The sequence below is a fragment of the Amborella trichopoda genome, chromosome 1 (genome assembly GCF_054954075.1).
Source record: "Amborella trichopoda isolate Santa Cruz 75 chromosome 1, AtrichopodaSantaCruz75HAP2 v2.0, whole genome shotgun sequence".
Taxonomy (NCBI): Eukaryota; Viridiplantae; Streptophyta; class Magnoliopsida; order Amborellales; family Amborellaceae; genus Amborella; species Amborella trichopoda.
The window spans coordinates 34,086,725-34,230,903 of NC_142336.1; the positions used below are offsets into that span (position 1 = coordinate 34,086,725).

Sequence of the window (144,179 nt, forward strand, 5' to 3'; positions counted from 1 at the left end):
TATGAGGTCAGGTGTATTCCGTGTAGCCCCGTATGACGTAAAAGGTCGGGTGTATTCCGTCTAGCCCCGTATGATGTAAAAGGTCGGGTGTATCCAGTTCAACGTCAAATTCGTGCGACATAAAAGAGCCGAGGCATGTAACGTCTAGCCCCATATGAGGTCAGGTGTATTCCGTCTAACCTCGTATGACGTAAAAGGTCGGGTGTATTCCGTCTAGCCCCGTATGATGTAAAAGGTCGGGTGTATTCCGTCTAGCCCCGTATGATGTAAAAGGTTAGGTGTATTTCGTCTAGCCTCGTATGACGTAAAAGGGTCGGGTGTATTCCGTCTATCCCCATATGACATAAAAGGGTCGGGTGTATGGTTCATCGCTTCATGACGCTAAACTGCTTAGAGGGCTCTATGCTTGCAAGAGTTAAAACTGCTAATCAACCTTGTTTTTCGAAATATTGTCATCTTTTCAAAATATTCACTATATGTCTTACTCTTTCAAAAACTTTTAATTTCTTTGTTAAAATCCTAACATGTCCTTGTTCTAGGTTCTATTTCTCCCCCTACTTTCAAAAATTCTAAAATGACTTTTAAAACAAATGAGCTTGGACACCCATATATGATGATCACCGCAATGCCGCGATTGTAGCGTTTCTGCCTCGTCTCTCTCTTCGAAATAGACCAGACAAGTCTCTTCCAATAAAAAGCCTTTTCTTATAGAAAGCCTTAAGAAACAAACCCTAAGGAAATTAAGGAAGATACCAGGGTTAAAATTTTCAAATTGTGAAACCCCTGAAGTTAAGTGACATGGCTAGAAAATCCAACTTGAGCTTCAAGCTTGTGTAACTCACCAAAATCTCATGCCAAAAACCCTAGGAGGAAAAATTCCCTAGGTGGGCAAGCTCCGTGAGCGCAATGACTTAGAGGGGTTAATTAGTACTCCCTCTTACCAAGTGACCTCGGGAAGAAATTAAAAAATGCCTATATTATCTTTGACGTTCACCTGCCCCTCGAAGGACAGGAAACGCCAGAGTATCTACTTCTTTGCCACTCACCTATCCCTCGAAGGACAGGGAGTGCCAAAGAGGGGCAACTGTAAACACCTCATTTTAAATAAGGAAAATTCTATGGTTTTATGAACCCTTAGGACCACATTATCCTAGTAAACCCAAAATTCATAGTTCACACAGCCTACCTTGTGACCCAGAACCAATCTGCCTACGTAGAACCCTAATCCCTGTTTTGACCCAGAATCCTGCAAACGGCATGTTTTAACAAGCAAAATCATTAGAAATAGTAAAAAAATCCATTTTGACCCAAATTTTCTCTGTGAGTTTCATAAGAGGCTGACGAACACACCTAAAGTGGAATTTTTTAATTTGGATCAATTTTGACTTGCGTGACACTAGGAGTGTCGCTCAGCCTAGATTGGGTGACACGAGTGGTGTCGCCCAGACTTGGACACCACTCGTGTCGCCCAACTCTTTTTGACCCAAAACTGAAATTTCCTTCCATGATTTGATTTCCCAGGTTTTTGTGAGGTTTTTTCCATTTTTGTTTGGATGACACTAAGCATGTCGCCTAGGCGACACCACCAGTGTCGCAGAGATCCAGATCCCCAACATTGTAATCTTTGACTAGAGGATCTGTTGATTATGGAAAGTTATCCTTTCCAATAGATCCTTGATCCCTATAAGTTATCTTTTCGTGGTCATTTGAGGTGATGGCTTCATAAGATTGAATAGGAAAGAGTTAGCTGAGAAAACCCTAACCCTAACCTTAAATCTTGAAAACCCTAAACCTAGGGCACAACCACCCTAGTTTTAAAAACCATCTCCAGAGCACAACAACCTTTTTACACCAGAGACTTGCTGGTCAACATCCAAATCAGAGAAGCAAAGAGGAAGCTGGTTCTGATACGAGCGAGCCCTCAAAGGCTCGAGAGTCCCGGGCCATCCGGCTCAGTTTGGTATTGTTTCCTTCTCTTTTTCTTTCTTCTTCTTTTACACTTTTGATTTTATTTTGATCGTACTTTGATTATTTTGATCTGTTTATTGCTTTAAAATCATATTTTAGTGTCTTGGATCATGCTCATCGAAAGATCTATCAGATTTGCATCATAAACACCTAGTCCGGCATAACTCGCGCTAGATCGTATTCCTGAAATCCAGGATGGTTCAGCAAAAGTTCTGTCAGACAGGCCTCTAGAAATCTAGAAGCCGGTCCAACACAAGTTCTACCAGATTGAGGCTTCTAGCAATCTAGAAGCCAAACGCTGGTCCGGCACATGTTTCTACTGGATTAAGGCTTTTGGAAATCCAGAAACCAGTTTGATTGTATATTGTGCTAGATTTTGGGAGTTGGTTTAAAAAAAATACTTTTGGGATTATATGTGCGGTTTAGAAAGTATTGGGGTTGGCGTGGGGCTGGGGAGTGGGGAGTGGGGATGCCTGAAAAATAAAATCAAGGAGGGTATCCATAAGTTTTCTTTTAATAATCAAGAGGCAAACACTTCCCGATTATGCCATGTAGGGTTAGAGGTTTCGCCAAGCTAAGCCAGCTCACAAGTAGGCTTGCCCCACAATGACCCACATTCGGCTCGACACGTCCTAGAAAAATAGAGGTCACTGCCTCATTTATTAATTAAGCCAAGTTGAAGCAGAGATAAGCTTGATTTGAGTATTTAATTCATGAAAAATTTATCAAAAAAAGCTTGAAATATCAACTATTTAATACTCCGACTATTTATCAAAACATATCTAAAATGAGAAACTATTCTAATTCATGATTATGCTGCCTACATTGGGTATTTTGAAATTTGAAATTAAATCAAAACAAACATGTGAAATTTTTACTAGTTCTTCTGGAGTGTTTTTTAATGCAATGGTTGTATAGTAATATGATGCAACAACCTTCAAAAATTATGTTAGGGCTATTTGTTTGATCTAAATTTTGAAATATGCATTATTTTCATTTTAATGAACAATCACAAAAAGGAAACTTTTGAAAACCGAACTTGGACAGTATGTTTTTAGCCCAATTAACATAGGTCAGCCATTGTGGTGAGATGCTTAGATCTAGGCCTTAGAAGGAATTTTTCCTTACCAATTTTTTTAGATGGCTTTATTATGATTAGATGAACAATGTTAAAAAAGATAAAAATGATTTTGAGTTAATAAAGGCTAAGATCTTGAAATTCACCAAATGAATGGTTAAGATTTGTAGATGGAGAGAACTCATTTTGACCATATCTAGGGTTCGAATTGAAATTTTTTATTTTTTATTTATTGATTATTGAGATAAAGAGAGTGTGTGTACAAAATTTTGGGTCATACAAATACCATAAACATGGTTTCTAGAAGTGTCGTTCCATTATACTATGATACAACAGTATCATTGCCATAGATATATATATATATATATATATATATATATATATATATATATATATATATATATATATATATATATATATATATATATATATATATATATATATATATATATATATATATATATATATATATATATATATATATATAGCTTATATAAGGTTGAGGATTAAAGGTGCACCTCAAAAATCCATCGAACAAGCTTTTTTAATGTTGAAAAACCATCTAATTGATCATCTCGATATTAAGATGTATGAATATAAAAAAAAAATATTTTGAGCCCTAGAAATAGTGCATCTTGTGATACATTATCAACACCGTTCGTTTTCAAGATTTCCATATGTTTATAGATTTGCTTGATTTTAAACATTTTTGGAGTTTAAAATTTATAATTAGTAATAAAAAATAGATTTTAAGATACTCTTAACAATGTTTTACACCAAAATTACATGTTATGATAAAATTTGTAGTTGTGCCTTAATTGGATTGATAAAGGTTTGAACCTTATATATATATATATATATATATATATATATATATATATATATGGGAAAAGTTTATATAAGGTTGCAACCTTAAAATGTAGAATCACAGATGCACCTCAAAAATCTATCGAAAATTTTGTTTTAATGTTGAAAAAGCCCTCTAATCAATCTTCTCGACATCGAGATCTATGAATATGAAAAAAAAAAAAAAAAAATTTTTGAATATCGGAAATAGCGCATCTTGCAACAAATTATCTACACCGTCCATTTTCAAGATTTTCGTATATTTATAGATCTACTTGGTTTTAACCATTTTTGGAATTTAAAATTTTCTAATTAGGTATGAAAATAGATTTTAGGATAATACTAGTAATTTTTTACAACAAAATTACATGTTATGATAAAATTTTAAGTTGTGCCTTAATTGGATTGTTTAATGTTGCAACCTTATAGAAACCGTACCCTATATGAAATATATATATATATATATATATATATATATATATATATATATATATATATATATATATATATATATATATATATAGGAAAAAGTTGTGATTAGCCCACTAGCTCATATGAACATATGATCCCAACGGCTCAGATTGAATATGGTTCGATCTGACGATCACAGATGTCCGATAGTGTTTGAATTTTAGTTGTTTTTCTACAAATCCAAATCACAATCACTTGAAATTTTAGGAGAGTGTTTATAAAAAATAGTTGAATCTTCAAAAAATCTCAAAACAATTATTTTTCATGAAATAAATTAATCAAAATACCCTCGAAAAGTTTGGGGGTATTTTGGTTCGTTTTTCACAAATAAATTTTTTTATATTTTTATTAAGTGCACCTTGATGAGAAGAACACACGCCTAAAATTTCAAGTAATTTGGATTTGTAAATATAAAAAATAAAATTCAAACACGAAATGAAGTCATAACCGTCAAATCGTCCCAGATTCAGTATGGGCCGTTGGACTCATATGTTCATATGAGCTAGTGGGCTAATCCCAGATTTTCCATATATATATATATATATATATAATGATCTTATAGGACCCTCCCCCACCCATGTGTGTAGGACCCCAAATGATCACCATTAAAGTTGGTACAAATCTCTAAAAAAGTTATCACGTGGGTATGGGATTTGACTTTTCTATATATCCGTACCAAATTTAATGGTGATCCTTTGGGGTCCTACACACATGGGTGGGAGAGAGTCCTATATGATCATTTCTCTCTCTCTCTCTCTCTCTCTCTCTCTCTCTATATATATATATATATATATATATATATGGAAAGCTCTTAAAAATGCTTCGGGGTGAAAGTGTACATTGTTTTCGTGACAGCTCTCATAGAGCAGTTGCACTATAGCTTGAAAGGTTGTAATAGCTCTCGTAGAGCCGTTGCGGCTTTGCATGGAAAAGTCAACCACACCGAACATGATATGTCGTTGCGATACCGCAATCGGTGTGGTTACAACCGTTGCGTTGAATCATTTCCCTATATATATATGAAAAAACCTAAAAACTCCTATAGGCAAAATGCTAAAGTGTTTCGCCACCGTCACATACTTGCTATGCTCATAGCGGTTTATTGAATGGACCCGCAACAGGTGGCGCAACATACAGCGCACCGTCCGTTGCAGTACCGTGTGAAGTTTTTACTACCGTGGACCTAGTATGTTTGTGACAGTACTGCCATGGACATGCTAGGTCCTTGGCAGTCGAAGCATGCCGCCGGATTTTTCGGACGGTGATGAGCCTATGGATGAAAACACTGTTCATTTTCGTCCATAAGTTTTGTGCAGTGGCTTCCTATATATATGGGAAATGATCCAACGCAACGGTTGTATAGTAGTACAATGCAACTACACCTCTAGAAAACCATATTTTTGCCATTTGTATGACCCCAAATTTTGCACACACATTCTCTTCATCCTCATAATCAATCCTACAAAAAAATATTTTCAATTTGTACCTTTGATATGGTCAAAATTAGTACCCATCCAACAATGAATCTCGATCATCCATTTAATGAATTTCAAGATCTAAGCCTTAACAAATTCAAAATCACGTTTTTCTTTTTTAACATTATTAATCTAATGATGATAACGCTATATAAAAACTTTGGGAATAAAAAAATGCTTCTAAGACTGATATCTAACCATCTCAATAAAATGGATGGCGTATATTAATTGGGCTAGAATGAAAACTTTCTAGAGCATTTTTTCAAAATTTCTTTTTTTGTGATTGTTCTTCATAATAAAAAGAGTGTACATTGAAAAATTTGTGTCAAACAAATATCTCTAACATTATTTTTTAAGATGGTTGCATTATACTATTATACAACCGTTGCATGAAATCATTCCCCATATGATATATATATATATATATATATATATATATATATATATATATATATATATATATATATATATATATATATATATATATATATATATATATATATATATAGTTTGATCCTAGTTTTACAATATACACTTTTTTCATTCTAATGAACAATCATGAAAAATTATAATAATAATAATAATAATTGATAATACAATTATCAAAAAAATTATGTATCACCTTTGTTAGGAACTCGTGCTCGACTTGTTATAGTTTGCCTCGCTCAGATGAACATTTCAAAGCTTGAATGAGCTAAGTGAAACCGAACTAAGTTCAAGCTTAAATCCCTTTTGTCAAGCCAAGCTCATGATCAAGTTGGTCCTCAAACGTGCCCGAAGTCAATTTTTCTTGCCTCATTGAGCCCCTTTGCCCGCTCCAAAAGCATAACCTCCTCTTATGAGCACAATCCTTTGGTCCTCTTGATCGTCCCTGAAGTGGACTTGGCTCAGCTGGTAGAGCAGCTTTATGGGCCCAGAAACATATTCTTGGAAGGAAAAAGGTTTATCTAATGTTGAGGTTTTAAACAATCAAACTAGGGCACACCTCAAAAATTAATTAGAAGTTGTTTCGATGCTGAAAATCCCGCAAATCCAATCATCTTGATCTTAAGATACATGGACATAAAGGAAAAAGACTTCAAATCTTGGAAACAATATATCTTGTAATGCATTATCTAGACCGTCAATGTTTAAGATTTTCAACTGCACATAGATCTATTTGATCCACACTATTTTTGAAGTTTTAAATTTTATAGCTAGATATAAAAATAAATTTTCAGACCATCATAAAGATTTTCGACACTGAAATGACATCTTTCAACACCATAAATGATTTTTATTAGCATTACCCTCATGGCCACAAGGAAGAGCCTAAATAAAAATACAATTGTTGATCGACTTTCCGCCTCCTCACCCCTCCCACCCTCGTGTCACATACCCAGACAAAAAACACAGACAAATGGCCTCTAGGCTGGAGAGAGAGATTTTCATCTTAAATTGAATAGAAAATCACAACTATGAGCTTCTAGTAATAGTGAGCGGCAACATTTTGAATATCTTGTATTCATATGAAGCTAGAATCAGGCTAAATATAAAGATAGCCTGATCATAGAATTAGATTATCAATAGATGTGATCAAAATGAACTCAACATTAGATAGATACAAACTATAATTCAGAAGATCTCTCTCTCCTGTACCTGTTGATAATCAACAAAATCTTTAATGAAAGCTTCTTCTGTCCCAATTCCACTTTGAAGGGAAAGTGGATCTACTTCCACCTCCTCTTTGTTTCTCCATATAATATCACCCCAACTACCGTCAGTGTATATCCAGCCATCCCCATGAAAGAGATGGGATTCTGAAACAGCAGAATCGAGATGATAACCGCCACTGCCCCTTTTGCATTGCCCAATACCTGTCACAGTGTTTACTACTCAGGTAGAGAATGAAATGCCTACCGCATTCTATGTCATTGGTTTTTAACAGAATATATATGTTAAAGCCCGCAACCCACTATTTTAAAAACACATAAAGCTTTCTGCCTGGAATTTTAAACAGTCCACAAAATCAAATCAGGAGAGAAATAGTAGAGAATATTTCAGATAATTAATCTGTCTGAATTGTTATGGAAAGTGTAACATATAGAAACTGTGTATGGGTGGCAAATGTAATAGATAGCAACTGTGTGGTGGTGTGTGCAATATATAGGATCTGTGAGGTGCCATATGTATAGGAACTGTGTGGTGTATCGCCGTGGTGTGTAATATATAGTAAATGTGTGGTGCCATGTGTTATGTGCTAAGCAATCTCCATGTGCCATTGACTTAAGAGCCTCTTATCACATGACATTCTATGTTTTCTTTCCTTGATAAATCTGCCCCCAATGCATTTGTTACATTAGTTGATACTTCTTTATCTAGTGCAGCTGGGAAATGCATAGTTCTTCCAACTTTGTCTCTTTCACCATCTTCTGTTTTTTATGTACCAACACTTTCGTCCGTTTATTTGTTTCTTAGTAAATCAAATAAATCACTTCAGTTTTCAATAACATTCTATCCCTCTTTTTCAATAAAATTCTATCCCTCTTTTTATATTTTCCAGGATCTGAAGATAAAAAAAGATGACTGGCGGCATTCTTGAGCCTGGTAGATTTTAATATCTAGAATGTAGCCTAGTTGGTGCTACTTTTGGTTCGAGTATTCTCATTTTCAATGGTAGTATCAGTTGGGTCATCCATCTCTTAATACTTTGAAATTGTTAGCTCCATCTTTAGAATATTTGTCAATGTTAGAGTTTGAAGATTGTTAGTTAGGAAAGCATCAAAGAGTGTCCTTCCATCCTACAGCTGATAAACCTTTTCAGTTGTACATTCTCATATTTGGGGTACGGGTACAGTTCAGAGTCTATCTGGTCTCAGATATTTTTAAATTTTTGTCGATGATTATTCTTGTATGACATGGTTATATTTAATGAAAGAAAGACTGAGGCTTTGTCTATTTTTCAATTGTTCCACAAAGAAAGTCAAGTTTAAATTGGTAAGAATGTGCGAATGCTGCATTCTAGTAATGCTAAAGGGTATTTATACTAAGAATTTCAAATTTATTTAGCTAAAAACAGCTTGTGCACATATTCATAAACAGAAAAGGTAGAATGAAAAACAATCGCTATATAGTTGAAGCGAATCATGCTCTGATGTTAAGTATGTATGTGACAAAGGCTTATCGGGGATAAGTTGTATCGATTGCATGTTATTGCCCTCCTCTGCTTTGGATGTCAGATCAACACATTCTATTGTCTTTCCTAATACCCCTCTATTTTATAGTTCCGCATTTATTTGGTCGTGCTTGCGTTCATGCTTTAGGTCCCAGTACTGAGCATCTATTTGGTTGTGCTTGTGTTCATGCATTAGGTCCTAGTACTGACAAGTTAGATCCTTGAGCTATTAAGTGTGTATTTCTGAGATCTCGCATCCAAAAAAGTTTTCGATGCTATCATCCTGGTTCGAGAAAGAAATTTGTTTGTGGTGATATCACTTTTTTTTAAGAATACTCCATATTTCTCTAACAAGGATTGAATGCTTGAGCTGATTTATTTTATCTTGCTCACGAGGAAACTTCATACAAGGAAGTGCATCCTTCTTCCCCTTCTTTACTTATTGTTTTATTCCTCTTGAAGGCCATTTATCACAATCTCAATTACCTACCTCTGTAGAGTCTGCCTCTACTCTTGTTAATAAGCCACAGAAGCAAGCCCTGAAAGATATATATGAGGAGTGTGAAGGAACTACAATCACCGCCAACTCAGCAAGAAAATCAGTCTTCATCGTTGTCATAAAACCCAATCCCAGTTTCTGATCGCACTTCAGTTTCTGGTAATGTTGATGTTCCAATAGCCAACCGTAAAGGTCAACAGTCTTTCACTCAGCATTCCATTAGTTTACATTCACAAATTTATCTCCTACATATCAAAAGTTCGCTTTTTTGCTTTCCTCTATTTCTATATCCAAGTCCTACCATAAAGCTCTTTCCAATATTTTAGGTAGAAGAGAGCGATGGATGGGGAAAGGCAGCACTCCAATCGAGTGGCAAAATGTAGGATGTCGTCAGGTTTATGAAGTCAAATATAAGCCAAGTGGTACTATTGATAGGTTAAAGGCCAGGTTGATGGCAAAAGGGCATACATGTGACAGAAACTAGTGGCACAGAAAGAAAGAGAACAAGAAAGAGAAGAGTACGTGAAATCCCCCTTAAGATCTTACTTGGGTCTTGTGCCTCTTATTAAATATATATATTTCCATTGTATACTTCCCATGGTGTATTTTGTTCCCACCGAATATGTTGTTTGCATATGATATAGTTTTGATTGATAGGACTATAGATGGTGTAAATGCAAAGTCAAAACTTTAGAGGGTTACTTTAAAATCGAAAGGTTTTAAAATTAGTTGGACTAAGATAGAATATGCGGAATACAATTTTAGTAATAATAGGAGTACAAAAGAAGAATTAATTAAGATTGATGGCCAAAAGAGATTATTTTTGGTATCTTGCATCGATAATCCATGAGAAAAGAGAGACGAACAAAGATGTTGCTCATAGAACTACAGCTGTATGGACGAAGTGGAAAAATGCTTTTGGAGTCTTACGTGATTGTCTCATACCAATGAAACTAAAGGGCTTTCTATAAGATGGTTATAAGAACGGCCATACATTATGTGACGGAATGTTGGGCAATCGAGAAACAACATATCTATAGAATAAGTGTAGCTGAGATGAGGATGTTAAGATGGATGAGTAGCAAGACAAGAACGATAGAATTAGGAATGAATACATTCGGGAGAACCTTAGGAGTAGCTCCAATAAGCCATGAAAATGAGGGAAAGTAGTCAGGTCGTCTAGTCACATGTAGCATTGACCTAGAGCAACACTAGTTAGAAGAGGTAATTTGGATCCAGTGGAAGGCTCTAAAAGTGCATGGCGAAGAACCCAAAATACATTGATGAAATTCGTGAGAAAAAATATGGTGACTTATGGTTTGACTGAAGGTATGGCCCTCGAAGAATAAAATGGTAATCGTAGAGAAAAATCGTAGAATAGGATTCGTGTACCCCAACCCTAAATAGTTGAGAAAAGACTAGGATGATGATGATGTCGATGATGATTTGCATTCTACACTGGTGCCCTTGATTATAATTATGTGACATCATGGTACAACATAAAATATAAAATGACTACAGTGTTCATTATACATAAGTAAATAGTCTCAACACATAAATTGCTTCTCATGCTTGAACATGTTCAATTTGCCCTTTAGAAAATGATATATTTCACTTGTGTTCTTGGATAAAGATATTAGTTGTTTAATACTTAGTCCCAATGTGTCTTATTTGATGGAGGGAAAAATCGTTCATTTTTTTTTTATTCAATTTCAAAGGATGTATATTATAATTTTGGTTTTAGGGTTTATTTCTAAGGGGGTTTTCTAGTTTTTTTAGGAATTCTAGGGTTTTCAATTTTTTTTTATTTATTTCTTGAGTACTATTCATAAAATACTATTCATGAATACTGTTCATGGGTACTATTCATAGGAGTAAAAAAATCATTATAAAATTTAAATTTAAGTTTAAGTTAGGATACATAGGTCATTTTAATCATTGTATGGATATATAATATCTTTGAACATTGAATTATAATATATAAGAGGTGTGTGGGACCTTGAGAGGGTCAATTTTACATGATTTTTTAGAAATTGAAAAAGAGAAAGCTTAGGCTAGCTTGGGGTATGGAGAAAAAACCCTAAGTTTCTTAGACTTGTGTTGTATTGAGCTTTGTTTCTTGTTGATTTTATTGTTCTCTCAAATTTCCCTACATCAAATTGATATCAAAGCTCGCGATCTACACAAAAGTTATTGCAGCACATACGGAAGTTACTCTAACACGTACAGAGTTACTATAGCACCACATTTTTTGGTGCCCTAGATCAACAACAAAGAGAGGGAAGTTATAGTAGGGTTTATGATTTGCTGATTTTGGCCAAAGTTTTGCCAAAACAACCTAGATCTTGCTAATTTCAGCAATTTTTTATGATTATTTTCCTAGGGTTTGTGATTTCGTCAAACCCATGGCAGCAAGAAGGGACCATAACAGAGGGATTTTCGTGGATCGACTATGTGATCCCATAGATGACAGAATTGAAGAACTTGAACGGCAAGTACATCAACTTGCGGAGCAGTACGCGAGCCTCAATAATGGATAAGACGGTGATCTTTCAGCCCAAGAGGACCTCGAGTACAAGATTTTTCTCTTTACGCTCCACGTGGGGAATCAAGTGATAAGGATAGAAACAGAAGACCTAAATGTGGGGAACATCACTCTAGGATTTTCGATTTAGAGGACAAAACTCTCGATTTTGATACAAATCGTATCGAAAATCAGCAGGATGTAAATTGAGATCTACCACCAATCTTCGATGCATATTTAGATGAAGAACAAGATCTTGTAAGAGATCCAATCTACGATGATAAACAAGATCTTGTAAGAGATCCAATCTATGATGATGATCAAGATTTTGTGGTTCAATTGGTATTAGATGAGGAAAAAATGGACTCAAAGGAGAATTGAAAGGTGAAGTTGTTGGCTTAATCGCGGATCTCAAAGATGCACTCGTGGTATGTTTTTAAGAGTTAAGCCTGGGCAAATTCAGCAAGGTTACATATATGAAGTGATGCAATTTAAACAAGTTTATGTGATTAAAAATATTCTATTGACATACAGTGACCCTTTTCTCTAGGGTTTCTTAATTCCAATGCATAATCATCGTGTTTTCATCAGTGTTGTAACCCACAAGTTCCAAGGTCATGTCTATAATATTCAAGTTGAAGAATGTTGCCGGACTAAAACCAATTTCATCTTAGCACACTTCAAAACTAGAGGACAAGTTTTTTCAACCAGGGGAGAATGATGGAAGGAAAAATTGTTCATATTTTTTTATTTTTATTCAACTTTAAAGGATGTATATTATATTTAGGGGTTATTTCTTAGGTTTTTTTAGTATTTTAGGGTTTTTATATTTTTTATTTATTTCATGAATATTATTTATAAATACTATTCACGAGTACTGTTCACAGGTACTATTCATAGGGGTAAAAATGTCATTATAAAATTTTAGTTTAAGTTAGGAGATATAGGTCATTTTAATCATTATATGGGCATGTAATGCCTTTGAACATTGAATTATAATATATAAGAGATGTGTGGGGCCTTGAGAGGGTCAAATTCCACATGATTTTTAGAAATTGAAAAAGAGAAAGCTTAGGCTCTTAGTACCCTTGGGTTATGGAGAAGAAACCCTTCATCACATGAATTTTAGAAATTGAAAAAGAGAAAGCTTAGGCTTTTAGAATCCTTGCTTGGCGTATGGAGAAGAAACTCCAGGTTTCTTTGACTTGTGCATGTGTTTAGCTTTGTTGCTTGTTGATTTTCCTGTTCCCTCAAATTTCCCTGCAGCATACTTGAATCGCCTTATTCTATCGTCTCGCGCACAAAATGATAATCGATGTAGGTGTGTTTGGTGCAACCATAAAAAAAGGATTAGTTGGGATAGCTAGTGCCCTTTAATTATCACTATAAATTGTTAAGCGCTGCACCTTATATCCAAGCCATATGATGAAATTTCGAATCCAAGAGATTTCTGCCACAACATTAGCCTCTGTATTTAGTTTCTATGCTCGATCTAGCCATAGATGAGATTTTTGCTCTTGCTCATCCAGGATACCCAATTTCTTTCTAAATAAACATAATATCTTGAAACTGACTTGGTTGAGTTAGGATCTCCTGCCCATTCGGCATCCAACTTTCCAATAATGGAAGCAACAAACACATCTTCCATATGATTTCTATGATCCGTAATGCCTTGATTGATAGTACCCTTGATATATCAGACTCTTCGTTTTAAGGCTTCCAAGTGAACATTGGTAGGAGCATGCATAAATTGGCATACCTGATTGACTGCAAATGCAATGTGAGTATGATTAAGTTAAGATACTGAAGCTACCTACATGCTTTGGTATTTCCAGTCTCAACCTTGTGTTAAGCACCACAGGTGTAACCGATGGTTTGCAAATTCAACTTATCATATCCCTACAGTGAATCCAGTGCATATTTATGTTGAGACAATTGAATTTTGACCCTGGTCGAATCCACTTCTATCCCCGGAAAAATATCTCAGCTCTCTCAAATCTTTCATTTTAAACTTGTCAAGGAGAGTTCTCTCAATATTTGCTATAAGGCTTGCAGAACTTCCTGTGATTATCATACATTAAGAGGATGAGCACAATACCTTTAGTACTATTGTGAATGAATAAGGAGTGATCCCTTGTTGTCCTCATAGAACCATAGACCTCTATTGCATGATAAAAACTTTGAAATCAGGTAGAAGAGGCTTGCTTTACACCATAAATAGATATTTTCAGTTTGCATACATATTTCTCATTCATGGATGTTTATAAGATCCTTCCATTCTAGTAGCACCTTAGGTTAGGATGGCATAGACCTAACGTTAATGGCGAGGTTGAAATGAAGAAAGGCTTATGATAGATACGTATTCACCCAAAGAGGAGGAAGGGTGTAGCAAGCGACAAAATGCTTTAAGGAGTTGAAAATAAACATAGACCCGGATTGCTTTGGATCGGGCCAGCTGCAAAGCGTAGCACCTCAAGGGGCAGTTACTCGTCGGGTGGTTGGGGTAATGTAGGGCTCCTCCCTACCTTAGCTGTTAGGTAAGCCATTTATGGAACTTGGGAACTTCTACTTGGAAAGACATGGGCTACAATCATGTCTATAGGGAGGTGAATGGGGTGGCAGACGAGCTGAATCCTGCTAATTATCTCGAACCATGCCCTCACTTGCCCTGTTTTCATCTTGCATGTAAAATAGTTTTAGGTGGATTGCACATCCTCTTTTCATCAAGGAACATTTCTTGAGATGCGGACACGTTTATTCCTAGGGCTAGAATAGCAATAGCATTTATAACTGTCTTAATATCCAATAAAAAACACATGCTTCTGCTTTAGAAGAAAGTTTTTTCCTTTGACTCTGACCTACATAAACATAAAGCATTACATCCAAAAGATCAAAGAAATGAATAATCAACAGGCTTATCATAAAACACATCATAAGGAGTTTGGTCATTCAAAACTTAGAAGGCAATCTATGTAGGCATAACCAGTCATGTGAAAAGCTTCAGCACGTGAATATTTTTTTATCCCACGAGCGTACATCAAGGAAAAGGAAACCTTGCCAATATGGTGATGCCTTCGTTCCACTACACCATTTGATTGTGGACTATAGAGACACAAATTTGTTGCTCTACCTCATTATTCTTTAAGTAATTCTTAATGCATGAGATGAGAACTCAGCTCCCCCATCACTATGAACAAAAAAAAGATTGGTCTATGAAAATGGTTCTCAACAAATTTTTAAATTGTACAAATGTTTTGAATACTTGAGATTTTTCCTGGAGGAAATAAATCCAAGTATACCCCGAAAAATCAACGACAAAGATCACATAATATTTGGTATGAGAAGAAAAATCAACTGGTGTAGCTCCCCATACATAGGAATGAATTAATTCAAAAAGCAAGAAAGATCTTTTGTAAGAATTGGAAAAGAGAATTTGGGAATGTCTACCCAACTGACAAACGTGACATAAAAACAAATTCTCTTATCTTTCAAATAATGTTGGGATTAAACCCTCTTCAAATAACCTACTGATTGAATCAACACTGCAATGACTTAGTGATGTCAAACATTCACATCCTCGCTGATTTGAAATGAAGAGACTAACAATGGGAGCTTCCTCGATCCATCATTCGACACATATAGATGTCCTTGTCGAATTCCCTCAGTGAACATTGTCTTGGACAATGGGCCTTCAAATAAACTGAGGACAGTGTTAAAACAAAGTTGGACTTATTTTCTTGAGTCAATAGAGATACTGAAATAAGGCTAAGCTTGATTTTACGGACTAAAAACATACTATTCCGGGACATTCAGAACAATTTAGAAGATATTTCCACATGCGTGATAAGGAATGAGGACCCATCTCTAGTTATTACAAAACCACTACCAAAATAGTGGGCAAAAGTCCGAAATTTACCAGGAATACCTGTAGCATGGCTAGCTGCCCCACTTTGGGCAATCCTTACTTTATCACTCAGTCTAGACAATGTCGTGGTTTCCATTGAAGTGTCTATGGCAGATCATAAAGCTACTTTCTGTGCACATATGAAGTTAGTGGGAGCCAAACCATCAGTTCTCCAAATTCCAGGAGGAACCTTCTTGACGTTAGACCTCGGACTTGGTGTCCAGTTTGGAACTCCTCAACACCCATTTCATCCTCCAGAGGACAAATGATCTGGAGCCTCTCTCTTACAGGTATGTTCTCAAACTCGTTTTTTTACCACAACCCCGACCCCATCCAACTAAACTCAGTCATTGCCTTGAGACCATGGCTCTCTCCTATGCCATCCAAAATCCAAGCCTTTAATGAATTGACTAGTCATTTCTAACAAGGCCCTCCCTCAAGATCAATCATTAAGAAATGGGAGACAGCTTAGGAGTCGCCTTGGCTTGGTGTCCTAGCAAGACTTGAGGCAAACCCTCGACACTTTCCCCGAGTCTCTAATTTTTTTAAAAAAATATTAATTTATTTGGTGAGAAAATATGTTCCAACTCAAACCCCGCCCAAGTTGAACAGGGTGACTTGCTTCAAGAGCTTGGAGAGTCCAGCTCGACTCAAACCTTGCATGAGTTGAAACAGTCGAGACTGCAAACAATCTCCAAATCCTCCCACAAGATCCTGCCCAAGCCCAGTGTTAACAATGGCTGCTTCCTCGGCAATCCAGGTCCTACAAGCATTGGAGACATCTTCAAAGATCATCTTTGCCAGACTCAACTACCTAGTCAGGTCCCATAAGCATGACCAATGTGACATATGCAAAGTCTGAAGCTTTGCTTGCTAGACTCAAAAGTGATTGACAGGAATTGGTGCTCCTCTTTATTGATAGAAAGAGAATCCCAAGAGCCATTAACTGGGTGAAAAAAGCTTCACCTGTTCCTCAAGATTGAAAGCTACCTTTGATCATGTCTTCAACATCTGCAGCTCACTAAAAGTATCTTTCAAATACTCGTGGTCTGAGGCAAATGCATCTACGGGTTAACTTGCCAAAGATGGAGCCTTTGAGACCCAATCTTCTTATGAGTACAATTTTGGATTCAATTTGGTAGAAACCTTATAGTTACATACTGCAATTTTTTTCAGCCAACTCATACAAAGGATTTTCTACATCTTAGTTTTATTAATACAAAGGGTTATTTCATTAAAAACCAAGGTTTAAAAAAATGGATTGGTGACCTAGATTGGCTACCCCAAAACCGTGTCGGATAGGTGGATCGGTGATCCGCATCAGAAAATCGGCCGGATCGGCAAGATCCGGCTTCAAATAAATTTTAAAAAATCACTAGGATCTCTTAAATTTGGTTTCCCAAAAAAATAATGGTATCACATTATAATTTTTTATTACTTTATTAAAATACATAAATATTGAAAACTTGTCTCATGTCTGAGTGTTTGTCATCCTTTACATCCATTTTATGGTCAAAATAAAATTTAAAACGCAATTCATTGCAATAAAATGGATGTCTCTAACTCAAATTTTTATGGCGAAAAAAAGGAATAGAACAATAGTTTTGGACTTTTTGATTTAATATAGAGAAAAAAAGATATGACCCTCTCAATGAGCTATCGTGCTTTTATTAAACCAAAATGGCAATCGGGGAAAAAAGCTATGACCCTCCATTTCTGCTTTCTCACCAGACATGCTTTTGCTATTCTAAAGGTTCCTTTTTCTTTACAATTTTTTTTAAAACAACCTTAAATTCATATTAATTAAATTATATATATCCAGTCTCACCACAAAGTTACAATTACCAAAAAAAAAACATCTCCACTACATGAGATTTAGCTAGCAAAAAGTATATGCCAAATAAATAATTAATACAAACAGATATATAGAATTTAGAAACATGAATTTGTAATCATATTTTAATAAAATTAGAAGAATAAATAAATTTATGTTTGCAATTAGAAAAATGCATAGAGAAACTTGAAAACAAATTTTGAAGTGGGAGTATGGACTTCCCTATCAACTAGTGTTTTTTATTTTTTTAAATGCCCCATGCAATAGTGTGCTATTCAGCCCCAAATATATTCGCTAAAATGTCCCATGCAATAGTGCTATTCACCCTAAAATTTATTTGCACCAAGGTGTTTTATGTGGTAGTTAAGAAGCGAGAGAAAAGTCCCACACCGGGGATGTAAAGAAGCAAAAGCCTCTTTAAAAGACTTATGTGTAGGTGTCGTACCATGAGTATTAGCCACTAGCACAAGGGCCACTAGCTCCGCCATGCTTACGCATGAGTGTATCGTAAGCGATGAGATGGCAGCTTTGAAAAAAGCAACAAAACACAATACATTGGGTGGGCCGCACCACACTTTATAAAAACCTTTAAAAAGTGCACATCTATCAAAAAATTCTGAAAGTACAAATAAAAATACACTTTATCAAACAGTATGGGCCAGTCGACCATTTCAGGACTGAACCAGCCAGTTCTATGCTGACAGAATCGGTCGGAACTAACCGATTAAGGGGGAACCCTGTTGGTTCCTGATACATGATGGGAACCAGACTAGCTACAATGATTTCCAATCCGGATCAAGTGATTCTGATCTAGATAAGAGATATTTAAAACATTGTCAAAGACAAAGAAACTCTTTCCCCTACGGATAGGCACAACAGTTGAGGTTTTCAGGAGGGTCATCCCTTGTTGAAGTCGGAGAGGTGCCTCACGAATGATGTGTGTAGGCCACGAGAACTTGGTGGCCTCCTATATGCAATTATAGGCTTGTGAGAGCGAGGGTCAAATTCTCAACAAACTTCTTCACGGCATCTACATATGACAGCCACATTCTGGGAAGCAACCCTGCAAAGCAAAACATCTACATATGCATAGAGAGTTCCCTTTCACTATAGGAATACGTTTGTGAGACTTGCTCTTGGGGGGACCTGTAATCCACATACTAGGACCGTGATTTCACTATTTATTAGTAAGGTTGACAGGCCAACCATGAGCCTCTGCGTACAAGTGTGGGTCATGGGTTTTGCTGGATTGGTTTGAGAAGATAGTTATTGATCACGGATCCTAGTACTAGTGGAGTCTTGATCGTCACTTTTCTTAACCTATTGATACCAATCCACCTCTATAGCTATTTCTAAGTGTTTTAGATTTTTTTTTTTAATGAACATCAGAAATATTGTTTTCAACATTTTGCTCCTTCGGTTTGAAAATATTTTTCAGAATTTTTATATTTTCAGAATTTTTTAAAAAGTTATTTTATGCATAAAAACCCTATAAGGACAGTGTTGATATTTCTGATTTTTAAAGGGCCATAGTGGGATCCACGTGGAGGGGCCAAGGGCACAGCCCCCACACGAGGAGTCCACATGGGCCACACGCCCCATACAGTGGGATGCCGCTAGCTTTCCCATTCAGGTTGGCATTCGTTGAGAAAATCTATTTAAGGTTATGGTTTGCTGTGAAATCTTGGGAAAATATTTTGGATGAGTTTTTTGAAAGATTTAGTTGGTCGGAATATTTTCCTTTTGACTTCGATCTGGATTTGCATGTTGATTATGATTTCTAAAGATATTAGAAGTTATTTATATGTGAGTCCAAGTCAATATTTTATGGGACTGTGGAAGACCTACTTACCTAGTATAATTACAAGTGGATATGGGTCAAAGATTCAGGGGATAAGGTTCCTAAATTCTTTTCTAAACATGATGGCTCTGATTTTTGTCCCTCATCTCACAAATTACCTATGCATCTTAAAGTCAAATTGAATCCTAATTAAGATTAGAACCCTAGGGCCATTAGGGCCTATATAAGGATGGGTCTTCCCCCATTCTCTTCACCTTGTTCAGACCTCTCTCTCTCTCTCTCTCTCTCTCTCTCTCTCTCTCTCTCTCTCTCTCTCTCTTTCTCTCTCTCTCTCTCTCTCAGGTGGCACACACACCTAGGAGTTGCACCCACCACTAGGGCGTACAGAGGGGCATGCCCAGCCCTATCTTGGTTAAGGGATGGTTCAACATTGTGACATGCCCCAAAAGATTTAAAAGGTCTGAGAAACCCTATTTTTAGTAATCAATGTCCTCAGCCCTAGCTTAGTTAAAGTGTCCTCAGCCCTAGCTTAGTTAAAGTGTCCTCAGCCCTAGCTTAGTTAAAGAGTAAGTCATAGGTGCTTCCCAGCCTCAAAGGATCCAACAAAACCTAAGGATCAAGTACACCACTGGTTCGGTAATTGGGTGTGCTAAATCTAAGGGGGAAGCCCTAGGCAAAGGTTCAGTAATTCTTTCCAATTTTGGTTATCAACTTTATTTTCGGTCCTTAATTCATGTTTGTTAAGAAGTCTTAATTGTATTAGGAGCCCTATTTGGATTAGGAGTCCTACTTGTACTAGGACTCTTACGTAAATTATAGATCCTAAATGCATTAGAATTCATATTGCGAGTTTGAATTTCAATTTTGAATAAAGTTTTATTTGATGGTAAGAGTTAAAGATCCTAGATTGTAGCAGGTTTATTTCTATTTCTGGTTGTATTGTGGCAATTGTAAGTAGAAATTCTGGTTATCAATAAAATAAAAAAAAGAGAAAAAGTTTTTATTCATCCTTCGGAATTCTACATAGCCATACCTTTTCAATCTCAAACATGAGGGATCCTCTCTAATATTAGACGAGTTTACTCAGAGTTGGGTTTGGACAATTCAGTTTAGGCTATTGGCTAGGCCTTCATCTATAGTGGATTTCCACTAAACCTTCATCTAGTCTTCCAGAAACCTGCTTTTATTGACCCACACATATCACGCTATTTTTCTGCAACTCGAAACAAATCTTTTTACCAGGGGTAGAAATCTGGCCTAGATAGGAGTCCTTGTTTCCAACAAATTAATCCTAGGTAGTATTGGCAATATTATTTCCATTTTTGCCAAATCCAAGACTAGCTGGTTAGGTTTACCCATGTGTTTGTCAACCCAAGTCAGCAACCACTAACCTATGCAAAACTCTAAGCTCCAACTCCTTTTGGAAAGATCCCTTTGATGATTCTTTGGCTGCATGGTTGAGGAATGAGGACCCCCTGCTGAAGCAAGTCAACCAAGTTCCATGGCCACTGGATGTTGATGTCATCTTAAGGAAATTCAAAGCAATGTGATTAGTATAAGCAGAAACGCTTTAACTACGAAGAGAATGAAACCACAAAAGAAGGAAACAACCTTTTGACAAATGAAATAATTAGATGTCGAGTTAAATATCAATTTGAAAACTCCCACTCAATTTCTTCAGTTTAAAACATGGTAAAACTATGCACACCTTATATTTCAGTTAAGTCAAGCACCAAAGTGCAGAGAAAAATGCATAGAGAAATATCAAACCTGGAGAGTCAGAGGACTGGTATGCTTTGTCACCAAGAAGTTGGACAAGTTCACTGAGTAAGCCATGGCAGAGTTCACCAAAAGAAGGAAAAACATAAACCTATCCTTTCCAAGTGAAAGAACGACATCTGCCAAATTTGATTCCATGACAAGAACAGCAGGCAACAAAACCAAAACTGCCATAGGTGACATATACAGCAACAAGTTCATGGAATTCAACTTCTCCCTGCAAGTAAAAAGGGTAAGATATACACTGATTTCAATGAGTATTTGATTAAATTTTGGTGCAACACATAAAAGCCAAATATTAAGATATGGGGAGAAAACATCAGGGGTGTACTTTTCAAAAGGAATACTTTCATTCACCATGTCACGCTTGTAATATTTATGGAATGATCAAATTACAAAGCCGTAATACAAAATATGATGTGGAGTGAGGGTTACAGTTGGATATATCAAAGTAAGAATTGGATTAGAAGCAAAGATTCTAACTTATGCATAAATGCATAATTAAGCAGTTGGGGTTTTATACAAGGACTTGGGGAAAATGGCTTCACTGCGCCTACAATTACATGATAATCAAGAAGTATTTAATGATTACACAACAAATAATACAATCAACATAATACACAAACTCAAGGTCAAGGCTGACAGGCTGCTTGATTCCCAAGATCAGCATAGGAATACATACTGGACTGTGGAGATGCTTGATTCTCAACGGCCAGAGACCCAATAGTCAGAGGGCTTGGGTCTAAACTTCAAGTAATCATAATTTAAAGGCTGTCATGTCAGGGTTCCCAAAAGTTATGCCACTATCCAGGAAGGCCAGAAGATTTACTAGAATAATCCATTAGAGGGTTCTAGGGAAAATAGTGATCAAGTATGAAACCTTATTCCTCCATCATTCTCTTGAACATTGGGAAGGCTGAAAAGTATATTTGAGAATCCAGATATCAATTATTAGGGAAGCAGGAAAGATGATCCTTGTCTATTTTGAAACATGCCAATTACAGAATCACCTCCATTATTTAATAGAAAAGAGACAGAATTGCCAAATCAAAAAACGTTTCACAAAGCTATCATATTAGACAAAAGATAATAGAAAACAAACAAGCTAAAAATACTGAGTAAATAAAAGCACATTGGACTTCATACAAAAATAACTACTATCCTGCACACAAAATAACTACTGCAACTAACCCTTCTGATGACAACAATATCCCCTGAAGGACTGACTTGAAAGCCCTTGCTGCTGTTGCTCCAATGCACATGATAAAACCGTACAAGTGGAAGCTTGGCTCTCCCTGCCAACGACATAAACAAAACAAAAATTTCACCATGACAAACCAAATACAGAGATAGAAAACAAGTAACATATGCACGCATGCCCGCACGCACAGAAAGAGAGAGAGGAATTCAATCAGAAAGGCATATCAAAAATGGCGAGCAAGATGTAACAAAGGCAGATCAGTTATTTGTTGACGATTCTATCAATTCCGAATTTCTCAGTAAAGGCATGAATCAGGCAATGACAAGCAAGGGCACAAAAAAATGAGGCTATTATGAACCACACTACTTGCAATTTCCCAAAATTTACAGTTGAAAGAGGTATGAATTTGGCAATTCACAGCAAAGATGAAAAAGACGGGATTATATGAATTACCCCACTTGCAATAACCACGCCTGCAACAACGGGCACAAGGGCTGCATAAGTGAGCCATGCCTCTCTCTTGAAGGTCATGAGATACGCAAAGAGAGCAGTAAAAAATGGGGTGGTGGCCCCAACTGCCTGGTTAAATGAGACGGGCAAAAACCTTAAAGATATGTTTCCTCCAACTACCGAACCACAAAACACAACACTTAGAGCTCCAATTTTGAGGAATTGAGTCCATGACTTAATGGCCTGAAGAGGAACCATCTTTAGCCAAACTATGCTCAGGTAGCTCAATAATGCACAGGCACCCATATGGCACATCGTGAGGAAGATTGGGTACCTGAATCCGTAGTTGCTAAGAAGGTATTTGTTGAGGAGAAGAACTCCAATGTTGGAGGAGTACCAGCAAATGATGAGAGAAGAAATGAAAAGGGAATTCTTTGGAATGCGCATGGCTTCCCAGAGCTCTCAGATCTCCAAAGAACCCAGCGATGGAATGGCATTTGCAGTTGGGTTGTTCACATTGGGAGATTTCGCAGAGATGGAGTGGGTTTTGGTCTCTTTCTCAAATTCTGCAGAGAAGATAAGCTTTGGGTCTCTCTCTACTGGGTTCTCTTCATCCACATCAAGAATTGATAAATTCAGAGAAAATGCATTTGCACATAGTAGTCGTTAGTCTTGAACTTGGAATGTAGAAGCCAGCCATTAAAAGAGCGACATTATTATTAAGGTGTTGATTACAGGGAACGCTTCTCATTTCTTGGTTTTTTACATTCAAATTTTCCACCCCTTTGTAAAGGACTAAAGAAAAAAAGAAAAAGAGAGAAGGTAGCAAATTTTTCGCGAGTGGGTGGTTGTTAACTTAGAGAGAGAAAGGGTGAGAATATTTTAGAGAGAGAACAAGAAGTTCGGTTGAGGCCACCCAATGACCAAACTTTCATCTTCTTTTTTTTCGTTTTTTGGGTAAGTAATGTCCACAGACGCATCGGGTTTTCGGACATTTTTTTGAACAAAAAACGATTTTTGGACATTTTTTTTGGTTAAAAAACAGTCCAAAAACCCGGTCACCTCGCACTAGCATTTACATATTTTACCATATGACCGTACCCTTCAAATTTATTTACAAAGAGTACGTCGGGAAGAGTACGTTAACTCGCTCATCTTACTTTGAAAGATCTTTTTCCTTTTTTATCTGAATTTTGCGTCCGAATAAGACTGGTCAATGCTTATTTTCCGAAGGGAAAAGTTTATATGGAGCCGAGGCTCTAAACAATCAAATTAGAGCCTATCCCAAAAATTTCACTATAAGAGGTTGTTTTGATGCTCAAATATCCTCAAATTGATCATCTTTGACAGCAAGATGCATTGACATGAGAAAAAAATGAATTTCAAGTTTTGGAAATAACGTATTTTGTAATGCATTTTTTGGCCGTCAATTTTCAAGATTTTCAAGTTTTCATAGATATGTCGATCTACACTATTTTTTAAACCTTAAGTTTATAAATAAAGATGAAAATATACTTTAAGGCTATCGCAAAAATTTTCAGTATTGAAATCACATTTCTCGATACTATTTGAAGGTAGGCTCTAATTTAATTGTTTAAAGCTTAAGCTCTATACGAACTGCATCCTTCTTAAGAAACATTGTACTTTTATGAATACGTAGATCTTGCTCACCAAAATTGGACTTTTATGAATACTTAGATCTTGCCCACCAAAATTGGACGGTACTTGTTCAATATTGGAACGTTACTTTTTTTTCAAGCATATATGATATATGAATGGAAAAACTTCTTTTTGAGATTGGTGGCACCTCAAGTTACATCTACAAAATTTAGAAGTATTTCTAACTCAAGATGTACCCGATGGATCAAATGGACATTATGCTCCTCAGGGAGTTCGGCTATTAATGAATATGAATAACAACTGTTGCATCCCTTATTCATCTTTGTTAAAAAAAAAAAAAAATCTTCAGTATCCTCTACTTTTAATTTTCATTTCTTCGTAAACTCAAACCTAAAGTTTCAAAAAATATCTTCTAACCCTTGATCACTTTACACTATTTTTTAACCTAAACAAATATGAGAAAGACATATTTAAAGCCAATCATTTCTCTCTCTTCACTTATATCTCTCAAACTTCTCTTTATCTCTCTTCTTATATCTCTCACTCTCTCTCTCCTACTGTGTTTCTCCAAACACCTCTCTCTTCTCCCGGTAACTTCTCACCTCCATGAATCCCTTCTCTCTTTCTCTTAAACTTTGGAAAGACGACTTTTAAAAAAGATGTCTTTTTAAGTTTGTTTGACCTAAAAAAACATGTTTAAATTAGCTCAAGGGGTTAGAAGAAACAAAATCTACAATTTTTATATCCCAATATATCTTTTAAAACTTTGGATCTATTGTGAAATGAAACTTAAAATTAAAGTGTATGGAGATATTTTTCCAAAAGAGAAAGAAGACAAAAAAAAAAGGAGAGAGAGAGAGAGATCTTTCTATGTTTATTTCATGAGAAAGCAGCAAATGCTGTACTGGCTACGAAAGCCTGTTGTCGGCCTCTCCCAACATGGTGTATATTTGTGAGAAAGCCGCTTCATAACTATTAACTATCTTGATATGAGGAAGCTCTCTCTAAAAACAAATTCTTCCAGTCCCCAGAAAAGTGCTTTCGGACACAACAAACGTGCCCATAAAGTTGTAATGTAGCACTTGCCATGGAGGTCAAAAGTGAGATTATGGTGAGCATGCCTGATAGATGATAGAAAGGACTCCGAGGGAGAAATATATGTCGTGAGAGTTTGAACTTTGGTGGTGTTAAGGATATCATGAGCAAGTTCAAAGAGCTGTCAAATGAGAGAGATATAGGGTTAGTGTGCAGTTCAGTCCTCAACTGCATTGCAATGTAACTGTTTACATGGCTAACATGACTTCATTCACATGCTAACCTTGGCCTTCATATTTCCCTTAGGGTTGATGAGCACCTTGAAAGAGCCACTGGCTCCTTCATCCAAGGCAAGATTGGCCCTAAATAGGTGCTCCAAACTCTACGACCCGACAGAGGTGATTGGATAATCAAGTGAATCCCTTAAGAGAGTACTTCTGCATTCGAAGAGTGCCTGAAGCGCATTTGAAGCATAATGTGTAACCGTGATAAGTGTGGCTATAAATGATAAGTTACCATGTGAAAGAGTTTGAACCAATGAAGTAGATGAGGAAGCCGACTCTGGAGATCCTGTTGCATTATGGATGATATATCTTAAAGAGGAATAGGGGTATGGGGAGTCATCCACCATGATACCTCTACATTTGTGATCTAACTGTTGTTTGTCTGAGTGCTGCAGGTGGTTGGGGTTGGATGGTGTGCAATGCCAAGAGTTGTTGAAGAAGTCTTAGCTAGAACTTGGACCGCTTAGAAATTGCCATGAAAATGCACACAACAAAAAATACCAGCCCACAAGTATGACTGCCAATGGGTAGTGTGGCCGGCCTGGCCCGGCCCTAAAAACATAGGGCCTAGGCCAGAAACTGCTGCCCAAGGGTCGGGCTAGGGCCAATGCCGTCCTGGTTCGGGCTACCCGGGCCGGCCCAACACTAACAAGGCTAGGGCTGGCCCAACGTGTTGCCACGCTTACCCAGAAGGAACTGCACTTAGAGAGACGCCAAAGGTGTAGAATAACTTACTACTCATTACAGATAAACATACTGTGTGTGTGATGTTTGGAAACGAATTAGTTCAACTATAACATTCATGTTGAGTCTTGTGCCCTCAGTTGATGATTAGGAAAATAGATAGCTAAATTATAGAGAGAGAGAGTACGCTGAAAAGTGACATGTCCAACGGGGAAGGGGTGCAGCTCCAAGGGATTGCGTACCATTTGATAATGAGGACATCTTTTCAATATCCATATTCAGATGTTTGCTTGCTTATATAAGAACAAGCGGGGTCAAATATTATAAAAGATAAGGTCTTTGATTAAAGCCATTGAAACTCAGGCTCATGAGAGGATGCTAAGCTTGCATATGATAAGTTTGCTACGCCAGCAATCCTGATAAGGCCCTGTATGATCATTATATAGCTAATCAGCATAGATTAAACAAAAATATGTTGTCTTTATTATACATGAAGAAAAAGGAACAAACTCAGTCAATTAGAGAGAAAAATCTCACCCGTTTAAGTAAACTAAAAGCGCTGTCATTTTTCATAGAAATGTGTGTAATTCATAATGAACAAACCATTTCCCAGTGCTATCTATTCCTGCACAGTTTTCCAACAAATCAACACTAGGTTTCCACTTATACCAAAAAACGCAGGTGTAAAAACCAACTTAATCAAAGAAAAAGCACCAGCACATCAAAAGGTTTTAGCTCTATAGAGAAATAATTGTAGGCACTCATTAGTATCGAGTTCAACATTTGCCATCACTTGAAGCATGCAAGCATTCTAAACAAACCCGAAGGTGCTACCTTTGTGGCTTTGTCATCAAGTAGCTACTTAGACTAAAGTGGCCATATGTCATGATGGATGTCTAAGCCCGTGCTTTACAAAGTTATTCCCTTTTTTTCTTTTACTATGACGAGGATAAACTACGTAAGTAGGCTTGTAATGGATCCCGTTCTGGTTGGGTCCATTCAAACCTAAACTCAATCCAACAGGGGGTGGAACCTGACCTGACCAGGTCTATGTCAATCAGACCTAGACCTAACATGCCACGTCAGGTTGGGTTTGGATCGAAATATGTAATAAATGTATTACATACATTCTATAGCATATAAAGTATATTATACATAAGCATATAAAGTATATTTGGTGCAAAACTGGCACTGGATTTATCCTTTCCAGTGCCGGTTTTGCACCATTTGGTATCAGAGCAACTGTGAGGGTTGCATCGATGGCTCTCGTGGTAGAGGCCGCAAGTGAAGAAATGAACGTTGTGATCTCGATAGGTTATCGGAGAACGTACACAATGCCACAATGTAATAGAGTCAGTGGCCATGAGTCAGAGATGGAGATGACTTCACCTAGCTCAGAATCTGAGATTGATTCTAGCGGAAGTATTGGTTCACAAAGGCCCGGTAGAGACGTGAGTCGGATGGCGACTCAGGTGTACAAACCGAGAGGAGTAGGCAAGCACGACACCGTGATGACGACTCAGGTATTAAAGTTGACTTACCTGAATTTTTTGGTAGCTTATCACTGGAAGAGTTCTTAGATTGGTTGAGAGCGGTAGAAAGATTCTTTAAATGAAAGGATTTTGTTGGATTCAAAGGAAGTAAAATTGGTTGCAAGTAAGATTCAGGAACTTGCATCCATTTGGTGGGATCAAGATCAGCAAGCAAGGTTGCGAAAGGGGAAAGATAAGATTTGAACTTGGGCAAAAATGAGGGCAAAGTTGCATGAGCAACTTTTTCCTCCAAACTCTGCACAAACCGTGTATAAATAATTCCATCAATTGTCTTAAGGATTGAAGTCAGTCCGTGATACGGAAGACTTTCATCGCTTATCTTTGCGCATGGGGTTGGATGAGACCGAGGACCAACGAGTGGCAAGGTATATCTCAGGTTTGCGGCTTCAAATCCAAGAATGAACTCTCCTTGCAACACCTGGTCAGAGTAAAAATGGATATTGAGTTGTCTTGTGAGCCGAGGAGATGCAGAAAAGGGCATACTAGTTGGAGGCTAGGTGTAAGCACATCACAACCCAAGAGGGTGATGCCTCCAATCCGGGAGTTGCTGGCCCAAGTAAGAATAGAACTTCAGAAGATCAACGAGGGGCGGTGCCTACGCACAACACTGGACTGCAAGCCCGAACAAATGAGCAATCAAGTGTTTGATACTTCCGATGTGACGAGATGGGTCCTAGGGCAGTGGAGTGCCCATCGGTTGCTGCCCAACGGCATGCTACTCTTGCCTAAGCCAAGGAAGATGGTGAGATAGAACAGCGTGCAGCTGCTGATTGTGAAAAACCAGTGTATGATCATGATGATGGTCAAGATGACCAAAGTGAAGAGGTAGTCGCAAACCAAGGAAACATGCTGCTGGTCCGAAGGGTTGTCTCTCTTCCTAAAACCCCACAAGATGATAGCTGGTTGCGATCAAATATATTTCGCAACCGATGCACTTGAGATGGCTGAGTGTGCAACTAATCATCGATAGCAGCAATTGCGAGAACATGGTATCAGAGGAGGCTCTCGACAAGTTGCGACTAAAGGAGGTAAATCACCCGCAGCTTTAGAAGTTTGATTGGATCAAAAGAGGAATTGAGGTACCCATTAATTCCTGTTGTCTTGTTAAATTTTCTAATGGAAATTTTTATAGAGATGAGGTGTGGTCTGATGTTGCACCAATGGACGCTTACCATATATCGCTTGGTCGCCCATGGCAATATGATCACCAGACATTCCATAATGTTGAGTGCATCACTTGTACTTTTTGGAAAGATGTGAAAGATTATTTTATTGCCACTGCGGGAAGAAGTTTGACCTAATTCTATCAATGACGAGGGTGTTGATTTTGCTCTCGTATCTACAATTAGTTGAAGCTAATGAAGAAGTAGGCAAAGTTTTCATGATGGTTAAAAAGGACTTAGGGAAGTGTTCTATTGTACCCCAAGGCCTTAAGCCTTTAATGGATAAATTCATTGACTTTATGCCGGAAGAATTACCAGCTGGATTGCTGCCAACAAGGAGTATACAGCATTCTATTGACCTCATCCCGGGATCTAGTTTGCCAAATCTATTGGCATATCAAATAAATCCTAAGGAGCACGAGCAGTTGCAGTGGTAAGTTAATGGGTTATTGTCAAAGGGACTGTTTCGACCAACATGAGCCCATGTGCAGCCACGGCACTGCTCACACTAAAAAAGATGGGACATGGCTCATGTGTTGACAACCGAGACATAAACAAGATTACCCTAATATCAGTTCCCAAATCCGAGACTTGACGACATGTTAGACATGTTGGCTGGCTCTTCGGTGCTCTCGAAGATAGATTTGAGGAGTGGGCATCACCAAATTAGAATACAAAAAGGGGATGAGTGGAAGACGGCATTTAAGACTAAGAGTGGCTTGTATGGGGGCTTGTCATGCCATTTGGACTGTGCAATGCACCTAGCACTTTCATGCACTTGATGACTGAAGGTTTGTGAGATTTCCTTGGCAAGTTTGTAGTAGTGTATTTTGGCCATATCTTGATATATACAACTAATCCGGAGGCACATCTCAATCATTTATGCATAGTGCTTATTGTTTTGAGGGCTGAGAAATTGCATGTTAACCTTAAGAAATGTAGCTTCATGACAAACAGTTTGGTCTTCTTGGGTTTTGTGGTTTCTTCAGATGGCGTTAAGGCAGATCCCGAGAAGGTTAAGGCAATTGTTGATTGGCCAATACCTTAAATTGTGACTAAAGTGCGAAGTTTCCATGGACTTGCCACATTCTATAGGTAGTTCAGTCGAAATTTCAACACCATTATGGCACCAATCACCGAGTGTTAAAAGGGTGAAGGTTATAGGTGGACTCCCACAGCTACAAACGCTTTTAAGAAGATTAAGAAGAAGATGACACACACACCAGTCCTTACTTTGCCTAACTTCAATAAGATAAAATTCCAGGTTGAGTGTGATGCCTTTCATGTGGAATTGGAGTCGTACAGAGTCGAGAAGAAACCCAATGCATTTTTCAGCAAGAAACTCAATGATGCGAAGCAGCAATTTATTCTACTTATGACATTGAGTTCTATGTTGCCATTCAATATTATTTGATTCATCGGGAGTTTGTTCTCTACACTGACCATCACGCACTCAAGCATATTAATAACCAAAAGAAGTTGAGTGCAAGACATGCTAAGTGGGTGGCTTATTTGCAAGAGTTCACATTCACTATGAGGCACCAATTGGGGGAGCAAAACAAGGTGATTGATGTTCTTAGCCGGTGTGTGCATTTGGTGAGGGCATTAGCAGTTGAAGTGGTGGGTTTAGAAGCGGTGCGAGAAGCATATCAAGATAACTCATACTTCGAGGACAAAGAGGAGAGATGCCAAGCAAATAATCGGAACTCTTATCACTAATTCCTTATGTCAGATGGTTATGTATTTTATGGTGCTCATTTATGCATCAATAACACTTCTTTAAGGGAGCATCTCAGTGCTGATTTGCAGTCAGGTGGTCTTGATAGACATTTGGGAAGGGATAAAACATTTTCTTAATGGAGGGGACGTATTTTTGGTCTTCTATGAGAAGAGTTGTGCATAGATTTGTTGATAGCTGCATGAAATACCAAAGAGGCAAAAGGAAATTCTCAAAATACAGATGTACACTCCATTGCCTAATCCAAATAGGCCATGGGTGGATTTATCAATTGTCTTCCTAAGACTATCACACCTGACTAAAAAAGGTCCCTTAGCCACCTTTTGAAAAGTATGCAGGGGAAAATGGGAACTCAATTGCAATTTAGTAATCATATCACCCACAAACTTTTCGGCAAACCGAGGTGGTTAATAGGAGTGTTGGTAACATGTTAAAAAGCTTGATTGGAGAGAATTTGAAAGTATGGGTCTTGGTGCTACCACAAGCTGAGTTCATATACAATAATTCTCCAAATAGGACAACCAGAAAAACTCCATTTAATGTGGTCCATGGCATATCATCTTTGCATTTTCATGATCTAACCCCTTTAAAGAATGTTGATGTAGATGCTGGAAGCATGCCTGAAACATGAAAGAGTTACATGAAAAGGTTCAACAGAAGTTGGAGGAAAGCTACGCCAAGTATCGAGATGTCGTGAGTCGACATTGACGGCTGTAGTTGTTCAAAGTTGGAGACCTTGTTATGTTGTATCTCAGGCCAGAACGACTTCCCGTCATCACCTATGGGAAGCTCAAAGCAAAGAAGATTGGCCCTTATAAAACCAAAAAGAAAATAAAAGACAATGCTTATGAAGTAGAGTTGCCAAGAGAGTGGCATATCTCCCCAATCTTCAACATGCAAGACCTATTCGAGTATCATGGTGATGGCAACCGGACGGAGTTGAGTCTTTTCTAACCCAAGGAGGATGATGCAAATTGAATCTAGAATTTGCTGGACCTGGGATGTGTTTGTCACTATCTCTTTGTTACAGCACATCTCCATACAAAATTTCAAGTGCAAATGATTAATAAAAAATATTAAAAATAAAATAATGATGATACACACAGACCATTGAATATGATACGATAAAATCTGAGTCATCCGGCCTATACTGTTCCATAGGCCTACTGGTTCACAAACGTATTTCCCATTATATCTGTGTCTGTGTGTGTGTATTTGTGTGTGTGTCAAGTGGGCTCCAAGTCAAGCAGATCAGGTTTAGACCCCGACACGATCAAGTACGGCTGGACCCGGACCTGAGTCAAGTGGATCAAAACACCTGGCAGGTCCAAACCTAGACCCGGCTTGCATAGACCTGGGGGTTGGCAAGTCCACCTGACAGAATTATCACCCCTATGTCCTGAGGGGTTGGTAAGTCCACCAAACCCAATTATTTCCCCTATGTCTTACATAAGATTAAGACACTTATCTATGTTTCAATGAAACACAGATAAATGTTCTAAATGAAATTAAACAATTCAATACAGGGATGTATCAGCATGTCATCCATCTATCATGTGAACAAGTAAGCACTTGCATCAAAGGGCCTTGAGTATTGTTGCCTCCCAAAGGTTCGCATGATGGGGGCATTTGGCAACTGGAAATTTTGCCAACATTTATGGTACACTGTAGCAGTTCCTGGTTTGGCCACTAGGAACTCTATAGTAATTTGAAGTCCAAAGTCCAAACTTCTAAAAACTGAGAAGTTTGGACTTCAATCTTCAACCCCCAAAAAAATGGAAGTGCAAAATGCTCACATTTTTAAAAATATGCACTTCTCATTTTATAGTGTCTTAATTTTATTTATAAGAATCAGATTGAGATAAAATTTCATAGGTCTGTTGCCTCATTCAGGTGCACTTGAGAAAAGTTAAAAGCAGAAAAAAAAAATACTTCAGATAAAATAAAACGACCCAAATACCCCTAAAAGTTTAAGTAGTACATTGTTACATCTATTTTTTAATTAAAATTTTATTTTTATTTTTTTTTGGTGCTTGAGAGGGAGAAGTATACAAGCCCAATATTTTAGAACAATCTGATCTATAGAAAATAACGAGAATTGAAATAGTTAGAAATTCTCTCAACCGTTCGAACAAGACCAGATGGTCAAAATCGATAAGAGTTTTACTATTGAATTATAACCACATTAATGTGATGAACTAGAACCACATTATTTTTTTTCTTTTATGTGATCTAGACCCATTTCGTTAGACCTTTCGTGGATGAGCTATGATTACGAAATCTCATTCATTTAACAAATATCAACCTCTTTATCAATGGAAACTACAATGATTAATTAAAACAGGTTAGTTTCTAGATCTCCAGGTTTACAAAATTCCAAGATCAAACAAACAATATTTTTCATTACCAGATATAAAATTCTCCAGTATCCAAGTCTCAAAAGTGGAAACTACAATGACGAGTTCCAGCTTCTAATTTGCCCCCAGAACAATTAGGAAGTTTCCAACTAAATCATGTTCTGCGTCACTCGAATTCAATATGGTATCAAAGAAACCAAATTTCCTCAAAGCATGGGAGCTTTTGAATACACACATAAATGACATGAAACAGTAGGTGCAATTTTCACTATAACAAATATTTGCCTAAAGAGAAACTTTGTAAGTTGATCAGATACAATTACTAGTCATCATTTATTATGAAAACAGATTCAATGCATCCAAGGCATCAATCAATAGCCTCACTGGCAAACCAATCAATAAACGCTTTTTTCAGGATAATGATAAGAGTGGACATATATAGAATAGCATAAACAAAGCAACATGCCAATGAAAGAATACGGCTTAGTACCTCCTTATTTACCCTCCAATTTGAGATCTGCCTCTTCCAAAGCCCGTATAAGATGGGAAATCCGGTACTGAAGTTTAGTGTTTTCCCCTACAAGTCTTTGGCGCTCCTTCATAGCCTATCAGCACAATAGGAATTTGTATTTGTGGGCTAATGAAAGAGAAGGAACTGAAACAACAATAAGACTGAGAAACGAAATAGAAGAATAGAACCTTCTCTTGCTTAATTAGTTGTTCAGTTTGAAAAGCTTCCAACTTCGCTTCAAGATGTGCTATGTTCCTCAACAACTCATCACGGTCCGAACTTGAATCTCCTGTTACGTATGAGCAGTTTCAATTCCATATTCTTTATCACATTTAATTCATGCAAAGTAATCATACCTTTCTTGTTTTTATATTCAGCTTCCAATCTTGCAAGCCGTACCTTCAATCCAAAAAGGAATTCAGTTAGTGTGGACAACAGAGGACATCTAACATTGTGCATCTACATAATTGCATCCATGAATCATCCCAATGTAGAAATAACCAGAGAGACCTCAAAAAGGAGTGGAAAAGTATTTTACACATAAAAAGAAATACTAAAGGAAAACTATGCTTAAAATCAGAGTTTATAGATGCACATCTCTATACATAGGAGAATTGGGATCCAAATCCATCTCTCTCAAGTCCATTCATCAAGAAAAACTAATGGTGACTTCATTAAAAGCCTCATGAAGGTCATTTCAAACAAAAATTTGCCATTATTTGTGGAAAGCATGCTTAAATAGGCTTCAAGTTTTAAGGAATACACTCTGAGCACGAATAATGAGGTGAGTGTGAACTGATTTTTTGCGATTAACAAGTATGTTGCTGACCACTTTGTAAAGGACATTACAAAGGCTAATTGGTATGAGGTGACGGAGATAGAATTGATGCTTTTCAAAAAATGACTTTTACTATAATTGCTTTTAATTTTTAACCATACATCCTCTTTGAGGAATGGGGCTTGGATCAAGGCGGTAGTAGATGGATTTTCATAGCACTACGTCTCAAGTTTCATTCCTAAGTAACCTTGTCATAAAAATACATAAAAATTAAAAATTAAAAAATTAAAAATAAAAAACCATACATCCTCTTTGGTAATGTCTGAAACGTTTTGGTAGAAACTGCCGAGGAAGCCATCAAGCCCTGGGGTGTTACAGGGTGGTAGATTCGTAACAGTGAAACTGATTGTTTCAGCTCCCTATTTTCCCCATTTTCGTATGGTCTTGAAAGGACTGAGTATGATAATTTGGGGTCTCCTTGGCAGTTCTTTGTAGTAGTCAATGTCCTTCTTGTGTTAAATTAGGATCTTGTTTAGTTTCACCATAAGTTCATTGAGTATGGTGTGGACAGAAGCAAAGATTCATTTTTTCCAGAGATTGAGGGTACTTTTAATGGACATCAAACTTCTTTCTGTAGAGACAAGGACCTGAAACAACCTTAGAAGATGATTATGGAAAATCTATTTATGTAAATACAGTATATATTAAAGTAACGAGGTTTATTGCACAGTTATGTGGATTACAGTTATATGGGAACAGATGTCTTGCTCTCTTTATTTTCCAAACTACGCATACATTATAATGCATAGCCTTTATATAAATGTTCCCAACCTCAGCTATTTTGTTCTTTATGAAACTATTTCAATTAAAATAAACATGCCCATCTCAACACCTATGAATATTTGATCATTTCTTTCCTCTCAGATCCTTAGGAGTAATAAGAAGGAAAAAGGACCTGTCATCCCCACTAATTATGAATGAAATCCACCAAACAATACATGAGTGTCTCAGGAAAGACCAAACTTACACAGGAAATTGTTGGAATACTTTCTCAAACATTAAACATGTGTAACCACAATTTAGCAACAAGTGATCCATGCTATCCTCGTCTTCCCAAACATGTGACTACAATTTGTCATATGAAAACTACGATACTTAGGACAATAAACTCTAAAGAAAGATACAATAAAAAAACTGTAAAAAGAAAAAAAACTACAAGTTATGCAAATAAAAGCAAGACCTTGAAGTAGGGAGTAATTTGCCATAAAAAACATTCCCCTCATTCCCAGTAAAGTAAACCGAAGTAAATATTCCTAAGATAAACATCCAAAGCATTTCGAACAACTACATGAGAATTATGTGCCATCCAAAAACTACGTCCCCCTAATCCAAGAAAGCCTCCAAATCCATATTCGTAGATAGCTTCTATACTAACCAGAATCACTCATTCAAAGGAATCACACAATACCTTTGGTAACCCACCACTTACAAACCCAATCACCACGAAATAGTGAAAACCTTTCAAAATTCCACCATCATTTCTTTAAGCCATATTACTTTTCATAACCAATTTCTAGAATCCATCTTCAGCACTCGCAAATTACCACATCTTCATCACAGCAATGGATCCCAAAGTTGAAGGATGGATGTAAAGTATATGTCATGTCACGTATAGGTGATAAACTAACAAATTTATCAATATTTGAAAACTTGAACCTGGCTCCTTGTCGAACCGAGTACTCAAGTCCAACTCGGGCCACTTAAAAAGATTTAAAGAAAAAAAGGTAAAAAACATATAAATTTATAAAATCATTGTATAAAAATTATATTTGTACTTCGGATCATTTTTACAATTATTTGTGAGTTTCCTTGTCATATGCCCCATTTTTATATTTTCTTTTTTATTTGGATTGTTCTAAAATATCTCCATCCATATAATTTTTAGTTTTTTAGGACTTCTAACATTGCCTTTGGTTTTGTCCCACTTTTACGAGTTTTATTTTATATATATATAGGCCTTGTGCTACGTAGCCAAATCCACCCATACTCGACCGAATTATTTACCTAAGGCCAAGTCCAAGGCTTAGGGCCTTTTGCCTTGTGCCACTTAGCCAAGTCCACCCATACTCAACCGAATTATTTACCTCGGGCTAGGGCCAAGTCCAAGGCTTGGGCAAGTTAAAAAAAAAAAAGAAATTGAAATTTATCATCTAAAACACCAAAACAACATAAACTTAATTAATGCGGGTATTGAAGATGGATAAAAACAGAACGGTATCATGTGAGGATAGGAGTAACGAAGTAGTTTATGAACTATCTAGTCAAAAAAGAATAAAGGTCTTATTTTACTTTGATGATACATTCATTTAATCAATATATACTGAAAATCTGCCAAACGCTAGCTTATCACACATAAAAATTCACAAGTAAAAGAATTTGCCCAATCATCGGTTCCTCTCCATAACAAAGAATACACCAACGCTAAGAAATTTAATTAGTATTTTGGTAACATCACTGCTCACTGCCAATTATAAACACAAAATAAATAAATAAATCCCATATCTAAGTAACTTATGGCATTCACATTCCAATCTTCCTAACTAACAAAAGTCATTACCCATCTTTCTGTGGGACTCTCTCCAACTCATATAGAGAGTCAATGCCATTTTTCGACATAAACATCAAAGCCTCAATCAAATTTAGGAGGATGCAACAAAATTTCTCTGCATCTACTAGAACAAAATAGAAGATGGGAATGAAGGGTGAAGTGAATGAGATCGAGTCATGAATTGGTCATAAGCTTTTCTTTTTCTTTTTCTTTTTTTTTTTCTTTTTCTTTTTCTTTTTGTGGTAACTAACCTCTGCTTCTCGGGCTCTTTGATAGAAAGGTCTCAAAATCTCTTCCAAATTATTGGCCCTGCAATTGCCCCCTGATTCGTCCATTTTCTCTCTCAAAAAATATGCAGAGCTCCTTTCCCTGCGAAGCCACGCCGGAAGCAGAGAAACAGCGAGATTTTTTACAGACTCTTTCCCTACTAAAAAGTAGAGAGAAAATCCAGACGCCAATTAATTATGAAGAAAAGGAAAGGGGACTAAAAACAGTTTTTATATGAGAGATTTTGGATGAGAGATTTCCACTCATGCTCACAACTTCAGCTGCTGTGACATGGGAAGAGGCAATAAAGGCTTATGAGCATAAATTTGAACGACAATAATTGGGTAAATAAGTAAGGGCGCCTTTTGGTCCCATGCTGCTCTCTCATATCACGCTTTATAATACCCGGATTGGAAGGATGCTTTATAAGACCCGGATAGGACGGCTGACTGGATCTAGAAAGGTTTCATTCCCACCATTAACACCACTCCATCGATACATTCAAAAAAGCTAACTTTTAATTTACTTGAGAAAACAGCTCACTTTTAATCTACTTGAGAAAACGGGTTGAGGCTTGTCTTCTCCACTTAATTACCGAAAAAATAATAAATTTTAATTTATAAAATAATTTTAAAAATAAAATAAAATAAAATTAGTGGGAAGCCAATTCAATGGATTTTTAAATAATAAACTTAAATTTACAACATAATTTTAAAAATGAAAAAATGAAATTAATGGGAGCACAGCAATTTTTCCGATCCAGATTGCCCAATTCCTTGGCTAACTCGCCTAGTATCTGACATAACATGCTGAGTCTCTCAAAATCAAACCGATTCCTATTCATGAGTAGGAACTTGGTTGATCCTCATTGATTCCCAATTTAAATCGTTGATTATCAATCCAGACCCGTGATTCTTAAAATACAAGGTTATAGGCTTCACAAAGATGGGTTTGTTAAAGGATGGCGATGCGAAAAGAGCCAGAAAAATTAAATCTAGTCTTTTTTTTCATCTTAAATACACAAAATTCAACAACTTTTGAGAAAAATAATAATGGTTGTAAATTACATCGAAGGAAAAAAAAGCTCTCTTTCTTCTCTCATAAATTATTTCTTTACAAAGAAAAATACCAACTTCCCTTCTACTGTGGACGTCCCTCTCTAAATACAATCCAAAATAATAAACAAAAAAACATTACCCTTTTTCTGAAAGTTAACATAACTTCATTAAAAAAAGAAGTTGTACATGGAGGGGATGTACGGAGAAAGAAAAAGAATTTTTTTTTTTAAAAAAAAAAAGGAGGGGGAAATGTTGTTTCCACCTTGGTTCTGACCTCTTCCCATGAGCAGTAAATGCTTTCAAAGATTTTATTGTTTCTTTCTTTCCATACTTGCCAAAAACTTGAGGCAACTCCCATTCTTCTAAGTGCAATGCCTGTTTTTGAAAAAGGATGAGTGGATCCCTCCATAAACAATTGTTATAATGATGGGTGCAGTTGGCATACGGATGCATCCGTAGCTGTAGAGGTAAGGTGCGCTTTCAAATTTTATCATGGTATATAATTTAGATGTAAAATGTCATTAGGATTATCTCAAAATTAATTTTTATATCTAATTATAAAATTTTAAATTTAAAAAATGGTTAAAATCAAGTAGATCTATAAACATATGAAAATCTTGAAAATAAACGGTGTAGATAATATGTTGTAAAATGCACTATTTTTTAGACTTAAAATCTTTTTATTTTTCTTGATCATATATCTTGATATCGAGATGATCAACCAAAGGGTTTTTCAACATTAAAACTACCTTTTCAGATAGATTTTTGGGGTGCATCTGTAGCTCTACATTATAAGGTTGCAACCTTAAATAAACTTTTTCCTATAATGATTGAGGAACAACTTAGAAGTAACCTAACAAAGGCAGCAACCACAGGTCTGTGGTATATGAACACTATAAGAAGAGATGGTTGTTAGCCTCATAGTTATTCCTGCATAGAATCCAACAATAGCAATTGAAATCCCCTCTCTGCAGTTGGTTGATATATACAGCAATCGCCCCCAAGCAGTTTAACCAAAGAAAGGCTTTAACTCAATGGGGTGCTTTTATAGACCACACTTTATTTGCCTTTGGCCTGTGCTGCAAAAAAGCGATTCTTCCACGAATTTGGCATAGAATGATTTTACAGGGAAGATACCAATAGGACTTGGTTCTCAAACAATTGAACCCTCTCTAGACGAGACATAAAGATATTTTCGAATGTTGTGCGTTGTATTCACTATTCTATATCTCACTTGTATATCCCATACACACCTGCACCTGTGACTACTTCGCATACCATTGCTTGTTTTTTAATAGATTTGTCATAAAGATAAGGAAAAAGAACTTTGAGTAGAATAGGACCACACCATTTGGCTCCCCAAAAGTGTGTCTTATCCCCTCTGCCCATAACACTCTATTGTGCCTTAGGAAAAGATATCTACAAGCATTAATGCCTTTCTATGTAAAAAGATCCATTGGAGTTGCACTTAGGCTCTTAACTATGCCATTCTCCCTATCATAGCCTTATGTCTCTCCTACTATCAACTCCCAAAGCTGACCCCTTGACTTCGTCAGCCTCCACCACCATTTAGCCAAAAGCGCTTCATTCTTCGCTCGATGTTTATTGATTCTCAGTTTTCCTAGCTTCTTAAGCATGCAAACAATATGCTAATTAATTAAAGGAAAAATTGCATAAAACCCCCAAAAATGGACTTTCTAATCAATTTACCCCCAACTTAACTTTTCCTAGCAACTGCCCCTTCCCAAAAACCATGTTTCCTAGCAAATAACCCCAATACAAAAAGTTCATTTTTTTTTTACAAAAGTACCATTCCCACACATAACAAATCATTTTCATATCACAATAAAAGGAAACGCTGGACCGCACTTGTACAATGCCGAACTGCTCACTTCAAAATGACAGACCACCACTTTAAAAAGCCGGACTGCCCCTTCAAAATGTCGTACCGCCACTTCAAAACACCGGACTGCCCCTTCAAAATGTCGGATCGCTATTTCAAAACAGCGGGCTGTCCATTTCTCCAATAGCATAAACCTCGGACCATCACAATGAAACGTCGGACCGCCCATTCCAACAAAATAATCATCGGACCGCCTCTTCTAAACCCCAGACCACACTCTTCATCAAAAATGATTTGTTATGTAAGGGAATGGTACTTTTTGTATTGGGGGTAATTACTAGGAAACATGGTTTTTTGGGGGGAAAGTTGCTAGGAAAAGTTAGGTTGGGGGTAAATTGCATAGAAAGTCTATTTTTGGTGTTTTTTGCAATTTTCTCTTAATTAAATGATACTTCTTAGATCCCCATATTCACTCCAAAAAACTTCTTCATCATAGTGGCCTTCAACATAGTGATGCGTCCTCCCAATGAGAGATCTAGCTTTCCATGAATCCAATTTGTATTGAAATCTTTCACCAAATCGCAATGTGCTCATGTGAGCCTACAATCATTGAGGGGTAGACCCAGATATATGCTTGGCAATAGCTCTACATCATAGCCCATACTTGCAAATGTTGATTTTCACAATTGACTCCTGTAAGCTACATCTGGGACATGTTGATTTCGAATCCCGAAATTAACTGGTAACAAACCAAGAACAACCATAAGTTTTTTACTTGATCAAATGAAGCATCCGTGAAAACTAAGGTACCATCAACATATTGAAGAGGACATACCATCGGGCAAGTGGGTCAGGTGGGAAAACGTTTTAGAGGATCATTCTCATAAATGGTTAAGAGATTCAACAACCAAGGTGAAGAGAAAGGGGCCAGAGGGTCACCTCGTTCGATCCCCCTATAGGCTTCAAAAAAACCATCCAATCGGCCATTAATAGAAATTGAATAAGAAACGGGGGATAGACACCCATGAATCCACTTCTTCCATCTTTTTCCAAAGTACGTTCTTGACAAAATTTGCACAAGGTAGATCGAATCTACTCGATCATATGCATTATCAAAGTCTAATTTCCAAATCAGACCTGGGATCCTTTCTTCTTTCTCACACCCGTATAAATGGCGATTGTGGTCCTGTCTCCAGATGCCCCACTACCTCTCTTAGTCTATCTGCCAATATCTTTGCTATGATTTTGTAGGGCGCAGTGATGAGGCTTATCAGCTTGATAACTTAAAGGCTTTGTCCCCCTTAGCTTCCACATGATCTCTCTCTCTCTCTCTCTCTCTCTCTCTCTCTCTCTCTCTCTCTCGCTCATTCCCATGAATCTCTCTCACACTAACCCATATCTCTCTATTCATGTAACTCTCAAATACTCCCATAAATCTCGCTATCCATAACTATATGAGTTTGTGTTACTTTACATACCACTACCACCATCTCCCCTTTTCATGCGGCTTTTCTTAAAAGAAACAGATTCCTAACTAATCAAGAAAGGATCACATAAAGCTAAAAATAAAGTTGGCCCTATCCTACCCAAATTATTAAATTAAATTTTATTTTTAACCCCTGCATGGATATCACTCAAAATTAATCCCAACAATCATAAAAATAAATAAACAAGTCTATCCACACCCCTGTAAAAATAAGATAAAATAAAATTCTAGTTAACCCTATTCCTGAATATCTCATATGTGATTTGCATTATACTCTCCTGACTGGAAAGAACTGACCTTCGAGTTTTTGATTAGTGATCACTATCTTCCTCCCTTAGTTGATGGTGAAGCCCTGCATTGCCACACAATTGTTCTTTGTGAAGCATGAGACTAAACAACTGGGATACGCCTCTGATGATCATCCATTTGGCATATACTATGGGCAATGAATTGCTAATAGGGAGCTCAAAATCAACTAGTCGTGTTGAAGGAAAAAATCACTATCAACCGAAAAAGTTTGACTTCATATCAAGGAAGTCTTATCCCAAATGCAGTCCAAATCCACCAGAGGATGGAACTCGAATGTCATTTCAGAAAGATCCTTATGTTTAACTTCATCACATGCGGTTGGACCTTTATGGTCAATTCTCTTAAAACTCATTAAGTCATCATTTTCCAACTCAACACTTGAATGCACAATAAGAATATAGATCACTGAAATTAGGCCAAAACTAAATCCTAACTTTAGCACCCATGCGCAAATCTACTTCCCATAAATGAACCCTTTGAGGCAATTACAAGCTCAAACATGAACTACAAGAGAGTGCTCATTGGAATTTAACTCAGTTTTTCACATCTCTTTTGAAGCTCTAAACCAAAAGAATATATTCACCATTTATAAGCCTTTCAAGAGAAACAAGAAGGGGGTTAACACACTGTGAAATACTTGTAATGTTTTTTACACTAAAGGACCCTACTGCAAAACAAATTTGGCCAACAACAATGACACCCTGAAATAACCTTCCTCAAGGCGTATTATGGGTTCATACTAGCACCAAGAACTATAGTCACCCACATGAATAAGAGCAAAGTCATCAAGAACATCAAATTCCTATTCCTATAAAAGAAAGTCAATAAGGTTCTTTCATGTGTAGACACCCCGATATCAATTAAGGAAACCATGACGGACTAAAATGCTCCAAGCAAACCACCCTGATACTTGAGCGATTCACGCCCACTTTAACCCATCCATAAATTGGACCCCACAAGCCCTTAAAACACTCAACACAGAGATGAAGGCACTTGTGGCTCAAAATATATCAGAACGGTGATCAAAATTGTCAAACCAAAGAGCGACTCGAAAGAAGAAGGATCGGATGACACTTCCAATAGCGCCAAATCAACTCCCAACTGGCGACAATAAGGCAACTAGAACACAACATCTAAAAAATAGTCCGAAAGAAGAGAGAAGGGCCTGACTACCAATGGTACCGTTGCCCCTTGGACTTCCGCCACACTAGTTCGCCTCAAAACGATGACGGTCTGCAGAAGTGACGTAAAGCAGACTAATGATGTTTGTCAGTACAGACTGACGCGTGTCAGGTCGTACTGATGTGTCCCCTGACAACGGTACGAGCATACATGTCGAATTTTGGCTCGGATTAGGAAGTGTCACGTCAACTGTCGAAAGTACGATGTGTCGAAGTAACCATCATAAGCCATTGCCATTCAGAATGAAACTGCAGGATATCCAAGTAGCGACCCACCTTGATCAAAAGCCTCAAAGCGTGACACGTGGCACTTTTGTATATGGAGCAGTTCCAAGTGGCGATAGTGGCGGCATACCTGTGACACATTGCCCACAATATTGTACCCGATCTAGCCATATGATAAGAAAGCAATTAATGCATAATTTATTACCGGAAACGGTAATTAATGCTAATTTAGACAGATCTAGCACGATTGCCAGTGGCGCCGGAGACAATCGAACTCGCGCCTAATGATGGATGGTTAAGATCAAACCATGATACGATCCAATGGTTGTCTTGAACATGATTTGGCTATAAATAGGCCTCTTAACCTTATGTTAAAGGTCAAATTTTAGTACATTAAGTGCGTAAGCTTTGTCGAAGTAAACCTAGAAACAAACTCCAAGCTTCACCCAATCTTCTAAACTCGAACTTTTGACACATTCAATTACACTTTATCTCGAAGGCAACCTATATAATTCGACCTTTCGAGCTACTCTTCTTCCCATATTCACTTGCTCCGTTTAAACCCCGAGGATTGGGATTGACTGTGCAACTACAAGCTCTGAATGGACATCGACTTTGGGTATTGAGCCTAAGGGCCTGGCCTAAGGTTATACACTTTTTTTCTATTTAATTTCATGTATGTTACCCATGTTTTTCCCTATTTTTCATTAATGAACATCTATCACTCTCATTAAACTCTCTCTCTCTCTCTCTCTCTCTCTTTCTAGCCTCCATTAAAGTTCTCATGAGGTAACCTCCATTAAAGCTTACATTCTCTTCCCTCCCTCTTTTATTTCAATCATTAACATTAATAAGCTTCATCCATTTCAACTTTTAATCTTCATTAAAATCCCTCCTTCTTCGTTAAACCATTTTCAAAGCTCCTTTTGAACTCTAAGGCTAAGGTGTACAAAAAATCCCTCATTTTTCGTTAAACCATTTTCAAAGCTCCTTTTGAACTCCAAGTCTAAGGTGTATGGAAAGCCGGCTTTGTCGGAGGTCCGAGCGAGGTAAGGCCTTGTGGCCTGATTCTCGCTCAGGAAGTAATTTGACGGGACCCTTTATCTATTAACTCTTCAACACGTTTGGACTCGAAACCAAGGCGAGGAACCAAGTTCTCTGCCCACATTTTCGAGTATAAACAGTCTGGCGCCCACCATGGGGTTTGTTAAGCTTTCATTGTACCATAACCATTGAAGCGACCCTTTGGACTTTGTCTTGAATGGCCACCATCGACCCAAAGTTCATCCCGGCTCCCATTGAGCCTGTTCTTTGCTTTCCCATGAAGCACGAAACAGACAAGAGACATTGGAAATAGCTTCAACAACCACCCCCAGTACCTCTTGTCTAAACAGACAAGAGACATTGGAAATAGCTTCAACAACCACCCCCAGTACATCTTGTCTAAACATACAAGAGATATTGGAAATAGCTTTAACAACCATCCCCAGTACCTCTTGTCTAAACAGACAAGAGACATTGGAAATAGCTTTAACAACCACCCCCAGTACCTCTTATCTACCTTGGCGGCCTCCTCGCGCTCGAATCTTATAACCTTGTTGCTAGTGGCAATGGTGCCACACCTCTGAGACACCTTTTGTGCAGGGCTCTGTGAAGGAACTGTCTGTCGCTACTACTAGTAGCGCTAGTGCCACTGGCATAAGCGCCAAGAAGTTTTGTCTCAAGGTTTTGTTTTCTCCCGCTTTCTTTGCTTGATAGTGTAACTTTACTGCTTTCTTGTATCTCTCTCCCCCCTCAGTAGTTCTGGAATAGAGGGTTCCTCACCCTCACTTTGCATTGCGCTTCGAGAAGGGTTCACCCAGCTCAAAACGTGCTCGATTCGGTGTAAGCCACGTCTTTACCAAGACCGCGCCTTGGTCAGTTCACAACCTAAGGCACACATCGTTGGGCATAGATGTCTCAGACACTCACTCATTGTTGGGGCACCTACCCCTTCACTCTCATTACTCTTTGGTTGACTTAAGTGTGCATCGCTCATCACTCATGTTCCCGGTATTCACTAATTGCTGAGACATCTAGCCCTTCACACTCATTATGCCTTGATCAACTTTGTCAACTCGGAGTACGCATTGCTCGATACACACCGTACCCTTCATTCATGTGCTTGTTTGTGCACATTCTTGTATGTTTGTCACACTTTTTTCACTCGCACTTGTGTTGTTTGACACACATTTTGCATGCACCTGAAAAATCTTCCAAAAATAGCTTTTCGAGAACCTGCATCTAGCCTTTAGGCTCTCGAAGTAGGAACCCAATTCTAAAGGAAGAGCATTGAGATCATGGGCCCACAACAGGAAGAACCCCTGAATCTTTGTTCATCGTTATCGGCCTCTAAGATCACCCCATAATACTTTGGTCCGATAACCACTCATACGAGAGGTCTGGAGCAACGGTGAAAAGTACCTTATTACCCTACCTCATTTCTCAAAAAGGTATCCCGAGGTAGGAACTCTAGCTTGGTCTTACGCTAGCGATTTAGAGGGACTCGTATCTTTTCGATTGTTGTTGTGCCTAAGTAAAGAGATGTACTATGACCTAGCTATGGGGGCGTCGGATTCAGATACCGAGTCCACTGCCAACTCATACTGAAAGTCAGGTGCATCGACCGGTCGCCCGGTGAGACAGGGTGTTGTCATCCCCTGGACTATGGGACTTAACCTTAATTCGAGTCCATGGTCAGGCCACGTAGCTATATTTCTGAGGACCAATTAAGTCATCAGACCGGATAATGGGGTTCATCAAGTTTGTTTTATTAGGTCAACCTTGAATAACCAAGGGATTAGACCGAGCACAATTCTCCACCAGGCTGGAGTATTGCAACCACCATGACGGACGCAAGACAAGGTTTGCACTTTCAATGGCGGCCAAGCTCATGATCTAAGCATTGACAATCCCTAGAACCCCCTAGTTTCCCCTCACTCCCCTAAGAATAGTGCAACCAGATCTTCCAATGCCCATGGCAGTTGTAGGGCTGATAGAGCACCTCTTAGAACTAGCCCACATAACCCAAGGGTAGCATCGGACCCAAACATGGCTCAAAGCCCTCTCGAGGCTAGCCACACCACAGACCTAGCTGCCATAGCTCAAGCTATTCTCCAAGTTATAACAAACCCTAGCTCAGGACATGCGACAAATCTCTCATCCCGGCCCAATCCTGAAACTTCTCAATGTGGTTGAGTGCAACCTGACCCTAGCATGGTGCCAAACCAACCCGCCTTTGGTCCATCATACCATATCCACCCTTCCCAGCCTAGGGAGACACCACTTGTCCCCATGGCACTATCATATCCACCAATACCTCAACCGATATCTGTTTACCCAACATACCACTCTAGGAAGCAACCCTTGGGTACCTTCCACATAGGCGGATGCCTAGTATCTATCTTTGGAGAACTAAGTCACGGTCATGCGAGGAGCTCTGCAATGGATGGGAGTCGATGACCCGGCCCTCATGGACCCCTATACCGATCTCCCCATGAACTTTATACCACCAGATTTCTGAAATCGCTTCAATAGAAAAGGGGACACTGACAAACATGTGACGAGTTATTTGCTTGCCACCACTACCCTGTGTGACCTTGAGAAAGCTTGACAGGGGTAAAAGAGAAGTATGTTGATGAAAATTTGTATTGGAAAATTACTATGAAACTGTTACAATGCTGCACAATTATATATGAGATAGAGGTTATAAAAAGGAAGAGTGGGAATCTCAAGATGTTATCTAAAATTGCAGTAGTGTGCATGTCCCTTTAACAATTTGCCCCAAAGACAACATCATCTGTCGTGGTGACTAATAATGGGCCATGTAGTAGTCCTCGAGGCACAACACACCCATATTCGCAAAACTTCTAGCTATGGGAATACTGAACATGAGAAGTGATGTGAAACTCTTAGACCCACTTCCTCATGCTCACACCCTCCATCTTGATATGCATGGGACTGTGATTAGCATGCTGAGAGACGATAAATTTTGTAATGTCACTTGAAATGATGTACCCGGGCCCATTGGCATAAGGGATGTATACTTCCTCAGGCCACTCCTCATATGTAACAGCCCATTTCCCAGCTTGGAGAGGTTACCCATATAAAGGGTTTTTCCCTAGATCGGAGAGGCATATGCAACAGGTTGAGGTTACCCAATTCTCTCTCTCAAACATTCATCAAGCAAAGAAAAAAATTAAAAAACCAATAGTAAAGCTGTAGAAATAACTTACCTTCTAGTCAAAATATAAACTATAAAAACAAAAAAATAGATTATCCTTTGTAAATGAATCCATTAATGCTCACAAACATAATGTTCACAAACATAAATCTCTCTCTAATCCCTCATTAAGAGTCTCAATTAGTGCATAAAAACAAAGAAACCATTTACATTCATGGATCAAGGAAAAATAGTCCTCAAGGGAAGGAAAAATAATAATTAAAAGCAAAAAGATCACATAAGATATTGGAGTTTACCGTACCACTCAGAGGAGGAGGACCGGTGCAATAAATTGAAAGTAAAAATAATGGTATAGAGAAGTTTGAGAACCGGTGGTAGTTTATTTATTAAAACATGTTTCTAATATGTTTAAAAAGAATTGGTGAGAGAGGCTTATTTTAAATCGTGCATATACAAAATCCATGAAAATATTATTTCTAAAAATATTGAATGCAATAGGAATGAATATATAGTCCTTCTTTTTTTGATATTTTTCTCCATCCACTTTTTCCTACAAAAGGAGCTTCTTTCTTGTTAATAGTCGAACCTCCATCCTATTCTTCCTCCCTCATAAAGGCTCGTTGAAGAGATAAGGAAAGAGGAACTCATAGATAGAGATCTCAAAAGATTTCCAGAAAGATATATATGTATCAATAAGGAAAGATGAAGGCTCTATAACCCATAGAGGGAGATCATAAAAGATTTTAATGATATACATATACCAATTTTTTAGGAATAATATTATAAAGATAAGTATAACTATGAAGAAGGAAAGAGGAAGGAGAGAGGATCGTGATATATAGTTCTTAAAATGAGAGAGAGAGAGAGAGATTATGAGAGAGAATTAGAAAAAATCCCCTTTAAAGATAGGTACAATATGAATTTTTATTTTATTTTTTAAAATCATCCTATTATTTTAAGCTTTCTTCTCTTTTCACCTAGAGATAACTACACACCTCTCTTTCTCTCTCTACCACCTCTCTTAGCCTCTCTTCTTAAAATAGGGGTGTACAGCTTTATATCTCTTCCCTCCCCCTAAAGATAGGTAATTATCCTACAATATCTATAGCATTATGGTCCTTTCTTATTTCCGCAACATGTGTCCACTCTTTAACTTTGACTTAATAATGTAGTATAGATATAACTCTCTCTCTCCCCCCCCCCAAAAGCTTGGTGTGTATCTCTCATTCGCAACCTTGGCATTTCTCTCTCCCCCCAACCAACTTTGGCATCTCTCTTCCCCCAACCTTGACATCTCTCTCTCTCCCCTTTGACCAACCCAACATTGGCGTCTCTCTCTCTCTCCAACCTTAGTGTCTATCTCTCGACTAACAACCCCCTCTCTCTCTTTCTCTCTCTCCCTCTCACTCTATTAACAACCTCTCTTTCTACAAAGTTTGTTCTATTAATAATTTCACTAAAATTCTCTCTATCTCTTTCCTAAGCAGTACAAATAAATAATTTCACTAAAACTCTCTCTCTCTCTCTCTCTCTCTCTCTCTCTCTCTCTGCAATAACCTCTGTTATTAAATTTGTTTCACATAGCTTTCTTTTAAAAATTAAAACTCCTAAGTTAATCAATAATAAAATAAATAAATTGAATTAAAGAGATTCATTTTATTATCATGTTGTATTTTAAATTTTAGTTTAATTATAAAATGAATTTAATAGACAATAAACATTCAACATGAGACATGTTCTCAGTAGTTATTTATTTTTGACATATTAATGAAAAATTATAATGCAATTGTCATTATTATTTTTAAAAACCTAAAAAATTAGATTTTTGAGAAATTATAATATTTTTTTGAAATTGTTTTAGGTTGAAACTAGCTGATCAGGCCGATTCTCTGATCCCGATCGTCGATCCACTGATCCGACATGGTTTTTAACAATGTTTAAAAACGCGGATCGGTGACCTGAATTGTTCACACCCATATCTATTGAAATTTTGAGGGGAAGAGATGAACCCGCTAAAGTCTTAGGAATCAAAAGCAATGTTGTAAGACTGTGGATCGCAGAGATCAAGTTTTACCAGAATAATTGAGAACTCTGTGTTTTCTCTATGTTCCTCTTCATAGTCATGAAACCCTTCTTAAAGAGGGATGGGAGGAGGTTATTCTCCAACGTACAACTTTTCTACTAAAATCTTTGAGAAACGTGGCCCTCTTTTCCTGGGAGGTGGGTAGTTTTCTTCTACCCATTAGATAAAGGGATCTTCTCTCTCTATGAAGCCCTTTTTTAGTGATAAATATTAAAATATATGATAAAGATAAAGAGAGAGAAATATGACATATTTGAGGGGCCATGACTATCCATATGTACCAACATCTCCCACTTGGCCATGAGGGCCAGATATATTGCAATAATATCATTTAATGAGTTTAACATTCATGAGTATATCCTTGTCATTATGCTTTTCACACTAGTACATTTATACATCTCATAATAAAAAATATCCAAAGTCATATCAAGGAGTTTTCATTCTAATGCGCCTTTTCCTCTCATGGCTAAGACATCAAATAAAACTATCCTATTTGGGAGTCCTGACTTAAATTTTCCTAAGTCCTATCAAAGCTACATGCTTTGATAATATTTACACTCAATCTCTTTGTTAAAGGGTCTACAATCATATCTTAATATGGTAAATAACTTACAGTTGTTTCATTCTTTTCAATAATATATCATAAATGTAATGATAATCAATTTGAATGTGCTTACCCTTAGAACTATAGGCTCCATTTCTAATTGATGAGATGATAGCCTAATTAGCACAAAATAAATTTAACAGTTCCACCGGCTATATCCAGCTTCAAATAATTTATGAAGCGTTTAATCCAGACGATATACGTTATAGTAATACTACAAGCAATATACTTGACTTCCATAATATATCAAGCTACAAAACTTTGTTTATTGCTAGACCAAGAAATACATCTACCTACAAAGATGAATACAAGTCTTGAGGTTGATTTTCTATCATCTGTGTCTCTTGCAAAGCTTACATCAGAGTACTCAGTAACCTGTAAATTATCAATTTGAAAACACAACTTGTAATTTTTAGTTTTCTGAATGTATCTGAATATCTACGGCTTGCCAATTAGCCATCTCATGATTGCTTTGAAATCTATTCACAAGACCATATGCATTACTCAAATCAGGTCAACATAACATAATTTATACATCCTACAACTTGAGCATGTGGAAATTCTTTCTATTTCAACTTTATCATTATCATTTTATCATTATCATTTAATGGAAACATTTTCTTTGGTAATTTCAAGCCTTTATGAGCTTGCAATATTCTATTTTAAATCTCTTTAAAATACTTTCAAAATAATTTTCTTGAGATAAACATAGAAGTCTCGAACTTCTATCTCTTGCTATCTTAATGCCCAATAGATATGAGGCTTCTCCCCCTATCTGTCATCTTGAAATGAGAACTTAGTCATGAATTGGTATGGTTAATCATGCCAATATTATTACCGACTATCAAAATATCATCTACATACAGTGATAATATAACAAAGTTGCTCCCACTATTCCAGACATATACACAATGGTCTAACCTATTGGCTACATAACCAATTTTAGTGATTGCATTAAGAAAAATAAAATACCACTTCCTAGAAGACAAACTATACAAATTTAAGAAATCTTTATATGGTCTAAAACAGCCTTTTAGGCAATGGTACTTTATTTTTCATAATGCAATCACTAAAATTGGTTATGTAGCCAATAAGTTAAACCATTGTGTATATGTCTAGAATAATGAGAACAACTTTGTTATATTATCACTGTATATAGATGATATTTTGATAGCTGGTAATGATATTGACATGATTAACCATACCGAATATGGCTAAGTTCCTATTTTAAGATGAAAGATATGGAAAAAACCTCGTATGTATTGGGCATTAAAATCATAAGAGATAGAAGTTTGAGATTTCTATGTTCATCTCAAGAAAGTTATTTTGAAAGTATTTTAAAGAGATTTAAAACGGAAAATTGCAAGCCCATATATACACCCATTTGTAAAGGCTTGAAATTATAAAAAAAAATGTTTCCATTAAATGATAACGATAAAGCTGAAATAGAAAGAATTCAACATGCTCAAGTTGTAGGATGTATAAATTATGTCATGTTGTGTGCAAGACCTGATTTAAGTAATGTATATGATCTTGTGAGTAGATTTCAAAGTAATCATGAGATGACTCATTGACAAGCCGTAAAAATGATACTCAGATATATTAAAAAAAGTAAAAATTACAAGTTGTGCTTCCATGCTGATGCAGACTTTGCAGGAGACCCAGATGATAGAAAATAAACCTCAGGACTTGTATTCCTCTTTAGAGATGGACAAGTTTCTTGGTCTAGCAAGAAACAAGGTTGCGTAGCTCAGTATATTATGAAAGCCGAGTATATTGCTTGTAACATTACTACAACGTATGCTGTCTAGATTAAACGCTTCATATATGATTTGAAGCTGGATATAGCCGACCGACATGTTAGATTTTTTTGTGATAATCAGGCTGTCATCTCATCAATTAAAAATTGAGCTTATAGAAAATATGTCCATTAAATGATAATGATAAAGCTAAAATGGTAAGAATTCTATATACTCAATCTGTTAGATGTATAAATTATACAATGTTGTGTGCAGGACCTGATTTGAGTCATGCATATGGCCTTATGAGTAGATTTTAGAGTAATTCTGGGAGGGCTCATTGGCAAGCCGTAAAAATGATACTCAGATATATCCAGAAAACTAAATATTACAATTTGTGTTTCCTAGCTGATGCAGACTTTGTAGGAGACCCAGATGATAGTAAATCAGCCTCAGAACTTGTAATCCTCTTTGGAGGTGGATGTATTTCTTGGTCTAGCAAGAAACAAGGTTGTGTAGCTCAGTATATTATGGAAGCCGAATATATTGCTTGTAGCATTACTACAACGTATGCCGTTTGGATTAAACGCTTCATATATGATTTGAAGCTGGATATAGCCGACGGACATGTTAATTTTTTTTGTGATAATCAGGCTGTCATCTCATCAATTAGAAATTGAGCTTATAAAAAATATGTCCATTAAATGATAATGATAAAGCTAAAATGGAACGAATTCCTTACGCTCAAGCAGTTGGATGTATAAATTATACAATGCTGTGTGCAAGACCTGATTTGAGTCATGCATGTGGTCTTGTGAGTAAATTTTAGAGTAATATTGGGATGACTCATTAGCAAGTTGTAAAAATGATACTCATATATATTAAAAAAACTAAAAACTAAAAATTACAAGTTGTGTTTCCAAACTGATGTAGACTTTGTAGGAGACCCAAATGATAGAAAATCAACCTCAGGACTTGTATTCCTCTTTGGAGGTGAATGTTTTTCTTAGTCTAGTAAGAAACAAGGTTGTGTACCTAAGTATATTATGGAAGTCGAGTATATTACTTGTAGCATTACTACAATGTATGCCGTCTGGATTAAATGCTTCATATATGATTTGAAGCTGGATATAGTCGACGGACATGTTAATTTTTTTTGTGATAATCAGGCTGCCATCTCACCAATTAGAAATTGAGCTTATAGTTCTAAGGTTAAGCACATTGAAATTGATTATCATGATATTATTGAAAAAAGTGAAATAATTGTAAGTTATTTGTCACTTTCATAGATGATTGTAGACCTTTAACATAGCGATTGAGTGCAGAAATATTCTCAAAGCATATAACTTTGATAAGACATAGAAATATTTAAGTTAGGAACTCCCAAATGAGATATTTATCTTTGATGTCTTGGTCATGAGAGGAAATACCGCATTAGCATGAAAAACCCCCATGACATGACTTTGGATATTTTTATTATGAGATGTATAACAGCACTAGTGTGAAAAACCTCATGACAAGGACATGCTCATAAATGTTAAACCCACTAAATGGATTATTTTAATATATCTGGCATTCATGGGCAAGTAGGAGATGTTGGTACATATGGGTGGCCATGGGGCCCTCAAACATGTTATATTTCTCTCTATCTATCTTTATCATGTATTTTAATATTTATCACTAAAAAATGGCTGCATAGAGAGAGAAGATCCCTTTATCCACGAGTGGAAGATAACTACCCACCTCCTAAGAAAAGAGGGCCACGTTTCTCAGAGATTTCAGGAGAAAAGCCGAACATTGGAAAACGACCTCCTCTCATCCTACTTTAAGAAGGGTTTCATAGCTATGGAGATGAATACAGAGAAAGCACAAAGTTCTCAATTGTTTTAGTAAAGCCTAATATCTGCGATCCACAGTCTTACGATATTGCATTTGATTCTTGGGACTTTGGCAAGTTCATCTCTTCCCCTTAAAATCTCAACAATACTCGTGTCAGATCAATGGATTAGATCGGAGATTCGGCTGAATCGACAATTTTTGTCCCAATTTTTTTTAAAAAAAATCACTTTAAATTTGTAAAAATAATGTTCTTTTAGTTTATAAAAGAAAATTATGAGTGATGTATTATGTACTTTCTTTACTTTGTGAAAATAGGTGAATATCGAGACACTGTTTTCATGTCTAGATGTATAATTAATAAATAAAAAACAAGATTTGGTTATCAATGTATAATTATCAATTATAATAAACATGATTCAATAATTTTTATATAATAACTTAATACAATTCAAAATTATATCAAATTTTTATTGTTGTATAAATAAGTTATGTAGTAATAATAAATTAACAATAAATTATTTGTTAATATTTGTAAAAGTTAAAATATACTATTTAAAAATATAATTTAGACTAAATATAAAAATAACATAACCTATATAACAATAATAATTTGTTAAATAACATAGCAATTTAATATATTAAATTATGTGATGTTTTAATGTATAACAATAAGAATTTCAATATAGTAATAACAATTTTAACATAATTATATTAAATAAGTTAACAATTTTTACATAATTATATTCATTCAACATAATAATATTAATTTAATTACTATATTCATATAACTAAAATTTTATAGTAGATGACTATAAAGAGAGAGACGCATATGTATTTGTGGTGGGGGTGGTCGTGGGTGAGGGTGAGAGAGAGAGAGAGATTATTGTGTACTTGAAATGGGAGAAATGAGAATTGTCCCACGTCGAAGAGGTACTATAAGTTCAATGTGTATAAAATGGCTCACAACTGACTTTAATGGTGTATACATGAAGTGCTCAGATGGTTGGTGAGTGGCCCTGCGTGATGATATTTGGTGGGGGCACATTGTGCCATTGTTTTATAAAAAATTTTCAGAAGTGCCCCATCCTCCATGCTCTTCAGTTTCATGTCAGAAAAAACAGGTGATGCGTCCAATTTATGATCGATTTATGATGTCATCAAGTGACTTCTTATATAAAAATAGGTGATGCGTCCTATTTATGATCGATTTATGATGTCATCAAACAACTTCTTATATAAAAATTCATGTCAAAAAAAACAGGTGATGTGTCCAATTTATGATCGCTTTATGATGTCATCAAGTGACTTCCTATATAAAAATAGGCGAATCCTGTTTTTTTATTGGATCCATGGTGGTCTAGACGATGCTTGATTTGGATCGGAGCGCCAAAATTTTAAACACTGGTTTTTAAGGTGACCGATCCAAGTCACCGATATGTTTTTTCAAACATTGGGGTTAATAGTGTGAAAGTCCAATTTGAGAGATTATCTGTAACTTATAGTGAAAAGATTTCTTCCTCCCTTAGGAGGATACTATCCATTTTCTACGTTTTGGATTTCAAATTTTGAGGATGTAATCTTTGCAACCCATAGAATAATCTCAATAAATATTTTTTTTTCAAATAAACTCTGTGTACTAGGAAAAAAAAACTCTTGCCTTAAGATTGAATAGAGACTGCTCAATTTTTGAAGGGCTAGATTTAAGTCTCACAAAACTTAAAATTTAAATGTTTTCTTTTAAAACTAATTATCTAGTAATTATTATGTGTTTTCTAAAATTCTAGGCATAAGTGTTTTGAGCTGGGGAGGAGATGCACAGTATCCTCCCTGTGAAGCATAGTGCATGCCTATTCCTTATATATGCCAGTTTGCATCGCCAAAAATTGGTCAAGCCCTAGCAAGATTCATTATCTGGGTCGGGCAAGGCCAGGCTCCGGCCCCAGTCATACACTTGACGTCGACCCCGGTCCACATTTGTGGTTTTAATTTCCTGCCGGGCCAGTCCCAAGCAAAAAACGGAACATGGAATGGTTCGAATGTTTTTTGTAGGCCCGACCCAGCTCTGGCGAAGTCCAGCCTGGCCATTGGCAGCCCCACGAGTGGCAACAATTAACGGAAGATGTTCGCCGGTAGCTGCACAGCATTTTCGCTTTCATGCTTCATTTATTAATGGATACTCCCAAGCAAGCCACAACTGCAACAATATCAACAGTTGTACCGCTCTCTCTCTGTCCATAAGGTGTTCTTCAAATGCTTTCACTGCATTGTTATTGTTGTTTGTTTTGTAAGCTTCAGGCCATTGTAAATACGTAATGTTCTTCATTCTCCACCATGTTTCTGGTTGAAGCATTTCTTGCTTCATTCACTTATTTAGGGTTTTGCTCTTCTTTAACTTGGACTTAACTGTTTGGTTTCACGTCTGTTTGATTGCTCAAGGAATTAGTGTTGTTTTTTTTTTGTGAATCAGTGCTCAAGGGATTAGTGTTTCATTCATATTCTTAGCTTTCACTCTTTTTTCGGTACTCCGGTGTTTGGTTTGATTGTTAAGACTGTAAGATTCACCACTACTCTGCTTCTAGCTTGGCTGAGCAATTTCAATGATATTTTGTATGTGTGTGTCTGTTTTTTAGGGTTTAAGTATGCTAAACGAGCTTATTTTGCTCCCTGAAAACCCAAAACCCCTTAAGAAACTGTGTTTTAGATTTTGATCAAGAAGTGAGAAAAAAAACATCAAAACTGAAGCCCCACTGCCCCTCTTTTGAGAAAATTGAAACCTTTGGTTTATTTCTATGAAACCTCTTTCTGCAAGCTTGTTCCAGAGTTTACATTATTGTTTTTTGCTATTGCGAAAACCTGACCTATAAAAAGGAGAAACAACAGAGGAAGATAAAGTAAAATCAATTCTAGCATTTTGGAGTCTAGGGTTCTTATGAACCTCTGTTTCATGTAACATGTGGAATTATAAATTCCTCTGACAAAAAAGATGTTAATTTGGGCATGCTGCTTTAAACAATGTTCAATTACTCTGCTTGACCTAGGGACTCGCCACTGACCCCTCTTGTGTAACTCGGGCCACTGCCCATCTTGTGCAACTCGGACCGCTGCCCCTATTGTGTAACTCGGGCCAGTACGAGTGGACTTGCCCATCATGTACGAAGGCCGAAAAGGGCTAAAAATTGCAAAAATAATTACAATTTTTTTAAAAAATAAAAATAATAAAAAGCGAAAATACTTACAAAAATGCATTCGAAGTCTACAGAAAATAAAAGTATATCGAAGATGGAATATGGAATATGGAATTCATTTATAGATTGAGACTATTCAAAAGATTCCAAAAAAGGGAAAAATATAGGAAAATAGTGCATACAATAATAAAAGTTCACAATTCATAATAAAAAACATAGAAACTTATCAATATGCATCATTTATTAGTGATTTTTAGTAACTCTTTTTCTTAATTTTTTAAGGCCTTTTAATAAACCTGAGTTTGTCACCACTATCCCGAGTTGAGTCGAGTTAGGAGACGAGTTAATTTGGCTGAGTTTTGGAACACTGGTTTGCAAAAGCATTATCATTGTAATGATTGCAATTCATGTTAGATAGTTGTCTGCGGCAAATGGTGTCAATGGTTATTAAGCATGTAGAATAGGAAGGTATACTATTTGAAGAGTGTGTTACATATTCTGAGTGGTGAGCCAGCAAGATGTTCATGGTGTACTGAGTTCTACAAGCATATGTTTTTCTTTTCTCACTTCTAGTTGAGGCAATAATAGCTTCTTGTGTTCGAATGGAGTTGCATCCTTGCTTCATTTGATGAAACATAGCTGTATTTGACTCTGACATTTTGTTACAGCTTTATTAATTAGAAAACTATAGTTCTACGCTGTGTTTTAAAAAATGCCAAGTTGGATTGTTCGCCTTGTTCCTGTTCCCCTAATATATCAGGGACCAGCCGAGTCTAGAAGGGAACCGGCGATTCTGAACAGTGAAACGGCGATTCACTATTCTGGGATCAGTTGATCGTTCGTTCCACCTGTATTTTTGTATCTTCCATACCAAATCCGCTAGAGAGTTCTTCTCAAATCTTGAATCAAACCTATTGAAATTTGGTTCAAAACATTGATCTTTGATCCTGCTAAGCCCTTGCTTGATCGATTTGAATAACAGAAAAGTCTTTTTGTTGAAAATTAAGACTGATATTCTTAAGGTTTTTGGCATCCGAGAGTTCTCCGATCAAAATCATGTATTTGCGTTCGATTTTTTGATCAATTTCTTGAGGGATTTTTATTTAAAGAGGAAGCGATTGGATCTGAAACAGTTAATTTTCAAATTTATTTCTTATTTTTTAATTTTATTTTTTGTATTTGTGTGTTCTATGCCAAATCTGTCAAATAAGAATGTTCTTCTTGGATTTTGAACCAAAACTATTGAAATTTGGTTTAAAACGATGATCCTCGATTCCTCTAAGATCTTGTATGATCAGTGGAAAACAAATAAAAACATTTCCGATGAAAATCAAGCTTAAAACATTTATGGTATTTTTGGCATCCAAAAGTTCTACTATCAAAATCATATGTTTTTCTTTGATTTTTGATCAATTTCACAAGGGATTTCCAGCTAAAGAGTAGGTAATTGGATCTGCAACAAGCAAATTTTTTTGCAATTTTATTTCGTATTTTTATTTCAATTTTTGTTGAATTTAGGATTTGGGCATAATCCGCCAAATTGAAGATTAAATCTTCGTATTGAGTGAAATTTGTTGAAAATTGGTTTATTTGATTCATTATTCATAAAAATATTATATTTTTAGTTCATTTTATGGTATTAAAGCCTAGTTTTGTGTAGATCTAGCCCCACAAATTAGGATGTTTTAGCTCATTTTTATGAAAAAGAATTTTTTTGAATGATCGCTATAGTTAATTTGATTTTTTTGTTTGATTAATTTATGATGGTCACTGTAGTTAAGTTGGAAAAAAAGAGATATTTTGGCTTTATTGTGTGATTTCAAGGGGAATTTTTTAATTGAATAATCTATTTTTAAATAATTTTTTGACTTGTTATATTTTAGTCTATTTTTATGTTCTATTATTGGAAAATAATCATTATGTTATGAAGAAAATTGCAATTGTTCATAAAGTTTTAAATAAAATACATATTATATTTAAGTGAAGTCTTCGGAAGAAAAAATATAGTTATTTGTAAATATTAACTTATAAATTATATTATGAAGTAAATTATGTTCTTCATAATTTCTGTATAAGAGCGTATTTGTTATGTTTGTTTCGATGTTTTAATTTTTCTGAGATATAGTTACAATTTATTTATAGATTTATTTATTTTTCTTGAGTTTTTTGCTTGAAAATTCTATCTATCTAGGTTTTCGAAATCTGCTTAAACGTGGAATTTTCGTCCTTTTTGCACCAAATTTGGTTCAAATGAATCATTCTGAATATGTCTACAATTATACTGGTGATTGCATAGATCTTGCTCAAAATTAGTTCTGGTTTAGGGATTCCTGATACATGCTATTTTATTGACAAATAATTAATAAATTACTTGATCTTTTAAAGGGTTTTGATACATATGCTATTAGGAAGGATTCTGTTAGTAATCATACTTATTTTCATTTTATATATTTCTCATGATTTTTGTGGCTCAATCTTTGTTTTTAGGAAAAATAACATTTTTAAAGAAAAAGTTGTTTCATTTTATAATATGAAAATTTGTTGAGCAATTTCGTTTACAAGGTCTATCTTATTTCTTCATTTTTTATAATTATTGTTTTTTCACTAAAAATCATAAAATGAGTATACAGTAGTATACAGTTTTTTGTAAAAGTACTATATCAAAATTCGTATCAAAATTAATATCAATAGAGTAATAGACACTCGGACAAGATACAACGTCTCAATTTTAGCGTATTTTTGCAAAATAATGGAAGTATATAATTAGCTGTCTCTATTTCTTTTTTGGGAACTCAAAAAACATATTTTTAGGGATTTTTAGTTTTTTTTTAATTTTTTTCAAGACCAGATCCAATTGATTCTCTGATCTGGACCGTCGATCAGACCCGATTTTTGAGATAGACGATCCGGGTCACCATTCCGTTTTTTAGAACACTGGTTCTATTGATAAGATTTAGTTCTTCCCTTGGCACATTGTCCTCCATTCATTTTGTTGAATGGAGGTGGTCTAAACACTGTATTTTGCAGACTTGTTCTTTACTTAGAATAAATTTCTGTCTGATTAGAGCCTTAAATAAGCCTGATTGACTGGAGTTGTTTTTAGCTAAAGCTCAATTTGATCAGAGTTCCATTTTGCCAGAGATCTATTTGATCAGGGCTCTATTTGACTGGGGCTTAACTTGGCCGAAGCTCATCCCAGCTTTATCCCAAAAGATGGTTTATTTACAGCTTCGAACTTGAAGGCACGAGATCATATTGGTTTCTTCAAATTGTTGAATGCCCTTGACTTGGTTTGAAAACCTAGATGCAAGATAGGTTTAGGGGAGCACACTCTCTAAATACAATTATGTCAGTGAAGCACCCTAATGTTCGAGTTGCACTTTCTAGAAACCCAAAATTATAGTTTCTTGATCCAACCTATCTCTCAAATCGGTAGGATTTGTTACAAAGATCTATTTGAATGTAGTCTCATAAAAAACGGGTGAGAAAATATGGAGAAAAATCTATTGTTTTTTTCATTTAAGTGGATAGTCTTCCTGGCTGCGTTGAAAAAGAGAAGAGTGATTAGGATTTATGAAAAGTTTTGGTAAAGTTTATGTTGGCTGCCTACCGAGCACAACCCACCTCCTTTACCTGGGCTTGGGATGGGCTAAGGGAAAGTTTAAGGTCCTCACCCTTCTTAGACCAAAAAATGAGAAGAGAGATAAAGAGAGAAAAAAAATTCAGAACTTGTCTTTAGTGAAGCAAAGGGGTACATATAAAAGGGAAGAGATGTATACATGTCATCGGAGTGGCTTAGGTAAACAGGTGACCACGGTGAACCAGTAGCCACATCTATTGGCTGTGGCAAACCTGGTGATCGTGGCAAACTAGCATCTATGGCAGACTGTAGATCACATGATGTCACGATGCCAACTCCAAAAATGGTCCCCAACTTGTGCATCTTGGTCCATTTCATGGCCTGGAGACCACAAAACAATCCACACACTACTAACACTAGCAAAGGGATAAGCGAAGCGTGAACACGGCCTCCCACCCTTGAAAGGTCTACGGGCACTTCTACACTGATGATGCAAGCATAGGAAGTGCAAAGTGTGCCTTGAGTGCCCTCGCCCTCGCACGCGCATGAGCGTGTGCAGAATTGCATCTTGGATCTATCAATTATGTTATGTCAGACTCCCCCTCACAGTAACCTAGTCGAATTTGGAGAAGCTGTAGGTATTATTGCAGGTCTAATCAATTGGAGAGTTGGGAACTTAACCAACATTAAGAACTTTTCATACTGGAGGAGCGCATGTGCCTTCTCGCTGCTTTGTTCCATGAACAGAAAGGGAGGGAGGTATCCACTCGCTATTACTCCCCAATTTGGGGTAAAAGTTTTTCGCTAAAACAAAATTTACCTTGTTTAAAGAATTTGGCCCACATAAATTCCAAAATTCCTTAGCTGTTTTGAAACATATTTTTCAAATAGCAGACCATTTTGTCATTTTCATTTTGTACATGTGGAAAAACTTGCTACAAACAAATGTTGGAATAGGTTGACGATAGAGGGGACTCCAATGGTGGGGTGAGAAAAACGGGGAGCCTGTTTTGAAACATGTATTTGTTGGGTTTGTGGCCTTTAAAGGCTTAGAAAGTTTGTAAAAATGATACTTTCTAATGGAATATGCACTTGAGTGGGAGTGTGTGTGTTGGCTGACCATGGGTTGGGCAGTTATGGCCCTGGTTTATGTCCAAAACCTTATCCTTGGGCATTTGGCACTACCGAGATTTATAGTGGGTCATCCCTTGTTGGGGTTGAAGAGATGCCCATGGATGTTTGTAAGCCAGGGGAGCGCTGTGGTCTTTTGCCTACGGTTGTAAGCCTGTGAGAGCAAGAGCCAAAGCTTCAATAAACTTCCGCATTATATGTACACATGACAATCGCATTACTAGGAAGCAGCCCTATAGAGGGACACATATACATGTGCATAGAGAGCTCCCTTTGCACTGTAGTGATAAATGCTGGACTTGCTCTTGAATCAGGGGACTGAAATCTGCATTCCAAGATCGTAGTTCCACTGTTTATGGACGAATTTTGACAACCCAATCATGAGCCCCTACATTGAGACTGGGGGCTATGGGTCTTTGTTAGGTTGGATGAGAAAATAGTAGCGGATCATGGTTTTTGGGTCAAGTGGAGTGTCCTTATTGTTGTTAATTTTGATCAATTGGTACCAGTCCACTTATGAAATATTTTATTTTGGTATTAGAAATGCTTTTATGATTTTTACAAATTTTTTCAGAAGTTTAAAAATTTATTTATGCTGAAAATTCATTGAAAAGGTTATTTTTAAAATTTTCAGAACAAGGAAGGGCGCTTGTGGGACTTAGGATCCAGCCCCAAATGTGTGTGCCGCCCATGAGTGGGACGTGTGTCCATGTGGTGCCCATGTAAAGTCCATAGGGTGGCACACCCACTTTTTTTTGGTTTTATGTGCCACTTTTAGTTAAAGTTAAGTTAGTTAGAGAATCTTTTAAAATTAACTAAATTTGATTTTCTATTCAAGTGGGAATTTTGTTTTGACCAAAATGAAAAGATTATCTTTGACTTCCTATAGATTCTGGAAGATCTAGATAATTCTAAAAAGTGTTATAATTCAAATTTATGTAGAAGTTGGACTTGGGTCAAATTATAAGGGGATAAGGTTCATAATTTCCACCCAAAATCATAATGGCTGATTTGTGGGATGGAAAACTCAGATTTAATCTCTCTCACCCCACAAATTTCCTAATATCCTAATGGTCAAGCTAGATAAATCAGATAAAGCATACTTAGAAGGAATCCTATTCCAAGTGGGACAAAGATTTCTTTCTAATTAAACACTGTTTGAACCTCTCTCTCAAACTATGACATAACCTCTCTCTCTGTCTCTCTCTCACACCAAAATATCTCTCTCTCTCACACCCAAGACTAAGTCTCTTTCTCTCCCCCATAATTTTGGCATGCCACCCTCTATCCTTCTCTTGCTTGTGACGCCACCCAAAAGGAAAGGAAAATAGGTGGTGGCACTTGAAACCCTAGGGCTAGGGTTTACTGATTTTGAAGGAAGAAGAGGTATGTGTAGCCTAGACTGCAATTAATTATCAAGTTTAACCCTAATTTGTTCCTATAGGGTTTCTACAAACCGTAGTTCAGTTTTTGATCTCTCTAAAGCCTTAGATTGAAAGGTATTGCTTGAAAAGCTTCCTTATCTTAGAAATTCCTGTAAGACCTAAATGATTAAAAGTGTTCCATCAGTTAGGGAATCGGTTGCGGGAATGTGTCAAGCCCTGTGGGGGTGATTCTAGGCATCACCTAGTAAGTCTTCCCAGTTGATTTAGTTATATTTCAGTCATATTTTATATTTTTCTTTGAATTTTTAAGAATATATTTTATACTCAAAACTATAGTGGAAGATTGATTATTGCTCTTGGATGGTGTTTATTTGTTTGGCAGTAAAACTAAATATTCTAGGTTGTATTTAGGGTTTTAATTTTGATTTACAGCAGTATATAATGGCCTATGTAAGTGGAATTCAGGTTTATTGAATAAAATAAAAAGAAACATTTTTTGAATTTATTGCCGTGAGTTGCACATAGCCACGCCTTTTAGTCTTATGCTTGGAATATTCATAGAAAAAGAAGAAATATGTATGATTAATGAAATGTGGATTTTATAACTTCTCTATTGTTTATTTAATGCCAGGCCGTAATGTTGGCAATAGAGTGTTATCAATTTTAAGTAAACTGTGAAGTTATTTAGCATCTCACAAATATTGAGCTCAGGTGCCTTTAAAATCCTTGACCAATGGTTTAAAATGAGAAATGAAAAAATGAATTAGTATGATCTTTGTATGGCATCCACAATATTGAATGAAAGCTTAGCTAGATAATTTTGGTGCTTGTGTTATCTTTTATGGCAGACATTACTGATTAAGAGCTTCCAAGCATTGAAACATCTGGCTCTAAATTGGTCTTAACGTATTTGTAATCAAGAAAATGCACTTTTGATGGGGCCTTCACTAAAATCGAAGGATAGGATTTATAGATGTGTTTTTCTCTCTTGGGTAATCTTTCTTTATTGAAAGTGTGCTATTGAATGCTTATCTTAAGGAGACCATTACTTACACTAGTGGTAGTCTGCTGAACATAAGATGCGACCACATCAGAGATGGTGATTAACTTTTTGGCTCTCATCGTACAATAGATTTCAGATTGATAAATAGAAGAAGTAATTACTTGTTATTAGATAACTAGATATGCATATTCAAGTACAATTGACGTAACTAGCTCTAGGCATCTTACCGACCTCAACAAAAGGATGACCCTCTTGAAACCTCTTTAGTAGTTCCTTGTTCCCGGGGGTAAAGGTTTTTGGATATGACCGGTGCCATACACTATGTAATCCTAGGTCAATTAACCAATATACATACTCATATTGAAGTGTATGATCCACTATGATGCTTTATTTACCGGCTCTCACGGGCTTTAAAGGTCACAAACGCCAACGTCAACATGAATGGTAGAGACTTGGAAGAGGTGGAGGCACATTTTGTATGGCAAACGCACAAGTTGATTTCTTGCACTATTGATCAGAAAATAGTAAATTCGCGCTATATCGATCATGTTTTGGACGGTTTAGAGTGAGTTGCCTAAGCAAAATTGAATTTTGAGATAGTTAACATGAATAACATCACACGAGTAGCAGTGGTTTACAATGCGGGATGTAGCTTTGATGCAGTGGGGGGCCGATGCGTCTCGGATGCGAGTGCATCGCGATGATGCGGTCAATAAATGTAAAAAAATTCTAAAAAAATAAGTTAATGCATAGAAAAAAATGTGAAGGTGATATATGTGATAATAGGTATTTTAATGATTAACTTTAAAACTATTAGCTGTCGGATATTCTGTATCCAGTTATCCACTATCCCCTGATAGAAACTAGAACTTGAAACCAGCTTCATAAAGCATTCAACAATCAACAACCATAAGCACAAATTTGCACCATAAGCACAACCATCAACAACCATAAGTGCAACCATAAGAACAAAATAGTGATATTATAAAATACAAACCAAAAGTCAAGCCCAAGAAGAGTTAATAGTTAATAACTTAATACAATCATCCATTTAGAGAGTCAATTTTGAAATTTGAACTTCATTTTTTCAAATATCATTCAGACAAGTCATCTTGAGAGTCGTCATGCGCATCATCAATATCATCTTCAACGGCCTCCATGCATTCTTCTTTATCGGTCTCCTCTGAGTCAGCTTCCTCCTCAACCTCTGAAGCTAATGCGCGAGTGCGACTAGACCCAGCAGCTCCTCTACTCCTTTGTGCTCTAGTGTTAGGTCGATTTTCTTCATTAACCCCTGTTGCTATCTCGACATCAAGCCATGTAAGATCTTCACCCTCAAACACACGCTCTTGTCTTGGATCCACGGTCCACTCACTTATGGAATCACCATCAGCTTCATATAATTGAATAGGGTTGAGCTTCGTGCGATTTTCATACCTCTCCCTAAGCCGCTCGTTATACCGCACATAGACCAAATCATTCAACTTTTTCTGCTCCAACCTATTTCTTTTTTTGTATGGAGTTGTGGTAGAAATTTGAAATCAGATAAATTAGATTTTAGATTAGAAAATTGAAATTCAAGAAATAGGGATTAAGGAATAAGGAGTAAAGGACTTACATGTTCAAATGCACTCCAATTGCGCTCACAACCAGATGAGCTACATGTGAGATTCAACACTCGAATAACGAGACGTTGTAGATTTGGTGTCTCGCTTCCATATAATGCCCACCATGCAGCTGTATAATATTTTATAATTTAGATTATAGTTAAAAATTAAGGGTATAAAATAAACAATGGAACTATACATAAAGTAAGAGACAAGTAAGATTATTTTTGGGCTTTTGGCCTTTACCTGGATCTGTAGTGGCCCTATTTCGAGTGGCAATCTAACTTGAACTTAATCAATTCATAGCTCTGGATCTCATCCTGAATATCTTTGTCTGGCACCAACCTCTCCAGCATATCTAAGAACCCACAATTTATTACACGATCTGACTCAATGGATGGGTGCTTGTCGTGACGAGATGGGTTTAGAAAATAACCGGCTGAATGGAGGTGCCTGTGAAGCTGGGTATCCCATCTCCTATCAATAATTTCAAGCATAGCCTTGTGCATATTTTCATCATTCTTTAAAACATCTTTTATTTCAGTTCTTGCCCTAGTCATTGCCTCATGTATGTAGCCCATGGCGGGCTTCGCATCACCATCAACCAGTTGAAGCACTCTCACTAAAGGGCGAGCCACCTCCAATGCAATAATTATTTGACTCCAAAAAGATGTATTCAAAATAATTTTTTCAGCCTTTCTCCCATCCTTATGCTTTGACCATTTGCTTTGACTCCATTGCTCTGAAGCAAACATGGTCCTCAAGGCACTTTTTTGCTTGGCTAGACTTCGAAGAGTGAGAAATGACATGGCAAATCTAGTGATACCTGGTCTCACTAATTCTCTCTTCTTTGTAAAAGACCTCATCATGCTTAGGACTATGGTGTGATTGTAAATAAATCCAACAATAAACATAGCTCTTGAAATCACCCCACTAAATAAAGATGTACCCATTTCCTTAAGCATAAGATTAACACAGTGAGCTGCACAAGGTGTTCAAAACATATGCTTCCTTTTCAAAGTCAAGAAATGCCCAGCTGCAGCATAGTTGACACCATTGTCAGTGATAATTTATACCATATTTTGCTCCCCAACAAAATCGACAATCTCATCCATCAAGCCAGATAAGTATATACCATCATGTGACTTGTCTGATGCATCAATAGACTTAACAAAAAAAGTACCTGTTGGGCAGTTAACCAAAAAATTAATGAATGCCCTTGATTTTCCATCGGACCAACCATCACACATAATAGTGACCCCATATTTCTCCCACCCTTCTCTCTGAGAAATCAAAATTTTATTCACATCAAATACAACATCCTTCAACAAGGGCTCCCTAACCTCATGTAGTGAAGGAGGAATAAGTCCTAGGCCATATTGCCCAATTGCCTAGGCCATACATGCAAAACTATCCAGAGTTATAGTATTAAAAGGAATGCCGGCCATGTAAATCCACTTTGCAATCCACATATATACCGACTTCCTTTGTTCTTTCTTATATTTATTGTCAATTGTGGTTTGTTTTGTTTTTTTCTTTCTCTCCTGAACCACAATTTCGGGGCTAGGGGTGAAAAAAGAATTCATTGGCTTCTTAGAGAGGGGTGTTCTTCTCTCAGCACTACCACCAATATTTATAACCCTCTCTCTTGAGGTTGGAGTATGAGTACCCATTTGCCTCATAGCAACTTCAGACATATCATCATCATCATCATCAACATCATCAAATAATTGCATATCATCAAGTAATTCCTTTTTTTTTTTTCTCTTTATCTTTTTTCAATCTATCCAAATATTATCTAATCTTCTTTTTATATCATCTGTAGCTTGTGGGCATGCTCTTACATTCCCAGAAATTCCGGCTAAATGCTCTTTTTGTCGAAAAATACCACCCATATAAGTATTTCTACAGAGCAAGCATATCACACAATTTCTATCTTTCGGATTTTTTAGTTTAGCATATTTTCAAGCCGGATCCTTGTTACTAGAAGATTGGGAAGAAGACATTGCCCCAAAAATACGTATAATAGTATTATTGTACAAGAAGGAATAAAAAGTTACTGACTCTGTGAAGTAGTGCTTGATTTCTTTACGGCCTCTGAAATCCCCAATTTCTTATCACAAATTCACCTTAACATCCCCAAATCAACAATAAAAGGCATCAAATGAACATCTAAGTATCAAATAACCGCCAAATCGAAGATTTGGATAAAAAAAAAATTTTCGCCAAATTTTTTTTTTCCTTCAATTTGATGCAAAAAAGCCACAAAAGTGGCTGGAAATCTTCGATTAGGGGGTGTTGTAACCCCCCAAACAGTTTCCCTAAACATTGGAACAAAAAAAAGACCATTTTGCCCCTCCTCGAGGGGCAAAAATCGAAAAAACATTTCGTGGAAACAGATTCGGCCGAGATGCAGTCTGATGCAGCCTTGATGCTGGATGCGGCCATGATGCGGCCTGATGCGGCGCATATGCGGCCGCATCTGTCAAAAGCGCATATGCGTCTGAACAGGATGCGGATGCGAGTGCATCCCGCATGATGCGGCCGCATTTTAAAACACGGACGAGAGTAGTAAGAGGCACCAATATTAGAGTATTGTTATTGGTCTAAGATTAGTGGAGGGGTTATTAGTGGCGGTGTAAGAGTAGTAAGAGGTATCAAGAGTGGCCAACTATAATGTTATTGGTTATATGATCATGAGTTTAATTTGCACTAGATCGACAATAACATCACATGTTCTGGATGAGCATTGTGTGTGGCAAGCTTACAATTGACTTCTCTTCCAGGGTTGGTTAGAAGATAGTAAATTGGTCTATATTGAGAATGTTTTGGTAGGTTTAGAGTCAGATATTGAATATTTCAACAAAAATATGATGTATTGTGTACCTAAATGATGTATTGTGTACCTAAATGAGAGGATGGATTTGTTGTGCTTCCTTATGCCTAGTAAGTCAATCAGGCTCCACAGTTGCTGAAATCCAATCCTTATTACTGGTTCAGGAAGTCACCTCATCGCAAGCTCTCAGAACTGAAGTTACAATGTTTCAAGAGGCTTCAGTCATATTTGAGGGGGATATCCATGCAAGATCCAATATTCATTCACTTTGTGAGTATATCTTCTGCAATATTTTCACCTAACAGGTCTTGGTTTCACATCATGCTCTTAAGATTTTGCACTGTTTTGCAAGATAGGGAGGCTTGTTGATGAGGGCAGAGCTCCAGTAGCAGTTAGAAAGACAAAGTCCTGCAATTGTTTTGCAAGTTGCATGGTGGCTGGCGTTCCAGCCACCATGCAACTTGTATGTCCACAAGAACGAGGAGAAGGACATGGTTTAATGGGCAAGGAAGAGGATAGTTCCTCCCTCAAGGCTTGAAATTTATTTTAGAGGGTAATTATGGATAAAATCTTGTTTTAGGTTATGAACATTTTATATCAAGTGGAACACACTTGAGATTCATTCCCTCTATATTATAGAGTGGCCAACTGTTAGAAGTTTCTTTAGCCATTCGGCCTTTCCCATGAAGGAAAGTCTATTGAATAATGGATAGAACCATTTTTTACGTTATGGACATCTGTTTCCAAGTAGAACACTTGAGCTGCATTCCCTCAACAGGGAAGTTGGCCATGGGATCCAAGATTCCAAATGTCTTCAACCATTACCCATGAAAGCAAGTTTGTTGTATGTGTTTTATCACACGGGAAAACTATTCTTCGCATGTTTTTTCTTTGCTTATCATGTTTGGGTACGATTAGCGGAAATGTTATCTTACCAGCTTACCATGTTTTTAGATGGGAATAGTGAAAAAGGGTGAAAGTAGCAACCTCATCATTTCATTCAAGATAAATGATGGAATATGTTCGTATTAGCCTTCCATTCTAGAATCCTGTAAACTGCATTCCTTCTGATGGTTTTGGGTAAGGCATGATTCGCTCTTCCTTCCATAAACAACTTCGTAGCTCTTTGACCATTTTAGGTTGTTTGACGCATTCAGCTTCTGTTTCAAAATGATAATATTGAATTTATGTATAATGGTGGAGTGTTTGATCCAGCAGTTGGAGTTGTTCTTATTACTGCTGGCTGTCCGCCCAATATCCATTTTAGCCATTGAAGGGGAGCGTCAACTGCTATATATTCCCATTTGCTATATGAGTACATCGATTTAATGCTTTCAGGATGAGGATATCTCTGTATATACATGTAGCATCTGTGCTTCTTTGCCAGTATGCAAATTGTAAGTGCAATCTAGATATCTCATTCTATTTTGTTTGTATTTAGGCCTTAAATGGTTTATTATTCATCACTGAGAACCATTATTTCTGATCTTGATACTTTGATGTAATTGCGCAATCGCATAATTGTGTCCACGCTAATATATATCCATGTTTGCATGTTATTGTGTGTATGTGGTGTGAAAATTGTTAATTGTATCTTTTATGTGTGTTATGTGTCTGCTTGTTAAAAATGTATCTAGGGTAAAAATTACCGGGTATAACTTTGATGACCTGCATGTACTGTTCTCAGTGAGTAGTTTATAGTAATTTTTTGTATTATCATCTTTGAGGAACTATCTCATTTTCTGATGATGATGATCCACCCAATCGTTTTGCCAATTGTTTTGCAGGAAGCTGAATTTTGATTGATAGTTGTATAAAGTATTGTACAAGAAACCTAAATAGCAATCAATAATGAGCTCTGGGGAAACTCTAGAGTCGAAGAGCTCTGAGTCACCACTAATGGAAGGATTTGATAATCCAACAGTTGAACATGGTTCAGCTGTAAATATAGGTGAGAGTTGTACCTCATTGATTTCATTTAGTTGGTCCCTGTGACATATAATCCATCAGGTTTGACTATCGTGCTGAGTATGTTGCTGAGATTGTAACAATGGCCATTTTCATATGGGTGGTTCCCTTCCTCCCATGATGCAGGGATAGTTAAATTTTGGGATTTGTCCTTCTCAGATACTTTAAAAAACATGTAAAATAATAAATTCTTGATGTTGTAGACATGAGTATGTTTCTGCCCTGTGGAATGTATAAACTGGATATTTGAGGATTATTTATTCTCTTTAGCGAATTAATGTTTACTGCACAAAGTTGATTAATAATGCCTCGTGCGGCTTTTAACTTGTAAGCAAGAATGGTTTGTCGGCAGATAGTTTTCCTTTTCTTGCTTTGTGCTGCAACTTGTACAAAAGGGCCCAAGTTCTCATCAAGGCACTTATGTAACACTATTTTTTCTTTTGTTTTTTGAAATATCAACTTGTACTATATATCAAAGATTGGACTTTGTATAATTTCTATTACCTATGCCTGGGTGTACAAAATTAAATGAAAAACTGAAAGTTTCTGTACAAAAAATGGAAGGATATTGTGTATTTATCTGTGCTTATGGCCTGGTTAAGGGTGGGTTTATTTATTCATTTATTATTTTTATGGGGGAGCCTGGGGTGGGTTGGTTGGAGCCCCTAGAGATGGAGAATGGATTGTTGACCGCTTCTTTTGCCAATGAGTTGTGGTTAGCTTCTCTTCATGTACGTTTGAACGCGAAATGGAGAGGTTTGCACAATAGGGAGATTTTTATCGAATATTTAGTTGAGTCTCAGAGTTCTATAACAAGATAAGAGCCTAGGTGATCAGCTTGCTATGGTGAAAGATCCTCTTAAGTGAAGGGACAATGTCCATTATGTTTTGGGAGGTTTGGGGGTGGTTGTACGTGTTTGTTTCCTATGTGATGATGAAGACTCCATTTCCCCTCATTTAGTGAATTTTAGCCATTTTCTACTACAGATTCTCAATCTGTTTTATGGTCAAACTATATTTCAAATGTTAATACAGGCTGGAATTCAAATCGTGGTGGAAGAGGCAGAGGATATAGAGGTAGGGGACCTAGAGGTCAATGTGGAATAACTAAATTTTCATCCTAACCAAGGTTGTGGATTGCTACCTACTACTTCATTAGAAATATGTCTCTTCAGATGGTGGTGTTGTGGAAGAATCATACAGCCGTGAAGTGTTTTGGTCATTATAAAACCTGGCCGGTTGAAAGTTCGGTTGCTGCCCCAAATCATTCTCTAGAAAACTTAGCTATCACGTCACCTTCAGAGTCAGGGTGGGCTTTGGATAGTGTACTGCAAATCATGTTTTAGGTGATAATATGTTGTCATTGCTAATTCCTTGCGCTGGTAGTGGCTTTTTTGTGATTGGTGGTGAAACCTTCCTCAATATTACTGATGTAGGAAGTATCACAGTTCACTCTTCCCACGGTCCTATGTATTTATCTAATGTTCTCGTTGTTCCTAAAATGTGTCGAAATGTTGTTTCAATTTCTCTGTTAGCTTGAGAAAATTCTATTTCATGTGTATGTACACCCAATTTTGTTTTTTGAAGGAACAACAATTAGGGATAACATGTCCTAAAGGGTCTCGTCGAGGATAGTTTTGTATTATCTATGATCATATCAAGAAGAAGCTCCAATTGTTCTTTTCATTTCTTAGTATCAATAAAGATGCCAGTCTTTGGTATCATAATTTAGGTCGTTGCAGCCCTCAGTCTTTGAATAAATTATGTAAGTTGGCTTAATTCCCACTAATCTGGACATTCAATCCTCGTTTGTCTATCATGGATGTCAGTTGAAACATATGAACTTCCATTTTTATGATTTATAATAAAGAGCTTCTTCTCCCTTTCAATTAATTCATTCTGATGTTTGGGGCCTCGTTCCACAGTCTTCTTTATCTAGTTCTTTATATTATGTTACACTAGTGGATGATATCTCTCATTTCACCTAGACATTTTTTTCTTAAGGTCAAACTTGATGTGTTTCACATTTCTATGAAATTCAAAATCTTTGTTGAAAACAATTTCAAAAACCTATAGCCTACTTTCATAGTGATGGAGGGGAAGAGTTCTTATCCCAACACTGTAGAATTTATTTAGAGAATGATGGGGTGAAACAACAAATATCATGCGCATACATGCCTGAGCAAAACGGAGTGGTAGAGAGAAAACATAAGCATATATCAATGACGTTGCATTGTCCATGATGTTTATAAGTGGTGCTCCTAACTTTTTATAGACAATCATTTCATACAATAGTTTATCTCATCAATAGGTTGCCTATAGATGTTCTACATAGAAATCCCCTTACCAAGTTCTACTTAGGAAGGACTTTGATTATTCCACATTGCACTCATTTGGATGTTATGACTATGTTCATGTTGAGTAGAGCTAGAGAAATAAGTTATCCTCAAAGGTAGGCATTCATTTTTTTACTGGTTATGCTGATAGTTACAAGGGATACATTTATTGCAGTCTTAGATTGAACAGAGTTCTATCTTGAGGCTTGCAACCTTTGATGAAAGGAAGATGTATATGCGTCCTCATTTTATGGATACAGGTGATTCAAGTAAAAGAGAAGAGTCATTGCATCATGAAATTCACAGTCGATCAATGAATCAAGTTGTAGATGAGACACCACTTCTTGTTGGTAAATATGCAGATAGAAGTTGTGAGCAACGCAGTCTTGAGGGGAGGTAATTGATGAAACTCCTCCAAGACTCGGGAAGAGTTCGAGGAATATATAGACAGGATCTAAATGAAGACTCTTATAAAATTGAAGACCCTCATAGATCAGCCAAGGATATTATGATATATCAAAGAAGACGCCTTGACAGCCAGTAAGAAGATAGTACAAATGAAGATTCTCATAGCCAAATGAAGACTCATAAAATTGAGACACTCATAAATCAACCAAAGATACAATAATATATCAAGAAGAAGGTGTGAAGGGCAAACAAGAAAGTTGGCCAGTTGAAATTCGGTAGTGCACTCAAAACCCACACAGTGTTGGGGGTTATGTGGCCATTTAAAGGCCTTATGAGAGCATATAAAACTATTACTATAGTGATATGATAACTCTAGTGGGAGTACAGTCCAGAGGGGGGACCAAAGGATTGTGGTCCATAGGGGCCGAAGTTGACAATATTGATGCCAAGACTCAAACTAGGGTTGACGATCTAGGCTGAGTTGAGTTTTACTATGAGACCTGGGCATATAGCACGACCGAGAAGGATTTGCAGAGTCAGCCCTTGATGAGGTCCGAGAGATGCCAAGGGTAGTTGGCCTAGGGACTTAGTGACCGTTGTGTGTGATTGGTAGACTTGAAGGGACAAGGGCCAATCCTCATCATGACCATCACACGACATGTATATATGATAGCGATAGCGGGAGGTAGACACCATTGAGGGTATTGCATGTATATGTGCGAGAGATAGCCCCCAATGCACCAATTACGATGAGTGTGCATAGGTCTGTGTGACCTAGACTTATCCCTAGGGGGGAACCTGTAGTCCATAGGCTAGGATTGTGTTATCATCACCTATTGGTTGGTTTTGGTAGTCTAATCATGAATTCCTATGATGGACTTTGGGTCATGGGAACTACCGGATCAGTTTGAGAAAGTGAGTGTGGGACATAGTGACTAGTAGAGATAAAGTGCATTAGATCATTGCTTGATCTATGGACTATATGGCTAAGATCTTTCACCCCATAGGACACTTATGATCATTGATTTAGATCGAATCTCCATAAGGATGGCTAAACCCTAAAAGCATAACCCTAGCCTCACTAGTATAAATACATCTCAATGGGGTCATCATAATATATATAGCGTAGAGCTCTCTCTCTCTCTCTCTCTCTCTCTCTCTCTCTCTCTCACGTAGGTGGCACGCCACCCTCTCTTTACCCCTCTCTCCCCCGTACTCTCTAAATTAGAAAAAGAAAGAGGGGCACACCCCTAGTTCATCAAGCAAAGGAAGGGGCACACCCCTAGTTCATCAAGCAGAGGAAGGGGCACACCCCACATAGTTGGGAGGTAAGAGAGGTCCCATATTCCATGTGCATGCTCTCAAGTTCCATGTATAGGGTTTAGCCAATCTTCCCAATTTGGGGAGATTCAAGAAAGACCAAGATTCCGTGCGCCATGGTGGAGGAGACCCTATGTGGGGTATGCAAAGTCCATTAGAGGTAATCTTTTGGCACACTAGCTTGTTTTATGCTTTCTTGTGGTTTTTTCTTGTTCCCAATCTCCTTTAATGTAATTTTGCTTATGTAATGAAGACATTATGAAAAGTGGCAGCAAGTGTGGATCTATGTAAGTGTTCTTGCAGGTATTGCGAAAGAAAATTTTAAACTACATAGACCATACTAGTTCACATCATCCACTTTCACACAAGTCTATTAGAACAAAGCATCTAATTGATTGATGGGTAAGTTATGACACCTTCACTAGTAGTATTCAAGTTTATGTTTGGATTTCTCAAAATCAAAGAGCCTAGAACTTATCCTGAGGCAAAAAAGAAAGAGGCCGTAGATCGAGTTAATAAGGCTATGTACATAAACAAGACTTGGCACTTGGAAGATAGTTCCTAGACCTACATATAAACATGTAGTGTGCTGCAAGTGGGTTTATAAAGCGAAGTACGAACTAGATGGCAATGTGGAAAGGTTTAAAGCAAGGCTGGTTGCAAAAGGGTTTAATCAACATGGACTTGACTATGATGAAACATTTGGTCTATTTCTAAGATAGTGACAGTTCGGGTGGTTATTTTCGTTGTTAAAATGCCTTTTTGCATCGGAAGTTGGTCGAAGAGGTCTGCATGGAACTACCATCAGGTTCATAGAATGAAAAGATCTTATATGGGTTACAAGCTCCAAGAACGTGGTTTTGGTGTTTTCATAATGCTTTAAAGAAAGCGGTTGTATCATGGCAGCACTAGATCATTAATTGTTTATTTGTCACAACAAGGAATGTGTTATTATGATTTTGCTTTATGTTGATGACATTATAATTAATGGGAGTTCTATTGACTTGATGGATGGCGTTAAGAAATTTTCACATGATAGATTTATGATGAAAGACTTAGGTCATTTGAGATACTTCTTGGGAATAGAAGTAGATTGAAATGAGAATCAGATTTTGTTGTCTCAACAAAAGCACACTCTAGACCTTCTTTAAAAGGCAAATATGACCAATTGTAGGCCACATCATGCACCAACTGCACTAAATAAAAGATTAAGCATACCTGAAGGACAACCCTTAGATAATCCTGAGAGAGGAAAAATGTTTAGTAGAGGCATTACAATATCTCGCTCTCACTATTCCTGATATATCATATACTATTAACCAAGTGTCTCTATTTATGCACGCTCCCAATGACACTCACATGGAAGCATTGAAGAGAATAATCAGATATGTAAAAAGGGATGGTGTTGAGGTCAAGGTGGTAGCACCACCTGTGAATCAGCTACTGGTCTCAGTTTCCATTCCTACCAATGCTAATCCCTTTCGAACACTACTAACGGTTTCAAAAAATTGCTAACCCACTACTAACAGTTAACGTGCAGAAAAAAATAAAACATAATCAGATATGTAAGAGGTACAGTGAATCATGACCTACTCTATGAAAGAAACAACATGCATAAATTGAATATTGCTTCAATAGTTGGGTATTCTGATGCAGACTGGACTGAAGATCCAGATTCTAGCAGATTAGCTTTAGGTTATTGTGTCTTTCTTGGTAGAAATCTAATTTCATGGAGTAAAAAACAAAACTGACGCAAGGTCTAGTGCTGATGTTGAGCATTGAGCTCATGGATGCAAAAATATTGTTTCTTTTCTTGGAGCAAAAATATGCAAGTCAACAATTTACTATGACAACGAGAATGCTTTGACAATTTCAACAAATATAGTATTTTATAATTACACTAAGCACATTCAGATAGATTGCCATTTTGTTCGTGAGAAAATTGAAGCCCAGGAGAGAGATGCTCACTTTATTTGGATCCCAAATCAAATAGTTGATATCTTCATAAGAGGGCTTGCAAAAGATAGACATGAGTTCTCAAAGAACAAGTTGTACATGTTCAAACATGATGTGCAACTTGATGGGGAGTGTTACAATGCAATGAGGGATAGTTTTGTAATTTATGAGTATTTTAAAAGCTTTATATGTTGTAAAGTCATTCATTGTTATGTATAAGGGCAAATCTGTACTTACTCAAGATGTGACACATTATATATGTTATAATACAAGAATTAGGGCGGTGCCCTAATGTATGCTCATGGTAAAATAGTATGTGCCTCTTTACTCTCCTCTATGTTCTTTAGTATGGACTATACCACTACGAACTGTGGACACTAATACACTATGGACTTGTTCATGTCTTTCACTATTTTAGTTTTCTAAAGATTCAAAATCTTCAATGATTTGAAGTTTTCAACATGTTTCAACATCAGTGTTTCCAAAAATGCTGGTTGGCCCTAAGTGGCCAGTGGGGTCTAGGCTGCCCAGCGCCTAGGCTGGCACCCAAGGATTTGGGTAGCCTAGGTTCAGAAGGGGCCAAGGGGATCTTGTTTTACACCCAAATTTTGTATAAAAAATGCATGAATAAAAAATGCATTTTCATGCATTTTTTATAACCCAAACAAAATACACCAAAAATGTCCATGGTGGGTATTTTTGCACCTAGGTGGGTGCAATCCATGGGCAGTTGCCTAGGCGTGGTCTCAGCAGGTCCCTAGGCGTGCGCCTAGGGATAACTCGCCTAGTTGGTATGTCCAGATTTGGACGATGAGCTCAGGCTCTCCTAGCCTGCCTAGGGGCCCGCTTAGGTGCTGGGCGGATTTCCTTTTGAAACTATGTTCAACATTCACGTGTATAGATTTCCATAAAAAATGTTAGAATACGTATAAATGTGAAAAATACAAAATTGAGGCAAATATTTGTATACATGTGCATCTAGACAACGCACATAATATTTGTTTTGAAAATCTGTCACTTCAGTACGCTTGAGGTTCTGGGCTGTTGCCTAGGCTCTTGGCTAGGCTGGCGCCTATGGGACGCCTTGCGTTTTTTGGGACCTTGGCTGCAAAGGGTATGGTCATATATCATCCAAATGTCACATGTATTTTAAAGAAGTTGGATATTGTCTCCCCATGTGTAAGAAGAGGCCTCCCAATATTCCTAAGATTCATGTCATGCTGTGGTTGCTAGTGTTATCGAGAAAATTACTCAAATGCAAGATGGTAACACAAGAGTACAAAATTCCTATGTCTGCATCACATTCGACATCAAGTACTCCTCATCTTCTTTCTCTAGAAATGATAGTACATTTCAATCTAACTCTTGAGGTCATTGATCCTGGTGCTACCACTTTTATGACAAATGATGTGCAGAAAATTCAAGTGTATTACTCATTATAATGGTGATAACAAAAGTGCACACTGCTGATGGGAATCCTCTTCCAATCTTTAGTGTTGGATCGCTATCTATTTTTCTTTTTGACGCTTCTCCTCTTTTCATCTACAAAGTTATATATGTTCTAAACTCTCTTTATATTTGCTAACTGTCTCACTGCTTGTTGACAATCACTTGCTATCGTATTCCTCTCCTCTTGTTGTTTTGTACGGGATCTTTGAGCTGGGAAGGTAGTTGGATTGGGTGATAGAAAAGGACAGCTCTTTCTCCTTGATTTCCCATCTACTTCCACTTGTTTATAGAAAAGGACAGCTCTTTCTCCTTGATTTCCCATCTACTCCCACTTGTTTACTTGTTCCAACATATGATGATTTTATGAATGCAAATAAAGTTTGGGACCTATGGTGTTGTCGCCAAGGTCAGCTGGCTAATTTAATTTCTTATACCACTGTTTTGAATAAACTTGATGGGATAATTCTGATTTGACGTTTATTTTTCCCAATTGTTGCATCACAAAGTCTCATAAATTGCCTTTTCTTTCTAGTAGGTTCCATACTTTTGCACCTTTTGATCTTTGTCCATAATGATGTGTGGGGACCAAGTACATTTCCATCTAAGATTGGGGAAATATATCTTGTTCCATTTATTGATGATTGGATGAGATACACTGGGTTTGTTTTTTAAAATAAAATATTGAAGTTCTCTGTGTTAACAATTCCCTGCCATGATTGGAACACACTTTCACAAGCACATCAAGATTCTGAGATCATATTCTGGGGCAGACTATCTTTCATGGGAGTTTCAAGAGTCTCTTCTTGGATTATGGAATCATACATCAAAGTTTGTGCCTCATTCCCTAGAAGAAAAAGGTGTTGTTGAGCGAAAGAATAATCACATCATGGTGACTTGCAGGGCACTAACGCATCACTCTCAGGTGGCTGAGGTATATTAGGCTGAAACATATCATACTAGTATTTGTTTGATTTAATAGAATTCCTATTGCAATTTTAGATGGCATGACCCTGTTTGAGCACCTGTTCAAGCAGAAGCCTAACTATGATTACCTTGAGAGTTTCTGGTTGTGTTATATTCTTCGCCCTGCTAATGAATGCGATAAGTGGAACCAAAAGCTGTCAAATGGTTATTTCTGGTATACTTTGACACTCAGAATGGGTATAGAGGTTATGACCCTATGAAGAAGGGATCCAAGGCTGTCAAATCTCTCACAATGTTATATTTCATGAACAAGCATAAATGTCATATACACGTATTTGCTTCTCTCACAGATGCATGGATTGGATGCTCCAGTAGAGCTCAATGTGAAGTACTCCAAAAACAATGGTGATACTCTTTGTTATCCTTCCATCTATGGATGCCTTGTTGAGAGCCTTTTATAGTTCACGATAAGTGAACTAGATATTGCCCATGGCGTCCATGTTGTTAGTTAATTGTCTTAGATCCTCGTCGTCTACACTCAACTGTTGTGCACCAAATCATCTGTTATCTATGTGGGCCTCAAGGCATTAACTTTCTGTTCATCTGATTCCACTCTCAAACTTGTAGCCCTTAGAGATGCTGATTATGATGGATGCCTTTACAATCATCACTCCACAACATGATACTATTTATTCTTTGGTTCATCACTTGTCACATGGAAATCCAAGGACTGTCTGGTTTAAGTTGGAGGCGTTCTTTGTGGAAAGGTTGTGTGGTATTTGCTGATGTGAGTTGATGCAAATAAGGGTGTGCTGAAACTGTGGCGGGTTTGAGCGTTTTGAGTATATGGGAGTCTGCACAAAGCTGAGTAGGATGGGACCAAATGGCGGTGGGTCACCTTAGCAGTGTAAGGTGTGGCGATTGAAAGGACTATGTGATCTAGCACAAAATGTATAGTTTAAAAATTTTTATTCTTTCTTTTGCAATGCCAGCTAGATCACTTACATATATCCAAAAATACAACATTAATGTACCGAAATAAAACCTAGAATCTTCTCTTGCATGCCATTGCAATTCTATACAATCAAACAAAAATACAATGTATGAAGAATCAAGAAACATGGAGACATTAGCATTCCCGAATACATTGCCTCAAGTTACCCCCATGGACTTCGTACGCCTCACACCGGGTCTCTTCCACCAATGGCACACGGGATCTTGGTCTTTCTTGAATATCAGCAAATGGAAGCTTTGGCTAAACCGTCTTTTCTTAAAACACAAGAGCATGTATGTCAAGACATGGGGCCTCTCTTTGATCACAACTATGTGGACGTGCCCCCCTTCTTTGCACTCTATGGGGGCGTGCCCATCCTTTTTTGCACTTTATGGGGCATGGCCCCTTCCTTTTTCCTTTCTAAGTCTGTGAGAGAGAGAGAGAGAGAGAGAGAGAGATGAGAGTAGAGAGAGGGTGGCGTGCCATCCTAGGAGGAAGAGAGAGAGATCAAGTTGCTCGTGGAGAATGGTCCCCCAAATATGATATATTTATAACTCAAAGGCTAGGGTTTTTGAGATTATGGTTAACTATCATTGTAGCGGTTCAATCTTGAACGTAGATCATAGGTAACCTGTGGGGTGAGAGATCTTAGTCATACAATCCTTAGATCAACCATCATACTCCAATGGAAGGTGCTAGAACTTTATCCTTCAGTTTCCTTAACCTAATCCCTTCAAATATTTTGTGTAAAGAAATATACCATGTAACTTTATTAAATTCCAATCAATCTCTACACCTTCCTATTTTGAAAACAATCATCTTTATTTCATAAAAAATTCTATTTCAATGTCAAATCACCTAGGTGGCTTCATGGACAAGCCATACTATTCACAAAATAGGAAAGAGTGGAGAACCCCACTTATGGATGACACAAGCTGGCCCCACACCCCACATAAGTGGGCCTAATGTGGTGGGATCTTGGTCCTATTGGGTTTTGTGGCCTTTAAAGGCCTAGAGAGTTTGTAAATATGATACTTTATAGTGGAGTATGCACTTCAGTGGGAATGTGTGTGTTGACTGACTAAGAGTGAGGCAGTTTATGGCCTTGGTCATGTTCAAAATCCTTACCCCTTGGCATGTGGCACTATCGAGCAGGGTTTACAATGGGTCATCCCTTGTTGAAGTCGAAGAGATGCCCATAAATGATGTTTTTAGTCCAGGAGAATTGTGTGGTCTCTTGTGTGCGATTGCAGGCGTATGAGAGCAAGGGCCAAAGGCTCAAAAAACTTCCGCAAGGCATGTGCACATGACAGCTGCATTACTGGGAAGTAGCCCTATAAAGGGACACGTGTGCATGTGCATAGAGAGAGGATATTTGCACTGTCGTGATAATTGCAATAACAAGTGCTAGACTTGCTTCTAAATGGGGAACTAAAATCCATATTCTAGGATCATGGTTCGACTGTTTTTTTTCCAACTTTGACAAGTCAATCATGAGCCCCTGTAATGAGATAGTGCGTCATGGGTCTTTGTGGGGTTGGATAAGAAAACAATAGTAGATCATGGTTCTTGGGATAAGTGGAGTGGGTCATGGGTCTTTGTTGGGTTGGATAAGAAAACAATAGTAGATCATGGTTCTTGGGATAAGTGGAGTACCCTTATTGTCGCTATTTTTGAGTCATTAGTACTAGTCGACTCCTTGTGTATTCTTTTTTGGTATTAAAAATGTTTTTATGATTTTTACATATTTTTCAGAATTTTAAAATATTATTCTGCTGTAATTTTCATTAAAGGGTATTTATAATATTTTTAAAACTTTCAATGACACGTGGGACCAAGGATCGAGCTCCACATGTGTGTGTGCATTTTGTTTTCTTGTGTGGGGCCCACATGAACACCCTTAAGGGGACACGCCACTTTTTTACTGGGAGAGGGAGGGGGCACAATTTAAATTCGTAAAAGATAGGAAATATTTTAATTTTAAGTAAGATTTGGTGTCCTATTCTAGAGGGACTTTTAAAATATAGATTATCTTTGATTTCTTCAAGATTATGGGAGATCTAGTTAATGATAAGATTGGTTATATTTTAAATTTAAATTGGAGTTGGATATGGGTCAAATTTTAAGGGGATGAAGTTCCTATTTTCCACCCAAAGTCATGATCGCTGATTTGTGGGATGGATGACTCTGATTAAATCTCTCTGACCCCATAGATTTCCTAATTATCTTAAAGGTCAAGCTGGAAATTAGTTAAGGCGTGCCTAATTTAGGGTTATGTGAGAGAAAGAAAAAATATGAAACCCTAAGTTAGGGTTTGCTGATTTTTGAAGAAAAGAGAGGTATATGAAGCCTAGTGAGAGATCAACTCACAATGTTTTGCCCTAGTTTGTTTCTATAGGGTTTCTACAAACCCTAGTTGAATTTTTGGGCTCTCTAAAACCTTAAAAAAAAAGTTATTGCTTGAAAAAACTTTTCTACCCCATAATTTTCAGCAACACCTAGAGGACTAAAAGTGTGTTTGGTTTAGGAATTACTGTGGGGTGTTCTAAGACCTGTGAGGGTAACTCCAAGCATCTATTAGTAAGTCTTCCTAGTTGATTCAATTAATTTGCAGTAATATTTCTTACTTTTTCTTTGGATTTCCAGGAAACATATATTTATTAATAATTGTACTAAAAATTATAGTAGAAGTTTATTTAAAGCTCTCTGATAGTTTCTATTTATTTTGGCAGTAAAAATAAAGATCCTAGGTTTTATCTAGGGTATTAATTTTGATTTACATCAGTATTTAAGGGCCTATGTGTGTGGAATTCAGGTATATTGAATAAAAGAAAAAAAAAAATTTTTAAATTTAATTCCTTGAGTTCAGTTATCATTTGTCAAAAAAAAAAATTTAATACCTTGAGTTCCACATAGCCACCTCTTTCATTGGTATCAAAGCCTCTATATTTTATTGCTACAGTCTAGGATTCTTTATTTTTATTTGAGTCTAAAAACATGGCATCAAAAGGTTTCTTAACTGAGTTTATAAAGTCTGAAAGATTTGATGGGAAGAACTATGCGAGCTAGAAGAAAAAATTAGACTGTGTTCTCTTCGAAGGACTTAGCCAAATGCTTAGTGATGACTCCCCACCTGTCCCGAGAGGAAATGCTTCTCAAAGGCAGTCCGTAAGAGATGCTTATGCTTAGTGGGAGCGCAAAAACACTTTACTGCTTATGGCTATAGATGACACCCATGCTCTTGAGTTTGAGCACCTGAAGATTGCAAAGGAGATTCATGAACGACTTGAGACCGATTATGCTTCACCTTCTCTCACTAGGAAAACAATGGCTATGAAACAATATTCAAATTTGAAGATGAAAGGAGGCAAGTTAACTGAGCATATACAATAGTTTAGAGCTTTAGTTCGTGAACTCGAGGCTGCTCAATTTAAGCCGGGTGAAAACATTCAAATCTGCCAGTTGTTGAATTCTATATTGAGCTCATGGGAAACTTCATTTCAGGCTTTGCCGCAAGAGAGAGTATGCTGAAATTGAACGAGATCATCACCAAACTTAAAGTCGAAGAAGAAAGGAGATTGTCTTGCGATGCATCAACCTTGAATGACTCCGTAAATCTTAAACCCAACTTTGGTTCATTCAAGTAGAAGAAGGGAAAGGCAAGAATAAGAGCAAAACAAATGAAATTCAAAAGGGGAATAATGGGCGTAAGAGATTTTAAGAATACCTAGTGCTATAATTGTAAGAAATTTGTGCACATTGCGAAGTATTATAGAGCACCCATGAATGCGAATCCCAAGGGCGATAGGGAGCATGCTTGTGTGATCCTTGAGACCATGCTAGCTGACCCTAAAGTGGGGTTATCGTGTTTTGATTCGGGGTCCACTGCTAATGTGTCAAACACAAAGAATGGGTATAGAAATTTTAACCCTGTTGCCCTTGCGGATCAATACATCTATATGGGTGGGAATCAAAAGACTGAAATTCTGGGTATTGGACATTTCATCCTTCAACTTGAGAATGCCAAAAGCATGATCCTAAAACAAACTCTTTATGCTCTTGAGATGAGGAAGAGTCTGGTTTCGGTTGCTAAATTGGCTAAGGTAGGCTACTCCACCATTTTTAGTGATAATAAGGTTGAAGTGAAATATGGGAATGAATCAGTCATATGAATGGTCATCTGGTAAATGGGTTTTTTTTAGTTGCAATAAAGAATTCCATTTCTTATATCTCGTGTTACAATAATAACAATGATGATGCGTATATATGGCGCATGTGAGCAGGGCATATAAATCCTAAAAGGATGGAGAGATTAAAGAGAGGGCTTATTAAATAATCTAAATGGAGACTTAACCAGAATTTGTGAATCATGTGTTCAAGAAAATCTGATCAAGAAATCCTTCGCGAAAGCTCAGAGAGCTACTAGCTTATTAGAGGTTGTCGATAGTGATATTTGTGAACCTATGAATGTGGCCACTAAGGGCCGCAAGAGGCACTTTATTACTTTTATTGATGATCACTCCTGTTTTAGTCATGTCTATCTATTAAGTGAAAAATCTGAAGCCCTAGACCATTTCAAAGAGTATAAGGCGGAGGTGGAAACCTAAACAAACCAGAAAATTAAAGTTCTTAGATCTGACAGGGGTGGAGAATATTTGTCACGACTATTTAAAGAATTATGTATTGAGCATGGTAATTATACATCAGTATACTATGTCGTACACTACACAAGGGGCAGCTGAGAGCTGAAATAAAACCTTGATGGAAATGGTGAGGAGTATGATGGGACATGCTAAACTCTCTAGATTTTTGGGGAGAAGTTGTTTTGACAACCGATTATATCCTTAATCGGACTCCCACAAAAGTTGTCCCACTTACTCAAGAAATTTTCACTGGTCGTGCTTCATCTGTTGATCACCTCAGAGTGTGGGGATGCTTTGCCCATATTCTAATACCCCATCAAAATAAGACAAAATTAGATCCTAAAACTGTTAAAGTCTATCTTCATAGGATACCCACCACATGGTAATACCTTTTTTATAATCCTGACACAAGGGCTATCCTTAGGGCTACCAATGGGCAAGGCTCGGTCCGGCCAGGCCCAGAGCCCGGTTAGTTCGGGACTGACCTCGCCCTGCCCGTTAAGGCCCGAATACTAATGTACAAAGCCCTGCCTGCCTGTTAAGGCCCGTTATAGACCATGCTTTATATTGGGTCTCAAGTAATTGAGCCATCTCAGCCTGCAACTCGTGCTACACCTTTTGAGACTTGAAAGGAATGAAATGAGTTAATACAAGGACAATCAATTCTCTCTTTCTCTCACTCTTTCTCTGTAATACCAAGGAAAATCAATGCTCTCTCTCTCTCTCAATGACCAGGACAATCAATGTTCTCTCTCTCTCTCTTTGTGTGTGTGTAAAGGCTCTACTCAAGTGGAAAGAATCCCAAACTTCAAGGGAAAAAGTATGGCTATTTCTCCCTCTTGAATTGAGGAAACCCAAACTTGCAGCAAAAGAATGATTCTTTCTCTCTCAAATCCAAGAGTTTGCCATCTCATCTGAAATGCAAGAGTTCTCTCTGTCTTCTCAAATGCAAGAGAATGACTCCCTCACAAATCAAAGGTACCCCATAAAAAAGTAAGCAATTTTTTAACTCTGTGATTTTGGCCTCAGAGGCTGACAATGACTTTGTGACACAAAGGCGAGAGAGAGAGTGAGGTGAGAAATTTAGGGTTTAGAAAGAGAGAGGCTTAGGTTTTTTGGTTGAAGGTAAAGCTAGAGAGAGAGAGGGAGAATGCTTTAAAGGAGAGAGAGACCATATTGTCCGGGCTTTTTTATTTATGTTTTTAGAGAGATTGATCTTCTTAGAGAGTGAGATATTGGGTTTTTGAGAGTTTTTTTAAAGAGAGAAATTGGGTTTTACATAGAGAAATAGATATTGGGCTCATAGAGTGAGAAAAGAGATATTTGGTTTCTAGTGAGAGAAAGAGTGGGTTTTAGAGAGAGATTGGGTTTTTAGAGAGAGATTGAGTTTCTAAAGAGAAAAATTGAATTTTTAGAGAGAGAATGGATTTTTAGATAGAAAAGAGAGATTGAGTTTCTAGAGAGGGTTTAAATTTATATATATATATATATATATATATATATATATATATTTGCCTTAGTCTAAACAATAAAATTTTGAAGATTGTGGTTTCTATTTAAAAAAAAGGCATGCTAAATGGGCCGTGCCGGACCTTATTGGCCCAAATGAGACATTTTTGAGCTTATAAGGGGCAGCCTGGCCCGTTGGACAAATTCCGGGCTTTTCTAGCCTGGCGCGGCCCGGTCTAACGACAATGCATGGTTTACAATGGCCCAGCCAGGCCCGAGGCCTTGTTAATGGCCTGTTAACATGTCCGTTGGAGGCCCTAAACCAGGCCTGGCTTTGTTCATGGGCAGCCCTAGCTGTCCTTGAGAGTAGGGATGCTCATTTCCTTGAGGAAGAATTCCTTGAGGTTCGTGCCACTTTGAAACAAGCTGAGTTTCATGAGATAGAAAATGACACAAGTCAGGCCTTGGATCCCGAACCACCTCGTCCTAGGAGAAGTAACTGAATTAGGAGAAAACCTGAGTTCTTTACCTGCCTAGGAGAATATTATGAGAGAAGCCATAACCTGTCATGAAAAAGCCCAATGGGAAGAAGCCGTGATTGATGGAACTTAATCAAATAAAACAATATTTGGGAACTAGTGAAACTACCACCTGATAGAAAACCCATGGGCTGCAAGTGGATTTATAAGAAGAAATTAAACTCGGAAGGGAAGTTGGTTGGAGAAATACAAAGCCAGATTAGTTGTTAAAGGGTTTACCCAGAAAGAAGGAATAAATTTTTTATGACAAGGCCTTCTCCCTTATATTAAAATTCCCCTTCATTAGAATCCTAATAGACAGAGCAAACCCATTTCAACTTTGAACTCAACCAGATAGATGTTAAGACTGCATTTCTGAATGGGGAGTTAAAAGAAATTTATATGAAACAACCAAAGGGCTTCATAGAAAAAGGTAAGGAAAGCCTAGTGTGCAATTAAGTTTCAGGAGACCTAGTCATCTGCTAGTTTTGTGCCTAACTAGGGAGACTATTGTACATGTGTCAAGGTCAATAGGAGTGACGTGGTTTTCATCTCTATATGTGGATGACATGTTAATTGCCAGTAGTTTGATGAGTCTCATTTTGGAGACAAAAGCTTTCTTGTTACAACATTTTGATATGAAGGATTTTGAAGAAGCATAATATGTTTTAGGAATCAAAATTACTAGAAACAGAAAAGAGAGAACTATTCAATTATCTCAAGAGGCATATTGTAAGAAAAATCTTGAAAGATTTGAAATAGAAAATTGTCAGCACATATTAACCCCCATTGATAAAAAGACGAAGCTTAACCTAGCCATGTGCCCCACTACTACAGAAGAAAAGGAAGCCATATAGAGAATTCCATATAGAAGTTCAGTTGGGTTAGTAATCTATATCAGGGACAAGACTAGATTTATCTTTTGCTATGAGTTTGATTAGCAGGTTTCAGAGTAATCCAGGAATGGAGCACTGGAAGGCCATCATAAGAGTTTTGCGATATTTGAAGGGAGTCGTTAATCACACACTCACTTATGGAGGAGGCATGGATATACATATACAAAGATATTCAGATGTAGACTATCAAGGCGAGCCAGATGAGATGAAGTGCACATCCGAATATATCTTCACTCTTGCAAGTGGAGCTGTTTCTTGGTACTCTAAGAAACATGATGTTGTTGCACTCTTGATTATAGAGTTAGAGTATGTGGCTTGTTCTCTTGTGGCTAAAGAAGCAGTCTGGTTGAAGAAATTCCAAAATCAACTTAGATTTGATCCATTGAAGTGCCCGTGTGTCAGAATCTTTTGCAACAACCAAGCAGCTATTGTATGTCAAAAGACTTGAGGTTTCACAAGAAATCGAGTCATATAAAGCCGTGCTACTACCACATTCTCATCGAGATCCGTGCAGGAGAGATTCAGATTGTATATCTCTCGACAGAGGCTATGGTAGCAGATCCTTTGACAAAAGGATTGGTTGCAAATGTTTTTTCCAAACATGTACTTGGGATGCACTTGAGAGAAATTGAGAGGGAGCGATTGTACGACCTTCATAGGCCAAGTGGGAGATGTTGGGTTTTGTGGCCTTTAAAGGCTTAGTGAGCTTGTAAACTGACCAATGGTTGGGCAGTTTATGTCTCTAATCATGTCCAAAACCCTTACTCCTGGGCATGTGGTACTATCAAGAAGGGTTTATAGTGGCTCATCCCTTGTTGAGGTCAGAGAGATGCACATGGATGGTATATTTAGCCCAGTAGAACTGTGCGGTCTCTTGTGTGTGGTTGCAGGTCTGTGATAGCAAAGGCTAAAGCGTCAACAAACTTACGCATAGAATGTACACATGACAACCGCATTACTGGGAAACAACCCTATAGAGGGACACATGTACATGTGCATAGAGAGAAGCCCCTTTGCACTATAGAGACAAGTGCTAGACTTTCTCTTAAAGGGGGAACTGGATTCCATATTTCAGGATCATAGTCCGACTGTTTGTTGTCCAACTTTGACGAGCCAATCATGAGCCCCTGCAATGAGACTGTGGGTCATAGGTCTTTGTTCGGTTGGATAAGAAAATGGTAGTGGACCATGGTTCTTAAAGCAAGTGCAGTGCCTTTATTGTTGCAATTTTTGACCCATTGGTAGTCCACTCCTGGTATATTTTATTTTGGTATTCAAATTGTTTTTATGGTTTTTACATTTTTTTTAGAATTGTAAAATATTATTTTTTTGTAATATTCATTAAAAGGGTATTTCTGAAATTTTCAGAACTTTATATGACATATGTGGGACCAAAGATCCAACCCCACATGTGTGTGCAATTTTTTTTTTGGTGTGGGGCCCATGTGACCCCCCTTATTAGGGGGACACCACTTTTTTAGCAAAAAGGGGGGGGGGGGGGCGCGGGGGGCCAGGGGGCCCGCCCTCTTTTAAATTTGTTTGTTTAAATTTAAATTATTTAAGTATATGAAATTTTTTAATTTTAAATAAGATATGGTTTCCTATTCTAGATGGAGTTTTAAAATATAGATTATCTTTGATTTCTTAAAGATTATAGGAGATCTTGATGATGATAAGATTGCTTCTATTTTAAATTTAAATAGGAGTTAGATATGGGTCAAATTTTAAGGGGATAAAATTCTTATTTTCCACCAAAAATCTTGATGGCTGATTTGTAGGATGGATTGCTTTGATTAAATCCCTCTGACCCCATAGATTGTCTAATTACCCTGAAGGTCAAGCTGAAAATTAGATAAGACATGCCTAGATTAGAATCCTATTCAAAGTAGGACGTATATCTTGTTTGTATTTAAACAAGATTTGAGACCCCTTCTCTCATGACAATAAGATTTCTCTCTCATGCCTTAAGATCTCTCTCTCCCTCTCACGCTACAATTCTCTCCCTTTCTATTTTTCACACACTTAGAGAAACAAAGAGGAGATGCCCCTCTTGCTCTCTCATGCCACCTTTTTGCTCTCCCATATTTTTTCTCACACATCTTTCTTTCCCCCATAGATGTGACACCACCCTCTCTTCGTCTCTTATTTTTGTAGTCTTCCAAAATAAGGAAATAGAAAGAAAGGAGGTGGAGCCATATGAAACCATAAGTTAGGGTTTGCTGCTCTTTGAAGAATAGAGAGGTATATGAAACCTAGAGAGAGATCAACTCACAAGTTTTTGCCTTAGTTTGTTTCCATAGGGTTGTTACAAACCCTAGTTGAATATTTGAGCTATCTAAAACCTTAAGAAAATGTATTGCCTAAAAACTTTCCCTATCTCAAAATTTCCAGCAACACCTACTGGACTAAAAGTGTGCCATTGGTTAGGGAATCAGGTGTGGGGTGTCTCAAGACCTGATGGTAACTCCAGGCATCTACCAGTAAGTCTTTCCAGTTGATTTAAGTAATGTTCAGTAATATTTTTTATTTTTTCTGTGAATTTCTAGGAACATATATCGTACTAAATGTTATAGTGGAAGTTTATTTAAAGCTCCTAGATAGTTGTTTTCGCAGTGAAATTAAAGATCCTAGGTGGTATCCAAGGTATTAATTTTGATTTATAACAATATTTAGTTGGCCATGTAAGTGGTATTCAAGGGTATTGAATTAAAAAAAAATGAAAACGTTTAAATTAATACCTTGATTTCTACATAGCCACTCCTTTCAAAGGCCCCATAATCTAAATTAAATTTTTAAATTAATAAATTGATTTTTAGAAAACCATAAATATTTTATTTTCTGGATATCTAAATACCAGAAATTTAGTATTAACTAATTGAAAATTCAATTTTTATAAAATAAAAATATCTAGAGACTCCTAAAAATTCATATTAATATTCTAAAAATCATTTAACACAAAATTAATCATTTGAAAAGTATTTTGATGGGAATTGGAGCCAACTTCTTTAAGAAAAATACAAATATACTGAGGCACTACATCTCTATTAGTGGCCATATCCCACTCTTACTTTCTTAAATTGACCCAATAGTTCCTATGACGTACAGTCCATCACAGGGGTTCATGATTGAACTACCAAAGCCAGCCATTAGGTGATGAGAATACAATCCTAGTCTATGGACTACAAGGTCCCCCCTAGGGACAAGCCTAGGTCACACAAACCTGTGCACTCTTATCGCAATTAGTGCACGGGGGGCTATCTTTTGCACATGTACATGTCACCCCCTCAATGGTGTTTGCTTTCCAATACGGCTATCATATGTACATGTGCAATGGTCATGATGAGGATTTGGCCCTTGTCCCTTCAGGCCTTCCAATTGCTCACAAGAGTCCCACTTTCCCTTGGCCAACCACTTTGGGAATCTCTCCTACCTCATCATGGGATAACCTTAAAACCTCGACGGTTGTGCCTTATGCCTAGAGATAAATTTTATGCTCAACCCGACTGGGTTTTAAGCTCAACCCTAGTCTTAGCATCGATGTTGCCAACTTCAGCCCCTTTGGACCATAATCTTTTGGTCCCCCTGGGCCGTACTCCCATTGGAGCTATCATATCACTATAGTCATAGTTTAACATGCTCTTGTAAGATCTTTAAATGGCCACATAACGCCAACAGTGCTGATGTTTGGGTCTGGTAGGCTCTCGTCCTCCTGTTCATTGTTCCTCCCTCTCTCCCTCTCAGGTAATATCTTCATTAAGCAGAACAAAAATATCTTCATTAAACAAACTAAACCAGTATAAAGATTGATATAAAAAATTTCAAAGACCTGAGCCCTCTGAAGACCAATTAAAATCTGCTAGGTAATGGCTTTGTTAGAGGAGATGCACCCAATCATCTTCAGCTGTATGATGAGAGAAAGAATGTCATAAGGAAAGATTTCTAGGAAAACTTTGTTGAGGCTGCTCCAAAAAATTCACCTTTCATAATAACCCCCTTTGAATTTTTCGAAGTAGATATCATCCCACCACCTCCTCACTTCCCTCCCTTTCATTTGTTATCTTTACCCCAATAACTTCCCTAAACAACTTATGCAATTTTCAATTAATTTTTTAGGTCTGCATATGAATATTCCCAAGAATTTAAAATGGTGCAATCTCTCACAAATGGAATCTGCGGATCCATCATACCTGCAACCACTGAAATTAGAAAATTCGGGATAGTCTTTGGCACATACAGGTGATTTTGTTTGGCAGAAAAGAACCCTACTCACGCACAGAAAGCTCACTCTGCTATGGTCTGATTCAATCAAGACATTACTTCTGGAAATTAGATTGTGTTGGAAATTTTATGGCTTCCACGTGAATGCAAATTGGAATTAAGAGCTTCCATTGTGGTACTGAAAGAACTTGCACGCTCTACTGTTCACAAGACACTTCTTTTCTTGCTTTGTTTCCTTTTGATAGTGACGTTGGATCTCTGGAAAGTATTTCTCATGTTATCCGATCAACTAATTCACCCGATGAATCTACAATTCATGGAAGCTTTGCTTTTTTCTGGTTCACAAGTTTGACATTTTTATATTGGTTTATAATAATCATAAAGACTTATCTTGGCAATGACTTTGACAGACCATATATACTGATAATAAGATAAAATTACTTCCATAGATTAGATAGTGCAAATTATACAAAGAATTTGAAGAATGCATAGTTCATTTATAATGTCCCCTTGAGTGATAACTTCTGTAGTTGAGAATTTTGGTCAGTAAGAGAGCATGTTATGAGGTTGTATTGCGGATTTTGGAATGTTCAAGGTAATATTCCTTACATCCAAGCATTCAAAAACAGAAAAAAAAGAAAAAAAAAGAAGAGGATCACAGTTCCAACAATTTATACTGACATAATTTTTTCTCCAAGATCTCACTCTCCCTTGAAAACATTGTATTCTTGAGATTGCATATGCCTCAAGTATACCATGTGGATTAATTTCTTCTTGCCCTTCTTATAAATACATGTCATAACATGAAATGTACGATGTCTCGTTCTGGTTCTCTATTTATAAGATGATGGAAACAACAACAGATTGATAGGTTACATATTTTTTTGCTTCCAAGAACGAGATATTCTTGCTTAAGAATGATATTTATTCTTTATTCTCGTCCAAATGCATCTTTCTTTGACAGGAGAAGGTTTCCTTTTTTACTTGTATTTTATAATATGTCATTTGAGAGGACAAGGTTACATGCATTGATTGTCAGAAAAGAACCGTATCTTGTGCCGATGTTCATGAGCACCACAATTTGTGCCCATATTTGTGAACAATCTGCTTCTAATTTGTTTGCTGAACTAATTATAGAATATGCAAAGAATTATAGATACTTTTTGAAAGTTAATTACTCCTTACATGCTGAGCTTTGTCTATGTTTTAGATAAGGATCAAAATAAAATGGGTGCTGGAGCAGATGAACTCGACAGCTTGATGGTTGACGCACATGATGGTACACAGCAGGGAGGAGGCAATCAAGAAGCTGCAGAAGTAAACATGGAGGCTACCATTACAGAGGATGATGTTGTAAGGGCTGGTGGTTTTGGAGCTACTGATGACATAGGCAGCTTCCTTCCTGTTGCAGTTGATTCCACTGACTTTGAGGCCTCACTACGTGATGCTCGGGACTATGAGGAACCACAGGGAGAAGTGTCTAGGCCTGGACTTGGCTGGGAAGGAGTTCCCCAAACCAAAATAGAGAAGTGCTAATTTCTGTAGTTCGTTTGAGTATTAAAGCTAGTAGACTGTATGGATAGTTCTTGAAAGTGGCTTTTGTAATTGTTCTTTTTATGCCCTGATGCTGGTCTTCTGTACTGAGAGTCTCAGATTAGGAATTTACTGTTTACTGCTTCCTGGTAAAAGAGGAATGCGATGTTTCATTTGTCTCAATTTGTAGTCCTTGCACTATTGCCTTTTGCTTGTTGATTCACTTAATATTTGGAATAGTGATTTGCATTTCATGTGGCTTTTTCCTTTTGCCTGTGTCTGTATATGTAGTAGTGTTTCATCGAAGGCTTTAGGGTCTGAATTGGTCCTTAAGGAAAGCGAGCTAGAGGTCATGCTTTGGAAATGACCTCATGCAGCATCCGTGAGAGCCCTTCATCTCATGTGCTCTGTTCCCTCTTGATGCTTATTGGATTAGGATATGCATTCGCAGAAGGTAGCTATATTTGAAGAATTCCCATCTACAACCTTCTCTCTCTCTCTCTCTCTCTCTCTCATTCTCTCTCAAATTTTTTTTTTTTTTCTTTCCTTTCTGCTCTGTTTGGCAATGATTGAGAAAAAGATTGCATTAACCCAGATGATGGGGTTCCTCTGAGTTTTCCTTGATAATTTGGCCCATCAGTTACTCCTCTAGGCCTTCCCTTTTTATATTGAATGGTAAAGTGTAACATGATAAATGTAGTACACTGTTCAGTATGATAAAGGTAACATTGGCTGTCTGTTGTGGACTAGGGGAGGAGTGATGTGAACTGTTCCTCCGTTCAAGTCTAAAGGCCAACTTGAATGGATGAAGGGTTCACATTATCCTTCACAATGGACTGCGATGTTACATATAGCATTTTGAATAGCATACTACAAGTATCATATATACAAATCCATGGAAAAGTCTGTCTTTTTGACCTAAAACTCATCAATGTATTCTTTTCCCCACTGTTGAATCTGTTTCACTTTTTATGAAGGTGGGTCATGCGAAGGCATTTGCTTTTGGGAAAATCCTCTGTCCAGGAGCTAGTATTGCCAAAGGATCATAAGCAGCTTTTCTCCGAACGAATTCTTGCCAACGGTGGCTGAAGTGGGCTGCCCACTCACTCTTCGTCGTATAATGAGGCAAGTATTGCTTCATCCCTATGCCTTGCTTTTCGCAAAACTCAAGAATCCTTCTATTTTGCGATAATGAGTGTTCTAAACTGTCGACGGTGGAAGAAGAGAGAAATGCCACCAGGTAGAATATATCTTCATTTGGAGTGACTGCAGATGTCCTATTGTCCCACCTGTTAGAAAACCAGAAGGATTAAAGTTATTATTAACGTTATTTTAAAAGCAAAACTGAAATTGAGAGAGGCACATTCTTTATTTTGCAATACATTTGGTTTTGGCTTGATTTTTACTTTTCTTTGTTAAGTGGATAGATGAGGATAGGGCCATTGCTGCTATCTGTGAGGAGCTTTCCGAAGATTTCTTCTGCAAAGTCATGGATGGTGCTTTGTGGAATGAGGAGGTTGAGCCACGGATGAGGAACCTCCCATAGTCCTTGAGCACGAAGCTTAACCTCAGAAGCATGGACTCTGTCTAGGAAATCTAAGTATGGAAGCTCTGAAGAGAAAAGAGTTGAAGGGATGAAGCTCAATTGAGCCAGTAGGCTTTCCACTTCCTGCAAAAAGACAAGCACCACAAAAAACATGTCATCATCGTCGTCGTCGTCATCATCATAATCGTCATTATTGTTATTAATGTCACTATTGAGAAAAGCAGATAGAAAATGAGTCACTGCGTGTCACCTGGTCTGTAGCATTTGCATTGTTGAAATCAAAGTTTTTGGCTATCTCGAGGCAGTATAGAGTTCTCCCATTGCTATTGAAGCGGCTCGCCTGAATTGGGTTCTCGGGGGTAAAGAAAGAGGACCTCCAGTTGTTTAGTATACCATTCCTGTTGATTATCACAAAGCCTTCCACGTAATCAAAGCCTTTCTCCAAGGATATGAGCAGCTCCTGGTCCTTGGTGAAGAGGGAGAAATCAGAGTACAGGACCCTGATCCATTTCACCTGCAGAGAGATGATCTCAAATAGTGTCAGATTTCTACCTGCAGTTTTCTCTCTTCATAGGAAAGGGCCCTTATGATTTACCATCTCAGGAGCCGGTTCGAGGGCAATCCGAGCCTTGGTTATGATCCCAAACTGCCCCAACCCGCCAAGAACAGCATGAAAGAGGTCAGCATTCTTCTGTGCAGAGCAGTTCACCACCTCCCCTTTCCCTGTAATTATATTTTACAACGAGAAAATCATTACAAAATTCAAAGCCAAACTATATGCAGTGAAAAATGTAGCCAATTTGGGTCATTTCTTTCCAATGAAATAATTGGCGGTGATGGGAGTGATAGGGGAACCCACCAAAAGAAGGTACTGCCCCAGTTGTTAGGGGTGGTGATGTCCTGTGTGGATTGTGGTATGTATTAGGATGCTGAAATAATATCTTCTCTTATTGGATGCTAAAAGATAAAATAACAAACCTGTAACAACCTCCAATTGGTAGACATTGCTTATCTGAGGCCCATATCGAAAGGCCTGTCCACTGATCCCTGCATTAGAGAGTGTACCCCCTACTGTGAGGTGCAAGTAGTCAGTCCAAGACCTTGGTGCAAGCCCACATTTTAAGGTTTGTCGAAGGACATCAATCCATAACTCTCCCCCTGAAACTTCTACATATGGTGACTTTCCCCCTTCGTGAACTCGCCTCTTCTTTGGATCGGCTAAGGACTCCATGTTCACTACTATGCCGTGAGGGGCCTGAGCCTGGCCTCGCAGTGAGTGTGCATGGCCTCGAGCTGCTATAGTTAGTTTGGAGGGCCCAAGGTCAAATACGTGTTGAAGTGTTTTGGCAATGTCCTGTGGAGACTTGGGACGAAGTATAGCAGAAGGCAGGGAGTGGTAGCAATCGCCAAAATCTCGGGAAGCGAGGTGGGTGTCATGGAAGCTCAAGTATCCCTCTAAATTGAGTGTCTTGAGAGATGAGAGGTCAGCGGAATCAAGTTCGAGGGTGGCGGAGACATGGTGACTGCTGATGAGTGCAGCTAGAAGGATGAGCAGCTTCATTTTCCCAGAGAGAGAGAGAGAGAGAGAGAGATTATGGGACTTGCTCGGTCGGCTTTGCGGGGAGAACTCAGAAGGCGTTGAAGCAAAGAAAGAGATAGAGAGACAAAGGCAGAGGGAGTTGAGAGAGAGAGAGAGGAGATACCAGTATTGCATGTATTGGGGTGAAGGATGGGGGAGAATTTAAAAGGTGGGGGTTGAAGAAGATACGCAGTCAACTGTTGTTGGTGTGCTCAAAGTCCGTATGAAGACTGCCTACCACGGGTGGGAAGTCAGATTTTCTTCTTTTTAGTCTAAGCAGGTTTCTTCTTGGATAATTAAGTGGGTGTCGGATTTTTTAAAGATGGTTCTGGTCGGTAAAAGCCACTCCATATGGGATAAAAAGAAGAAAAACAGTTAAAAAAAAAATGATGGAAATAATAATAAATTGGGGGGTGGGTATTAAGTCAGTTGGAGGCCCCACCTCTTGTGGGGGGCTGCCAACCAAGTGTCCCCCTTTTTGCACGTGTGCATGGAAGCTTCAGGGGTAGGGGGTCCCCCGTCTTTCTCTCTCCCTACAAACTCGCATCCCCACATTCTTCCTTGAATGGCCCCCCTCTTCTCTTTTATTTTTGCACATTCTTTCTCTTGAGAGAATCTCTGTTGTTATTTAATTCTCTCCCTGTATGCTCTCTTCCATCCATCTCCATTATCTCTATTGATGATCGCTCTCATTCTAACATGCTGAGCCAATTTCTCTTGTTGGTCTCCTCGTATCCATAGATTTATACATTCTCTCCCTCACGCCAGACCAAAAACTGTTTCTAGATTCTCTCGCTCTCAATTTTCACACACCTGTATCCACATGATCTCTCTTATCCCAAGCCACATTCTCCCTCACAACTTTACATCCCAGTATCCTTTCGCCTCATTCTCACACGCATGGATTCATAGTTTCTCTCTTCTGTTCCCCTTATTTCTCTCTCAAACCCAGTTTTTCTCTCTCTAGATGGTTTCAAGGACAACATGATTGGAAAGGCTTAGACAGGTGTGGGGGAGCTGGTGACACGGTGACATTTAGATTCCACCGTGGTTACCAAAATGAATGTTGCGGCCGCGGTGGGGTCGGCCTGACTTCTACACTTGTTCTCTCCTTGTGCCTGTGGCTACCGTAAGTGGCACAGTAGGCCCCTCTCCTAGGGGAAACACATTGGGATTTTCCAATTTATTATATAAAGATTCTCAGTGTCTTCTTACTTGCTTGGTCCTGTGGCCCCACCCTGAATGTGGACGTGTATGGGCTTTATCATTTTGAGTGTGGAGTTAGGGGACATATCAGATACACGTGTCAGGTCGATCACCAATCTTTCTTGAGGTAGATGGTGGAGATTAAGTTTGCGGTTTGAACTTTAACCATCTCTGAGCTATTGTTCATCCCCTCATGGGTGGACGAGTCCCATTGTTCATTGCACAATTAACAGTAACTGTATGTTACGCTTTGTACAGTATTATGTAAGTAGAGTGAAAAATTCTACAATACCGCTGGAACTAACTGCCCTCGGGCGATCCCATTCTAGGAGTATTCTTTGGGTACCCTGAATGTTGAGAAAGCGACTCTTCTAACCTAGTTATTAACGTCGGAAAACTAAAATTTCAAAATCATGATATGCAGGTGCCAAAAAAAATCTCAGAATTGAATAACGATTGTCCGATTTTTGGGTGATGAGATCAAGTGTTTAAAAATTTCAAAGTTCAGTTTTTCTTCGAAAGTACGCATATAGTGATTTCTTAGGTGAATCCCGAAATATCAGACCAATTTTTTTTTCATAGTAGCTTTTTCACCTAAGGAGTGAGTGTACAATATCCTCCTGAACATTGTATGAGTGCTTATAATGCTACGGGTGCTTATAATGCTATATTGTGCATTGTAGAATACCATCTCATAGGAGAGGGGTGGTAATAGGCTGGACAATCACACCCATCTTGATGGCCCTAGAATGGGCTCATGCCACTAAATTTGGCCTGAGGGGTGGGCCTGTCCCAAACCATAGGCTCTGTATTGGGCGAGGCCAATCCTAGGATAGGGGTTGTAGCCCCAATTGAGGTCAGCCTACTGCTGCCCACTTTTCCTTTTTCTTTTATGAATTCAGAAAATAAAAAAAAAAGAGAAACATCTATTGGCCTATGCCTACAACCTGTTAATACGGTTGGGTTAGGCTACCTGGGGCCTGTCTTGGGTTAGGCCTCATTTGGCACGGGCTTGGGCCAGGTTGGGCTTAGGCCAACCTACTGTTACCCTTACCACGTAGATGGTGCCTTCCACGATGGATGGTTGAGATGACCTGTAATTGTATTGAAAGAAAATGGGTGATATTTGTTATGGTCTATCCCTCCCATTGATAGTGAACGTCTAACAATGGATAGCATTCTGTACTCACGATATGCATATTATAATGGGAAAAGTTTATATATAGAGCCGAGGCTCTAAACAATCAAATTAGAGCCTACCTCAAAAATTTCACTAGAAGAGACTATTTTGATGCCCATATATCTTCAAATCGATCATCTCGACATCAAGATGCATGAACATGAGCAAAAAAATGGATTTTAAGTTATGAAAATAGTGTATTTTATAATGCATTTTTGGACCATCAATTTTCAAGATTTTCAAATTTTTATAGATCTGTCGATCTATACTATTTTTGAAAGTTTAAACTTTATCAATAAAGATGAAAGTATATTTTAAGATTATCACAAAGATTTCCAGTATTGAAGCCACATTTTTCGACACTATTTGAAGGTAGGCTCTAATTTGATTGTTTAGAACCTAAGCTCTATACAAACCGCACCCTATTATTATTAGGGTTGGCAGTAAGCTCGGTAGCTTGGCCAACTTGGTCTATCTAGCCTTGAAAAACTAGGGCCTGGGCCAAAAAATGTGGCTTGAGGGTTGGCTAGGTCTTGAGAGCTTGGTTGGGCTTGGGCTAGAGCTACGATATGGCCAAGTAGGCTCGATCCTTTATTTTTCCTCAATTTGTTTTTGCTTTGGTCTACTGCCTCGACAAGGCTAGGGTTGGGCCTTGGCCAAAGGACCTCTTCGACCTAGTTTGGATAGGGCTGAGCTTGGGCCAGTCCTATCGAGGGCACGATCAGGCTAGGGTTAAGGCTGGCTTGGCCCACTGGCAGCTTCGATACTTTTACCAAAAGGGAATTACAATAAATGTAGAATCTCCCTTGTTTGAAACTTGCTAATATCTCTGGCAAAATGAAATTTATCCCAATATTATATCTAGGAAAAAGTTCATACAAGGATGACACCTTAAATTGTAGAATTAAGGTGTACCTCAAAAATCCATTGGAAGAGGCTATTTTGACGTTGGAAAACCATCTAAATGATCATCTCAAAATCGAGATATATGCATATGGGAAAAAGAAGAAGAGATTTTAAGTTTAAAAAATAGTTCATCTTACAACTCATTATCAAGACCACTCGTTTTCAAGAACTTCATGCGTTTATAGATATGCTTGATTTGAACTATTTTTAGAGTTTCAAATTTTATAATGAGGGGCGAAAATAGATTTTTAGATTATCCTAAAAAAATTTTGACACCAAAATTATATCTTATGATGAAGTTTGGAGGTTTTGGATATCTGCTTAAAGACATGGAAGAGAATGGGTGAAAGTAATAGGCATATGTTTGAAGATATTTTTCAGTGCCTTGGTCCCTGATGTGGAATAAAAGAGGAAGCCAGTCAATAAAAGCCTCGACATACAATGAAATTTCCAACAGTTTTAGAATTGCCTTAAAACGGGTCATAACCTTCCTAAGCACATCAAAAGACCACTTGTCAAGTTTCATCACAATCCGACATGTCTGAGGCAATTCAGAAAAAGAAATCTCTCACACATGCATACGCTTCACCTAAAGGTGGATATCTAGTTTTCCTGAACGATCTATCAATATGCATGCCGTGTGATGGAACATGGATGAGGTTTTGACCCCCATCTTAGTAGGCCTACCATCATATACAAGGGTCACACAGTCCCTCGTCTCTCTTATCTAAGCATAAGATCCAACCTCATCAAGGGCTAACCCAAAACCCTCATCGGTTAATTCTTTATGCGCAGGTACCTTGGGTTTTTCAACCGACTGGCCTAGATTGATAAGTACAGTCCGGCATAAGCAAACATCATTCGTTTAATATGGTCATCTAGGGACTACACTCCCACTGAGTTTATGTTTCACTATAATAAAAGTATTTCAATACACACTCATAAGGCCTTTAAAGGCCATATAAACCCAACATCTCCCACTTGGCCTTTGAAGGCTTTACATTCTCTCTTTCTCACTTTATCTCATCCCCATCTCTCTCACATGTCTTACAAAAACATTAGGAACAACCCCCTTAGTCAGAGGGTCTGCAATCATCCAATATGTAGATATCTAACAGATATTGATCTTTTTCAATCTCACCTCATTTCTCAGGTGATAAAAATAAGGCTTAATATACTTGGAGTTCTTGTGAAACCGAGGCCCCTTAGAGACGCAAATAACAGCAGTGTTGTCGCAAAAAAATTGCTGCCTCACAACGTACATGATGAAAATTAAGTTGATTAAGAAACTTCTTAATCCACACGGCCTCCTTGGCTGCTATACAACATGCCACATACTCGGATTCTATAGTGGACAAGGCCACAATATCTTGTTTCTTTGAGTTCCAAGAAACCACACCCCCTCCAAGCATAAACACATACCCAGATGTAAACTTCGCATCATCTGGATTCGTGAGATAGCTTGCATTTGAATATTCCTCTATTGCTTTTTCAATTCTCCCTGTATATGTGAGCGCATAGTTCATGGTCCCCTTTAAATATATGAGAATTCTTTTTACAGCTTTTCAATGCTCCTCTGCTAGATTACTTTGGAAATGGCTCACCAGACTCATGACGAAGGACAATCAGGCCTTGTCCCCATCATGACATATATAAAGACCCAACTGCGGTCCTATATGGTACTCTTTTCATGACTCTTATATCTAAGTCTTCGGTACGACACATTTTATTACTAAACTTCATCTTTTTGTCAACTAGGGTTGACATGTGCTTACATGTGCTCATATCAAACTTTTCTTGTATCTTCTTACAGTAGGTTGCCTGGGAAAGTTGGATAATCTTCTCTCTTCTGTTTCTTATTATCTTGATGCCCAACACGTATGAAGCTTCTCCAAGATCCTTCTTATTGAAGTGTTGTGCAACGAAATTTTTCGTCTCTACTATTAGAGCAATTGAGCTACTAACAATTGACATATCATCCACATATAACAATATAAAGACCATATCATTGCCACTGACCTTTTGATATATGCAATAATCCTCATTATTTGTGGAGAACCCTGCAAGAGCAAGAGTCTCTTGGAATTTTATATACCACTGTCGCGATGCTTGTTTCAGGCCATAAAGGGATTTATTGAGTTTGCATACTAGGTTGTCTTTCCTTTCTCCTCAAATCCCTCAGGTTGGGTCATGTAAATTTTTTCTTCTAAATCCCCATTTTGAAAGGCTGTTTTGAAATTCATTTGATGAATCTCAAAGTCAAATAGGCTGCTATAACTATAAGGATTCAGATGGATGGAAATTTGGCAACAGGGGAAAACGTTTCCTCATAATCTATCCTTTCTTTCTAAGTGAAACCCTTTGCAACCAACCTAGCTTTGTACTTTTTTATTTTCCCTTCAGAGTTCAACTTTTTCTTGAAAATCCACTTACAACCAATGACCTTACGTTTTGGCGATAGAGGTACTAATTCTCATTCATGGTTTTGGTTAATGGAAGCATACTAATCTTTCATGGCTTCTACCCAGTATTCCCTTTCAGGATAGGTCAAGGCTTCAAAGTGAGTTCTAGGTTCTGAATCTGGATCTTCTCCAACCTTATCAAAATGTTCTCCAAGGTAGACACAATGTTCTAGGTAAAGAGGTGGTCTAAGGACTCAGTTACTTAGTCTTGGTTCAGGTAAATGTTCACTTTCTATAGGGAGTTCAGAATCAGGTTGAATTGGTTTAAAAGTTTCAGGTTCAGGGTCTCGAACTACATCCTTGTTTTGGGCCTCCTCAAAAAAGTCGGCTTGTTTTCTGCTCACCCTTGCTTCAAAGAACTCTTCCTCGAAAAAGTGAGCATCGCGGCTTTCAATAACTGCACTTGTTTCAAGGTTGTAGAATCCATACCCCTTACCATGATTTGGGTAACCAATTAAAATAGATTTGATAGTTTTGGATTGCAATTTGGTTCTATTTTGATGTGGGATAAGGACATGTGTTGAGCAACCCCAAACTTTCAAGGGTTCAAGGGGAGGAGTACGACCTGTGAAAATTTCGTGAGGAGTAAGTGTGGCAGCTTTTGTGAGAGTCCGGTTAAGAATATAACATGCCGTTAATACAACTTCTCCCCAAAAATCCGATGATAGATTTGTATGCCCCATCATGCTCCTTACCATTTCTACTAAGGTCCTATTCCGTCTCTCTGCTATACCATTTTGTTCACGAGTATAAGGCATAGTATACTGATGAATGATCCCATTTTCAATGCACAATTCTTTGAAAAGATCAGATGAATATTCTCTCCCTCTATCGATTTTAAGGACTTTAATTTTCAGGTTGGTTTGATTCTCTACCTAGGCCTTATATTCTTTGAATTTTTCTAGGGCTTCTGATTTTGCATGAATAAGGTACACATGGCCATATCGCGAGTGGTCATCTATAAAAGAGATAAAATATATTTTTCCAATTTTGGTGGTCACATTCATAGGTCCACTTATATCACTATGAATGATTTCCAATACGTTAGTAGCTCTTTTTGCCATGGTGGTATTTTTTCTTATTAGTTTTCCTTGCATATAAGACTCGCACACTTTCGATAAATCTCCCTGAAAATTTTGAAGAATCCCGTCCCTTTTTAATCTCTCCATTCGTTTGATATTAATGTGTCATAACCTCATACGCCATAGGGTAGCATCTAATTCATTAGGGGACGAGACATAAGCAACATTCTCTTTTATTTCAATAGTAAATAACCCGTTTACAAGTCGTCCAGTCATGATCACATCTTTCCCCTTCTTAATCACCACTTTCTCCCTAATGAAAGTGGTTATGAATCCAGCCATAGACATCTTAGGAATCGAAACCATGCACTTCCTCATATCAGGAGCATAAAGTGCTTGCTTTATGATCAAGATCCTCCTACTCTTCAGTTTTAGCTCAAAATCTCCAACTCCAAGTACATCGGTCTTATGATTTCCTCCCATATAAATATGCTGCTGTCTTGGCCCCATGGAATTGAAAGAACGATAACCTACCTTGGTGTTTGTGACATGGGCTGTAGCCCCTGAGTCAAGACACCAAGAAGCTCCCTCGGGGTCAGCTAGTATGGACTCGAAAACCACGCATGCCAATTCCTTGTTTGTTTCACCAGATTTGTTGAACCGATAACTATTGGCTATGTGACCTACCTTCTTGCAAATAAAACAAGTTCGAGTCTCTCTCTTTGCTCCCTTATTTCTAAAATCTCTTCTTTTGAAATATCTTTTATTCTCAAAAGTATTTCTTCTCTTTCCTTTCTTAAATTTAAAAGATCGTTGAGATTTTACCATATGCACAGCATCCCTTGGGGTTTGCCTTGAACTCCTCATTTCTTCTTCAGATTTGATGGTCGTGATGAGTTCCTCCAATTTTGATGCCTTTCTTCTAGCAGAGATGGAAGATATGAAAGTCTCCCATGAATTAGGAAGAGAATTCATTACATGAATTACTTGCCTAGATTCATTGGGCTTCATGCCTGTATCTTCCAAATCTCTGACTAGTGCACGAAACACGTGCATATGAGCTACAAACTTGGTACCTTCTATCATTTTTAAATCATTGTACCTTCTCATAGCCATAGTTTGCTTCATGAGAGAGAGTTCAATATACTCTCTTTCAAGTTTATCAAAAATCTCACTTGCAGTATATATTGACTCGTACTCAAAAGCATACAAGTCAGTCGTGGCATATAAAAGAATGTGCTTGCATCTCAAGTTCATCCTCTTCCAATTGGCGTATTCATCTTTGATTATTTGAGATGAATCGTCAGTTGGACGACGAGGTCGGTTCTCAAAGAGTACCTCATGCATGTTTTCTTCATAGAGCACAAATTTGATTTTTCTTTTCGATGAAGCAAAGTTGGTCCCATCAAATCTTTTGGTTTTCAAGATCTCAGAGATGAAAGTAAGAGCAACCATTTTATTTTTATTCTCAAGAAAAAATAAGAAAAGACTCCTAATTACAATCAAGTAACCTTGCTCTGATACCAATGAAAGAAATGCCTATGTGATCTTTTGCCGAAGTACAATTTTTTTTATTTAAATAATAATAATAACCCCCTATATTTTTGGCAACAAGATCACTCACAGCTGGTCTTATCATAAACAATATAAATTCCAAAATAAATAATACATCAATAAAATAAATCTCAACTACTTGATGCCATTGATACAACCTAATACTATGCTTGAGAATATAAAATAAAGAAAAAGTAAGTATAAGATAAAGCAGCCGAAGATTACCTTAACCGGGCTTCTTACACCCTACATCGAGTCACCACATCCAATGGTGTCGGATCTGTGGTCTAGCTTCAATCTCGAATGAGGATAGCTGATTTCGGCCAAACTATGTAACCACCCTTAATTCTTCACAAAACCTTAACCTCCAAAGGCTTCCCTCTAATTTCTACAACCCTTAGTTTCTTCTTAGGTCTAGGGAGAAAAAGAGTAGTCGTTAGAGTTGGGGCGTGCCCCCCCCCCCCTTATGAAACTTTGGGATAGAGAGGGTTACAGAGAGAAACTCAAAGGAGAGAGAGTGGGGCGTGCCCCTCAAGGAGAGAGAGGTTATGGGAGAGAGAGAGAGAGGTTTTGTAGAGATTGGGGGAGAGCACCCCTATTTATAGTGAATATTTAGGTTTAGGGTTTTTTAGGGTTTCCTATAGTTTGTCACTTTCATGAGATTGAATATGTACCGTTGATGAAGTTGACTTGTAGGGTGAGAGATCTGAGCCATCCATTCTATAGATGGGCCATCAACATTATGGAAGGTACTTGGACCATTATCCCCCTTTCTTTAAATCATTTTCCCATCAATATATTTAGATAAAATAGATATCATGCATTCCATAAAAATAGCATGATCATATCACATATTCCATAAGGATATGTCAAACATTATCAAGTAAATAAATACTACCAAGACTTTTAAATAAGATAAGGTCAATTTGGTTTACCATCTATTCAAATTGACTGTATCCCTTTTAAAACATACTTATCATATTACAAAATATGCTATGGACACTATATCCTTTCCAAGATTTGACCACAAGTCTTAAATCAAATTACCATAATCTTAAAGACCTTGATCACAAAGAATCCAAAGGGTGGGACGTGCCACCCTTTTGTGGCACATGTGGGCCCCCACCCACATGCCACATGGTGGGCCCATGTGCACTTTGGGCCCCCATGAAATTTTATAAATTTTTTTAAAATAAAACGAATTAATATATATATTTGAATTTTTACAACTGTGTAAAATCTATAACTGTATTTTTATAAGTCCAAAAAAACATGATTAAAATATTGAGAGATTCATAAAAATTCAAATAATAAAACTAAAATCATTTCAATAATAAAATGAACACAATTAAATTAATATGATGGGAAAATGATCTATATGGTTTTAAGAATTCAATCTATAAATATGGGGTACTCCACCTCCAACTGTGAACTACAGACCACACAAGCTTTATCGAACTGATTCAGTGTTTCCCATGACCCACAATCCAAGCAGAGCCTCATTAGCGGGTTACCGAAGTTAGGTCGATGAATCAAGGGGTTGCAATCTTAGTCTGTGGATTACAGGTCCTCTTCTAGAGACAAGTCAAGGTCACCACGACCTGATGCGACCACATCTCTATGGTGCATAGGGGTATCTCTCGCACATGCATACACTTTACCCAAAGGTGGATATCTAGCTTTCCCGAACGATATATCGATATGCATGCCGTGTGATGGAAAATGGATGAGGTTTTGACGTTCGTCTCAGTAGGCCTACCATCACACAAAAGGGTCACACCGTCCCTCGGCTCTCTCATCTAGGCATAAGCTTCGACCTCATCAAGGGCTAACCCAAAACCCTCCTTGGTTAATTCTTTATGCCCAGGTACCTCGGGGTTTCCAACGGACTGGCCTAGATCGACAAGCACAGTCCGGTATAAGCAAACATCATTCGCTTAGTATGGTCCTCGAGGGACCACACTCCTACTGAGTTTATGTTTCACTATAATAAAAGTATTTCAATGCACACTGATAAGGACTTTAAAGGCCATATAAACCCAACATGTTTTGCACTAACAATTTTGTAAATGCTCTTGCATTGCAAGTGCAAGAGGAAATATGCCATGCTTAGTTGTGAGTGCAAAGAACACAACTCGACCGTGCTCTAACATTGGTTTAGAGCAAGGTTTTAAAAATCAATGAACTCGACCGAGAATTATCGAGACCAATCCTGTTTTGCCTAAATATCAGTAATCGATCGATTCTGTATTTTTTTCCTTTGTTTTTCATTCCCTAATTTTTTATTCGTCTGTTTACTGTGCCCAATCCCGATCTAGAATGCCAATCCGGACTGCCATGTTTTTAAACCTTGGTCTAGAGTAAATTCATTTTGAATATGGACGAAGACGCCGTACATGCAAAACAATTTTGATATTGTATTAATGAAGGTACAATTAACATTAAAGGGAAAAGGGAAAACAGTTCCTGCGTAGTAGTATATATATCATGCACAGTAGGTTGAAGGCAATCTTGACTGTCAACTTTCAAAATGGTTGGTTAAAAATGACTGTGAACTGTTACTGGCATGTTAGTTAACCAGTGATACACCATCGGCATGGACAGTCATTACCATCCATGACCATTCTTTTTGGAAATAGACGGTTTAGATGCTAGTATCAAAGTACAGTAGTCTCACGGTAAAAGGGAGCTTGCAAGGGACAAATGTGAGGAGGCTTTGGAGCTTTTTCCTTTACCATCATGATCTCATGTCCCCTCACCATGCCACATTCCGCTTCCATCTTGTCCCCTTATCTCTTCACAATACATCTCTTTTTAATCCAATTCCACCACTTAAGCACTTAAAAATCACTTAGTATAACATTTTCTAATATTTTCATTAGGGGAGGTCCTCGTCCCTACTTTGTTTTTTTCTGTACCCACGGAGCTCAATATTGTGATTTGGGCTGTCGGCAATGGCGAGGTTGGGGTGGCGGATGACCCACCTAAGAATCGTGTCCAGGAGACGCGATGCTATGATGGTGCAAGAGACTATGTGGTGAAATAAAGAGCAGAGGAGTCCATGAGGACTGAGATTTTTTTGGTTACAGATTATGCCGGTTTGGAATCTTTAACGATTTCTTTTCAACATGTTTATAGGGAGCAAGGGAAGATGCTGATGCTCTCGCTGAGTATGGGGCGTCTTTTATCATCTTTTTCGCTTACTAACAATGGAATAATTTTGCTTTGAGCGCATTTCATTAATAAAGTTTATGATATTGGTCAAAAGAAAAGAAAAGAAAATTTCATGTGGTCTGTGAGGAGGATGCCATGGTGCCAACTGCCACTATGTATCTCACAGTGATAAGAGAGCACTTGTTTTAAAGGCATGAGATTTAGGAAAGGCTTTTTATTTGATTTGATGGAGGGGAATTCCCAAAAGGGAAATGTTTTTGATCACACCCAAATCTTACATTCTTTTCGATCCTTTGAACAATCGATGGTTTCAACGACCGTATGGAAAATGTGCCATAGAAATTATTAACATAGAGAAGAATATGCACCCGTGCGAATTGCATCGAATAGTTTATTCTTATGAAATGTATACCAAAGGTGTGGTTTGTATAAGGTTGCAACCCAACAATCATGCACCTCCAAAACTTTATCTAAGATGTGCTTTGATGTTAAAAATTCTTAGGATGGTCAGAGAATATATTTTCATATCTAATTATAAAATTTTAAACTCCAAAAATAGCTCAAATCAAATAGATCTATAAACACATGAGAATCTTAAAAATGGAAGGTCCAAATATTGTGCTGTATGAATTATTCTTTGGACCCAAATTTTTTTTTTTTTTTTTTTTAATATATCCATACATCTTGATGTCGAGATGATCAATTAGATGGTATTCCAACTTCAAAACAACCCATTTCAATATATTTTTGAAATGCACCTTAATTCTAAAATATAAAGCATCAACCTTATATAAACTTTTTCCATATATCAAGCAAGCAAACAAACCAACAGTTAAGTCGTCACTCAATATGAACATGTATTGAGGCCTCTTGAGGTGTTGCTTTAAATTTAAGGTAAAATTACAGCATATAAACAGTTTGAGATGAGCAATCAGCCAGCTTAAAGTCACTCATTGTCCCTCAACCGGTGAACAGGGTCATCTTTGCCTTCTATTGAGGGGCAGGGATAATGGATAGTACAATTATGAGTATAATATACTTTCCCCTTCAATTTGCAGTAAATAAATAATTCTGGAAAATTACTAATAAAGACAAACTTTCTTGTGACTCATGCACAGCATGATCTCTTTTAACATTCATTGCATTTTCTTTTGCGGTTCTTCTTGAGAATAGAATCTTTTGATCCTCTCACATTTGTTGCATAGTCTACGCCTTACTAACCTTGTCAAAATATTATGTGCTCCCCTGGAGAGCATATCCTTCCTTTTAATTTTTTTATTTTGGGTAATTCAGTAGGGAAGACACGCCCCTACTTGTTTTTTTAAGTAGATTGGGAGTTAAATTTTTGAAGATATTCGTGAGGTGATATTGATAGTAGGAATGAAAACAACAATATGATAATTAGATGTGAGGATGCTACCACCACGACGTCAGCCCCTTTACTAACATATCCTTCCTTTATTCACTCTTTGGGATAAATCCCGATGAGTACTTTCAAACCCCTAGATTTGAGAATATAACCTTTCAAACTAGTGACTAAACTTACAAAAAAGAAAAAGAAAAAGTTCATATAAGATTACAACCTTAGAATTAAAGACGCACTTAAAAAAATCTATTGAAAAAAGTCGTTTTAGTGTTAAAAAATTCGTTTTCTCCCTCGGGTTTATTTTAATGTTAAAAACCCGTTTGTTTCAACGTTAAAAAAGAGGACAAAATGCACTTTGTATATGTCTTCAAGGCAAACCATTTTATACTCATGCTAGAGTATACTACCCGTTTGGTCCCTCGGGTAATGCCTAATCTAAGATTAAGTTCAGGACACCGAATTTTGTGGATTTGACCTTTTTTCAAGGCATGCCCTAATCCCAATATAGAAAATTTCGCAATTACACTTTTTATGTATGTGAAAAAAAAGACAACGTTGTCCAATTTTTAAAGCGAGAGATCTAAGTGTTAAAAAACTCAAAATTTAAATTTTTTCTTTTGAAAATAATTATCAAAAAGTTCTTAAGTGATTCCCAAAATTTCAGATTGAAAAAAATCTCCCAAAGTGAATATTCGAACCGAAAGATTAGATGTACACTATGCTCCAACAAAAGTGGAGGATACGTGCTCATGTCTGAAAAAGGTGAGGACTTGAGACTGAATAGTGACCATCTGATATTTGGACAGCCAGATCTAAATATCAAATTACTAGAAGTCCATTTTTATTAAATCATGATCTCAAGTGGATCCCAAATTCCTGGAAAAAACTAAAGCTTTGTATTCGTGGGAGTAAATATACAATATGCTCCCGTGGGAGCATGCTAACACTCTCTTTGCTTTTACTAAATCGAAACGAATTTATGGATCTTTTTGCATAAGAATCAAATACCACACAAATGAGAACTTCCCTTGCCAAGTAAATCTCACTCTCTCTCTCTCTCTAAGGAATTGATAGTCATTAAGGGTGCTTGTTCCATGATGATCAAATACCACACAAATGAGGACTTCCCGTAGCAAAGTGAACTCTCTCTCTCTCTCTCTCTCTCTTGCTATTACTTGCCAAGTACACTATCTTTCATAGAGTTACACATCATTTCCCTTTCAAAAAGCCCTCTACTTATATTACTAATATTTTCATACTTGTTAGGGTGGGGTGGAGCTATTATTACCTCTTTTTTCTTGGTGGATAGCGTGAACCCTAGAAGGTCTATCATGCAAATCCTTATCTTTGATGGATGTAGCAAACCCCATAAGTTAATAAACCCACTCTGCTTTTCTCTCTTCCTTCAAAATTTGGGTTCCATTCCCCAAATAATGGAGACGTGCAAGTTAAGGGAAAATGGCTTTGATGTGTCAATTAACTAATTCCACAAATCTAAGCATGAGAATATCTAACTTTTTAAAAGTTTTTCTTGAAAAGAATTCATAATCTTCCATATCTTTGTACTTATTCATGAATGGTTTTGCTTTCAAAATCATGACATTTAACTTACTTTGCTCTCATTCTTCAAAATATAAACCACACTTTTTCATTGAGGTTTAAAGTGGTCCCTCTGCCTAACCCATGTCTTACAAGAAACCATGTGTTCGGTTTGCCAAATATCAACTTGGGTCGTTATGTGATAATTTGAGTAAAGAAGAAGCTACAACAATACAAAATCTATAGTATAAGATTCGTTTGTAAGGTCTCTATCTCTCTCTTTTTTTTGACAAGGATTGGAAGCTCTCTCTCTCTCTCTCCAAAATGATATAGTTCGGAAGACTCTCCCAGTACGAAAATTTGGTATCCACTTTGGAATGGCCGGATAATTATTTTGTGCTTATCCGAGCACTTATTCTATTTTCTTTTGAACTGTTTTAGATCTTAGCTTGATAGTTTGATTAGGTCAAATTCCCAAAATTTTTAATAGGCCCATAGAAAAAAATCTCATATTATATGGGATTGATATTGATATGAATAAGTTTCGAAATAAAAATCTAAAAAGATTAAGATTCTTGAGTATATCTCTTAGTTCTTAAGATATATGTAAAATCGATGAGAATATTTAGTATGGATTCTTAGTCTTATATTTATATATATATATATATATGGAAAATGCTTCTTTGAGCCAATGGTCCAGATTGAATCTGGGCCGATCTAACGATTACAGATGCCCGATAGTGTTTGAATTTTAATTTTTTTTTACAAATCTAAATCACTTGAAATTTTAGACGTGTGTTGATAAAAAAAAGTGAATATTCGAAAAATCTTAAAAAAATATTTTACATTAAAATGACCAAACTACCCCTATAAAATTTTTGGAGGTATTTTGGTCATTTTTTATTTTATAGATTTTTTTTTTATATTTTTATTAGGTGCGGCTTGATGAGAAGAATATTCACCTAAAATTGTAAGTGATTTAAATTTGTAAAAAAAAAATTAAAATATATGTGCCCTATTTGGGTCACCACATGAGAAAGGTGGCTTCTCCTTAGAGAAAAAAGGAAAAGAGAGTTTCCTATAGAGAGAAACACATTGTGTTTTCTAAAGATTGAGAGACTGGTTTCTTGTAGAGAAGTGATTCCAATGAAGATTTTGGGTGGATTCCCTATTGGTTGGATGGTGCCTCCTGTAAACTGATAAATAATTATTGAGATGCTGATTTCTTGTAGAGAAGTGATTCTTATGGAGATTTTGGGTGGTTTCCTCTTTTAGTTAGAGAGAAAGTTAGTTTCTTGTTTCTCACATGTCTCTATCTGGTTTTGTCGGTAATGGTTCCCAGAAGTAAAGAGAAGGAAGAATGACATATGGTGTCGGTCAGGAGAATTGTTTAAAAGAGTTGGCTCAATTGGGTTTTGTCGAGGGTTAGAGATGTAAATCTATATATCAAAATCTTTGATGTAACTATCAATGGTATAGTAAATTTCAGTTTGTTATGTCCGTAGATGTAGTCACATCTATGATGAACCACGTAAATTCTGATCTTCCTTTTCTATTATTTCTTTACTGCTTTATTTTTCTTGCTTGTTGTTTATTCTATTTTTCTCGTACTTTACTTGTCAAAAATCAACCCATCGGTTTAGAGCTTCCACACACAATATAACTAGCCCTACCCTAGTGGCCACAGGGCATGAAAACCTAAAGGAAAAAAGCTAAGAGAAAAGGTCTTGACTGGGCCAAACCAGGTTGGCCCTGCCCCGACGATGGGCCTGGGGCCACATTATATGGTCTAGACCCTACTTTTTTAGGGCCGAGCCACCCGACCCATTGCCACCCCTAATTTTTAGGTTCTAAAAATATTTCTAGCCAGGGAAATGCATGAGGGAGCAAATTTACACTCTGCTCCCGATGGATCATATGATAGAATTTAAGGGAAGAAATCAATGGAAACCGCTTTCTTTGTGAGGGAGTCCCTTTCACATCTACAACCTATTACCAACATTAATGGGGTACACATACGTAAGAAATCATACAAAATGTTCCACGCATGCAGGGCTTTATATTCTTCGAATAGAATAGCCAACAAACCAATCTTTCACCTCCTTCAGAGGAGTAATCCTTTCCAAGGAACTCCTTTGGACCAAATTCCACAAGACTTTGAAGTATCTGTCTCTTTCTTTTACTTTCAATGGCCATGTATGTTTTGGAGGCAAAGACTTGTCATATCTTTGGATGGCACCACACCTTGTAAGCTCCTTCTCTCTCTCTCTCTCTCTCTCTCTCTCTCTCTCTCTCGCACACAAAACAGAGAAATAACTACCATACATTGTTGGATTGTCCTTTTTGAAGAGTTTGGCTTTTTGGGCTAGGGGCTGGGGACTAAGGCACATGGGCCTAGTAGTAGTACTAAGCTTTTGGTTTTCTATACATAAAAGGAAGTCCACTTTTTAAGGCCCAGTGGCATTGGGAGAGAGGGGAAAGTTTATCCATATGACCCAACTATCCATCTTATTAAAGTATGATCCATGCTAATAGGACTAAGCCTACACTTTTATGAATATTTGATTTCTAAATGGTCATTACTCATCATGAAATTCTATGAAAACCATAAATGTTTTTATGATTTCTTCAAACTTCTTTTGGATAGGTACAAAAGGACTTAAATTTTTTTAGAAAATAAAGGAAGATATATGGGTATGGTAGAGTTGCCTCACCCTCCTGGGGTCTCGTGTTTCTCATGCCTAGCCTTCCAAACGAGGCAATTCACAATCGGTATGGGGTTTCCAGTTAGGTAATATATGCCACTTATATAAAGTTGATAATGAGAATCAATTAAATTTTTATTTCACGTATATTTGTGAGGGGCATATATAAAGAAATCTTGTGGAGGTTCAACACTAATAAACTAGCCAGCTCAAGTATCCCGAGTCTCATAATAAATTGGTTTAAAAGGAAACTCACCAATAAATACCTGGCCAAGGTTTGCAAAGTATCTTTCCCCATGGTTATATGGGTTATTTGGCAAGAAAGAAACCGGAGATCAAAAGAGGGCTGCAAGCAAACCATACATAGGGTTTAGAGGGCTGCAAGCAAACCATACATAGGGTTTAGACCCCTCATGAATTTTGTAGAAAAAATATTCATGGCCTTGGCAAATACATCATTGTGGCATACTTCAGGCCTCTAGTTAGGCGAGTATATGTGTTAGTCAGGATTTTGAGGGATGACAGGGATTGTTTAAAGATTTGGATCCCCAAGATGAAGTTTTTTCTAGAATGGTAGGTTGGCCTAAACTCTATGGATTTTTTGGTTTTCAGAAGTAAATTGAGCTACAATAACATGTAAATTTGGTTTTGAACTCAAGTAGAAAAAATCAATGAACATATGACATGCAATTCTATCAAAACGGTCACAAAAGCTTGTTGTAAATTTCTTTAGAATGCACAAAAATCACTAGGTTTATTATCCACAAATGAATCAAAGCCCAAAATCGATTGCACTAATATAAACCTTATCCAAACAATCCCAATATAATTTTCAGTAAGCATGTAATAATAAAAAACCCAATGTAAGTCACTCCAACAAACTAAAATGCTGCCTTATAATTTTTCCCCTTTGCTCATACAAACTTCCCAAACTGCAAGTAGTATTTTAGATACAAAGTATGAATAAAAACTTGAAACAAACTCACCAAACTCATAGAAATTTGTATTCCCAGTTTTGTGGTCTTTCTAGAGAGAGAAACTTGCTGAGAATGAATTTTACATGAACATATTGCATAAGATGGAAGATGAGCTTGCCGCAAAATAATGGCTAACAAATAATCTAGAGAAAAAAAACTATTGTAAGAGGTATACGGTGCAGTAATTTATCTTGAGACACTGGAGGGCTCTCACAAAGATGAAAGGAGCGTCCCTAGTACCCAGCTCATATGGAAGCTTAAGAGAAAGAAAGAGGTTTAAGAGAGAGAGAAGGAGCTCGTACAACGTCCCTGATCTTCCCAAAATCCTTTTCCATATATAGCCGCTAAAAAAAGAGAGAAACACTTGTAGAGAGAATAACCAAGTGTTCTCTCTCAATAGCCACTTGTCCTCGTCACGTGGTTTTTTCTTTTTCTCTATTAAAAACACTAATCTCTTTTAAAATATATTTTAAGTGGAGTAGAAAAAAAAAGAAATAAATTAAAAATTTGAGCCCTTATTTTTGCAAATATTTAGAAACACATTTTCTTTAATATTCCCTACTTGTTTCAAAATATTTGTAAAACCGTCGTAATTTTTTTTTAGTAGCTATATATAAGTTGCTTGAGCTGTACATCCTCAAACAACAAATCCATTCACACATATGATCCATTCATTCAATGGCATCAACCATACACATTCCCACTCTCATCAATTGTCATAAGGTATTGTGTGATCATCAACCATATCATAAACTTTACCTTTATAGTTCTAGATTAGTAGAATTTCTCTCTCTTGCTAGTGTCCTCCGAAATGCATCGACACTCACACAATCAAACATCAAACACACTCTGCAAAAAACTTTGTCACCTTAAAAAGAGAATAACCATCAATATTGTGAATCACGTCATGATTCCATAAGTATCCTCAAACTGTCCAAACTCACCATCGCAAAGTGAAATACGGTGTCTTTAAGACATGCCAACTCGAGGTCATACTCAGTGAGTTATGCCAAATACAACTGTCTAGTTTAGTCACCACAATGCAGATCATAGAGTCCAAAAACTGCTAGTTGGATGTTATATTCAACTATCTAGATATCAAGCTAACCATTATAGTACAAAACATGAAGTTAAAAGACTGTTAGCTAGAAGTCATTCTCAATGAACCATGCCAAGTATAACTGTCCAGTCTAGCCTCACAATGTGGATAACAAAGTAAAAGGACTGCTAGCTGGAGGTAGTTCTTGACACTTATCCCTTCTAAGGATTTGCCAGATATATAAACTATTCTAAAGACATAACCTCCCTTAGAGGGTGCTCACACATGTCATACATGCCTCATCGCCACAAAAGAGAATATGCCATACAGGGGGTCTTTGCATAACATTCCATGTGGTCAATAGCTGCACCACTAAGCCTCATCACATGCATATCACAAGAAACCTGTGGATCTCAATCCCATACCCCTTACACACCTTTCCTGTGTGTTCATGTTGATACCTTTAGTGGCCAGCTATCTTTATGAAGATATATTACTTCTATATCCTTTCATTCCACATACTCTCTTATGACATGATATATTCTATCAATGTGTTTTGTTATATTGTGGTGTATAAGCCATTTAGAAATAGCTATGGCAGCTTGGATGTCACAATAAATAATTGTTGGAGTGCTCTCAAACTTGGCTAATGGTATCTCACTGAGCAATTTTCTTAAATAAATTGTGTCATTTATCGCCTCATATAAGGCTACATACTCTGCCTCCTTAGTTGAATGTGACATACTCTTTTGTATATGATTGCCTCATGATATACATGCTCCTCCATAAATGAAAAGCCATCCAGATGTAGATCGAAATTTATCATCTCTACTAGCCCAGATGGTCATTGTATTCTTGTATTTCTAATTTATCATCTATATAGCATAAGCTATAACTAGTGGTCCTTTTGAGGTATTCAAATATTATCTTTACAAGATTCTAATGTTCCATGCCTAGCTCAGTTATATAACAGCTGGCAACCCCCACTGCATATGCTATGTTAGGGCATGTACAATTCATCAAATAGTTTAATGATCATACTACTTGTGCACAAGGGATCTTTTCCATAATATCCTTCTCTTTATTAGTCTTAAGATACTTGTCATTTAACAATTTACACCCCTTCTCATATGGGATTCCCAATCTTTACAGTATGTAATTATTGGCTTAAGTAGAGTACTCTTCTCTTCTTATATGTTGTAATTTTCATGCCAAGAACTTGTTCTAGTTCTCTTAAGTCTTTCATCTCAAGCTGTGAAGATAACTACTCTTTGATATATTTAATAACCTTAGCATCACTACTTATAATGATAATGTCATCTACATATAGCAACAAAATACGATGGTTACCCCCACTACTTTGGATGTACACACAATAGTTGACACGAGTATTAACAAGGCCATAGTTCTTTGATAACTCATTAAACTTTAAGTTCCATTGTGAGGACTGTTTTAAGTCCATAAAGGGATTTCTTTAATTTGCACACTTTGCCTTCTTATCCTTTGGACCCGAATCCCTCAAGTTATCTCACAAAAATCTCTTGTTCTAATTCACTATTGAGGAATGTTGTCTTTATATCCATTTGATGTATATCAAAATTATAATAATTTGATATTGCTACTACAATCCTAATAGATGACTTTCTAGCAACATGAGAGAAATGTTTTTTATAATCTACTCTTTTTACTTATGTAAAACCCTTGGGAACTGTCTAGCTTTATACTTATTACTTGTTCTATATGGGTTTAGTTTCTCATCATACATCCATTTATAGCTAATGGCTCTACGGCCTTCTGGTATGTCTAGTAAGGTCCATATCTCATTCTTCATCAATGAGTTATAATCATCTTGCATTACTTCTATCTAATTGGATGCCTCAGGTGAACTTATGGTCTCGTTAAAGCTTATAGACTCATCAAGTTCTACATTATACCCGTAGTAGTCATCTAAGTAACTAAGTCTCTTTGTTTTGTTAGTACTTCTCCTATCTCTGTTTGAATACTATTAATACTAGTAGGGTTCTCATAGGAACTACTAAGTTGCCTTTTTCTCCTATTTTTATAATTTTAGGTTTTTTTTCCTTTCGACATTTCTCCATCCTAAAAAAAATGAGCATCTCTACTTTCTATGATAATCTTAGTCTCATGATTATAGAATTTATAACCCTTAAAGTGACTAGAGTACCCAACAAAAGTGAGTTTAATTGTTTTAGGACCAAGTTTTTCTTTATTTAGGTTAATGACATGAGCTAGACAACCCTAAACTCTAATGTGATCTATATTAAGTTTTCTATTAAACAATAATATAGAGGGTTTATATTTGTAAACTTGTTAGGTACTCTATTCAATATATAAATTGAGGCTTACAAAGCTTCTTTGGTAAGATACATTAGCTTCTTGTATCATATAATTAACCATCTCTACTAATGTTCTATTTTTTCTTTCAACCATACAATTCTGTTGGGGTATATAAAGGCGTGTGTATTGCCCAATGATCTTATAAAAGTTTTCAAACTCAAGTGAAATATATTCTTTAAATTTTTTTAAAGCTTCACTTTTATGATAAATCAAATGTGTAATGTATGTTGTGAATATCATAAATGAAAGTGATAAAATATTCATGCCCTTTAAAGGTTTAGCATTTGATCTCCCACAAATATCAGTATGGACTATATGTAGAATACTTTTAGCCCTTAATTCTTTTGAGAATGATTTTCTATAAATCTTTCATTTTAAACAATTTTCACATTTAAATTTATCATTTTCTTCATAATGAATTAATTTATCTTTCATCATTTTAGACAACTTTTTATAGCGAATGTGTCCTAATCTTCTATGACATACATTATAGTTTTCTTGGAAAGAACCGACAATATAAGAGGAAGATGATTTCATTTCATTAATCTCAAGTTTATACAAACTGTCATAAAGAGAGGCCTTTGCCATTTCTACACCATCCTTAAGAAAAATCATATTCCCCTCTTTTACATTCACTTCAACCCCATTCTTATCTACCTTTAACAAAAAAACGAGGTTATGCCTCATGTCGAGGGCATAGCTGACGTTATAGAGGGTAAGAATATCCCAACTTCGAAGAAGAAGCTTTACGATCACCTCTCCAAGTATGTGGACCCAAGATGAGTTTCCATATAGAGATTCTAATCACCAACCTTCTTCTCTTTAAGTCTAATACATGCTCTTTGCTTATAGTGATATGCTTTGTTGCTCCCGAGTCAATCCACCAACTATCGGATGCGGTGGTCGTGAGAGACTCTTCTATCACAAATGCAACATCCTTTGGGTGACTAGGTTCTCCTCTCTCTATCTTCTTTGGTGGAGTGCTACAAAATTTGGCAATATGATCAACGTTGTTATAATTAAAACATATTCTCAAAGTTTTAAAGAATTTTCTTTTTTTCTTGTCTTCTTTCTTTGTTTCCTCCTTGTTGTCTTTATTCTCATTTCTCTTCTTATGATTGGGTCTAGTTGACCCTTTGTGTAGCCAAATAAGCCTGTTGTTGGGCTCTCTCATTTTTTTCTTTCTCCCTATCATTCTCTTCGATTCTAAGGTGCCCTCTTTTCCAACAAGCATGTACTAATAAAAAACCCAATATAAATCACTCCAGTAACTAAAATAATGCCCTATACCTTTTTGCCCTTTGCTCATGCAAGCTTTCCCAAACTTCAAGTATTATTTTAGAAGCAAAGTATGAACAAAAACTTGGAACAAGCTCACCAAATTCGTAGATATTTGCATGCCCAATTTTGTAGCCCTTCTAGAAAGAGAAACTTGTTGAGAATGAGTTTTCCATGAACACATTACATAAGAAAGAAGATAAGCTTGATGTAAAATAATGGTTAGCAAATAATCTATGAAGAGAAATTATTATGAGAGGCAACATGGTGTTGTAATTTATCCTGTGATACAGGAGGGTTCTCATAGAGATGAGAGGTACATCCCTAGTACTCAGCTCACAAGGAAACTTAAGAGATAGAAAGAGGTTTTAGAGAGAGAAAAGGAGCTCGTGGAAGGCGCCATGGCCTAGTCAAAACCCTTTCCCATATACAGCCACTAAAATAAAATGAGAGAGACACTTAAAGAGAGAGAATGACTAAGTGTTACCTCTCAATTGTCACTTGTCCCTCTCTTCACGTGGTTGTTTTTTTTTTTTTTTGTTCTCTATTAAAGGCATTAGTCTCTTTTAAAATACATTCTTAGTAGGGTAGAAAAAGAAAATAAATAAATTAAAAATTTGGGCCCTTATTTTTGCATATATTTAGAAACACATTTTATTTAACATGATATACGGGTTATGGAGAATGTTTCTAGAAGCTTTGATCAAATTTCAACAAGATTAAGCTCTAAGTGCATGAAATTAGGGTGAATATGAGGAAAATTTTTCCCTTTGAGCTCCAAATCGGATATTTCCAAAACATAAAAAGATTTCATATGGGATGATTTCAAAAATCAAAGAAAGTGACCATAAACATGAACAATTTTTCCAAATTATATACTAAAGATTTTGGATCAAAATTTCACGTTTCCATAAACATGACCAATTTTTAGGAAATATAGTATCTAAAGATTTCTTGATATAAAGCATGACTTTTGATGAAGTTAGTGCCATTTAAATTTGTTTTTTTGATGACTAAGCAAGTTACCTACATGATAGGACCTAGAAATTTTCTTAAGAAGGGTGATTTGATGAAGAAAACAATTGATTTTTAGGCCTACTCGTGCTTTGCATTGAACTTTTCAAACCAGATGTTTGATGTATAATTCATGAGATTGTGTGTCCAATAAGACATCTAATCTCTTGAAATCGATGTTCTGATGTATCTAATATAATTAAAATTCAAAAATTCCAAACAGTAGAAATATTACCCCTTCTTTTTTGAGAGGAGAATGTAACAAGATAGGTGATGCAAGGAAAAATAATAAAAATAAAATAAAAAGAATTTTGAGAGATTATACTCTTTCTCAGAGTCAGCAATAGAATCCACCTCAAAGATCTTTTCATATGATCAAACTCTTTACTGAATTACCAATTACTTCTTTTTTTTTACAAAAAATGGGCCTTTTCCCTTTAAATACATGTGAAATAATAAAAATAAAATAAATAATAAAAAATACAGTTATCTTTCTCATACGATTTTCTCTCTATCTCTCTACTTATGTTTCTTATTTTTTTTCTCCCATACATTTCCCCTCTATCCTTTTTTTTTTCTTATCACATGGACACCTATTCTCTTTCTCTCTAACTTCCACGTGAAACCCCATAATTTTAGGAAGCCGCCACCTATCTCAACCCCCACAAAAATAAAAACTATATCTTAACAAAAATCTATTCTAACCAACTCCCATAGAGAATTTACAATTATACCATTTATCTCTTTACAGCTAAAGAAAAAAAACATAACCGTAAAGAAAAATAAAATATCAAATAACTCAGTTTTTAAAATTAAAAAGAATATAAAATACAAAATTAAACAACCCCGATTCTTTATTTGCATCACTCTCTTGGGGTTGGAAGAAGCTCGATCTCGACCTTTCATCCTTCAGAGGCCAATCAAATAATTGGTGATGCTGTCCCACCATGCGACTCATTATTTTTACTTCAATAAACCAAGTCAGTGAATACTTGTGCTCATCTTGAAGCAGAACAGTGGGGTCTTGTACTCAATGGTGATTTTCTTTTCAAATTTCTCATAAAACTTGAGAAGAAAGACTTGAATAGTACTAAATTGTGATTTTCTTTTCAAATTCCTCATAAAACTTAAGAAGATAGACCTGAATACCAAGATCATGCTGATGCTCATCAGATTGTGATTCTTGTATCACAATGTGATCGTCGTCACATTCAGGATCGGTACTTCCAGGAAGTCGTCACATTCAGGATCGATACTCCTAGCAAGTCTTTTATCACAATGTGATCGTCATCACACTTAAAGATCTTTTCACAAGACCAAACTCTTTATTGAGTCACCAATTAATTTGTCTTTTTACCAAGAAGGGACGTTTCTCCTTTAACTACAACTAAAATGATAAAATAAAATAAATAATAAAAAACACATTTATCTCTCTCCTATGGCCAATTAATTCGTCTTTTTACCAAGAAGGGACGTTTCCCCTTTAAATACAACTGAAATGATAAAAAAAAAAAACACATTTATCTCTCTCCTACAATTTTTTCCTTATCTACTTTTCTTATTTTTTCTCTCCCATGCATTTCCTTTGTATCTTTTTTTTTTTTTTTTCATCACGTAGACCCTCTCTCTCTTTTTAACTTCTACGTGAAACTCCATAATTTTAGGAAGGCCCCACTTATCTCAACCCCACAAAGACTAACTCCCATAAAATATTTACTTTTCTACCTTTAAATTTCTACAACTAATGAATACACTAATAACCCTAAAGAAAACTAAAATATCAAATAAGATTTTTTTAAAATTAAAAAAAATATAAAATAAAAAAAAAATTAAACAAGGTCAGATTTTTTTATTTACATCAATAGGAAAATATATATTGGATGTAACAAGATAGAAAAACGTATATTATACCATTGTATTACCATTATATGTCCAATGAAAGAACCACCACAAGCAAAATCAGTTCCTCTCTCTCTAAGTTTCTATATGCTATTACAGCCATTGCTGCATGTGATGAAATCCGTGAAGCACAGTTGGTAGAGGGTGTCTCCAAAGGTTAGTCCCTGTTTTCACCTTGCTTCACGCCACTTACCGCATAAAATAGCTTCACTTTTTCTTCGTCTTCACGTGACTCTTTCCTTAATCTATATCTTGTAAAACCGCAAAGGTCCATATCTTGCAAACGCTCACTTATCCATACCATCATACTTTCACTTCATCCATACTTATATATATACAATCCATAACCAAACCTCTCACGCCTAGCCCGTAGTCTGTAATTTAATCTTCGCCCACCACCTACATTCTCTTTTACACACCAAAAAGTTCTAAAACTCTCACTCATCTTTCTCAGTTGATCCTTCTGTCCTGAAAATGCGTCTTTATTCTAATGGGAACTTTATCCTCACCAAACGACTATCCGAATCCCTCCACCCTTTATATAGAAAACTTTGTGTCTATCAAGTTAACATAGAACAACTATTTTTTATGAGAAACTCAAATGCTCTATCTTATTGAGAGTTAGGATCTTTTTGGATTCATTAATGATGATTGACCTACAACAAGTCAAAAGATTTCATTTCCTGATGGCAAGAGTGAAATAAAAAAACTAGATTACAAATCATGGTTGAAGTTTGACCTGCTTCTTAAAGCCTGAATCATAGGGACATTATCAGAAGAGTGTTTTGACTTTGTTGTTGGCCTCAATACTTTTGTAGAAGTTTGGAAATACATGAAGAATGCCTACATAGGTAATTCTCAGGCTAGGAAGTTCCAACTTACCAAGCAACTCTAACTTTACAAGAAAGAGAAATCAACCCTATCAGACTACATATACAAATTCAAAGGTATTTATGATGATTTGACGGCTATTAAAAAACCTGTACCTAATGAAAATAAGGCCTTTTGGCTTGTTAATGGACTTGGTCTAAAATAAGAGAGTTCTACTACTACTATGCTTAAGCCTCTGATTCCATCATATTATGAAATGATAGATCTTCTTCAAAGCCATGAGATTAGAAATCAGCCCCAAGTCTCAGAAAGACACTTAAATCCAAATCGAAATATGTCTTTTGTTGGACAACAAATAAATTTTGGACTCAACAGAGGTAACCAGAATTATAGAGGTAGAGTAAGGAATAACTTTGGTGGTCAACATTTCTTCAACTCTCAAGGATATGGGTTCTTCAAACAAGCTAGATTAGTAATGTGGGTAGTGGGGTAAACCCGAAAAATCAAGAAAGTGGTGGTATACTTTCTATGTGACACATAGATCAAAGCTTTGAACCAGATTCCCAGATGCTATTGTCAGCTCAGACACCTTAGGAAAAGTATCAAATTTGTGGGAAACTTGGACAACTGCATTGAAGTGTTGACATCGATTTAATCACACGTACCAAGTAGAAGATATTCTTCAAGCCCATGCTGTAATGACTATAGCTAATTCACAAGACTCAGAACGACTCCCAGACATGGGTGCCTCTACTCATATGACAAAAGTGTTGCACATTATTTTTGATATACTTACTATCCCTGGAGCGAATAAGAAGAGAGTCAGGAGGTCCTGTTGGTGCCCAAGACGCCGCCTGACTAGGGGAACATTGTAGCAACAAAGATAAAATTGGGCAACCTTGGAAAAAGTGTTAGAATAGCCTCAAATTTCATGAGGGGGTAGTTTTGGATACGCTAAGAACGTCTGTAAAGTTTCGTCACATTCTGACGAGTTTTGAAATGATCAGGATGAACTTGGTTTTAAAATCCAGTTACTATCATGCTAAAAATAGACCCTATAACTATAAGCTTAACTTCTAAGTCTCAAAAAAGTATCAAACCATCGTCAATTCGAAATCCCCCTAGGTACCAAATTTCAGCTCAATCAGACCATTTGGGACCATTTTGGGCCTAATTTACCATAAAAGGTGGGTTTTACGCTATTGATGTGTAGCGTTGGTGAACCAGTTTCCATTTTATGGAAACTGTGTTTTCTCATTTCGATAATATTTTTAAATGCTCATAACTTGCTTGTTTTGAGTCCAATTGTAGATACCCCTTTGAAATTATGGTTAAGAGAACTCCTAAAAACCTTGATTCTAGTCTTAAAGGACCACACAAACCCTAGTAGACTATAAGCAAACTAGATCTAATTTAATTACCCCAAAACAACCCAAATCCTATTCAAACTTAAAGTAGAGCCCTTGATCTTTCTAATGGTCTAAGAATCGCCTGAAATGGACCTATGGATAAAAGGATATAACAAATGATAATTTGGTCTCAGTGAGACCCAAGTGTCGGGCAGTAACTCGGCCCGGCAGGTCCAGACGCAGGCCGATGATGCAGTAAACACGTTTTTTTTAATTAGATAAGGCTAAAACTTCAAGATAAATCAAATAATTCCAGAAAAATTCCAAAAAAAAAATCAAGAAAAATTAGCAATTGAATCTTATAAGTACCCCATCTCCATAACCCAAAAGAGGAGAACACAAAAAAAAAGAAATCCCTTAGAAATTCTCGAAATTAAAAAAATAGCCAAAAAATGGGAAAAACCTTTAGAAAAATCCTAAAATTTTTAAGAAAAATCCTTAAAAATAAAAGAAAATCGTAGAATTCATATTCAACCTTTGGAGATTCCAAAACCCTAAGAAAATTAAGGAAATCTCCTCTAATCCTAATAAAATCCTAGGTAGACTCTACCTAAAATTCTCAGGTTTCCCCCTTACCTTCGGAACCCTAGATCTAGGTCAAAGAGTCGTAGATCTACCAATTCTAGAAAGCAAAAAGCATCTAAAAAAAGGAGATGATGGTGTAAATCGAAAGAGCGGTCTGATCGAAGCCTGAAACTTCAGGTTTCGGGTCCTTAGAGGTAACTATATATTTCTTTGCGTGATTTAATTTGTTTTTTATTTATTTAATTATTTGCTACAAATTATTTTTTTGAAAATTAAATTAGTATTAGATTTTATTAAATTTAGAAGTGTTTTTCGGTCAAAATACGGATTTGGAGCTGATGCTGTCAGTTGACTTAGAAAAAGATCGGATTTACGTAGATCTGGGATTTTTCTGAGCCCATAATTCAAGCAACCCTACTCTCTCTGCCTTTTCAAAAGTAACTAGTTTTTACTAAGATTTGAGCAGATCTCATCACAGAGATCCATGCAGATCAGAGCGTAAACACTAATTAAGCTCAAATTCAGATACGAGCTAGATCTCATTGACCTGCTCATTTTGACATACGACATGCATAATGGCGCCATCCGAAACAAGAGAATTTCTAAAGAGAAGATGAGCTCAAAACATGAAATTCAAAATTTTAAAAGAAGAACATCCAATTCTTCGAGAGGTCATAGCTCAAGATCCCGATGTTGGATCGTCGCAAGTATGGGTCCATTGCGACCGAGCTTCGAAGAGCTACATTTTTATATAATTTTTGTATTCGATCGGAGGTCTGATGACACAAATTTCGATGTCGAAGATGGCATACTTTTCAAGTGGTCGGAATCCTATTTTTCGGCGACTTCCCAAACTTGCAACGTGCTCAAACGGAGACCAAAATGGACAATTTATCACAAAATAATCGCGATAGTATCCTCTTCAACTTGTGATCAAAATGAAGGCTTGGAACGTTTTCAAACGTCGACTCTACGATGATCGATTGTCTGAATTACTACCGTATGCATCTGAAAAAGTTCTCGAGGCCTAGCAATAGAAAGAGGCCCCTTTAGAGTGATGGTTTTGTCATTTGTTGAAAGTGCCTAGGGGTATTTTAGTCATTTTGTCCAAAAAAGGGATTAATATTTTAATTCATAAAATGTGTATTTTTGACAATTTTGGTAGTTTTTGAGCATTCCACCCTTGTATTGTGGCTGCTCTATATAAGAAACTCAAATCATTTGTAATAATCTCTCTTGAATCCTTAAGAAATATTATCTTGAAAGCTCTTGAAATTAACGCTTAGGCTTGTTCTTTTGCTTTGCTTTCAAATTCAAGACTCAAGATGGGAGGAGAGAGAAACATTTCTTAGAAAGAAAAAATACCCCTACGAACCTTTCACTCCCTAAAACCCCAAAATTTGATCTTCCAATCCCATACTCCCTAGAACCCTTAGCTTCCATACTCCCTAGAACCCCTAGGTCCCAATCCTACTCTATACATCCTACAACCTATCTTAGTTAGCCTACACCCTACCCTACACTATGAACCATAGTACTCCATACACTATAGTACCCCATACACCGTAGCTTTCCTACATCCTACCTTATCCCATACACCTTAGCTACACTAATAGACCATAGCACCTATGCATCTTAAACCTCCCATGCATACTAATCTAGCCTATCCACACTAGTTTTCTTACACCATACCTCACCCCAACCTACATAGGCCATACACCTAGACCTTAGACCCTAGCCTTGACCCACAAAGACCAAGGCTTCTTTCTCAAGTGCATACAAAGGAACTGTTGAGGCGCACCAAACCCAGTCGCCTAGGTCCGCTCTCTCTCCTCTGTTCTCTCTCTCTCTTCTTTCTTCCATTCTTTTTCTCGCTCACTTTCTCTTTTTTCTATATCCCTCTCTCTCTCTCTCTCTCTCTCTCTCCCCCTCACCATATTCACGGGCAGCAGGGCTGCTGCCCCTACTCCCCTCTCCCCTTCTTTTTCCCTCAATCTCTCCTCTCTTCCTAATGTGCACGGACCCATAGTGGGTCCATGACTGCTTCCTTCTCTCTCAATCTCTCTACCTCCTAAATTCTCTCTCTCTTTGTTGCACGAACCAGCTGTGGGTTTGTGCACCACTCTCTCATGTCTCCCTTCAATTTCTCTCTTTCCCTCTATATTTCTCTCTCCCAGCCTTCACGGAGCACGGGATAGTAGTAAGACTGCTGCCCCTTTCTTTCTTCCTTATCCTCTTTCTCACTCTCTCGCTATCCTCTATCATGGACTCATGCCAAGGGCGGGTCCGTCTTCACTCCGTCACCCCTCCCTCAGTCCCCCATATTCTCACTCACTCTCTCCTCTCTTCCTACATTGCATGGATCCACAACGGGTCCATGACTTCTTTTCTAGTCTCTCCCCCTAAACTCCTACCTCCTAATTTCTCTCTCTCTCTCTCTCCATTCTTCCATTCTCTTGCATTCATCCTCTCATCTTTCTCTCTCCTCATACAACATATCTCTCTCTTCTCCTCTCTCTCTTTACTCCCTCACAATCTCTCTCTTTATATCTTTCTTTACTCCATCTATATCTCCCTCTCCCACGTAAAACTCCCTCTCTCTCTCTTTCACGAATTTCACTCTTCCCTTCTATCGTCTCTATCTCTCTCTCTTTATCTCTTTCAATATCTCTCTTTTTTAAAACTCTTTCTCTCTCTTTGCTTAAGTTTCTCTCTCTCTCTCTCTCTCTCGTTTCTCGTTTATCTATTCTTTTATTTTCTCTCATCTCTCTATTTCTTTATCTCTCTCAACCCTTCTCTTCTCTTAAATTGTTTTCTCTCTATCTCTCTCTTATTTTTCCCATCTTCTCTCTCTCCTCTATGCATCTATTCTCTCTCTTATTTTGCCCATCTTCTCTCTCTTTTTTACGCAACTATTTTCTCTCTATCTCTCTCTTATTTTCCCCATCTTCTCTCTCGTCTCTACACAACATTTATTCTCTCTTTTATTTTTCCCATCTTCTCTCTCTCCACTACACAACTATTTTCTCTCTCTTATTTTGCTCACTCTCTCTCTCCTTTACACAACCATTTTTCCTCTCTCTTATTTTGCCAATTCTCTCTCTCTCTCTCTCTCTCTTTTATTTTACTCATTCTCTCTCTAAATCTTTTCCTCCTAAAAAGTCTATCCCACTCTTTCTCACTCACGTTTTCATCTCTATCTCCCTCTTTCTTCTTTCCATCTTTATCTCCCCCTCTTTCTATGGTCTCTCCCTTGCCTTATCTTCTCTTCATCCTTCCACCGACACTCTCTTCTCGCATCTACCCCATTCACTCTCTTCCTTCATCCACCTCTTATCACTCTTCTCTTCCCTCATCCACCCTTCTCACTGTCTTCCCTCATCCGTGTCTTTTTCACACTACCCTCATCCGCCTCTCTCACTCTTTTCCTTACCTGCCCCTATCACTCCATTCTCCCCTATCCGCCTTCCTCTTTCACGCTACCCAATCCAGCTCTCTCTCTCATAGTTTCTCACCTCCTCCACTCTCTCATCTCTCCCTAGAATTCGGACCCACACCATAGGTGGGTCCATCCTCTTTTAAACCCCTTTATCCATCTTTCTCTTATTTTAAAACACCTTCTTCCCCCTTTATCCATCTTTCACTTATTTTAAGACACCTTCTTCTCTTTCTCTTTTAATCCAAATACTCATCTCTCATTTATTCCTCTTATTTTACCATTATTTGGCCATTCCTTTATTTCCTTTCTTACTCACTGCTTCTTTCATCTTTGAGCATTCAACTTGGGTCTTCCCGAGATAGTGCCCTTGGGTTCTAACTCTCGGATTGCTACTCTTGCCATCAACTCGTACAATGTATTTATGATGAAAATCTGACAGATCTTTTGATGAAGATCTCTTGAATTTTAACCCCTTAATTAATTAAAAAGATGTAAATAAACTGGTAGAGAAAGTGAGACAGATCGAATTCAGATCTGAGGCCAGATTTGCCCAGAAACGAGCAGATCTACTTTCAGATTTGTGGCGGAGCCAGCATGATCTAGAGCATTAGAATACAAAATTTAAGACTAAAATAAATAAAATAAGCAAAACAATAAAAAGAAGAAGAAAGAGAGAGGAATAAATAATACTAAACTGAGCCGGATGGCCCGGGATTCTCGAGCCTTCAAGGGCTCGCTCGTATCAGAACCAATCCTCTGTGCCTCTCTGATTTGGATGTTGACCAACAGATCTCTGATGTAAAGGGTTAGATCTAGTGTTATTGTGCCCTAATTCTTGTTTTTATATAGGGTTTCTGTGCTCTAGGTCTAGGTTTTCTCAGTCTTGGGGTTAGGACTTCAGAAGGCTAGGGTTTCTATCTTCTCTCGGGTTTCAATTAAGAGATTTTTCTAAAGCTGTCGGTCTTTCTCGGGGTCTGAAGGAGAATTTTTTTAGTTTTTTAAGGGTTTTGTGATCTCCATAGGTTGAATATGAATATGAATTCTAAGATTTTCTTTAATGTTTTGGGAATTTTCCTAAAGTTTTAGGAATTTTCCAAGGGTTTTTCCTATTTTGGGTATTTTTGGGTAATTTTCCTAATTTCAAGAATTTTTAAGGTTTTTTTTTGTCTCTTTTTCTCTCTCCTTTTGAGTTAGATAGAGGGGGTTTTTATAAGATTCAACTGATGATTTTTCCTAAATTTTTTGGAGTTTTTTCTGAATTTTTTGGATTTATCTTGAAGTTTTAGCCTTATCTAATTAAAGAACATGTGTTTACTGCATCATCAGATGCGTTAACTACATCATCAGCTTGTGTCTGGGCATGTCTGGCCAGTTACAGCTCGGCCCGCTACCCAACAGTTGGGTCTCACTGGGACTAAATTGTTATTTGGTATATCTTTCTATCCGTAGGTCCGATTCAGGTGATTCTTAGGCCGTTGGTAAGCTCATGGGCTCTACTTCAAATTGGGATAGGGTTTGGGTAGTTTTGGGCTAATTAAATTAGGTCTACTAGGATAAAGTGGTCCTAAGGGTTATAAAAATTATAGAATTTGCCAGATTTAAAATAGGGGGTCTACAATTGCCCCTCTTTGGCACTCCCTGTCCTTCGAGGGACAGGTGAGTGGTAAAAAAGTAGACACTTTGGCGTTCCCTATCCTTGGAGGGGTAGGTGGATGTCAAAGATAAAGCAGACATTTTAAATTTCTTCATGATTTCACGTGGTCAGGGGGCACACCAACTATCCCTCCAAGTCATTAGGCTCACGAAGCTCACCCACCTAGGGCCTTTTTCCTCTTAAGGTTTTCGGTGTGAGATGTTGGTGAGTTACACAAGCTTGAAACTCGAGTTAGATTTTCTAGCCATGCCACTTAACTTTAGGGGTTTTTGTAGTTTGAATTTTTAACCCTGACATTTTCTTTGATCTCTTTAGGGTTTCCCAAGGCTGTCTAAAGGAAAAGGTTTTATATAGGAAGAGACTTATCTGGCTGAATCCGAAGTGAGAGACGAGGCAGCAACGCGACAATCACGACAACGTGGTAATCATCATATACGGGTGTCCAAGCTCCTTCATTTTTTTAAGAATCTTTTAGAATTTTTGAAAGTAGGGGGAGATTTGAAATAGAACCCGGAGCAAGGACCAGTTACGATTTTAACAAAGAAATTAAAGTTTTTAGAAAACACAAGACATAAAGTGAAAATTTGAAAAGAGAAAGATATTTCAGAAAACAAGGTTGGTTAGTAGTTTTAACTCCTGCAACAATAGAGCCCTCTAAGCAGCTTAGCTTCATGCAATGATGGACCATACACCCGACCCTTTTACGTCAATACGGGGATATACAGAATCCATCGAACATGGTGATTGTGCTCTGGATACATCCAACCTTTTTACATCATATGAGGCTAGACGGTATCTGCCTCTGCTCTTTTACATCACACGAGATGGACATTTTTCCATCAAACAGGGTGGTTGTGCCCTGGATATACCCGACCTTTCACATCATACGGGGATAAATGGTACCTTCCTCGGCTCTTTTACGTCGTACGAGTTTGACATTTTTCCATTGAAATAGGGTGGCTGTGCTCTTGATATACTCGACCTTTCACATCATACAGGGCTAGACAATACCTATCTCGGTTCCTTTACATCGCACGAGTTTGACATTTTTCCATTGAAGAGGGTGGTTATGCCCTGGATACACTCGACCTTTCACGTCATACGGGGCTGGATGGTCCCTGTCTCGGCTCTTTTACGTCGCAGGAGTTTGAAATTTTTCCATTGAACATGGTGGTTGTGCCCTGGATATACTTGACCTTTCATGTCATATGGGTTTGTACGGTCCCTGTCTTGGCACTTTTACATCGCACGAGTTTGACATTTTTCATATCTCATCTCTTTAACATTGCACGAGTTTGACACTTATCTTGTTTCGACTCTTTTACGTCGCACGAGTTTGACGTTTATCCTATCTAGGTTCTTTAACGTCGCACGAGTTTGACGCTTATCATGTCTCGGCTCTTTTACGTCTCACGAGTTTGACGTTTATCCTGTCTCGGCTCTTTAATGTCGCATGACTTTGACGCTTTTTTGAATTAGACTTTGGGACATCGTAGGCACACACGGGGATGAGCTTGCCTCATTTCATCTCAGGGGATCCAGTCAAGAGAAAAAATGCTCCTAGACTAGCCAATATTATCATTGTAGCTGTACTCATACAACCACAGAGTGCCTGACTAGTTTCATGCCTTCATAACAGGCATAGGAAGTTGACTTCGAGAACGAGGCCAGATCGACTAATAGTTTAACATCTTGTAGTGATGGAGGAAGTCCTTTCTAAAAGAGTTTTGAAAATGGATGATTTTAACAATCAGATTGAAAAAGCACTTTTAAAAGGGACGGACCTTACAGTTTTGCCACCTGTGGCCCCTTTGGTGGTCATTTTCTTTATTATATTTTTCCCAAAGATGATGAAAGGATTTCCTTGTGGGATAGTGAAAAATCAAAAGTCTTGAAATTGTCTTTTTACCTTTGGAGCTTTCATCCTTTGCTTCACGGGTCCATGAAGAGTTCTCTGGATTCTTGCTGAGCTTCTATTTTCTTCCAGGATTCATCGAAATCACTTCGATTTTTCATTCATATCACGCTCCCGCATCTTTCTGAGTTGGTTATGTCGGGAACCTGTAGGATTTAGGAGGAGTCTTCGTCCTCAAGGTCTGCTTGTGCCTTATTGTTAGAACTTGCAAGTACTTGTTTGTACTTGAGTGTTTTTGAATCAGAAGCTCATTCTTTGAGATTTTTTTTTTTTTATTACTCGTGATGCCCTTTCAGGTTTTCACCACTCTTTTCAGCCCGTTATAGGTAGTAAATTTCTGAGATACATCGCATTGATGGGGTTGTTGAGCTCGCACCCCTCCTAATTCTTCATCTTGTAAGAATTGCAAGCGTGCACTCGGATGACCACGAATGACCCCTCCCAATTAGGTTTGAACTTGCCTAAAGGGTGTGGGTTTGCAGGAGTGTGGAAGATTTTCTTGAGTATCATGTCCCCTTCCCTAAACTGTCAAGGAACAACTTTACTTTGGTATGCCCTCTCGATTCTATGCTGGCAAGGAACAATATTTTGTGTTGCTCATAGTCGTCTTTCATCCAAATTAACGAGGGCAGCGATTCGTGCTTCGATCATTTGTTCCTCATCAGAATCTTTATGAATAAGCACTTAGAGAGACGGTATCTCAACTTCAATGAGTAACACTGCTTCTATACCATAAACCAATGAGTACGGCGTCATGCCAATATGAGTCTTCTCAGTTGTCCAGTAGGCTCATATCGAGTCATTTAACTTGTCGTGCCAATATTTTTCACCTTCTATTATTCTGTTTATAATTCTGAGAAGTCCTTTGTTTGTAGCCTGTGCTTGTCCATTTCCTTGAGGGTAGTAAGGTGTGGAGAATCTCTGCGTTATCCCAAATGTTTTACACAACTTAGAGACCTTTTCATTTTTGAGATTGGATCCATTGTCAGTAATGATTGACTCAGGAACTCCAAACCTGAATACAATATTGTTCTTTATGAAACGAGCAACATGTTGTCCCTCAATTTTGACAAATGATGTGGCCTCTACCATTTGGTGAAGTACTATGTAGCCGTTAATATAAAATGGTGGCTGTTTGAGGCTTTCGGTGAGATCATTCCGATGAAATCAAAACTCCACATGGCAAAAGGCCATACAGGCGGTGTTGAGTTGTGTGGTACGGACATAGCAAGGATGAGGTCTCCATAAAGCTAACATTTGGGACACCTCAGCCATGGTGGTCCAGTAATAGCCTTGGCGCTTGATTTCTAAGCTAAGGCCACTGTACCAAAATGACCTCCTTCATTGTGTAACTTTGTCAGTAGTTGATCGATTTCTGGCTGATCAAGACACCGTAGAATAATGTCATCGAATGACTTTTTCAACAGGAGATCTTCTCTTACTAAGAATCCCATAGAAAACCTTCGAAGGGCTTCTTTATCCTTTTTGGTGGCTCTTTCAGGGTATAACCCATCTTTCAGCAAGAACAGAACATCATGGAATCATAGTTTTGCCTTAACTAACGCATCTGACACTTCCCCATAGTTCTCATTTTCTTGAAATATGAGATCATCTTTTCCACCTTTTCTTAATAGGGCTTGAGCTTTTCTTCATTCACCTTTCAAATCCCTTGAACTTGGTTTATGACGAGAAATGAGTCACTAATCACTCGTATTTGTTGGATTTTCATTCCCATGGCGTTCTCGAGCCCGGCTATCAAGGCTTCATATTCAACAACGTTAATGGTACATGGAAAATTCAATCTGATGGTTGTTAGCATTAAAATCTTCTTAGGTGAGCATAGTATGACTCCTATACCTGAATTGTATCCATTCCTTGCACCATTGAAGTATAGCTCCCAAATTGATTCCTCAATTGTGAAGAGGTTCTCATCAGGGAGATCCGTGTTGATGGGAGCATTATTTGACAGTGCATGTTCAGCTAAGTGGTCAGCAATGGCTTGTCCTTTGATCATTTTTGAGCAACATATTTGATCTCGAACTCGCTCAATAACATTCTCCACTTCTCCAAACGTCCATTCAGGACTGGTCTCCCCAATAACTACTTGAGTAGATCTATTTTTGAGATGAGCTTGACTGAATGAGATAAGACATAATGTCTTAACTTCTGCATGGCCCACACAAGCGTCAAGCAATGCCTCTCCACATTCATGTATCTTGTCTCATAGTCCATCATAGCCTTACTGATGTAGTATATCATTTTTTCTTTTCCATGGTTATCATATTGTCCTAACATTGCCCCCATGGTCTTGTCTCTCATTGACATGTATAGGAACAGGGATTTGTCTGGACTAGGAGGACTAAGGATGGGAGGTTTAGTGAGGTACTCCTTGATTTGATCAAACGCTTCTTGGCACTCATTATCCTATATGAATGGGGTATCTTTCTTGAGTAGTCTATTAAACGGTGTGCACTTGTCTACTAGTTGTGAGATGAAACACCTTATGGCTTCTATGCGACCTTGCAGCCTATGAATTTCTTTAATGTTTTGGGGAGAGGGAATTTCAGTGATGGCTTGTATTTTGGACGGGTCTACCTCAATGCCTCTTTGGCTTATTATAAAGTTTAGTAATTTGCCAGATTCAGCCCCAAAGGCACATTTTTGAGGATTGAGTTTGAGTTGATGTTTCTGGAGTCTTTCGAAAATGGTTCTCAGGTTGGTGAGATGATCAGGCCTGGTCTTCGAATTGATCAGAATGTCATGGACATAGTCTTCCATGATGGTGTGAATTAAGTCATGGAAGATGCTGGTCACTGCCCGCTGATAAGTTGCTCTTGCATTTTTGAGGCCGAAGGGCATGACTTTGTAGGAGTAAGTTCCCCATTGCGTTATGAATGAGTTTTTGGTTTGGTCTTCTTCTGTCATGAAGATCTAGCTGTAACTTGAGAAGCCATCTATGAATGACAACATCTCGTGCCCCACAGTGTTGTCGACCAAGGCATCTATGCTTAGTAATGGAAAATTGTCCTTTGGGCATGCCTTATTGAGGTCTTTGTAGTCAACACACACTCAGATCCTACCGTCTTTCTTGAGTATGACCACTATGTTGGCCAACCATTCTGAGTAATCGATGGGGGTAATGAACTTCGATTTGAGCAGCTTGTCGATTTCTTCTTTAATTTTGAGCTCAATGTGGGTCTTCTTACATCGGAGTTTCTACCTTACAGGCATGACCCCTTCATTGAATATTAAGTGATGTTGTACCAATGTGGGATCTAGCCCTAACATATCATCGTATGACCAGGTGCAGACATCGCGATATTCCTTGAGAAAGGAAATCATATATTCCCACTCCTCAGGAGATAGGGAGATTTCAATCTTGGTTAACCTTGGGTCCTTCTCAATTCTTAGGTTTATGTCGATCGTCTCTTCGATGATAGCTGTTGGGTAACCATCGAACCTCTTCTTGAATTGCTCAACATGAGAAGTGAGTTCCTCAGGTTGAGGGATTTCTTCTGACTCTTGGCTCTCTTGATCTTTGTCTTAGTCATCCAATTCATCATATTGGGTATTGTGCACTATTATTGGGCTATCTTGTGTGTTCGCCGTTTTTGAAAATTCTTTTTCATTATTATCAGTTTTATCATGTTTTGATTTTTCAACGGTTTTTGAAATAACACAAGAGGTGTCCCTTATAGGACTCGCGAGAGAAATGTTGGGGACTGGACATGCAGGTGGTTAGATGGCCACCCTGCGCCTATCTGTTTTTTGGCATCGGGACTTGAAAGTGCCACTGGTATGCTTCCAGCGATGCTCAAGATAAGGGATTGATCGATCAATTCCATTCCTGGGTTTGAATCAGTAGATGTGCACGCTTGGTTGTGTTTGAGCCGATTGTGCATACCTTCAAATTCAGGTCAACAAAAAGGTCTTCAATTCTTGATTCTTGTGTGTGCTGAGATGTGGAAGAAGAGTTATTTCCTATTGGGGATTCAAGGATCACCTTAGGCCATTTTGAAGGATGAGCATCGAGAGGATCGAGGCTTTGAATGCCTCCGGATACAAAGCTTGGATAGCTTGAAGGCTTTATCCGGTTTGCAATAAGGTGAGAGAACATCTGAGACCTCTTCGATAATCATATTCAGTTTTGGCTTTGAATGATTCAGAAATTGCCTCCGTTAAGCCTTGCTCTTGATTACTCAAGCCTTGGCTTGGTTGGAAGCCTTGGGAGAAGAGCATGTGTTAAGCTTCGAGGGACCTGAAACCGTATCGATCATGACATTGAATAATGTCATCCATCGATATAGAAGTTTGCAAATTTTGAGGAACAGGGTCACCGACCTCTAGGCGTAAGGTGGCACAATTGGCTTGCTTGAAGGAAGCGGGAGGGATTTCTCCTAGCTCGACTCCTATAGCTAGCTTCCTGTTATGTATACTAGGATTGAGAAAAGCAGGGGATTCAACACATACATTTGCGACGCCATTTTTAGTTGGAAATTTGAGGCATTGATGGAGTGTAGAGGCGACCACGAGGTTGTCATGCAGCCACGGTCTTCCTAACAACATGTTGAAAGAAGGTTTTATGTCCAATTTTGAGGTATTTCCCATTCTTTCATCGAGAGTATCAATTAAATGGGTTTGAACACTCGGCTTCTTTGGGTTAAGGAGTCGACCTCGCTAGCCTGAAGCTGGATAGGGTTAGCCCTAGCAAGAGTAATGAGAGACTTTGGGGTGTTGACCCCTTATTTGGAAGATGATGTCTTTTAATTGATCCTGACCATATCAATCTCTAGTGTGTCATCTTCGTCATATCGTTCCCATTTGGGGAGGCTATCGAGGTTTGGAGATGAAGGGCTTCCTCTTAAGAGGCTCCAAAGATCTTCTTCGAGCTCTTGAAAGTGATGATCACAAGCCAATATGATCTGATTGGGATCCGCTTCTTCGTCTCCACACTCAATCATGTGAATGACAATGTTCTATTTCAAGTTGTCTTGAGCTCCTAGTTTTTCGGTCGTTGTGATCATATTTTTAGGGAGAGGATTTGTAAAGATACCCATCTTTTGATTAGGCTATTCGATAGATTGATTTCAATGTGCGACAGTAATGTCCCCCCCATTGATTAACCCTTTAATCACCCGTTTCAATTATATGCAGTTTTGAGTATCATGAGCATGATTTTGATGCCATTTGCACCACCTGCTCTTATCTGTGACTTGAAATAGTGGTTCAGATGGTGGCCGGAGATAAACCATATTCTTAGTCAAGAGTAATTCCAACACTTTTTCTAATGGGTCTTTGAGAGGGGTGAAATTATCCTCTCGACTTTGGTTATAATTTTGAGCGTTGGCTCTAGGCTGACCCCTTTGGTTTTGATTCTGATTATTGCATTGAGCAGCTGAACCTTGGGCTGACCCGTTAACGACGATCTCATTAACCTAACCGGAAGAATTCCCCTTGTTTTTGTTCTTATTTTGGGGAGCTGTTATTGGTTTATTGTCAGGATTGGTGCTGAGGGGTGTCCCTCTGACCCTTTCATGTCGTGCCACTCGCTTGATCATGGAGTCGAAAGAGTGGGGGATAAGACCTTGGCTGAAGAAGGTCCTGTACTCGGGAGCAGCATTCTCTAAGACTATGGAGATCTTAGCTGGGTCTATTAATAGACATTCTATGACTCGCATAGCCACCTCGAGGAATCGACTGATGAAATCCTTGAAGGATTCTCCTGGGTTTTGTTTTGTTGCACTGAGTTAGCCCAGGGAGAGAGGATTTGGCGTCTACCTGTGGTAGTGAGAGACAAATAGGTTGAACATTTCGTCTGGAGTGATGTGTGGTTGACCTGACATTATTCTCTGATACAAGTTCAAGGCCTCGCCAGTCAAAGTTTATGAAAAGATGGCCTTCAGTTGGTTAGGCCTATCTCGTAAAGCTCTAATGGAGAGGAGGTACACGTTGACGTGAGTATCTGGATCGCTCTTCTCATTGAACTTGTTTATAAATTCTGGGATGACAAATCCCAGGGGAAGGTCTTCCATGTCTCTAAGGGTCTCATGAACATAGGCCTGTGTGGGTAGAATTTCATGCATGCCCATTCTTACAAGCATATCCTTCATTGCTTTTAAAGGTGCCTTCTTGTTTAGTATTTGGCATGGCCCTAGGCCCACTTGTTGGTAGGTTCCCAAGCGTAGACTGATAAGTTGAAACTTGGGGTATATGTTGGCTTGCATGGGCCTGAGATTGATGAGCCGCAATCACCGGGGTGGTTTGATACATTGGTGCCTGAGGGGCATACTGACCCATAGGTTGCGCCACCGGTTGCTAAAATTGCATGGTTTGTTAGACCGGATGAATCAGAGGGACTGATTGAAGAATGGGCTGACTCAGCTATGCTAAGGGTGACCTATACCACTAACTTGGGTTGGTATCGACCGGTAAGCTGGGGCATGAACAGTGTAACCTAGGTCAATTAGACTTTTGAGGGCAGCTTAGAAACCTATCGCCTAAGGGTCGGTTTGAGTCGACACCTCAGCTTCGTAAAGTGTTCAAGACGTCATGAGCTGTACTATGGTGGCTTGAGGTTGGGTTAGATCCCCTAGACCTAGGTGCGTCTTGGTTTTGAGATCGCTGCACCTCAGGGTTATCTTGGTTCGAATTACGAGAATTGGCGGCGTGAATTTTTTCCCTCACTCGACTTCTACTTTAGTTGCCTAAAATCCCCTTTAGGACAACGCCTGATCGAACTCCCTGACTATTCAAGATTTTTCGGGTAGAGCCGACTTTTCAGGCTACACAGATCTCAGGATTAGGAGTGGATGCTTGGGACTCTTCCTCTAATTGAAGACTTGGGCTGAGGTCTGTTGATAACTCCAAGGGATTGTAGCATACTGGTCCCTAGGTTTGGGCAGGTTGGGCTTAGAGTCAGCCGTGGAGTAGTCATCATGGTCGCCTTGAGTGACTGACATGGTGATTGCTTTTAGCTAGGTTCTAAAATCTAGACTTAGGTAAGATCTAAACTTGACAACTTAGGGTAAACCTAGCCTGAAATTTGGGGCAAAATCTTTAGCTAAGACCTAGGCTAAGACTAGACTGGAACCTAGACTTACTAGACTCAATGGACTTTAGTTAAGACCCTGAACATGGGTAAGCCTAGCCTAGCTCTACAGGAACCTCTTAAGCTTAGACCTATGCTAGAACCTAGACTAAGATATATACTAGATGGTGCACGAGTCTCGGCTTGAACCAAGAGTGGGTTTAGGTTTGGAGGGGTAAGCAACCTTAATGTATTATTGTTTTATTTTTTTTAATTTTTAATATTTTTAATTTTGATGAAACACAGTTAAACTAAACATGGTAAAAGCAGGGAAAATATAATTTCAATCAAAATGAACAAACTAAAATAAAATAAAAAGGGCAGAAACATAACAGATCTACTTGAAGAAAATTTTTTTGTTTCTATTTTTTAAAATTTTATTTTAGGTAAAACATTGGTCAAGTGAGAACCAAAAGTCCCTGAAATGGTCCTGTGGGGTCCCAAAAATTTTCTCGGACACTTGCAGTTGGGTGATACGGATGTGTCGCCCTTGCAGGGTGACCGACACACAAGGGCGACACGGCTGGTGTCGCCCAATATATATATATATATATTTTATTGTTTTTACAATTTTATCTTGTTAATCTTGATGAAATACGACTACTTTAAACCTGGAAAAATCAGGAAATAAAAATATTTATGATTAAATAATTAAAATAAAGTAAAATAGAAAAGCTTAAGTTGAACTGAAAAATAATTTTTTTGTATTTTTAGAAAATTTATTTTGCTCTGAATTTTTTTGTACTGTTAAAAAAGAGTCATAGAACAGATTCATAAAGTTCTAGAGGTTTCTGAGACCTTTGAATTTGGGCGACTCTGGGAGTGTCGCCCAAAAAATACAGGGTTTCGGAGCATCGATACCATGAATTCTTGTCACAGCTGACTTTTGGGAGCTTTGGTGACTGAAAACAGTGAAAAAACGTGATTCAAAATCATATTTTGAAGCTTGGATCAAGCTCGAAATGGCCCCACGATGGGCGCCAAACTGTTTACGATGAAAATCTGACAGATCTTCCGATGAAGATCTCTCGAATTTTAACACCTTAAACTAATTAAAAAGATGTAAATAAAGTGGTAAAGAAATTGGGATCGATCGAATTCAGATTTGAGGCCAGATTTGCCCGGAAACGAACATATCTACTCTCAGATCTGTGGTAGAGCCAGCATGATCCAGAGCATTAAAATATGATTTTTAAGCCAAGTTAACAAATCAAAAATAAATAAAAGAAGCAAAACAGTAAAAAGAAGAAGAAATAGATAGGAAGAAATAATACCAAACTGGGCTGGATGGCCCGGGATTCTCGAGCCTTCGAGGGCTTGCCCGTATCAGAACCAGTCCTCTTTGTCTCTCTGAATCGGATGTTGACTAATAGATCTCTGGTATAAAGGGTGAGATCGAGGGTTATTGTGATACTATAAGAACTATAAACCTCACTCTCCAACTTTGGAGGTGATTTCTCAATAGTCTAAAACTATAGACTTCACTCTTTAGAATCCTTCATAGTGCTCTTGACTTTGGTCAGAGTTAAGGGACCTTTCTGACATTCCCGATTACCTCCTTTGAGAGAGGACGTCAGAAAGATGTCTAGGTAGAGGTCCCCCTCTTCTTCTCCCATCTCATTTCTCCACTCTCAACCCCTCTAACCCTTAGATCAGACCTCCAATCTACTTAATAACTACCAATTAGAAGAGATCCCAAAAAGGTCTACCCTTAAGGCCATTTTTAGTGCGTGGATCCGAGTGTCATGCAGTGAAGCGTGGGAACCAAATTCAAACCACACTGTAAGGATAGCCGGAGGGCTTTCAAAATGATCTAAGAGGGCAAATCATCCAGATGCATCCCCCACCCCAAACGACGAGGTAGGTGCTGGAGCCCTTCTTTGTTGACGAAAATCTCTATCTTTGTTGGTTCTTATCTACAGTACGCACATAGGCGTGTGTGCCCCGCGGTTGTTTGAGAGAGGATTCCTTCGATCGGGTCACCCATATTAGGCCAACTCGAGACGATGAGAAATTAGGCCCTACCAACTGGTGACTCCATTAGGGAGCACCACCCTATCATTAGTTCGGTTGCTTACAAACCTTCACAACACTTATTTGACACTAAAAAAAAAAAGAATAGGCTTTGGGTTTCATGAAGCTAGTTAGTCTCGAGTTGTCCATGTCAAGAAGGCAACATATGTCTTTCCTAAATTCATGAGGAGTCTATTATGTAGGGGTAGCTCTCAAGTCTCAGAAAAGGCAAAGATTGAGTTTGAGAAGGTTATGGAGCATGCAGAAAAGAGCAATATGGCCTCTAAAGTGGCCATTATATGCTCGCTTAAGAAAAGTATCCTTCAGATGATGTAAGTTCTAAACTAAGAGGAGACTGGTTCCACTACCATGTTGTAAGAGAATGACCTACCATTTCTACCCACAGTCTTCACCGACATCCCAGCTCCCAAAACCAAAATCAAAGAGAATGTCAATATTGCTAAACTGCTTCAAAGGGTTGAGAGCCTCGTTGTCGAGATAAATCTCATGAACAAGGAAGAGATTTCACCCCCGTTCATCCCCTCTACACCCTTACCCGGATTCATCTTAGAATCTTGAAGATTGGATGAACCATATTCTTCTTTGGCCAATTCAGGTGATGCGATCTCCATTACCTTCATCTTCCCAATCACTCCATCCTCTAATGAGAGCTCGTCACTCTCATTCGAGGAAAACCACCCTCTAATGGTGGATGGGATGAACCACATGCCCTCTACAGGCAACCTCACTAAAGTGGCTTCTCCATGCCCTGAAGGTGCTATTGTTACCTATGAGGTCGATTGCATGTTCTATCCATGCCTCGGAAACCCCATGTGTTCTCTTGAGGATGACGATGCAACATTGTCATCTTATGAGAGATGCACACCTTCATTTGATGGTGAAGAGCCCGATGCTGATGCTGCAGCCTCCCTCACCCTCATATGTCCAATCATCCCATCCTTTGATGAGAGCTCATCACCCTCATTTGAGGAAAACCACCCCTTAACAATGAATGGGATGCAGTGCATTCCCTATACTGGTTACCTCACTAAAGTGGCTTCACCATGTCCCGAAGGTGCCATGATTCCTTATGAGACTAATTGCATGATCTCCCCATGTCTCGAAAGCTTCATATGTTCTCTCTCGATGATGATGTGACCTCGCTGTCCCATGAGAGTTTCACATTCTAATTTGATGGCATGAATATCCATGCCTTGAAAAATGAAGTGGGTCCGAGGGAGAGCCCAACAACCATCATCAATGATGCCGTTGAGGTGACAACAGTCGAACCCATGATCGAAAATTCCATTAAACAAGAGGCATGTGGTGAGCATACTTTGTTGGAGTGTATCACCACGAATGAAGAAGAAGCTTTCGAGGCAATTAGCCCCAAAGCCTCAATTATCCCTTCGCCCTCCAGTGATGACCGACTTAGCTCTTCAAAGAGAGAAGATCCTTCAAGCATAGCCGTTGTCAATACCATGGTAATCGATGAAATGTCAGAATCCTATGGGGGCGAGATTGCGCAGCTTAAGGCTACATTAAGGCAATTGCTTGCCGAAATGAAGTCAAAAGATGAATGATAGAAACTATGCGCTAAGAGATGTTAGTGTCCCATGAGGTTGTGCATACTCCCTCGGCACGCCAAACGTTTTTTACCGCCTCCCGGCCACCATGTCAGGCCACTGAAACAATGGCATTAAAAGAAGAGCTACTCCCACCCACACCTCTATCACTCCCAGTCTGTTCTCCATAGACTCAAGTTGTGAATGAAAACTTGTGAAAGGCATGATAGTCTAAGCATTGAGGAGATACAATATCCTAGTGGTAGAAGAGTTGAATCACTATAAAAAACCTTACCCGGCTTATGTTGACCAAACTCCATTCCCACAGGGCTACCAAAGGCTTGACTTCCCTAAGTATGATGGCACTGGCTCGTCCCAACAACATATACCACTTTGTTTCTGCTTGTGGAAATATCGCAAACAATGAGCATTTCTTGCTCTGACAATTTGTGGGGACCCTTACATGAGCCGCATTCAAGTGGTACTCGCGTTTATCGCCAGGTTCGATTTCATTATAGAAACAAATGGAGAGAGAGTTCCTCAAGCGCTTCTAAGACATAAAGGAATGTGCAGCTTCATGAACTTCTTGATGTGAAAAAAAATCCACATGAGCTAGTGATCAAATACATCTGAAGGTGGCGCAACTTAGGCATCAATTTGGCAACTCTAGTGAGCAAGGTACAAGAAGTGGAATACTGCATAGAAAGAATGCACCAAGAATTGTCAATGCATGTCAACGCAGAAGTCCCTCCACGTTCGCCAAAATGATTGACAAAGTAGTGCTAATGGAAGACTTTCTTAAACATCATGGTAAAATGTCGAAGAACTTCACAGTGGTTGAAGATAATGCTCAATCAATAGTCGTCATGCCAGATGCCATGCACTCTTTGTGCCAAAACTGGCATAAGAGTTATTCCTTTGATGAAGACATGGTCCCCAAGTTGCTTGAAACTCTCATATCCGAGGGAATGATCAAGATACTCGCACCAAAGAGGCCAGAGGAAGTCGAAAGGGATGACGACCTTAACTATTGCCGATACCATAGAATGCTTGGTCATATGACTGAAGATTGTCGTGTGACCATCCAAAGTTTGATAAACAATGAGCAATTGAATTTGGGGCCAAGTTCCATGTAAGATGAATCATGAGTCCACACAATGGTCCGCTCTGCAAGACCTTTAACTGCCCTAATTTGCATAAAACATCCTGGCCACATGATGTTATACAACGTGGCACCGGTCCAAGCTATACGACCCTAAACTATAGCACACATCCTGGCCGCATGACCTTAAACTGCATCGCATCACAGTCCAAGCCATATGACTCTAAACTATAGTACACATCCTGGCCACATGACATTAAACTACATCGCATCATAGTGCAAGCTATACGACCCTAAACTATAGCATGCATCTTGGCAGCATGAC

The 144,179-nt window shown here is 37.6% G+C and overlaps 4 protein-coding genes across 29 annotated transcripts; 1 reads left to right on the top strand and 3 right to left on the bottom strand.

Annotated features, from left to right (window-relative positions):
* Positions 1-7,313: 7,313 nt before the first annotated feature.
* LOC18433333 (UDP-URONIC ACID TRANSPORTER 1) lies at positions 7,314-26,093 on the bottom strand. 6 transcript variants are annotated; one of them, XM_088862692.1, is made up of 6 exons: positions 25,923-26,093; positions 22,988-25,820; positions 22,525-22,628; positions 21,325-21,550; positions 20,946-21,079; positions 7,314-7,694 (listed from the first exon to the last, which is right to left on the bottom strand). In XM_088862692.1, the coding sequence occupies exons 2-6, from the start codon at positions 23,429-23,431 to the stop codon at positions 7,598-7,600; spliced, it is 1,005 nt and encodes a 334-aa protein (XP_088718818.1). In that variant the 5' UTR covers positions 23,432-25,820; positions 25,923-26,093; the 3' UTR covers positions 7,314-7,597. The 6 variants fall into 6 exon arrangements, with proteins under 6 accessions (XP_088718818.1, XP_011622979.1, XP_088718838.1 ...); XM_088862686.1 differs by lacking the exon at positions 7,314-7,694 and adding an exon at positions 15,376-15,715; XM_011624677.3 differs by lacking the exon at positions 20,946-21,079.
* A 550-nt stretch (positions 26,094-26,643) lies between these two features.
* LOC148783788 (threonine-tRNA ligase 2) lies at positions 26,644-37,990 on the bottom strand. Of its 2 annotated transcripts, XR_016052671.1 has the most exons (6): positions 37,567-37,990; positions 34,286-34,328; positions 34,118-34,218; positions 33,909-34,023; positions 27,145-27,232; positions 26,644-27,034 (listed from the first exon to the last, which is right to left on the bottom strand). XR_016052671.1 is itself a non-coding variant. In XM_088862717.1 (5 exons), the coding sequence occupies exons 1-4, from the start codon at positions 37,648-37,650 to the stop codon at positions 33,913-33,915; spliced, it is 339 nt and encodes a 112-aa protein (XP_088718843.1). In that variant the 5' UTR covers positions 37,651-37,981; the 3' UTR covers positions 26,644-27,034; positions 33,909-33,912. The 2 variants fall into 2 exon arrangements, 1 of the variants encoding a protein (XP_088718843.1); XM_088862717.1 differs by lacking the exon at positions 27,145-27,232 and having other exon boundaries at positions 37,567-37,981.
* An 18,316-nt stretch (positions 37,991-56,306) lies between these two features.
* LOC18433330 (uncharacterized) lies at positions 56,307-93,693 on the top strand. Of its 20 annotated transcripts, XM_088862753.1 has the most exons (6): positions 56,307-56,410; positions 69,063-69,168; positions 69,255-69,451; positions 70,117-70,295; positions 70,686-70,849; positions 93,188-93,693. In XM_088862753.1, exons 5-6 carry the CDS (start codon positions 70,750-70,752, stop codon positions 93,511-93,513), a joined length of 426 nt encoding a protein of 141 aa, XP_088718879.1. In that variant the 5' UTR covers positions 56,307-56,410; positions 69,063-69,168; positions 69,255-69,451; positions 70,117-70,295; positions 70,686-70,749; the 3' UTR covers positions 93,514-93,693. The 20 variants fall into 20 exon arrangements, with proteins under 20 accessions (XP_088718879.1, XP_020522238.1, XP_088718870.1 ...); XM_020666579.2 differs by lacking the exon at positions 70,686-70,849; XM_088862744.1 differs by lacking the exon at positions 70,117-70,295.
* A 431-nt stretch (positions 93,694-94,124) lies between these two features.
* On the bottom strand, positions 94,125-96,772 carry LOC18433329 (cytokinin dehydrogenase 4). The gene is made up of 5 exons (XM_006843423.4): positions 96,035-96,772; positions 95,652-95,779; positions 95,307-95,570; positions 94,917-95,179; positions 94,125-94,799 (listed from the first exon to the last, which is right to left on the bottom strand). The coding sequence occupies exons 1-5, from the start codon at positions 96,768-96,770 to the stop codon at positions 94,493-94,495; spliced, it is 1,698 nt and encodes a 565-aa protein (XP_006843486.2). The 5' UTR covers positions 96,771-96,772; the 3' UTR covers positions 94,125-94,492.
* Positions 96,773-144,179: the final 47,407 nt, after the last annotated feature.

What these genes read in the sequence shown, in the direction of transcription:
- LOC18433330 (XM_088862764.1), top strand. Translation starts at nt 70,750, where the DNA reads ATGAGCTCTGGGGAAACTCTAGAGTCGAAGAGCTCTGAGTCACCACTA. An exon ending in TGGTTCAGCTGTAAATATAG is followed by an intron (nt 70,850 to 93,187) that starts GTGAGAGTTGTA and finishes TCTATGTTTTAG; the next exon opens with ATAAGGATCAAAATAAAATG.
- LOC18433333 (XM_088862686.1), bottom strand. Translation starts at nt 23,431, where the DNA reads ATGCGCATTCCAAAGAATTCCCTTTTCATTTCTTCTCTCATCATTTGC. An exon ending in ATATTGTTGTCATCAGAAGG is followed by an intron (nt 21,551 to 22,524) that starts GTTAGTTGCAGT and finishes TTTTACTTGCAG; the next exon opens with GGAGAAGTTGAATTCCATGA. An exon ending in GAGCTTAGAGTTTTGCATAG is followed by an intron (nt 15,716 to 20,945) that starts GTTAGTGGTTGC and finishes CACTGTCCTCAG; the next exon opens with TTTATTTGAAGGCCCATTGT.
- LOC18433329 (XM_006843423.4), bottom strand. Translation starts at nt 96,770, where the DNA reads ATGCAATACTGGTATCTCCTCTCTCTCTCTCTCAACTCCCTCTGCCTT. An exon ending in ATGCAAATGCTACAGACCAG is followed by an intron (nt 95,180 to 95,306) that starts GTGACACGCAGT and finishes GTCTTTTTGCAG; the next exon opens with GAAGTGGAAAGCCTACTGGC. An exon ending in TATCCACTTAACAAAGAAAA is followed by an intron (nt 94,800 to 94,916) that starts GTAAAAATCAAG and finishes GTTTTCTAACAG; the next exon opens with GTGGGACAATAGGACATCTG.
- LOC148783788 (XM_088862717.1), bottom strand. Translation starts at nt 37,650, where the DNA reads ATGGACGAATCAGGGGGCAATTGCAGGGCCAATAATTTGGAAGAGATT. An exon ending in TGAATATAAAAACAAGAAAG is followed by an intron (nt 34,219 to 34,285) that starts GTATGATTACTT and finishes CATACGTAACAG; the next exon opens with GAGATTCAAGTTCGGACCGT. An exon ending in AACTAATTAAGCAAGAGAAG is followed by an intron (nt 34,024 to 34,117) that starts GTTCTATTCTTC and finishes TTGTGCTGATAG; the next exon opens with GCTATGAAGGAGCGCCAAAG.